Source organism: Helicoverpa zea, chromosome 2 (assembly GCF_022581195.2).
Source record: "Helicoverpa zea isolate HzStark_Cry1AcR chromosome 2, ilHelZeax1.1, whole genome shotgun sequence".
NCBI lineage: Eukaryota > Metazoa > Arthropoda > Insecta > Lepidoptera > Noctuidae > Helicoverpa > Helicoverpa zea.
Genome location: NC_061453.1, coordinates 4,031,403 through 4,153,298, shown reverse-complemented (window position 1 = coordinate 4,153,298; position 121,896 = coordinate 4,031,403). Strand labels below are relative to the sequence as shown.

General features: G+C 36.7%; 3 protein-coding genes across 10 annotated transcripts; 1 reads left to right on the top strand and 2 right to left on the bottom strand.

The window, feature by feature from the left end:
- Positions 1-236: 236 nt before the first annotated feature.
- On the bottom strand, positions 237-36,981 carry LOC124642276 (PDZ domain-containing protein 8). 8 transcript variants are annotated; one of them, XR_006985748.1, is made up of 16 exons: positions 36,517-36,725; positions 28,462-28,636; positions 20,460-20,642; positions 16,366-16,558; positions 15,811-16,021; positions 15,246-15,411; positions 13,749-13,949; positions 13,230-13,433; positions 12,320-12,951; positions 11,024-11,246; positions 10,580-10,688; positions 5,578-5,700; positions 3,070-3,193; positions 2,732-2,773; positions 1,387-1,592; positions 237-419 (listed from the first exon to the last, which is right to left on the bottom strand). XR_006985748.1 is itself a non-coding variant. In XM_047180650.1 (15 exons), the coding sequence occupies exons 2-15, from the start codon at positions 28,612-28,614 to the stop codon at positions 264-266; spliced, it is 2,868 nt and encodes a 955-aa protein (XP_047036606.1). In that variant the 5' UTR covers positions 28,615-28,633; positions 36,733-36,981; the 3' UTR covers positions 237-263. The 8 variants fall into 8 exon arrangements, 6 of the variants coding, with proteins under 6 accessions (XP_047036606.1, XP_047036613.1, XP_047036598.1 ...); XR_006985749.1 differs by having other exon boundaries at positions 1,387-1,576; XM_047180650.1 differs by lacking the exons at positions 2,732-2,773; positions 36,517-36,725 and adding an exon at positions 36,733-36,981 and having other exon boundaries at positions 1,387-1,576; positions 28,462-28,633.
- A 6,272-nt stretch (positions 36,982-43,253) lies between these two features.
- On the bottom strand, positions 43,254-48,730 carry LOC124638037 (phosphoglycerate kinase). Its single transcript, XM_047174831.1, has 10 exons — positions 48,570-48,730; positions 48,276-48,479; positions 47,257-47,483; positions 46,876-46,993; positions 46,405-46,543; positions 45,754-45,888; positions 45,318-45,439; positions 45,138-45,238; positions 44,719-44,817; positions 43,254-43,561 (listed from the first exon to the last, which is right to left on the bottom strand). The coding sequence occupies exons 1-10, from the start codon at positions 48,629-48,631 to the stop codon at positions 43,521-43,523; spliced, it is 1,248 nt and encodes a 415-aa protein (XP_047030787.1). The 5' UTR covers positions 48,632-48,730; the 3' UTR covers positions 43,254-43,520.
- Positions 48,731-48,968: 238 nt separating this feature from the next.
- Positions 48,969-55,915, top strand: LOC124638045 (WD repeat-containing protein 5). The gene is made up of 8 exons (XM_047174843.1): positions 48,969-49,315; positions 49,440-49,536; positions 50,707-50,852; positions 52,380-52,524; positions 53,447-53,549; positions 53,716-53,947; positions 54,681-54,880; positions 55,464-55,915. The coding sequence occupies exons 1-7, from the start codon at positions 49,187-49,189 to the stop codon at positions 54,867-54,869; spliced, it is 1,041 nt and encodes a 346-aa protein (XP_047030799.1). The 5' UTR covers positions 48,969-49,186; the 3' UTR covers positions 54,870-54,880; positions 55,464-55,915.
- Positions 55,916-121,896: the final 65,981 nt, after the last annotated feature.

Here is a 121,896-nt window from a genome sequence, read left to right as displayed (position 1 = left end):
TTGATGGAATGTTGGAAAAAGAAAACTTAAAAGTACACTTAGGAAATCTCTTTGAACGCCAGCTTGTCTTTGAGAAACCAAAGTACTTGAAGTCTGCCTGCAAATTTCACCTGCCAATGGAACTATGCTTTTCGGGGTGTTTCATGTACAAATAGAAGTCCTGTAGGCACTACCAAAGTTTATAGGAGGGCTCACTTATATTGAGCAAAGGTCTATTTCGAAATAAAACGCCAAACTTCACAATGAACAATAATGTAATATCATCAAGTAGGCGCGTCGGTCAGCTGCTGCGCGAGTTGCGCTGCTGCACAGCAGTGCAGCATGAGCGCGGTCAGTGCGCATGCGCGGACCTCGCCGCCTGGGCCGTCGCCCGCGCTGCTTGCGTCCTCGGCTGATAACTCTTCTCGTACGGCTAGTAACTGGGAAGAAAGTTATGATGTTTTAGGAACATGAAGTCACGCGTAATAATATGCTAAGGTTTTCAAAAGAGTTAGCTCATTAATTTTCGTATGGAAAAGATTCAAGAGAGAATATGAGAATCTTCTTTCCACCACCACATTAGGATCCAATTTAATACATAGAAGTGTAGACAATTCTATCTGACGGTCATTGGCCTCAACCATCAGCTGAGCTAACAACTGGTTAGTTTACACTTTTCCTTCGTGCATCCACGATTTAGGTAGATATATTATCTACAAGGTTTAAATGCAAAATAAAGATTAAACATACAGCAAATTCAACTATGGTTTACTTTTGCCAAAGGAAAGCCTCCCCTCTTTTATGCTCCTGCTCCACCTGCGTCTTAACGCGTAAAATTTTGGCGTTACGCAGATGTGACCAACGTTTTAATGGCATTTTATACAAATGGCATTATTAATAGCATTAAACGTTAAGCGATAACTCGGGTGTCGGTTTTTTGGACACATCAAAGGGTTTTAGTGCGTAGCTTAGAGCGCTAAGTGATGTTGGCTACATTAATGCCATCTCATTGCACGCATGCAAGGACGAGTGTAGATACTTTGTTTAAGCGGTAACTGCATTTTACGAGCACGATAATGGAATGGTCAAATGAGAAAGCTTTAGTTTTTAGAATTATTTTGTGTGCCTAAGTTTAACCTCTTTAATGTGTGTTAACGCGTTACTTCATGAGGGATTAACTCTTGCGGCATTGTAACCTAAGTGTAGCCAACACGCATTTTTAATGCAATAAGTAACGTGTAGTTGGCCATTGACATTAACGTTAACGCTAACGCAGGTGGAGCAGGAGCATTAGAAATCCTCGGGACTTTCTTTATAAAATTCGTCATTTAACAAAACTAATCTAATCCCCAACTGAAGCTGAAAAAAGCTTATGAATGGGTGATGACAATGACAAAAGTGCCTCACCATCTCATGTATCTGTTGGGCGGTGAGCCTGCTGGCGAGCTCAGGCGCGGAGTCCCGCGCGGCCGCGAGCAGCACGTCCGGCGGCAGAGCGCTGCGCAGCGCCGGCGCCAGCATTGCGCTCACGCCGCCCTTCGCCAGCCACGTCGCGCCGCACGCGCCGAACGGGTTGCCCGACTCCAGCGACTGCTTCCTTTACGTCACACGGGCTGCTCGTCAACAAAGTCAGCTCTTTCGTTCTTTAACCACTTTGTGTCAGAAGAATCGGAAATGAGGATAGGCTGAGTGGAGTACGTTGAAGCTATCAGCGTGGATGTTACTCTAGATGACAGAGCTGATTGTAGGTTGTCAGCAGTGTAGCTTTTTGTTCTATGGCAGTGTTTGTAAGTGTTGCAGAAGAATGGGAGTTAGATGTTGTTATGAAAGATGTCGACTCATCAATTCAAATTCAAAGGTACCATCTAGAGGAAATTTTGTAGTCTGTGATGCTGCTACCTATAAATTACCAACTTACTACTAGCGATAGAGAGTTGAAAACAGAGGAATGCGACCACAAAGATGTACTTCACACGAAAACAGGAGCAAAACTACGGATGGCAAAGAGAAACAACACACAAGGAATTTGGGACTGTTTGATGAACAATGTTTTAAGAAAATGTGTATTTAATTCTAGGTATTAATATTTGTACCCGACGTAGAAGCCAAAGAAGCATTTGACGAGTGCATTGCAGTAGCAGTCTGACAGAATTTCGACGAAACCCTATAATTTGTCTGTGCCCATTTAAGCTTTAAGTAACGTATCGTATAGTGCCATTATTGTAAAACACACGGTAGATTCCCATATCGGTTCACAGGGTCGACAGCAAGGTAGCATTCTATCGACAGTGATATAGGCAATATTCTTCCTAGTTATTGTGACGTAACTTATGTCTTTAGCTACACACATAGATTTATTCGATTGAATTGCTTATTTTTTTTTATTTTGTGTGTTTTTTTGTGTATCTCGCGATTCAGCTTAGAAGACTAGTTTAGTTTGTAGTTTAGTTGACTTGACCGGTGAAAATCATGCCTAGAATTAAAGTCAGGGGCTTTTGGGTGTGAATTGTTGCTTAATGTCTGGCTGCTTATCGACACTATCGTGATTAAGAACATATTCTTGAAATGTAAACAATAAAGCAGTCTAAGGGCACTCCGTATAAGTCAATAGCGAATTAACAACGCATTATGAAGTAAGTCTTGAAGAAAATTTGTATAGGTGTAGAAACATTTAAGAAAATAGAAAGGGGAAGGGCACTGAACAACAATAACAGTAGGAGTGAAGGAGAGAAACATAGTATCAGTGAAATACCTTGTGTGTCTTCAAACGTTGAAGGACATTATGATGTGCGAACTAATAAAAACAAAGTATTGCACTTATTATTCGAGCCCGCAGAAAGACCAATAATCTTGTGTTAAGAAAATTTTGCTCAAATCTTCATAAAAGACTTTTTATTTTTCAAAATCAAAACCGGACTTCTAATTTAAAGAAAATGTACCAGATTTTAAATAAGACATTAAATAGGCCTTGGAAGTGGAAAACAGATGTAAGTGCAATAGTGTCTCTATCTTGCTGAAATGGTGCCATCATTTGCTGATGTAAACCAGCAAATATCTATAATAAACAGTATAAAGGCGATTTTGATATACCTGGGCGTGTGACTCGGTGATGGTGGTAAGGATCTAGAAGAGGCATTTGTCTTCGGCGCTGAGAGGGAATGGGCGGACCCTGCTCGTCTAAGTCCGGCCACCAGAGCGCTCATTGCACCTCCACCTAAATATTTAGCCACTATAATTCCATATTAAGAAAGATGTTTGTAGGGTGATTAATAGGTGACCTAATTTGGCACGATAGTGAGGTTAACAAAGGTTTGGGTTGAAGGGTAAGGATAGGGTTTCGTAAGTGTGGTTGATGCTTATGTAGGTGGTGAAAATGATCGCATAGCATAGGACATAGGAAGTTTGGGATTGGTATCAAAAAAGAAAATTGGTAAAAATCTGAGAATGACTATTGAAGACTTCTTGGTTAATACTTTTTGCAGTCTGTTTTGGATACGCCTAGATTTGTTACTAACGTTTCCTAAGCTTTCTAATTAGCAACATTATGGCATCGCAATAAACCCCGAATGTAGAAATTATAATAAAATTTAATGAGATATTTCGCGGTATTTTGAAAACGTTTCTGATATTGAGTACGCTAGATATAGCTAATATGCAATCCTTTCCAAACTTAAACAGAGCGTTAAAGGACAAGTGAAAAAATTACCACATTTATAAGGAAATGTGTGCTTTCATGTATTAAGTAATTAGGAAAATAACCAGTGTCAAGAGGCACAACTAGGTTAATTCTGTGCAGTTCAAAAATATTGCATCGTTGATGGATTACATTGCCCAACGCTATGTGGCTATGATCTGTTTCCTGCTTATTACGGTCATTGCAGCGAATTTTACTCACTTTCCCTTTCTAAAATGTATTTTTATTTACATCATAGTTAATGTTTTTAGTGCATTCGAAAAACCCACTATTTCTTCGAAGTTCCTACTTTAATGTCTCACTAACGACTTATTGGAAGCATTACAGCAATTCTTTTTTTTTTTCAGTTTCGATATCTTCCTTCTATAAAACAAAAGAATGTCAGTAACTCATAGAAAGAAGTACTTACTAGTACCCGACCTTTCGTCATTACAGATATACATTTCTCAAGTTAACAGACTAAGGAAGTATCATACATTCAACCTTTTTTGGGTTAACTGCCAGTACCTACGATGTATGGATAACGTTATGTACCTACTTGGTTTTATTTCTTTCTTTATTGCTGTACCTTACACTACCTTATGTAAGATCTATTAATAATAATATCTATGGTCCATTATGACATTATATTACAAAATTCGGAAGTATTCCTATGAATTAAAAGTTAAGTGGTGTTATTAAGTGGCTTATTTTAATCTTGGCGTATTTTGAATTTGTAGACGTTACAACATTAGGATTGACAAGGCGTGATGCAGTTTGAGTCACGTAAGACGCAGCAAGCTAGGTCGTTTGGAGGCTAACATATAGCTCCTGTAAATAATGAAGGTTTAATGTTATACCAAATCTGTGTCTTCTTATAGATTGTCTATTTTGGTGGTGATGCGGGTTTGTAAAGCCTTAAGGCTTCATGTACTTGCAACTCTTTGGGTTCATTAAAAGTATTTAAGCTTTCCTTAAATGTAACTTCTGTGGCTTATAGCCTTTTACACTGATTTTTTCAAAGGCTGAACCTGGTTGTATATTATGGTCTTTTCTGATAGATAATAACAAATCGAGTCTGAAAGTATTATGCGGCTGAATTGCAAGTGTAGAAAATGGAATATCCATCGACAAAGTATTTGGTACAACATGACGTAACATTAAATACAGAGGCTATATAACACGATCGGACTATTCACAGACTATACACATAATTGCATAATAAAATATAGGTACATATATATAACAAAAACCTTTGTAAGTCTGTGTACGTGACGGGTGAAGCCGGAGGTATTGTTATAGCGAAAATTTCTCCGTACGTCAGCATTCGAATATTTCGTCTGTGCAGAAACAAAAAATTAAACAACATATTTTAAATTTAAATAACTTAACTATAAGTAAGATAAATTCTGACTATTGTGAATCGGGGTTTTAATTTTGAAAATAAAATAAAATTTTAAAATATTCTTGTAATAATTACGATTTTTGTAAAGCCAATGATTGAGGACAGAACAAGCCTGTAAGAAAGCTAAGACAGTTCGCTCTAGCAATGTGAATACATATTAATGGCGATGACACTTGGTAGGTATCGAGTAGAATGATCGATGCTGCCAAACGCTCGCACAATGTTGGCAGTTGACATAAATCATCGATTAACGCAATGGGAAGTAACGATATCGAGCCAAGCGCCTCTATCGTGTCGCGGAATTCGCTGTAGAAAAGTATCGATAACTTCTTAAAGATTAGAACAATTAGCAGTTTATGCGTTAAAGCAAACATTTTTAATATTCATTTTTAATTATTTAAACTCACCGGTTTCTCGTAACTTACTTACAATTAGAAACTTTAGCCATAGAGGTGTCAACATGATATTATATTTTACTTCAAGAAAGATTCATTCGAGAACATTCGTTTTATAAACTTACCCTCCTCATGAACATCGAGGGAGTCTTTCCTCTCGGGTTCATCATCGGAATCGGGGTCAGCAATCGAGTCCGCTTCGGTCATGATCAACTCGGGTGGAGGGCAGCTTAGCGTGTTCGAAGAATCTAGAATACAAAGACACGTGTAACAGGAAAATGGTTCTTGTTGAGTCAGAAGCCATAAGGAACAGATTAAATGTGTTTTCTTTCTATGAGATTACTAACTTGGTGTGAGAAAGGTCGATGACCAGTGGAACTATAAGATACGATGTAAAAATAAAATTGATTTAGAAACTAGGAGACCCAAGAACAATTTTCGAAACAATGGAATATGTAGATAGATAATGTAGAAGGTCTAACAATACTAGTTGATAAGAAAATAGCATAAAAAATATTGCTGACTGTTATTGTTTACGGAAAAGCGAGATTGATACCTACGCATGTTTTAGTAGAATCTACTAGCTTCTGCCAGCGGTTTCACCCGCATCCCGTGGGAACTACTTCCCGTACCGGGATAAAAAGCCTATAGCCTTCCTCGATAAATGGGCTATCTAACACTGAAAGAAATTTTCAAATCGGACCAGTAGTTCCTGAGATTAGCGCGTTCAAACAAACAAACAAACTCTTCAGCTTTATAATATTATATAGTATAGATTACTGAATGGATTGATCATAATACGTTCGATTATTTCCTATTAATGAGTAGTACGTAGTAATCGGGTCAATAGTTTTGTTTGTCCTTGTATCAATCCGTAGTCCGTATAGTAATAGTTTTAGTATTTACGTGTTCTTTGCCAAATAGTATGATAGTTTAATATTAATTTCGCTTCTTATTTTCTCGTGGCATTTTTTATTACATCATAAATCTTCGTTGTTGTCATCAAAATTGATAGAAAAACCCATTTTTGCGTTGATCTGATCTTTCATGCATTTCCATTAAAATGAATTTCACTTTCCACACACCTACACTTATTTCTATCTTTACGACGATCCAAATTGTCTTATCCTTAATTATTGCATCGTAAACATACATAAAGCTATAGTTTACCAAGAATTGCACGAGGTAACTCAATAAAGAATAAAGTAATGGTAAAGTGGAGCATACCTCTCTTCCGCGTCAGACGTTCGCGGTGCACGCAACAACCTTCTAAATTTTTATAATATTACCGTGTTGGCATTCTTGTGTTCAAGTAAAGAGTAATAGGTAAGTTTGTTTCATTATTACTGCAAATAATGCGTAAGTATCTAGCGTGCACTCGTGGAATGATAGTGCAATTAATGATGTAATGTCGTATTGCAACATACGACGGTTTTCTGATATCGTGCTGAGCCGTTCACGTTTTACTTTCCGAAGGTGCTCTTTGTGAAGTAAACGAGGAACAATTTGAATGATATGCACAAAACATTTGCTTTGTGCCATATACAAATTGTGTTAAAATAACATTAATTTTATATTCAGTTCTTTGATCCAGATGGAGTATAAACATATGACTTCTTCGAAAGGAATGTCAAAAGGCAAAAAGGTAAATCGGATAGAAATGAGGAAAGGAGACACAGTTTCCTTAATCAAAACTGATATGTTGAGTCAGCATCTTTCCAGGTAGGCGTAGTTCAAAGTTGATTACAGCGAACCGGCTGAGTATTGAACCAATTTTATTGAGAACACTTAAGTACTTCTTTGTGCTCCTCAGACACAGGCAAAGACGTTGTATCCTTTGTGCCACGTTCCTGCAATATTTCACGCAGTAAAATCACGTGCTTTAACGCATCTAAATATATTCCCACGCAACAGGTGAAAATTACAAACCTTTGCCAAAATGAAGTACATTCGTGTTTCAGGGAATTATAGACCGTTGACTGTTATGGGAGCATAATTTTACGGAGTGAATTTTATTGCAGGTTTAATACCTGGTCGATATTTATTTCGAATAGATTAGGTTTGCCCTCAATTTGGCACGAGTCTGATCTAATTGGAGAATCTGTCACAACACAATATAATTATGGAGTCTGGTGTATTGATCTTGGCACAGTGACTTAATTAGAAGACCATTTACCTACTTAGTTATTTGATTGTAGTTATTGATTGAATACTACTTAATGTAGGTCCTAGCTGGTAATCGATTTGTATTCTTTTTACGCTGGATGTTATGGTGCAAAATCAACTGAAAGAAGACCGTGTGGCAAATTGACAAAAGATGAAACATGTATAGTACCTGCTAAGAGAGATATAGTTATTTGATACAAGTTATTATACTATTATTTTAACTATTTGTTATTATACTACTATTGTTTTAAAAATAGGTATTTGATAAGGGTATTTAGGGCCTTTGATTACAAAGTAAATTTCTTCGAAAACATCAGAAGATCATTGACCGTATTTGGTCTTTAATAAATTTCAGCTGTGACGAGAATATTTTGGCGGGATTTCAAGTCGAAATATTTTAGTGAATTTTGTTCCTTTTGCAGTAAATGTTTGATATAAAAACATTCCACGTTTCAAGAAGTTTCAACATGTCTAAATATAGATCTTGACCTGAACATGTTTCTGTTTGTCTTATTTTGATGTTTTCGCCAAATATTTTCATGGACGTTTCCAAATGTTTTGGTGTTATCGTTTTGTCTATGATACGACGCAATAAGTAAGTAAACATATTTTATGTTGTAGCGAAAAAGCGATTCAATTTGTTTACAAATTGTAAACAGTTACATACCTTATTATAAACTGAAGAGGAAGATTTGTTTGTCTCCACTTTCGTTTATTTCATGTGGGAATGCTGTGTTTTAGATTTATTGATTTTACGTCTATTAAAGATTTAATTTACACTGCTGGTTTAAATTAAAGGTCTTACGAAATACATACATAATATTCTAGTCAAGAATTTAAGAATTAAAACATGACACTGATCGAGAGCACCTTGGGCCTGGTGGCATCCATAATTTAGCATGGTTCTTGGGAATAAAACAAAATCCTTTTGTTATAAAATAATACATTTTCAAAAGACTCTTCCTTCAAGACAGTTTCCAAGGAAATTGCGAAATGAGCTCATAAATACCATCTTCTTCCGAGATGACAGTCATCACAGGAAGACAATTTCGCTACAAAACAATTCATTCGTCCCTTCTCATTATAGAACGTCAACGTGGGACGTCCGGCCTAGACCTCCCTCCAAGGTTACACAGTAGACACACATACTTCAGGAAATGCGTCCAGTAAGCATGACTAATACTTGGCATAGCGTGGTAAACAGTGTCGGAGTAATTGTAGAGAAAATGTAGCAAATTGTCATGGGTTAACAAGCTCGGTCACAACTTTAGTTGGTTGTGAAGAGGTTTGAATTTGTCAATATATTTTAGACACAGAACATATATACCCTAAAAAGTCTTTGAAAACCCTAAAGAGTCCCTAAAGAGAGGAAATTTTAGAGAAGAACAGATTAAAAATCCTTCTTTCAACAAAAATACCCGTATCCAAATCTGTTCATCCGTTCCAGATAAAAAGTGACTAATGGTGTCATAGACACACATAACGATTAACGATCAGACATATTATAAGACGCCTCTTTATATGTCGGTTGTTAACAACGCTACGTAGCCCCGCAGACTAAGTGTTTTGTTAAATACCAGATCTATGTACAATACTAAAACTAAAGGGGCCCCGAAGTCAGACATCAACGGGCCCCACGCTTACATACTTAATACTGTCCTGGCAAAAAGTTAGACAAGATAGACAGCAGTGGCCCCGTCTAAGGAAATAGTGCGAGAGCTATATGTCATCGGTTAGAAGCGAACGATTACCGACTTATAGTGTGATGAAATGCGTGTCTATTGCGACCGGTATAACTTGATACTTGGTGAATTATGATTTGTTTTGAGTGTATCGGATTTGATGTTTTGTGTATGTAGAAACATCGCCGCTATAGGCTTCCGAGGTATATTGGTTAACTGCGAGGTAACAGGTGCACATACGTAAGCACAAATGTGATACATGTAATTGTGAGATTTATATAATGTAACCGTTCTATGACTTTACAAATCATCGTTGCCTAGGTAAACAGTGTTGTACATTTTATTTTGAACTTGACTCTATTTTAAGTCGTTAGACAATCTGTATAGCTTTATATAAAAGTACAGCTTAGAACTAGATCCATAGGGAAGGAATCTAGTTCCGACGTAATGTCAGTACACTATGATAAGACCTATATTTCAAAAATACTGAAGTACTGATTGATACATTGAAGTATTTACGAGGCCGATGCGTCATACGCAACGCACTACTTACGCAGGGAAAATACATAGCTTCACAATGAAACGCAATTCATTCCGTCAGCGCAATTTCACTAGTTCCGTCGTCAATTAGGTCGTAAATCAACTATAGTTCGGCCATTCAGAGAATGCGTTCCTGACACGTCGCGATTGAACTGACGACGTAACTTTGCAATGGCGTTGCAGTTACGATAAAAATATTTTTGCTGGTTGTTTACCGTTTTAACAATTGAGGAGCATTAAAACAACATTATTATATCAATAATCAATGAATGTTATTACGTCGTCAGTTCAATCGCGACGTGTCAGGAACGCATTCTCTGAATGGCCGAACTATAGTATATGAACCTCGTGTAGTGAACATCCGTTTGTCTAAAACTAGCCTAATAAACTGTAAGAAACATTTCTACGACAAGGTTACTTTTGTTTGTTTGTGTCATGTGCAGTAAGGTTATAAATGCCTTGGGTTATGTCTAGGACATGTGTCAGTTAACCCGTTGTGTGCCGGTGTGCAGATATACGCGAGACACAATTGATTTTCTGTTGCTCCATAATTAGCGGCATACAAGCGGTTAATACCCTGCTTGATACGGTCCTAACTCCTGAATCGAACTAATGAAAGAAGTGTCTTCACTGTCCTTAGACACATTATGACAAAAGAGGTTTAGGTAAAAAAAGTTCTTTGTCGTATTTTTTACAACGGTAAATAAAATGTATATAAATGGCGTTAACTTATACAAACCTCTATCCTGCTTTGGAATACATGGCGAAGACTCTTGACACTTTGTGACGCATTTCTTGTGGCAAGAGAGACCACAGTTGCGGCACTGCATCGCATCTTTCAGCCATATCTGAAGCAACACACTTCAATACAGTAAAGGTTTTATTTGTACGCAGTTCGGGGTCGAAGGACCGATGCAAAAAATAACTTGATTCATGTAAATATTTTGAGGAAAGTTCGTTGAAATGGGACTGAAAATACAAGTTTATTTTTGCGTTGCATTCCGATCAAAGGGCCGGTAAAATGTTTTTCTTTATCTTTCAACGTGCATGCTTTTTTGTCCGTTATGAAAAAATGCTATAAAATCAAAATGAGTAATTTTCCTCAACTATCTTCAAAATACTTGACCTACATTCTATTTCAGAAATGACGCCTTGTTCTATTTGTATACTTCTTTGTTCTCACCTTCTTATTGCAGAAATCGCATTGAGTTGATCTATGGAAATGTGTTCGCACGAAGTCATGGCTTGCTCTAGTCGGTTTGGGGGGCCTGGGTAGCACGGGGTCCCGGCTTGTCCGGGGTGCGGTTCTGGCGGGGCCCAGACCTTCCCATTCCCACCAGACTAGTGCGTCCCCAAAACAGAGGCAGGGCTCGAAGCCAGCGTGAGATGATAACTTGTGGCTTTTGCTGTAAATATGGACAATGTTTTGGTATCAGTAGACGAGGTATACATTCCTTATTTATTAGAACAATGCGAGAAGAACTGCTAGCGTGTATTTTGTGTCGGTACATAGTCAAAGTTATGGGTGAATATGTCATAGAGGGAGACTTTATAGGGGAGCCTGAATGATCCAAAGCGAGTGTTTAATAGTAATGTGGAATTATGCATTTTAATATCCAAAACACGTCCAAACTCCGTGACCTGGGATTGCCCTGGCACAGGTCCAATCTACGTAATTGTTTCCGAGAATTTCTTGCCAGAAACAAAATTAATAATTGTATGTAAATAATTCTCACGTAAACTGGTTGCAGTCCTTAAGAGTTTCTTAGAAACTTGGTCACAGCTATAAGTAGGTAAACAGTCTTTTATGATCATTGCTGATTCGTCATGAAGGGTTATTCATCGTTTTGTCGATAATATTGCACAACAGAAAGTTTTTAAAAATACGTATTTAAATTTTAATTATTGAAATCGTAAGAAATGAGAAGGTTTCGAAAGAAAAGAACGCTTGAGTAAGTTGCGCAACAGGCTCCCGGGACATTAGGAAGACAAAGAAACAACGTCATCAGTACCTACGTATTACGGATGTTTTAAAAATAAATAATAAATAGTCCAGATTTCAGCTTCACAGAAAATCAAAACCAATACAATCATAAAATTTAGAAAAACAATGCTTACTTGTGATTTAGGTGTGAGAAGACATGCAAGAAAAGGAATTTTGTTATAATTATATATTTTGCGCAAGTTCGGCGTTTTGCGCAAATTCTGCGCTTTGCGGATCGTCTACTGTTTTTAATGGCGCGGCTTCTAAGAACATTGGGGAAAAGCAAAGATAGATAAGAGATAGGTTTGAGAATATAGCAGTAAGATATGTTTTTTAGAGCAGCGGCTTATGTGCAAATGCAGAACAGAAATAAAACAGGTGACGATCGATCCAATGGAAGTAAGGAATGAAAAAGAACAGCCAATTTGGTTTAGTTAAAAATAGTGACAACATTTATATTTTCCTCATAAAGGTCAATTTCATGTCTAGTCTTACCTGAACTTTATATCAACATCAGGCGGTAAGAACTGGTACCTCTTCATGTGATGAGGTACCGTGGAATCCTGACATTCAGCTAACAAAGCTGTGAGAGGAATATTAAGATATCCTAACAAAATCTCTTCTTTTTCACCAGCTACTGTTGCCCAGACGTTAATATTCAAATACTTATGATTCTCATTTAGTTTGAACTCCGTTTCCTCATCGAACGGTATAATAGGTTTTAAAGGTGTGTGTTTAGTCCAGAACATTTGGCAAATCTCAACATGTTCGCATTGTCTTGGACCTCCAACCTCGAACATTTGTTCTTCTTCTTCAGCCGTCTCTTTCTCTGCTACCCTACATTCTGAAGAGTCAGTTCTGATGATGGGTATGTCGGGGTGTTTGACGGTTTTATTGATAACGTTCGCTTGTCGCAGGGGTGTGCTGGCACCGGAGGCCGGCGGGGTACTGCCGGCGGAGCTATCGGAAGACTTATTTTCTACGGAGCAGCGACGCTTGCGAAGCCCGAAGTTAGCCGAAGGCTGTTCGGAAGGCTTCGGTTGGCGCGCTGCCTCTGTTTTAGATTTGGCTTGTGCATCAGTCTCGTTTTGCGGTTCTACTGTTTTCGCTGGGCTGGATTCAGGTTCCTGGTATAAAACATAAACATTTTCACGAGACCGTTATTACAGTTTATCTGAACTGATACGGTTAAAGTTTTGCGGATATTTTACCATGAAGATATTATTACAATGAGATGCATGACAAAGGATCAATATGGCGATCCAAAAGGTAATGCTGCCAGCCTCATAGGTACGCTTCCAGTCGACAGCGGTGGGGATGATTTTTTTGACGATTTTTAGTTTTTACTAGGATAGTTTTTTTTTAGTTTCAGTTTTCATTCGTCTTTATAAAAGGTTGTACAAACCTGCAAATTACTCTTCGAAGCCGCAGCCCTCATACCCTGGAGCCTCACCCCCTCCATGACCTCAGACACTCGTCGGAAGGAGAAGTTGGGCTTCATGCGCTTGGGCTCGCTGGCCTCGTCGCGTCGCGCCGCCGCGCCGCTGCCGCCGCGCTTCACGCGCACTGTGACCGCGCGGCGTTCTACTAGGCGGAGGAGTTTACCCACCTGAGGAGATAGCAATGTTAGATGGTTTTAGTTTTACATAGGCAATTTTTATATGACAGTTTGCACCTACTACTAATTAATTTTAGTAAAATGAATGTTTGAGTTGAGTCTAAGTCAAGTTCATGTTTATGAGGCCCTTATAGTGCTATTTGGTTTCTAAAGTAGTTGGACTTTCATATTTTGAGTATAGATTATGAACTGTTATATTCTGAAATATTCAAAGTCAAATGTTTTTATTCCAAATAGGCCTTGGACCAACTGTTACCTACTATAAATTTTTTTATGAACATTGTCTTTATGTAATAAAAAAATTACCTGAGCAACATTATTGACGGGTTTATTATCAATAGCCAGCACGATATCATCCCTCCTCAAATCGGCGCGGTAAGCGGGCGACATTGGCACGACTGTGTCGACCAACACCGCTCCCACACCCTGGCAACACACGAGACCCAACGGCCCCGCTACTGCTGGCAACACCACGTCTAATACCAGCACTCCGCGCCGAAGTGATACCTTGGAAAAGAGTTTAAGAATAAGTAATGAGGTTTTGAAGTAAATGAGTGTTTATTGGCACAGCGGTGTTAACACCGCGCCTATACTCTGGCAACACTCAAGACATAGTGGCCCGGCTATTACTGGCAACACCACGTCTAGCACGAGGACACCGCCCCGAAGTGATACCTTGAGAAAGAGTTTAAGCATAAGTAATGAGGTTTTGAAGTAAATGAGTGTTTATTGGCATGACGGTGTCGATTAACACCGCCCCCACACCCTGGCAACACACGAGCCCTAATGGTCCGGCTACTGCTGGCAACACCACGTCTAACACGAGGACACCGCGCCGAAGTGATACCTTGGGGAAGAAGATTTAAAAAAAAAATAAAAAAAAATATTTATTGAGCATAATGTATACTAATAACACTAAATTATTTGAAAGTAATGAGGTCTTGAAGTAAATGAGTGTTTATTGACATGACGGTGTCGATTAACACCGCCCCCACACCCTGGCAACACACGAGCCCTAATGGTCCGGCTACTGCTGGCAACACCACGTCTAACACGAGGACACCGCGCCGAAGTGATACTTTGGGGAAGAAGATTTAAAAAAAAAATAAAAAAATATATTTATTGAGCATAATGTATACTAATAACACTAAATTATTTTGAAAGTAATGAGGTCTTGAAGTAAATGAGTATTCATTTGAATATTTTTGGCGGTTTCCTGTTGTAGTTGTTCTTTGTTTGAAATAGTTCTTTGTTTTGTGTTTTGCAAAAAATGGTAGTTCCTGACAACGTGATCGGCATAGATGTATGTAAAACACTCTTCTATCTAAATATAATTATCATTCGGTAATACGTAACATACTGGTTGGTGAGTCTCTTTATGAGAAAAACCCTATACATAACGGAATGCCATTACTGGTTGGTGATTAACACTGTTAATACTGCTTTCTCTGAGTAAGCCTGTTGCTATGACAACAAAAAACCCCGATGACAAATCCCCATGGAGAACAAAATAACTAGCGGAGGTGCCATAACGGAAAATCGTCTGAGAAAGAAGCGCGCCAGAATGCGGGCAAGCGGGGGACGAGGAACATTACTGTCTCCGCCCTTATACGCCTTCTTTGGACCCGACCACTTTTTGTAACACCAAATATGGCAGATATCCCAAACGACCCCAACGCCTCGTTAGTTCACTCGTAACCGATCGTTTTGGTCATGCCCACTGTAAGAATTTGGCCTAGAAGAAGGCGCCTGACCTGTATTATGGCATCTCCGCTCACTTTCCTCCGTGCAAATCTCACTCACCCATCCATGTGAGTCAACAGCTAAGGCCGCGCGCACAGTAGCGGTTCCTCCCGACCACTGCAACCGCGTGACCTCCATTAGTCGGACAGTTAGACGCCCGTGTGGACACGGCCCTTCGTCGCCTTCCGTACTGCCGGGGTCTGACTTCGGGAAGAACGGCTTGTATCTGCAAAGGAATTTATAGCATACAGTTTGAATATAAAGGAGTGCCTTAATAAAAATATTAGTAGAATTCAAGTTTCAGTGAAGTTAAGTTTTCTAGGACATAAACTTCAGACCCCCGACTGCCGTATTCTTTGTGATATCGTGATAGTTTTAGCGTCTCCTCAAAATAAAGATTAAGGTCCTAAAGTGTTGGCTTTTTTTTCTTCGTGATTCACTCATGTATCACTACCTCAGTTCGTCTTATTAGAGAGGCAGCAGGCTCATGTACATGCCTAATATTGTTAAGTCATTCTACAGTCTACAATAATTTTATGCAGACCCCGTCAGGGAATTTATTTTTCTTCAAAAAGTTGTAACATATTGTTAGTCCACCACATTTGACCTACTACTCAAAACTTACCGTATTTTATAATTAGGCAGCGTATGCCTTTGTGCCACGGCTCGTCTAATGTGTGAGGCCACTAATGAAGCCAGTCTAGGCTTGATCTGCCTTCCCTGGAACCTGCCTCGAACTCGGAGCTCAAGTTTCGGTTGTGTCTCGAAGGCGAGGGCCCAATGTGTGTAGGGATTGCGACGAAACATCACTCTTACGTTACCGCTTATGCTCTCCACTGAAATGGATAGATAACTTTTTAATTAGTAAAAAAAAACAAAAAAAAATAGAGATACAATCCAAAATGGTTACCATAAGGATGCAGTTTTAAATTAATTAAATACAAGAACAGATCCTTTTGAAGATAAAAGTCGTATCCTTATATTCTTTCCGAATAAAATCCTTGTTCGTATCACTAGTAAAAAAATGTAAAAGCAACTAATTCTTAACACCTCGATTGAGATGGCCTAGAGAACTCTGAAAGTTCCGTACAGGGACGAATAGAACCATTTACGAAAGCAAACGTCTTAAATATTACATTAACTACAAAGATAAATAAAGCCTATATTACTTCAAACTTACCAGTAATAGATATGTTAGCGATTTTCCCCAGCAGCATGACGGCATCCACATCGATCCTGAAGTTGCCATCATACGCCAGGTCGAACTTGAGGTCGAGAGCTCGCAGGCGGGCCCCGTCCTCCTCTAGTTCACCGGAGACCAGACGTAGGTTTGTGATGCTGGGGAACTCCGTGCCCACTTCTAGAGAACGCAGCTGTGGGATAAAAGTATTGGGGTTTAAATTCACTTCTTTAAAGTTCTTTGTCGTTATCTGCCTAGTTTACCGTTCGTAAAATTATAGCTGAAAAGTGGAGCTACTATTTATCTGACCTCTACAAAGTTAACGAAGTTAATACCAGACGACTCGGTAAGACTGGCGATAAAGCTTGGTCTGGCTTATAGCTATAGCTAAGCTTTTTATTTTGATCTCGCCTAATCTACATGTAGGTCTAAACACGACAATAAAACAAGGATGGAAAGATGCATAGACCTCTTTCTTAGAACCTACAATTAATTAATGCCTTCATCTATTCGAGGAAAACATGAAGCATGAAATAAGGTACCATAACATTTTCGAATACATGTTTCAATTTCAAACATACCCTTATTAAGAGCCTTACATTGCTATCCTATTACAAATTATCTAATACATGCTACATACAACAGGTAAATGTAGCCCTCGGGCGTACAAACTCAAGTTAAAAGGCCTTACAAATAAAATAAAAAGAAAAAATAATCTTGTACGTGTTATCCCCTGAGATTACCTAAAACAAAAGTTCGGCTCTTCACGACTTTAGGGCGGAATCACTGGCGAAGATTGTAGGGGGTATAAAAGGGAAGAACTTTTTTGCCGGCGCGATATTTTGAAAGTGCTGCAGGGTACATTTGGCTCTCTGACCTTTTATGAAGCTTTGAAAGAAGTAATTAATTTACGGTTTGGACGTTTTTATTACCTTCTGTAATAGTCTACAGGGTCTTTGCATCAAGTTGAGTGCTGAACAATAGGGTTCCTTTACTACGGTACTAGGTATCTAAATAACTTCTAATATTAAATTGACAAACAATTTCGCATTTATAAATGCTAGAACGACGAATTATCCTTTGTTGTGTGACCCTTGTATCCGAAGAAAATAAGCGTGATATTTTCTTTGTTGGAACATTTCTAAGAAAACTTATTATATTTTCTAGGTTACGCCCTCTAGCAACAAGTTACAGTTTCTAAGAAAAATATCAAAGAGATTTATTTCTTCTCAAGATTCTCCTTGTGAACGAAGAAGGGAGGTCGTTGGCTATCGATAAATCCGTGTAGATTAATCTTGCGAGTTTCTGGCTTTATTTCTCAATCGACGACGGCTAAAGACGTTCCTTGATAAAGTACTGTTCGATAGCGAACCGAATCGATAATGCGTCACTTTAATAACTAATGGTTATAGTTCTAATTCCAAGACAATTTGATTAAAGACTGATGATATTGACCAACAACGTATTTATTTAAATCTATAGAAAGTTCTTGATGGTAGCACAGATTATACAATAGTTACTACGTAACAGATAAATCACTCCATACAAAAAAGTTCATACCTACTGTTATAAGCACCTACAAGTTCCCCAACTACCTACAAATTCCTAGCTGCGTTATAAAATGAACCTTAAAAGTTCGAGCGCTTGATTGTTATTCCAATGCGATAGCGCACAGTTCAGTGACCGCAACCGTGCCGTGGCCGCGCTTAGGGTTGCTTCTTACAATTTATTAATATTTAAGTAGGAAAACAAAGTTGCGCTTATTTTAAGATAGCCTTTTTTAAAACTGAGTTTTTAAATAAAAAGTAATATCAAGAATATTTTTCTTTAGTTAACTATTGTATTGCCTACTAAAATGGAGTATGGGTACATATTACTAAATATCACCTAATACGTAAGCATAGGTAAGTACTTAAGTAAAGCTTTCGTCAAAATCAAAGGCGGTTTCCAACTATTTTTCGAGCACAAGTGCCATACCCCATATGGTACAACTCCGTCGAGTGTTGATACATACTTACCTAAAATTGGTTTCTGCGTAGCGACACGCGTAATGTGCCGAGTCGTCATTAAGTTGGACCAGAACTATACCTACTTACACTTGAGATGTGTTTTGAGCTACAAAACTCACAATACAATTCATATAACTAAGTAGGTATCTAAAGTAAAATAAGTACCTAATGTTCTCTGTTGTTAAAATCATAAAGTAGATAAGTATTAATTTATTAAAAAAAAAATAGAATTACTAGATAAGTTCATAAATATAAAATGTTTCTAAATCTTACAATAGTCGCATATAAACCAACACAACTCAAAATAATCCATCAGTTTGTTAGGTAGCTTAAAAAACCTAACAAAAACCAACAGCATAACATGCCACGAAATAAAAATAATAATATTGGAGCGCGCGCGGCGCGTGTGACTGTTGAAAGCCCTGAGCCGCGTGGGGTTACCGGTAACCCAGCGAGCGGTAGGCATTTATCGCGCGCAAAGTACGTCGAGTGACAGAGGCCTGATGGTAGGTCTAATTCTTAATAAGGATTTTTATAATACCCTAGCTTCTGCCAGCGGTTTCACCCGCATCCAGTGGAAACCTCTGCACGAACCCGGATAAAAATTAGCCTATAGCTTTCCTCGGTCAATGGGCTATCTAACACTGAAAGAATTTTTCAAATCGGACCAGTAGTTCCTGAGATTAGCGCGTTCAAACAAACAAACACATCTTCAGCTTTATAATATTAGTATAGATATAGCATGAGAAAGAGCATGGCGAATATAAAAAAAATATATAAATAAAGCATCCACTAGGATCGTCACCTTTTTTGGACCTGATAGGTACCTGATACTTTCAGTCTTTTACCTGCACATGCTCGTTTAAACTGGGTAATATATCCGTATCATAAACTTCGAAAATACTTTCCACAAGAGTATAATTTATAGTTTGGAGTGGAGCGAAACGTTTTCACATCGACGGTCACGAATCGCTGGCGCCGATTGAACCGCAAATCTGCGCTCATTGGAGCGAACATTTTACTAGTGAACTATGATACCGTACACATATGAGTTTAGCTGATAAATGCTTGGTTTGCTTTAAAACTAGGATTGACTTTTTATTACTGATGCGAGGTTCAGTCAGCGGTTTCACCCGTGTCCTAAAGGAACTGGCTTGTAGCCTTCCTTGCTATATGGGTTATCTTTTGATCCAGTAATTCCTAAGATTGTGTTCAAATAAACAGACCCTTCAGCTTTGTAGGAATAAAGTTATATAGGAGATAGAGCTTAGCCTATTTAATAAACTCTCTATCAACAGCTCAGGATATCCTTCAAGATTTAGGAATGCTCTATGAAGTTACAACACGTTTATTGGGTTCCTCTTCCGTCAATATAAATGCATCGTTTTCACGCAGAAGTTATAGCAATAAAATTAAATTACTGCAATGCGCTTTTGCAGTACCGAGCTACTACTTATACCTTGGCATATTTTGTGTATCAGTATTCTTCAGTAGCCTGTTAATTTGCTATATAAAATGTATGGTTTAAATCGTACACAAATTAGTCAATCAGCCATCTCATTAATAAATCGTAGGCAGCACTCAGCGACATCAATAATTTGTACTGCGATTGCTACACCACATGCATAATACATTGACGGCCAATCACAAGGCCTATATTTACACCTTGATAAAACAGCGCAATGTAGCAAGCGCTAAATTGAAAGGAAATGGAAAATCGACAGGTAATACGAATATCCGTAGAATTGCAAATTGAAGTAGGTAGCTGTTTATTCTTGAGCTTATCTCATTTGCTGTTGTCATCTCGGTATTAAGACATAAATCAAATAAATTGGGTGTCTTCTTAAATTCAAGAGTCTATCAGTCCACCCAATCTTAAAAGTTGCATTTACACTCAATGTAGAGGACATTGAGTGTACCCTTATCCTAATTTTATTTGGGGTCGGCGAAGCTATAACATAAGAATTTTTCAACAAGCATGTTTTTCCTTTCCATACTCTTCTATCTGCCGTCATCTCACAGGTAACATTCTTTCTAAACATGTCGACCGCAATCTGAAAAATATCTCATTAACCGTTTATTTACCGTGAGTGACTCGAAGATCTTCCCCGACGATGTCTTGGCAAGCAACTCTGCAAGTTCCGAAGCCATGCGTCGGCGCAGCCACCGAGTATCAGCCGTGCTTTGTTGGAAGATGAACTGCAGCATCGTGTTCAGAGCGCCCTCTGGCGAATTGCCTAGGCCACGAGTTAGCTCGTTCAGTACCTCCTGTTGACAAAGTGGGAAGTTAGAATGAAGATTATGAAGAATGAGCGATAGTCACCATGTTGGACTGCCGAATCTGAGGTCCCGGATTCAATTCCCGGTAATATCGACATTTGTGTGATGACCATGCGTGTTCGCCGTGTATTATAACGTGTGTAAAAGTGTCGAAGAAGACTATCATTTCTATAACTAACCTACACCTAAAAGTAAAACCCTAGAAGTGAAGTGACTTTATGAAAACATGTTCAATATGAAAACAAAATGTAACAACATTAATGTTATGATTGTCTCTTGTGCTTGTGAAGAGCACTTTACATAATCAATTCGTTACGTCTTCATTCTATTTGCCGACATCGAAGGGCTTTTAACATCAAAGCTTCTATAAATATGAAGTTATATAAATAAACTTTACCGATATAAAAGCATTATACATCAAAAGCAAATTAGTTCGTATTTCACATTTGAGTAATTGTATATAGAAAAGCGTAAAAGCAATCGCACAAATATGTAGGTACAAATAGATATGCCTCCCGTGGTCCCTTCCCAATTCTCCCACATCTACATTTTAACATGACTATGACGGTACGGAGGAAACATTTCAGGAAGGCAGTTTTCATCATATGAATAAAGCCGAGTACCTACCATCCTGAATATTACCAACGCGGAAGTTTGTATGCATAATTGCTTGTTCCTCTTTCACACAAAAACTACTAGATGGACCGTGTTGCATGCACCTAGTTAATGACGTATCGTAAGCACCTGCAATATGTCTGTTATGGACCAAGTGATAAATTGAGCAGTATACATAATGCCCGGTCATTATGAAAAATGCCCAATATGAGAGCGCAATTTGATAATAATTATTCAAATAATCAAATTGACCGGGCACTATACATATTGCCCGTGACCTTTTGGGCAAAGTAATACAAGCAAAGTAATAACATATTTATATTCATTTTTTTCTTGTTATTGCCATTTAATTTAAAATAAACTAAATATTAAACCACTTAAATAATCAGCCTCATGATTTGGATTAATTATGAAAGACTTCTGCCTTAAAAATCCACTAGTTTTTGCATTTAAAAGTTAAGGAAAGTTATATTTAAAGGGTGCTTATTAAACAGGCTCCTTTTTAATATAATTATTCGCCCCGAATAATGTATGTTGCCTTCTAAATTACTATGTCAGCCACAATTAACGAGCATCTAAATAATACTATCTCAGCCACTCGTTATCTTCTAAGTAAACCGCTCTAAATACAACTCCGCATGATGGTTATTTTTTAGCATCTAAATTTGTAGCATGCGTTCTAACAGTAAACTTCTAAAATACTATTAAATGACATCATAAAATTTATTTATTTAGCTTCTAATTTTTTAACTCAGTACGTTTAAAATGTAAGCAAGCAACATGCAGCAAGCATGGCTTCTGTCACGGCTCCGGTGCTGCGGGGCTCCGGCGGTCCCATGCGAGCTTATCGTCGCAGATGGTTTTCACGCTCACCGCCGCAGCTTCGGCTTGCTGGCCGGCTCAGCCGGCCAGCCTCAGCCGCGTCGGCGAGCGTTAAAACTACCTGCGCCTCAGCTCGCAGGCCGCCTCGCCCCTCCACACTTACGCGGTTGTGAATTGCACTCTAGGGGTAGGACAGACAAGACTACGTGGAGTCGGTTTTGCAGCGATACGTTTTCGTCACATCATCCTCCGAGCCTTTTTCCCAAACTATGTTGGGGTCGGCTTCCAGTCTAACCGGATGTAACTGAGTACCAGTGCTTTACAAGGAGCGACTGCCCTATCTGACCTCCTCAACCCAGTTACCCGGGCAACCGTTACGTGGGATACGTTTTCGTCACTAACTTCAATTTTTTGCTTTATTATCAAATTGCCCAACTGTCATGTAGCAATATAATAATGCCCGTGCAATGTGATAAATAATGAAGTTAAGATAGTTATTAATCACTTGGCCCGATAAAGCTAGACATTATTCATAATGCTCGGGCATTATTAATAATGCCCGAATTAATCACATGGTCCATAACATGTCTATATGAAATACAAACTTTTGATTTCGATGAAACTTAGCAGTAATTTAACAGAAGTAGTTTTCTCGAGGCGTAACCATGGGCGGATGTTAGCATACATAGTTTTACATCCAGCGTAACGTGGTTTGATCAAGTGGTAATTAAATCGAGTACTGAGCTGTGTATTGAGCTTCTCCATTGTAAAACTTTTTACAGGCATTTCGATGCATGAATAATACGGTCATTACGACGGCTAATGGCCACTTTAAACGTACCCTATTACATGGACCTTACAACAGTGCAGACGAAATGTGGAAGGTCCTAACCTTTGGAGTAAAGAGCAATTTCCAAGATATTTAAGAGTGTTCGCCATGAAAATAATTTTGCAAATTAAAATATATCCTCAAACTACAATGGCTTGGCAAATGGCAACCTAGCCTGAAATCAACTAACGAAATCACTGAAACAAAAATCCACTCCATTCCTATGCACACAGTCCAATAAAAGCATAATTATACTACGCCATTTATGCAGTAAACCTAAATTCTAGAAGTAGATTATCAAACCGTTTCTTTCACAACGGAACATTATACGGTAGCAATCAATAGGTTCCCCGCATAGTAAATCAAGCATCGTTATTATGCAGGTGTGCCCAATATTGCTATAATCAATCAATTAGCTGGTACAATAACCAGGCGGGCTGATGACGGATAGTGTTACGTATTGTGTAAACAACGTTGTGGTTTACACCCGTTATATTAGGTGGTTTCAGGGAAATGTGTGATATTGGGTGTTTCTCGCGGTTTCACTCGTGGGGAAATTCTAAGCGGGCAAGGTGAATATATAAGCCTTTGTCATCAGAGATAGTGTATCTGTGTAGATAGTGTAGCTTTCTAACAGTGAACGATTTTTTTTAATCGGTTCAGTAGTTTCGGAGCCTAGTTTAAACAAACGAAAAAATATTTTCGCTTTATTGTATTAGGACCTATAGAAGTATAGCTTGGTTATTGAATAAATTACGCCATGAATATTTATTGAGCGGTGAGTCTAAAGTTCTCAAGAGGATACAAAGCTAATGTCCGGCGCTTCTTACAAACTCCTCTTAAAAAATCTAAAAAAAAATTCTGCTTAGAAACAAAGCTACTTCTACCCTTTTCAATCAAACCCAGAAGTAACTACTCTAAGAGGGTGGAACCTTGAAATAAATAAGCTTTTGCTATTTAAATTACGTATAAGTTGGCAACATATATTTGCGAGCAACCCTAGTAAGATTTCACGTCACAATTTCACTGACAAATGACGTCACAAGACGCCTACTAAGCTCAGCACAAAGGTAAGACAGCTGATATCTAATCTCTCATCATTAACATCTGCCATCTTCATTCTCTTTGATGAAGACAACTGAATATATAACGCTTATGAAGACCCACCCTTTGTACGAAAATGTATGGTCCTTTCATATGTAAATGTTGTCTAGCAATAGAGTATCTAACGTTATAATGCTAAGTCTAAAACTCAAAGTTATAACCGTCGCAAACATTAAGTAGAGAAGGACTGTTATAATATATACTTTATTTTCTTATATACTACCTCAAACATAATAACATATGTTATGTCTTCGGCAGATGACTAGCAAACAAAGACGTTGGTTTGCGTCAATCTTATGTTTCTACTCACTGAACCGTATCATCCTCGATTTCAATATGGAATCGAAGATAATCTAGAAGAGGCACTGAAGATTCGGTAAAGCTCGAAAGAGTATGGAATTTAGGAGTTATAACAACATTATAAGGTCTCTGTAATCTGGTTTACTTAATTGCAAACCGCGCGAATAAATCAACCTAAACGTTTATTACTATAAAATCAATTAACAGCAACCACCTAAAATACCAAACAAATATTTTCGCTATTTCAGTTTCAACAAACAAAAACATTTTTTCAATTGGACAAACAACAAATATTTTCACGCCGCAAATTCTGCAGTACAAAATAGTAAGCGTTGACGTCACATACCACATCGGCCGTCATTTATAGCGACTGGAGGTATTAATTATGCTACGTACAGTAATTGGGGGCAGCGTGCTTAATTAAAGGACCGTAACTGGGACACTGTTTTAATGACAAATACTAGTACAATATAAGGCCTAACAAAAAAACGTCGAGGACAGAATGACTAACGGAGATGTCATAATGCAAATTCTACTAAGAAAGTATCGCTCCAAAATGTTCGGGGGAAGAGGAACGTTACTAGCTCCGCCCTTAACACACAAAATCACCAATCCATCAAGAGCAATCTTTGAAAAACTTTAAGATTTGACAAGGAACTCCTCATTAGTTCTAATAATCGATCACGCCTACCGTACATTACATTGATATACAAGAAGGCGCCTGACCTACCTTCCTTATGGCTACTCCGCTATCTTTACTTTCTCCGTGCAAAAAAAGATTTTTAGAAAATAACAAAAGAATAAAGGCTTATGTTTAACTGATCACCAGATATAGTAACAAATAGCAGACAAAAATAGTAAATGATCACCAAAATGAAACTCGCATTTTAATGTAAAACTATAAAAAAAGTTTTAACACTTTTCTATCCTATTTAAGTGAAATTACTCCAAAATAAATCATGCGTAAGCCAAAAATAGTAAATGATCACCAAAATTAAACCACCATTTTAATGTAAGATTATAACCAAAGTTTTTAAATTCTGCTATCCTATTTAAGCAAAATGAGTCCAAATAAATCATTGTTATCCCAAAAGTAGTAAATGATCATCAAAATTATACTAGCGTTTTAATATAAAATGATAATCAAAGTTTTTACATCTTGCTATCCTGTTTAAGTAAACTGACTCCAAAAAAATAAGTTCGGCCTGATACAATTAATGTAATAAGATTATGGGGACCCTTTTCCTGCACTAGGGTGGAAAATTGTCTATTGCATGCCTCTAACTAAACAGTGCGATAAGAGTGTGTTTTCGAGGGAGTGTATTGAGAAACACATTCTTCTTCTTCTTTCTCCTGCCCTGATCCCAATTTTACTTGGGGTCGGTGCAATATGTCATTTTCTTCCATTTTCCCCTGTCACTCGTCATACTGACACTCACGCATGCATTGCAAGCAGGACACATAACTTAATATGGCATCATAATACTTTATTTGGTAATAAGCCTACATTTTATGGCAATCACAGTGACTTATTTAGGCAAAAATAATACATTAATTTGGTTGTCAAGAGTTGGTGATCATTTACTTTTGGTGGTCGAATACAATTTAAAGTGAAGTCGTGACTAAAATAGCTGGTACTATTACATTTTTAGACTTTATTTTTCTGGTGTTCAGTAGATATTTCTGGTTACAAAACTAAGGGTATCAAAGCATTTTATGGTGGTCATTATATTTGTTCCCAAGAATAAATAGCATTTGGAACATAAGCTAGGTAAATAGTGGGCTCGCAGCGTTTGTTTTGTAAATGGCTACAAATATTTACTGAGCAATAGATTGGCGAATGCGCATATTGTACGCGGTATGTTTACAAGTAATAACGATAAATAATTGGATTAGTCGTGCACAAATAAATCTGTCTTTACCATCGCATTTTGTTGCCATTTGGTCACTTATTAACGGAACTCATCTACAGTAGAAGAGGTAGTTCAATGATTTTGTCAACTTATTGAGAAAGGTCCAATACTATGCTTTTAAGATCTCATAATAGGACCACAATCTGCACGAGGGCTTGAAGAACATAAGTCAGATCTTCCCTATTATTGGTTCCTAAGACTTCGGTCAAAAAGTTTCCTGTTCTTCTCAACACATGAATACAAAAGCAAGTTCAGTAAGGACGTGATGGGCCGGGATGGGATTTAGGGAGCATGATTGGATTGACTGGGCACGTCCCGCTGTCGAAGGTCGGGACGGGGGATTTGAGATTTTAGAGGGCCTTATTTATTTCGCTGAAAATATTTATTTATCGATATAGATACAAAACTGCAGGGTTGAAAGCTGAGCTAGCCAAAACAAAGAAGGCTATTAGTGAATTGAAGTGAACAGAAAACTGTGAAAATACGGATATGAAACAACGGCAAGGAAAAACATTGGTTTATGTATCGAAAACATTTCTTGATCGCTCGCAAAAACAAATTTATCGTCTATGGAGGTCCCAGGTGTTACGTTCCTATAATACTTTATGGAATCTGCGAATTTGACAGCGTGTAGCTGCGTGAAACACCATACGTTACGTGAAGAAAAACCCTTTTCTTTATCTACGTTTTCACTCGTACTCTTTTACATAAACGCAGCAATTTACATTCCGCATACCACTCAAACACACATTACTATAAATTAACAGTTCTGCCGATTACATAAATTAAAATAACCAACTATTTTTTGTAATTACACTTCGTAGAATCGAGGAAGCTAATGAGCCTACTTCCGATTCTGACCTTGGCCGGCGCGATCAAGGCATGCGATAGGGGAATATTTTGTCATATTTTTTATTACTTACGTTTATTTATAAAAAACATTTTAGGTGTTGGAAAATGGAACGTTTTATGGGTCGATATAAAATTAATGGTGACATTTTTATGGAGCAAGTCCAGCGTCCGGTAATGGAAGGCAGTAGTTTTTCATAGCAATTTTTTAATTTCATTCGAGCTACAAAAGGGATCTATAGTCTATTTTTTGACTATACTGGCCTGTCATTCAATGTACCCTTTTAATAAATGTCGAATTTAATTTGACAAGTTTTTAGATTGTGACAAATTGGCCTTTTAAAATCGGGAATCTATTGGCTTGCTTAAGTGAAAACTGGTCACCGAAGAGTACTAGAGCATCATAGCCTCTAAGGTATGTTCAATGTCGTTAACAGGCCCCCTGAGACCGTTTATGACAGCGTAATGTATTAGACATTTAATATCGTAATATTTTATGCCCTATAAATGCGGTTCGGCCGTTAAGGAGACAGGAATATGCTCTATATACCTACTTAAGAATTGAATATTCTGTTAAAAGGACTTCTTAAAATAATACTTTGGTCTATAATATAACATTATACATAGATATTTTATTATGTAAAGCCAAAGAAAAACGGTATATTCCAATAGAAAAAGCGACGAAAGTATAATTTTCACGCCATCACTAACGCAGTCGGTGCCAATCATAACAATTTGTGAACGTTGCCTAACTCCGGCAGTTGTTTATTTTCACGCCCAAGTTACACTTACTTCAGCTCACTAAATTGCTGTATTCAAACCGAAATGTTTTTTTAGCTTCCAGAAATTTTTAACGAAGCTATCTTGTTACTAGAAATTGTAACAGCATTTTTTATAAAGTGAAATAATCATAATAAAGCGTGTTTTTATTTTGTCTTTTTTATTTTCAGTTTATGAAAATAGTTTGTTTTCACGCCTCGCAAGTTAAACAACGGTACAACACGAAAGATTGATGGGAAATGTAATTTTTCTAGATAGAGCTTCATGTGCGAAATAACACAAACATACTCATATTATGAGTTGTATCTTTCCACGCGAGTGCTAACCAAGATTAATTTTAGTGATACTTTATGAAGCGAGCTATGTCAAAGGACACGGAGTGTTACTGAGGAAAACTTATCTTTATCATTAATTAAAATGAGTAAGATTGCGTAATGACACTATATAAGAGTAAGTAAGTTTGCTTTTCTATGTTATACTAGCAGACGGGATGTGATTATGTTTATACTTAACGATTTTAAAACCCTTCCTGCTATTACAAGAGTTTTGTGATAAAAAATCTGAAACGCTCCACAAGTTAAAAAAGGATACTCACGGGTGGCAAAGTCACAGGCAGGCTGTAGTCTTCAGTAGTCTGTGTCTTCTTCTCGAAGGGGCGCACGAAGTAGATGAGGAGAGCCAGCGGCACAGACAGTGCCGACACGGCCCCAAACACCGCGGCAAACACCAACCACGTCCAGTCCGGCATTATGTTCTAGCGATATTTACTGCATACAAAACAAATAAAGGAATATAGTCTCAGTTTTCCACAAGGTGGATATTAGAAGAATTATTCCCGAAATGTGTTGACTACTAATAGGAGTTAAAACGCATAACAACATAAGTTTTCAGTTACATAATCAACAATAACAAATGACGAACAACCAACAATACAAAACAAACGTATTATACTGTGATACGTTCCAGAATTCTGATCTCAGATAAACTGTAGCTCACGCTTCCAGGTACAAATACATATTTATACGTATATATTTGGCGGTAATATCGCATCTAAAAGCGGTGTTTTGGCACAGATGTTTGCTCTCAGTTCCGAGGTTAAAAGCAGCAATATTGAATAATCTTTCAGCCGTAAACTTGGCCCGTAATACAAACACAATAAACGCCTAAACTTCGTCTTATTTTTCCTAAGCCGGTATACTAAACGAGATTTGAATAATATATTTGGTTATATCTCGGCAGGATTGGTCCGTAACGTTCGCGTCAAACCATATTCGCTCAGATGATTGGGTCGATAGGATTACGTTTGGATCGGAGGCTTTAACGTCGGTAGCACCTGACCTCTTTTGTGCGTTTAAAAGCTGTTCGGGACAGTTGCAGGATTGACAAAAATTCCGTATTTTCGCTACATTTACAAAACAATTTTCTCTGGAAATACTTGTAAATGTCCAAACTCCGAAACAAGGACCGGGAGTTATTTATTCAGGACCAGCAAACTTTTGTTCTAATGTGACGTGGACGTGAGCCGTAATAATTAACGAAGTGAAAATGTAAGCAGTTCTCACTTAGTAAACAAGAGGTCCTGAAGCTTCTAAAGGTTGTATTAAAATAAGGTTTCATTATACCGGTGAATGTTGTGTATGATATAAAAACAAACGCTCTATTTTATAAGGTTTGCTGCAACAATGATGACATAAATTAATTACAACAAACTACTAGTGTGTTCGGCAGAATGACTGTCGAAATTACTTATTGCATTAGCTTTATAGTAATAAAAACACCATATTTGGGGAAACAAGTACATAAAACCAAATAATATGCATTTTTAAACATGTATATTAAATGTCAAGCTAAGTTTGTCTTTTATATAAATATGCTATACATATGTACATATGCAAAATATAACTCAATTCATTTCATAAATTCATTAACATCTAAAAGGCACATAACATGGCTTTTAACAGAAAATTATGTACGCACACATCTAAGGCGCATCTTAATTTAATAAACCTCTTCCGTGCTTTTGTTCAATAAGTGACGATAAAAATGTCATGACTTAACAACATTTATAGCGTTCAAACTGAATCTTTACCGTAACGACAACCATAACAGGAATCGATGAATAAAAAATAACTCCAATGATATTAGGTCAAAGTATAACTAGTGGAACCATTAATCAAAATATTTCAGTAGTTCACTTATTGGTTTTAATATTTATTGTACTTTGAATATAGGTTATAATACAAAGTTTTGAAGTAACAACAAAATATTGAAGTCACGAATTGTGTTTGTTCGTGTAAAATATTTCATGTTCAAAAACAATCTCTTTATAATCTTATTTTAATCAGTAAGCGGCTTATGAATATTCTAGTAGGTACTCACGGTAACATTGTAATTGAATGTAAGTTACTATATTTTATGTATTACATAACTTAACTTTGTTTCGTCACAGTTAGTTTAGTATCCTTATTCATTGAAATTCAAAAAATAAATTACAAAAAAAAAAAAAAAAAACTTAAGGCTCATTCTTTGGACAAGTTTTTCTTCCCATGTTGCAATTCCCAATCAATAACAGAAAAAACAAACTTAGTGTTACTAAACCACTGTTAGGTATAAAAGTAGGTAGGTAAGCGGCATAAAGTACATCGAAGGTTTTGTTATAAAACGACGATTTAGACAACATTTATTGACGTCACAAAACGTTTACTTTCTATTAAATCGGTCAGCGTTGGAAGGACGAATAGAACATGAACAATATTATGTTCCAATGGCAGAAATCATAGATTTTTGAAAAGTTTGGTTTTCAGTCTCGTCTCTAAAGATCATAGGCCGGCTACATGCAAGACTTATTAAGATTATAAATGCAAAAAATGACTTTATTTGTATGTCTGTTTGTTTTCACGCCTGTGCGAATAGCGAGACAGGTGCGGGATGACTGTGCAGGACCAGTTCACTCAAGACACGGGCTAGTCAAAGTCGCCTGGGAAATCTATAAATCTAGTATAATATTTAATATACCTACCATTGCGATGTAAAGGAAAAACCTATTTATAATCCAGCCGTAATCAGTAAATATTCTAGAATAACTAAGGGTTTGTTCAGGCTTTTATTCAACATGATCAATCATTCTAAGCATTATTAATATGTGAATCAATCACTGTTGGTTCAGAAGGTTATATTCATTTTACGAAACTGATTTTCCGATTTTTTGTAATAGGTATTAGAACGGAACGTGCGTACCTACAATCCTTATTTTGGGTCATTTTTATTTAGAAATTATCGAACGTTCCCGAAAATAGCACGAAATATAATAGATGTTGCGTGAAACCTGTTGTATAATTTTCAGCTGAATGCCGATAAAAATAAAAATCAGCCTCTAATATTCCTCCTACAAGGAATTAGATTACATCTTTGCCTCAGGGGATTTTGCGTCATAATGTCTTCGAATTATTTGGTCCCATTTCAGGCGCGATTGCGTGATAATATCCATTACCATTTCTAGAGGCAGATAAGTAAAGCGTGAGTCTGTCTTGATACATCTACGAATTATCTAAATACTCTTTATCACTTCAACATTAACTTACTGGACGTGGACTTACTACAAAAAAGTTAAACAGACGGTTCGTCACGTGTTTAAGATTTGTATCAAGAATTTTTCTTAAGCTCGTGACTAACGCCTGTTTAACTTTTTTGTTGTAAGACCATAGATCCAAATGACATAGGCAAAATATTACTCTAACTGCTTCATCATGATCTAGCTTTAAGTTTAGAAGCGAACAATATCCTATCCGCCTACATAACACAGATGAACTTTGATCCTAAGCCTTTTCTATTAGAACATAACTCCCACGAGATACATCGAGAGTCGGAACCAAGCCATACACTCCGAACAAAATGTAGCAAGAGAAATAAAGGAAAATTTTGCAGAGAACGCCAGTAATTATTTCCAGCCAAGACTTAAGTTGTTCGAAATGAATTACAGACCTTTGTACACGAGTGTACTTATGTAGGTGGCGTGTGCAGTAGAGCTATGATTTCCTTCCCAGAAATTGCATTGTTAGCTGCATACGACTTAGGCGGTACAGTTGGCTACCGAAGTTTGGAGTAGTGTGTTTAACAGTAACATGGAAATTAAAGTAAAAGAAACACATTTTATGTGTTGAAAGAATGATTGTTTAAATTATTATCTAAGCATAATTCGGAGGAGTCTTCTGTGTTATAAATGCGATTGCTAAGCTCGAAATTGTGGATGAAATCCAAAGTGTAATTTAGACACTCCAATGGGAATTGCCGACAGCCCGAACTTTGAACTTTTGTAAGGCTAATAGAATAGGGTTCTATAAACGTGACATCAGTGCCAGTGACATAAAGACCCTAAAATCTGCCGTAACGTGGGTAAACCTTTTGTTTTTGTACACCTATTCAACAAAGAAAACAAATGGGAAATATCGTGTATTTCCCGAAGGGTAGGTGTTCTGTGTAAAGTCACAATTCAAAGGTTTTCATTTCATAAACTAAATCCTATTATATTTTCTTAAGAAACGTTAAAAGCACGGTTCCAAGGTCGATCGAGAAGAATAGGCAAGAAACTCCATAATCTTTCAAAATTGACAAGTTGACAATATCGGCTTAAATATTCAAGCCTTTTAGATATGACTCTATGATTAGTAGATATCATTTACCTATTTACTTTACCCAAAAACCCAGTTACCAACATTCACTGACTGTACCTAAATTTAAGGTGCGCTTCAGTGGTGTGAGTTATCCCAAGTTCCCATTCCATCCCGTGACCCGAGCACCGGATTCCGTCCCGCTTATTGCTTGGCACGAATGCACAATGCACTGCAACGGGATGTGCACCGAGTGGCTAATGTTTTGCTAGCACGAATTCAAGTACGTTATAAGAATAATTAGGTTTAGTATTGTTGCAAGGTTGTTGAAAAGGCACATTTGTATATTTGTAAAGATATTATTTACTTGATTAATTACAGCATAAGAAGTAACATCAGCGAACCCTTCGTATAACTATAATTATAAAATTATAAAACGTTTATGTCTTCGGAAGATACTACAATTACTTGAGACAGAAAAGGAAAAATCCAGCGAAATTGTTACAAGAGAACACGAAACATTAAGTACGAGCCTTTAATTAAGTTTCCGAGAAGTCATCATAATAATTACTTCTTTAAAAGAGTAATATAAATAATTGAAACGTTTCACCGAATGAAAAAGAATAAAACACGTTCTTTGTTTTATTTAAAGTGGTTCCATTGTTATAGAAGTTAGAGTGCCGCGTAGCCTACGGTGACGATTGTCTGTGACATAATTCCCGCGTAGCGCTACGTAGCTACGACAATGCTACTACGACAATTTTCCGCTACGATAACTTTGTACAACGGCAGCTGTCAATTTTCAACTACTGTAGCCTACATTTCAATTTCAAGGAGAACTAGACGAATTGATATGTCAATTCAATCAATGCTTTCAATATATATTTTTTTAATATCGTATTGAATCAATCATACGACATCATTGAATTAAACTTTTCAAATACTTTGAAATTAAAAAAGTTCGTAATAAAGTTCGTGTAAGCTTTCATGAATTTTCTAAGGAATTAGGCCTAAGGTAATAACATGGAAAAGTTTTCGGAAATAACAATAATTTTGTTTTTTTTTTAACCAAAAAAATATGTAGACCTTTTTTATTTTCACTTAACGGTCTTTCAAACTGTTGAATGCCTAATGAATTGAATTAAAATGGCCAAAGCAATACAAATCTATCAACTTACAATAAAATACTCTTTCTCAGGAATATAGTTCTAATTCCCACACCATAAAGACTATTTTCCCAAACTATGGCAATAGAGTTGTGACCGGGGAGCCTCTTTAATTTGATACGAACGCTTAATGACATTACTACTCATTATATTAATTAAATTCTGCTATTAAGTACATCACGTTTATGCATTGAATACAGAATTATAAATAGGTTTCAATAATACATTTATAAATTAAAGTGGATACTGCATAATATGGAATAGTAAACACTTATTTAAAATTCTGTTTGATCGAAAGCCGCAGAGTGCTCGGCGTTGGGTAAACCTGCATTTGGGGTTTTATAGTCGGACTATACCTCTATATTCATATACTGATGAGCAAAGACTTGTTATAGTGACGAAAAGCAAGAGTAGAGATCACTATAACCTTGAATTAACTAATATAAAGTCCGTAGCAACAACAAACAGGATTCAGTTTCAAATAAAAATTGAACAATCAACTTTTAGTCCTACAAAAAATGTTCCATTCTTCTTTAAGGTATCAATTATAATAAAAACAAAAAGTAATTGTTTCCAAGCCCATTATAAGTTTTTCTTTCTACGCAAAAACAATATTTTCTTACAAGAAAATTTTACGAAAATGTAGATCATAATAACTTTTAAAATAAACAAGCAATTCTGAATAATCTTGTGTTTCTGACACGACACTAATGAGCGCTTACACATAGCTATTGCGAAAGTTTAATGAGTTTCGACCTAAAATGTAAGTCAAAAGGTCGGATTTTCAGTGGTAGGTACGTTGGATGGTTTCGAACCGCAAATGGTATACAGGCGATTGTAAATGACACGTTCTAATTATGCAGGTGGTGATTGAATTCTATTATATCATGCATTTATGTTGCAGTAGTGGATTATTGTCGACATAAATATATGCTACATATTTAACTTTGTTGATCAATGAATTTAAGCTGTTGAACGTGGGATAGGATTTTATGTGGATATCTCAAGGTGATGCAATTATCATACAGAGATATAATGTGTAAGAAGAAAGCGATTGTCTTGCAATGCGTATGCTATCTTATGTGTCCTTAAGTGCAAGAGATAGAAAGAAAGAACAAAGGAGAATGCAATGAACGATAAGAAGAAAGCTTTATGATGGACGGTATTATTAAAATGTATTGCTGTTGTGTTTAAATGTGATTAGCATATGAGGTATGCCCCTTAGGCCAATGTCTATTAAAACCTGATTTTTGGGATACATTTCAAAGAAAAACTAACATGGATGAACCATTCAACAGGCGAAGAGTTCAAAATGGGCTAGATGCTGATTGGGGTCATGACACCACAATACTCATAAATAATGCTCGAAAAAATACGAAAATGGGATCTGTGGAGTCCCTGCGAGATATCAAAAATTCAGTAGCCGTGGGTTTCTTTATTTATTCAGCTATCTCAATTCTGTGATAGTCTTACAAATGCTCAGATAATATTGTACGAATATTTCTGTTAGTAATACACATTTTTACTTGATGGAAAATCATCAAATGACTCCTGCCTCTCTGGGTTTGCAACGTGAGGGAGTGTTACTGACTAAAACCCATCAAGTTCCTTAGCAGGCCTTTTATGTACCAGGGCCGCGGTAACTCTTTCGAACAATCCCGCAGCCCGAATATACCTGAGGAGAAATAGTTGCTAGGTCCTCCAATAAGTATTTTTAAGTTAATTACGTGGAGCGCGTTAAACGGAGCCTGGCAACAGCCGGGAAGGTACGCCAGGCAAAAGGAAAATAGTAATGGAAATTCGATTCTATTATATAAATGGTTAGTACCTTGCGACAAACTTCGAAACGGCTTTTTGTTATGCCCTTTCGTGATTTTATACATAAGAATATAGGTAAGTCGTAGGTCTTATGCAGTGTTTTGATTACTTTAATCGATAAGAGAAGGACTCGATGTTATCATAAAATCGATTATTCGAAATCCAGACCTCGTAATAGAAAGAAATAAATTGTTGTAAAAATGGTTGTACTTTATGTAAATATGAACATGTGAGTAATCCAAATATCGAATACTGAAGTTTTTCTACTCGAAACAATTGCCAGTGCAACTGTGCCGAAACACCGCGGCCCGATGTGTTCGCTATTGACCGAGGAATCGTGTAAGTATCCTACCCTACCCTACCCTAGTACACTTTCGCTTGCATAACGAGAGTGTGAACCTACTATTTTGTATCAAGTTGGTAAACTCAGTAACTACTTGCTTACATAAAACACTTATCTAGATGCATGCTTTTCTAAAGTTACTTCAGAATATTTCAGCATTTTTCAGTGACGCTAAGAAAATTTTGCAGAAAATTTAGGCTCAAATAAAAGGGTAGCAGAAGTGCATATAATACGCCTACTGTAAACATAAAATACCCAATAATAAACAAAATATTGTTTTAAATGAAACAGAAAAATAACGTCAAATTAAACCTAAAGGAAGTCAGGTTAGGAATAAATTAAAATAGTAGGCATAGAATAATATTTCCACGCCCAAATAAAAACACAAACGCGATTGACCTGTAGCTTCCCATACAAAATGAATTGGTTTGTTAGAAATCGTGCAAAAGAAAATAAATTATCATAATAAAAAACTAAACTCACTGTTTATAAATTAATTCAATGATTAACATGAAAATGTTTCTCAAAAATATATTCACAGAGTAAATATATTTTTTCAACAAGAAATATATAAAAAAAATACCTAACTGATTTAAAATATTAGAGAATGTACATAAGTTCACTAATTTATAGAACACAAATGATACACTAAACATGAAGGAATCAAATAAAAACGAAAATATATGAACGTAACGAAATTCAGCCACTTACCTGATAATAAATTTACCTAAAAACAACGATAATTCTACGTACAATCGATATACACTATAACAATTGACATTAAACGCTTCACTAAACTAATCGTATGTTGACTTTTTAGTAAGACTATTTTTCTACTACATTTTTCACGCCAGCCGGGTCGCCCGGCGGCGTCAGATGTCCTTTACATCACTGACACTAAGTAAAATTATTATTTTTTGATAAAAAACCACCTTAACGTCCACGGAGCATGCGCGGACCCTCGCCAATTGGACCACAGCTCACGTATTGGAAAGCGTTAGACCCAATTGGTATGCAACGCAGAAATAGCTGTATTTTCCTAATAAAGATCATTTCTAATCTCCTAACGCTGTCTTTAACGTCTTCCAAAGCATTATTAATGTATTTCCACACGTTAATGTCATTTCATCGTTAGTTTACTGCAATTTTCTGTGTCGTATCGCTTTCCATGTGTACAGACGCTTGCGCGAAGTGACGATCGATACACCCTCACATACAGTTGCCATAGGTCCCATACTGATACCGGGTGCACGTGAAAACCTACCCTACATCGTAGGAATAAGGTGTAGAATAAACTGATTGAAAATTTAAAGGGACAACGGCTCATTCATGAAAGTAAAACAAATTGTTTACACGACAGATAAATGTCAATAAAGTTCAGATTGGTTGTCCCCACCGATACAAAACCGTTGATATTTGCAATGAAAAGTGTCCTGTACCCTTTTAGTTAAGGTTACAGGTACTGTTGAAAGTGAAAACTACGACGAATTCGACCCCAGAGCGTCGTCATTGTCTTTACCTATTTACTTTTATAGGCAGGGGGAGGGCACACGAGACTTGGTACAGTAGGTCGAATCTTTATTTCTTTGCGCGATAAAAGGTAGAAAATCCTAGAGAAAGATAGATGATCCGTTCTTTATCGCAGTTAGGGGTTGATAGTAAGGTCGTCGTGTCGTAGGTTCAAATCGATAGGTTGTTGTGTCTCTATATAGTTGCAGGCATATGAAGATATCGTGACTGATTAAGTGATATTCTATGTTTGACCATTAGGGATATTGTAGCAGTGCATATCGAAAAATGGAGTTGTTACTGGTTGGTTCATGTTTACTAGAGGGTGTGCTGTAATTGGATCCCAATAACCATCTGTGAATGTTAAGTTAGGTATATTTCAGTTTACTTTTTGTATCAGATTTAAAAGCTTTCAAAATATAAGTTTCACAGTGTTATTATTTCTATAAAAGTTTCTCTGAAAATTTCATAAAAATTATTTGATTTCTATTCTGAAATTCGGAGAAAATCCCAAATAAACTAAAAAGTTTTAGTAAAGCATTTTAGTTTTAACAAAAATATATCCTTTTTGTATTTTTACTGTAAAATACTGAAGAGAGAAGCATGCGAGAAGACTCGAATCTAAGGCAGCATTAATTCAAATTAATATTTGAATAGAGAATTAATTTAGCACTAATGGTTTCGGGTAATGGTTTGGAAGGAATGACTTGCTTTTATAATAACATACAATGAAGTTCTTCATGTCTTTTCTACTTAATGAGTACGTTCTTACTTAATGGTGACAAAAAGGTAGTTATTTTTAGAGTTGGTCAGTCACTGCTGATTCTATGTTCTATCTATCTAAGGCGTGTAATATCCATATGAACCATTCTCAATGTCAAAATTCTCTATTTGACCAATGGGCGACAAGTATACGGCGTTTTGTGACCATTATCGTTAGCTAGCTAAATGGTGCAACTGGGCCAATGTTACAGTAAAAATCTTACATTTATGTAGCCACTAGCCGTTTTCCCGCGGTTTCACCCGCGTCCCGTGGTAACTACTGCCCGTACCGGGATAAAATATAGCCTATGTTACTCGTGGATAATGTAGCTTTCGAATGGTGAAAGAATTTTTAAAAACGGTCCAGTAGTTTTTGAGCCTATTCATTACAACCAAACAAACAAACAAAGTTTTCCTCTTTATAATATTAGTATAGATCAGCGGTTCCCAAATGGGGTTCCGCGGAACCCTGAGGTTCCGTGACAGGCCCTCAGGGGTTCCGTGGAAAATTCAAGATTTCCATATGGTAAATCGTTTCACTTTTGACAATATTAAATTATTATTAATTTTCAACTAAATTGTTTTAAATATTGCATTCCAAAATTCCATTTAGGCACCATGTAGGTGGGTACCACTCGGGAGTGTAAGTAGGTACGAGTTCGCGACAAGTGGCGGGGGAAGGACACGGCAGCAGATAATTTAATTCCGTTTTTTGCAAATTGTAGATTAACTTAATAACTCCAGGTCTTCGGAAATCGGCAAAAATAGGTAGCGAGTCGGCCAAAAATCACCGCATTTTTGGGCTTACTTCATCGCCAGGATTATACGTATTCATACATTTGACAGGACGTGAAATGACACGGCATACGAGTATTTCCAGTGGCTATTTTTACCATGAATAAAAAAGTGACATTATTTCCAATTTTTGCACCTCCGCGAATCCGAAAATTTCCCGACTCCAACACCGAAAAATTTTCGCGCTCTTCCGTCGAAGTTTCCTTTGATGTTTATTTTTTATTCCTCTGGTTCAGAAAAAGCAATAGCCGCTTCTTCGCTAGCTGCTTATTCATTTGCATTTGCTTTTTTGTGTGGATATTGTACTTTTTGAGACCTTATTAATTTACAGTGGTTTTGTTTATTTTGTGTAGGTAATTAAGCTAAAAAAAAATTCGCGCTCGCTTCGCTCGCGATCCCGGCTACCACTGCATGTCCTTCAATGCTAGCGGGTGCTTGGAACTTCTTCTTTTAGTAAAAAAAAACGCGCTTGCTCGCCACGCACCTGTACAAATCCAATCTATTTCTTTTTGCGTTTACTTTGTCAGTCTTCAAACTGAAAACTATTCATATAATACACAAAGTTAAGGACGGCTAAATTGTTTTCTGGCTCGTGCTGCAGAAAGCCATGCTATGCCTGAGTAAACTGAGTATGTCTCTAACCATATAACGATTTGGTGCGCTACCACACGTCACGAGCCGTACCTAAGTGTATTTATTTACGTCTTTAGTTTACTTCTTACTTAAGCTAAGGTTCCGCCAAAAAATGGTGAAACGAAAAGGGTTCCGAAGCCAAAAGAATTCGGGAACCGCTGGTATAGATTAGTTTTTTTTAACGAGTACTTTAAGAAAGTTCTATAAGTAATTATAGTTCGGAGCAATCCTGGTTGACTTGCTTAAAGAAGATTATAATGTAGTTAAGACTGGAATGAAAATACTTTTGGGGATTCAGGGGCAGTTTGCCTTAATTTGATTGAAGTTAGAAGTTACGACCTCCTTTTTTTTCCTAGAAATTGAATTTTTGAGGTCTCTTTTGTTAGCTGCGATTCTGAATCAGAATCTGTCACAAACATATTTTATTCTACGACCCGTTTTCGTTATTTGATGAGGCGTGAATGAACGCCCTTCTTTCTCAGATCCTCTTTTTTTCAGTTTTCCGTAGTACCGGACTACTTTCTGTTTATTATACATCATATTATCGTCTAAATATGATTGAACCTGTAGATATAAACACTCATTAGTAAGAGGAGTACTTAAGTCGATGTCGGAGCCTGACGCAACATATATATTTTATGCCAATTGATAATCGTATATTAGGTAAGTAATTAAAGAAAGCAATTGTCCCACATTTCCAATTACTTAAATATATTTAATTAATTACGATAACTATCCCCTGCCGGCTCCGCGATGTCCGTCACACACTGGCGGGTTTTCTTTTGATTGAATTTGCTCGGGGTTTCAATTTCAAGAGTTTCGTGTTTCGAGTGTCCTTTTGCTAATAATGTTGCTATCCACCAGTATAGTATAACTGAGCTTATACTTTTGTGGTACATAAATCTGGATAAATCATATACTTTTCAATGTGCAAATGGAAATATTTTTTTGATAAATATATCCATTTGTGCCTTTTACATCAGCTAAGATTTAAGGTGAAATAATACCAACAAAACAATGAACTAATAACACTCCTTGCTACGCCGTAGCCGGTGTACACAACTACTTACCTACTACGCTACGTAGATACTATCGCAGCATATCAGCTTTCGTAGCCCTACGCACCTCACTTTGGTGTGAATGTTTGACGCCTTACACACTTTTAGTTGTATGTGCTCAAAGCCGAACAAGTCAAACACTTTCATTGACGTTCGTGAAATGGAATCACGCTGATACAGCGCTTTGAATTCAGTCAATATTTTTAAGTGTAGCGTACAATGTTCTACAGGTGAATGGTAGTTATGGGTTTTAAACTAGAAAAATAATATATGGAATACTTGATATAATAAATATTTATATGTATAGTTAGGTTGTATTGTACTATGTAGGTAATTAATATAATAATAATAATAATCCCTGTTGCCCTCTTGTTGCTTTTAAGTGACTGATTCCCGGGGGCCCAGTAAGTGAGTTGGCGAGTCTCCACCTGCCATTTTAACATGTATTTAATACATTGTCATCGGCAGGTGCCATAGTTCCCGTAGTTTCCCCATTCCTAGTCCATTAGCATCCCATCACAATAGCCCAAGTAGTTTTCATCCATAGTTAGCAATAGTTAAGCACATGACCGGGGATTGTCCTTGGGTACATTTCTATAGTGTATACAGGGATAATCGTCGGTTTTGTGTCACCATTTCATTAAAGTTGTCTCAAAAGGGCTTCAGCGTGTTGGCTTCGGCCCCACGTTCGCCTCCCAAAAATCCGGGACTCTGTAGTCCCGAGGTCTGGAAGAGACATACATTTATATAATAATATAATAATGTCGGGACACCTTTTTCACACACGGTCGGTTAGCCCCATGGTAAGTTATTTATTAACTTGTGTTATGGGTGCTAACACAACTGATAAACTACATATAGCTACATATATACATATTTATAAATACATATGATAACACCCAGACCACGGCCAACAAGCATGCTCATCACACAAATGTCGACCGAACCGGGAATCGAACCCAGGACCTCAGGTTCCGCCCGGGTGTCACCACTGTGCGGATAGCCCCGAGGACACGGTGGACCACACAGTCCAGGAGTGCCCTGCGTGGGAAGGGCACCGCCGGGTCCTCGTCGAGGCTTTAGGCGGCGGCGACCTCTCGCGTCCGGCCCTGGTTCAAGCCATGGTCCGGGGCGAGAGGGAATGGGATGCCGTCGCCTCCTTCTGCGAAGCAGTCATGCTCGAGAAGGAGGCGGCGGAAGAGAGTTCGCACCTCTCATCCCGGCCGCCGCGCTGGAGCAGGTAGACACCACGGGCGCCGGGTGTCGCGAGACGACTCCCAGCCACCGTAGGCGTGGGTCTGTGGGCGGTGAGTTCGGGTGGCTCATCGCTCATGTCTGTTTTTAGACAACAGACCCGTGTCGGCGGCGCACGTTGTTCCACGCGCTCCTCAAAGAGATGTCAGCAACCCCAGCGGGGCCCAGCAGGGCCAAGGCATGACGGGGCTGCGGGTTGTTCGAAAGAGGTACCGCGGCCCTAGCACATAAGAAGGCCTACGACGGAACACGACGGCTCTAACCCACAGCGGGAGGGGTCATTTGATGATTTTTTACGTCGTTAAAAAAAAAAAAAAAAAGGACCTCAGGTTCGGCGGTCCGGCATGATGACCATTGCGCCATCGAGGAAAGCCTGTTTTAAAATCAGTGATAATTTTCAATAATTAAATCCAGAGATCGAAATACATACATCTAAGTTTTACCTTGATAGACAGACTGAAACACAAAATTTGTAGGTACCTAAATGGAGCACTCTGTTTATGCTCAATAAGCAATACATTATGGTCCTGTAAATCAATTACCAGATGTTTTAGCACCGACATACACATCTATACATGGTAGACGTTTCTATTTTATGCATTTACGTACATTTTATGGATTTATTGAGTTATTAAACATTAAAATTTAACATTGCCTCACGTTTTACCGTATGTGGAAGTAAATAGAAGCTCTATTTGCTTGTATCTCGTTTTTGTACCTAACATCTATATACGAACTTACCTGAGGTGAAGTAGGTACAAGTCAAATGGAGAAATTACCTTACCTAAAGCTGAGCCAGGGGACTTTTGTAGTGAGTTTTTTTTGTGCTTTATATGTATAATAGATACAGGACCTTGGATTTGCCGGTATGATCTACCTACCATAACGTAGGCTTATATACGACGATGGGTTAACTAGCAGCGAACTCGGGACTTTTTGGATAAAGGCAAGAGGATGGAGGTGATGACCTTAGGGGGATCTGTTATTATCGTTCGTTACTATGAAAGTCTTTTTTGTACAAATTGTAAAGTCGTACTAAAAACTAGCTCTAATATAAAGTGATTTTTTATTACCTTTTAATTATTTCTATACAATTTGTTTTGTCAATTCTTTTGCAATTAACCCTGGCCGTGAGCGACAATGGCAATGTTTGATTGCCATGTTTCTGACGTGGATGGAGTCACGCAAGACACTTGCATGTACGAGTATGAGCTAATTTAGATCGATATTAAGATTAGTCGATTATTTTGATTTGCTGTTTGCAATAATAATTGCATTTTGATGTTGATTTTTAAAATATTAGTTTCCAATAAATAATAATAATTTCCAACTAAATAATGAACATGTTTTCATACGCGAAGAAAAATGGCTCCGACTGTGAGACGTAGTATTATCTAATCAGTGTATGGTTATGAGTTTCAAGAGACAAAACAATAAAAAAGTTTTTATAACCAACATTTTTATTCGATTTATGATGGTAATAAATAATTTCACTATTCGATTCACATGACACATTTCTCGTTCCTAAAACTTAAAAATAATGTACTATACAGTATACAATATACATACATATCACTTAAAAAAACATAATTTCTTTCTTGATATTCTCGCTCTATCAAATAGGATAATTTCATGAACACTTCTATGAAGCAAAAAGGTTTATATTTTGGTATAAATACTCCTTGCTCTAGCTAGATAATATGTATTGTTTATGCGTCTGACAGGGCTGCAACTCCTGGCAGTACTTTACCTGAAAATTAAATAAACAATGTTAAAATTTGTAAGCATTTACTTAAAAATACTATGAACAGACAGTTGCATCAAAGGCATATTCCCTTCGGCGAGAAAACTATTAGGTTAAAAATCTTAATTATATGAATAATAACTTCCCTGTCCCATGAGTCATATGTGATACACACCGATTGTTTAACAATTGTGTCTGCATCGTGGACAGTGAAGTGGTTAAGTAAATAAATATATTATTTCTGAAACCTTAAGAATATTTTTTCAAATTCCTTGGATCTCTTGATGCAACTGCCCACTACAGTGGAAATACTTTCCTAAACTACATTTCCTAGATACACTTTATTATTAATTACTGAAAATCGAACTAGAACACCTATATACATACATATTACAATCTATATCAACGTATACATATACATAGGTGCGTAGGAAATGACGTCACGTTCCCGGACATAACCGATGCCGGGTAACGGTCGTCCGAGACCGGACGTTATATGGTTGTTCCCGAAATTGTTGGTAGAAACGCTCGCAAGTTTGCGGTCAGTTTACAACGTTCACGTGTGGATGAGGAAATAATAGTATGTACCTACGTATTACGTCTATGTAGGTATTGATAACTAAAATAGAATTGTTGTTAATTCAATCATAAAATGTAATTAGATACCTACTACTTACAATTGTTCTAACTACCTACTATAGTTCTAGATACCGACAAAAATTGTATTTGCAAATAAAATAAAAGTAAATTTAATTACGCTTGTTTGTTCTTCTTTCTTCTGTTTTTATGTTCAAGAAACAAAGAACACAGCTATGCAACAAAAAATAAATTGGTATTGGGACAACATAAGGAAAAACAGACTCATTTTTAGTGCATCTTGTGCACTACACATGAACTTCTGGTTTGAAAGCTGTTAAATAAAAAGTAATAAATTAATGATATACGGATTGAAGGATTTTATTTGCTCCATCGCCCTTCTTAAGCATGATAAATCAGATCTTATTCTGAATATGACGCCTGGCGCACAAACAGTAGTGTTTTGTTCTCAGTAGACAGTACAGAGCTGCTAATTTGACGATAGCTCGTGTTTCGTCAAAGTGTTCCCAATCTCATTTATGTCTTAACTTATTTTAAGTAAATAAAACTGTCTTTTTGTCACTTACCCTCAAGCAGCTCAAGGGAGGCGCCACCTCCAGTAGACACGTGAGATACCTTATCCTCAGTGCCCCATTTGGCACAGCAGGTAGCTGTGTCGCCTCCACCTAAAGGAAGAAAAAAATATACAAATACGTATAAATAATGTGATGCTTTACCTTAATTTTATTTTAAACTAACCCTGCAAAAAATACTGCAAAATATTAGATCTTGGATTGGATATATACGACAATATGATTAGTGTTTATTAACTACGATACCTACATGTTCCCTTGAGCCCAAAGCGTTAAACAAAACACATCTTAGGGAAAATCTAACAAGACCTTCTAATAATTCTATTTAAGTGCCACAGAGTCCATTAAAACCTTAGAATAAGCTTGAATAAAATAGTATTTACAACATTAAGAGAACTTAGAAGTTGCCTTACCAATAATAGTGATGGTGCCATTGGTAGTGGCTTTAACAACGCCATCCATCAACGCACGGGTACCACCAGCGAACTTCTCGAACTCAAACACACCAGCAGGTCTGTTGAACAACAATAAACCATAATTCCCTGCACTTAAGTCCACTTTGCAATAGACACGAATGAAGTTTGGCTACTTACCCGTTCCATACAATGACTTTAGCTCTGGCAATGGGATCAGCAAAGAGTTCCCTTGATTTAGGTCCAACATCGAGACCCATCCAGCCTTCAGGGATGCCACTCGCAACATCAGCAGCACCAACCTAAAAAAAAACATCGTGATTCAAATATAAAGCAACAGTAACTTAACTTTTTTTAAGTATTTTTTTCTGGGTCAGGATTGTGGTAGACTGGACTTAGGGCCAGGCTTCAACAAAATGGAGGGCAGCTGTGTAGTTTTTGTACTAAGGCTGGAATTAAATTCAGTTGGCTGTTTATTGTTTTTATTATTCATCTCCACGTTGATGCAGACCATCAAGAATAGTGGTATATCAAGAATGCCTATTTTTATGGTAAATGTATACAATGTGTCACAACTAACATTGATAAGTAGTAAATATTAAAGAATGAATCTTACCTGTGCATTCTCATCAAACTTGTCAGCAGTGACAAAGTCAACTGGTAGGTGTACTTTCACATTGTTCTTGGCAGCCTTTTCCAACAGCTTAGCGACAATCTTCGCGCCTTCACCATCGTACAAGGAGTTTCCGATCTAAAAAAAAAATTAAATAGCATTAGTGGCCTCGTTGGTCTAGTTGTCGCAAGTGTGGCTGCTGAGCACGAGGTCTCGGGTTCGATTCCCGAGTCGGGCCGAAATGGCTTTGTGGGTTTTAGAAGACTTTCACAAAGCAGCCCGAAGCCTGGAAGTTGGTGATTGATTCACCCGTGCATCGGAGAGCACGTCAATGTCGGTCCTGCGCCTGATCTCTTTCCGGTCGTGTCGGATTGCCGTCCCATCGAGCTATGAGAGTGAAGGAATAGTGAGTGCTCCTGTGTCTGCGCAAATGCTTGTGCACTATAATATGTCCTGTGCAGTTGGCTAATCTCCTTACATGAGAACAGCCGCCGTAGCCGATAATCGGCTAGGAGGACATCATCATCATCATCATCAGATAGTGGCCAGTTTCATGTTGTGCCATATACCAATATATTTTTTCTTTTTTTGTTGAGATAAGGGGCTGTTGTATTTTTTATGCCTTTCTCCAAGAAAGTGTTAGATCATACTTACAGCCATACCCTGTGTTTCCTTGAGGAAAGTGTAGGCCATGCCGCCTCCGATGATCATCTCATTGACCTTGTCCAGCAAGTTCTCAATAAGCTGAATTTTGTCAGCTACTTTAGCACCTCCCAAGATTGCGAGGAATGGCCTAAAATTGCATCACATGTTTATGATTTCAGTATAGCAAGTTTCTATTACTTGTCATATGTTTAGACTTCTTAACTAATATGTTATGAGGTTTGTTTTATGCTCTAAAACACTAATGAGCATTTTACACATGGCTGCATGATATCTTTGCAAAATTTTTTGTGCTACCTTTTCTACTGCATCCCACTGTACTCTAACCTGTCACTGCATGGTGTTCTGTTATGGAAGGTATTTTTTAGTTGAACCAAAGAAAGTTACTACAACTGTTCTGTTCATTAAGTTTCTAAGTACTATATTTTTGTTCAAGAAAGAACAAATAACAGACTACATTACCTTTCTGGCTCATGCAAAGCCTTGGCAAAGTACTGGAGCTCTTTCTTCAATAAGAAGCCACTGGCTCTCTGTTCAAAGCCCTCACCCATCATTGAGCTGTGGGCTCTGTGGGCTGTGCCTATAAAAAAAATATATATTTTATTTTTGAGCCAAATAGATGAGGAAAGAACTGAGATAATGTTAGTTGATATAGAACTTTGATATGTATTATTAAAATCTATTGTTGACAATTGATATTGATTGATGACCACCAATCATAGGACATAGATGTTTTTGACAGTAAAAAAAATGTTAGTGCTCTTTTGAATCCGGTGAGAATTTAAACCTAAGCATTAGGATATGAAAGTAAGCTTTAATAAGAATACATAAACCTCAACTTACCAAAAGCATCATTGATGTAAACATCGCCCAGCTTCCTCAAGCTAGCTCTGAAGGCCTTGACCTTCTCAGGGTCAGCCTTAGCCTTGGCTCCGGATGCATCAAGACCCTTGCCTTCCTCCTCAATGTGGAAACGGAGGTTCTCCAGCAAGATGATGGAGCCTGGTGCAGGGTCAGCGCAGGCGGCCTCTACTTCAGGGCCCACACAGTCGGTCAGGAATGTCACGTCTCTGTAAATCGAATTATAAACATGTATTTTTGTCAAGAATTTAAAGTTGTTTATAAATAATATAAGAAATATATTTATCAAAGATACTTGAAGAGACAAAAAAATAGGACTACAGGTACTTATTACTTTTGAATAAAGGTAAGACCGCACTAGGCGGAACTGCGCTGCAGCGGAGCGACGCGACATTTTTAAATTAAGTTCGGTATATCGCACTAGAACTGCAGCGGCGCGACAATATTCTACCCTAGTCGGTTGTCAGCCACTTACCATATAACATTCATGTAGTTTTCATTTTGTAAATCATATAGCTCTGGATAGTTACTAACTAATAAAATTAACTTTTCTTCATCCATTTTACAACACAAATTGCATGTCCGGCACGTTTCGACTTGTATGAAATAGATTTGTGATGCCTCGTGAGTCGTGATCGCGCTGCTTACTATATCGCACCTAGCGTCGGCGGAACTGCGCGTAGCGACACAGCGCGTCAATTTTGCTTAGTTGCCCAACTTTGGCGCGCGGTGTCGCGCAGCGTAGTTCCGTTGCCGCGTAGTGCGGTATCTCTAATACATTTACTTAGAAACAATATTTTGCAGCGCAGTGTCGCGTCGCTCCGCTGCAGCGCAGTTCCGCCTAGTGCGGTCTTACCTTAAATCTAGATCTGCATTGGTTGGTTCTCAGGTTAAGTCCTATGATGTTACTAAGAAACTAGGATTTTTGCATGAAATGAATCATAACAAGGAAAATGATGCAAGGTATATCCCAGTTATAATTTAGCTAATAATACACTTACTTGTTTAAAAGTTTTTTGAGCTCTTCAGCGACCGGCTTTAAGGTGTATTTGAGGTTCGCCTGCCCATCCGGCCTGCCCAGATGTGACATAAGCACCACTGACTTGGCACCCTTCTCCAAGGCATACTTGACAGAATCCAAAGCCGCAACAATGCGCTGGTTGTTAGTGATTACACCCTCCTTCAGGGGAACATTGAAGTCCACTCTGCAATCAATCAATCAATTTTAATTTAAACGATTTGTAACTGCATTGATTTTACTGACCAAAGTGTGAAGATATGTAAGTTTTACTTACCGCATGAGCACACGCTTGCCAGCCAAGTTGAGGGCATCGATACTCAGTTTATTTAAAGCCATTTTAATTAGATTTCTTTGAAACTTTTACAAAAAAATCTACCTTAATCAGCGGCTAACTTTTAAAATGTCAAATGTAACCTTGGGAATGTCAAAGAGGTCATATTTTCTTGCTAATCAAAAAATACGAATAATATTCGGCGTGGCAACATTTTACAAGTGAAAATATATTTTTAATAAATTATATTAAATAGTGTTTTTTGTATTTTTCGCATAGATTTGTGCAAAATAAAATTTATTAATAAGCTTTTAACATTTCGTAAAATAAGAAAAACAAAGACAATAGGCTGGCCAGCTAGAGTACTGCGGGAGGGAATAATTTAAAAGTATCTTCATGTTGGCACCACTGTTCGTCTTCGCGAAATATGCACGCATTGGGACGCCCGGATTTAGAATGTTCTTTGAAAATCTACGTTGAAATATATGTAAAAACTGAAGTGAGTGACAAGTTCCGTGTGTTACCTTTCCCAAAGTTTAATTTAGATTGTTTTTCATTGTTTAATAGTGACTGTGTTGGGTGACGAACAAAGTAAAGCGTAGTGCGTCGAAAGTTGAAACATGGTGCCGCTAGGTCCCGGCCCAGGCCATCCTGCTGCACACCAAACTCACGGTGGGCCTTCCGCCAATCTTTCCGGCCCAAATTCGTTATCACAATCCGCTCCACAATCGAACAAGTCTTCAGTAGCGGTAAGTAGCGTCCCTTCGTATCATTTCATTGGTTTGCGTCAGTCTGGCGGGCGGCACATGTTTATGTAACTTCAACTTGTGTGAGCACGTGCGATTTGGCGCTAATTTTGATGTCGGTTTCCAGAAGCCGAATTACACGCTCAAATTCACACTTGCGGGACACACGAAAGCTGTGTCGTCGGTTAAATTCAGTCCAAATGGAGAATGGCTGGCAAGCTCCTGTGAGTATTTCATTCGTGCATAAATTATTATTTTATCTCAACTATTTATTTACATTTGATGACCCTCTTTATTATCATTAGATTGTTCATATTTTGTTTAGACCTCAGAAGATCAAAGTGTATGCTTGATCCAAATGAATAATGATTATAGAAATATTTTAATGTCAAGTAATAAGTTTTGAACCATATGTGGTTGGCCTAGTGTCCATTTTGATAATCATGAGCCTGGGCTGTTAGGCTGTTGTCTTTGTTAATCTATTTTTAAAATCTTCCCAATATAATGTTGCAAAATATGTTCCTCTTGTTGCTTTACATTGTGCAAGTAGTTAACTACTTTTTTCTGAAAAAACATTTAATTTCAATTGATTTCAAGTTCACAAGTAACGTTTAAATAGTCTGTTATTTAACATGTTAATTTATTGCAAAATGCTTCCTATTAGAAACAAACTTCTCAATGATTTCTAAATTATTTTTTCTATAATTTAAGAGCTGGTCTTGTTACAAGAGCCCAACACTGAATATGACCTACTTACAACATTTTAAATAAAGTCCATAAACTATGAGACATGATCAGTCAGCAGTATAGAGGCAATGGTCAAGCCTCTATGAAGGTTGACCTTGAATACTGGCAGCTAATGAATGGAAGTTAACTTTAAGAATAGTTTATGTAATTGTTTTTTGTATGTAAAAATAGTGATGTAATGTTGTAGTCATAGTCAATACATAAATGTCTTGTTCAGGTTCAAGCCAAACTTGGTAGCTATGAGATGTTTTGATATTTTACAACACATTTTAAACAAGGTCACATCTATAGCTGAAGGCTTTATGTCGTGTAGAATGTCCATAAAAATACTATAAAAGAAGCCACTGTACATTGTTCTTGTAAAAAAATAATCTGTAGTAGGGTATTGATTTAATTCTTAATATACAAGTGAATTAGTTAATGATTTTAATGTATGATGCACAATACACAAAGCATGCCCACTTTGAATAACTTACTCAAGTTTGTTGACCTTCAATTTATGACAGTTGTTGCTAGGCAAGCAAGTTTACAACATCCATACAAATGATGAATTCTTAAAAACTAGTCAAATAATGATGTCATCCTAATTCTTTTTTGTTAAAATTTATCACGATGTGATAATTATCACTGCATTATATGTTTTACAGCTGCTGACAAACTTATTAAGGTGTGGGGTGCTTATGATGGCAAATTTGAGAAGACAATATCGGGACACAAAATGGGTATCAGTGATGTGGCTTGGTCCTCCGACAGCAGGTTGATAGTCAGTGCCAGTGATGACAAGACTCTAAAGGTAAACTTCTATTATATTTCATCCATATTTTTTCCTGGTTAAATGGAAGGAATGTTGCTACAATCTCAATAAACTTTTAAAACAAACTTCTTCAATAACAGATCTCTAAAATGTGACCTTAAATACTCAAGGTAACTTCCTACTTAAATACACCCAAACCATAGACCGACAAAGCGCGCGAAATTCGAACGCGGTACGTTAATGGGGGTCGCGCATGCGCGGTGAATGAACCTTGCGGGGATAAGTACGGAAAAGCGGGGAAGGGGGGATACTAAGGAATTGCGTGACGCCAGAGGCCCTTTCCACGGTACACACGCGAATTCCGTGTCGCCGTACTCACGAATACCAATTTGTACGAAAAAGGTTGCGCCATTTAGTCCCATTTTATTGACTTTGTTTACGGAAAAAGGGTCAATATAGAATAAAATACTGTTAGAATCGTACGCTACATATAGTCTAAGCAACAAGTCAAATCTGTCTTTATCTATTGAAATAGCTCACACAATTTAGCTATATTTGGCCTATTATACCCTATTTGAAAAGTTGTACCTTATCATGATTGATGCTTACTATAACAGTCACTTGCTCTAATTTTGAAATCTCAGCGACATACCTTTTGTTAGAACTTTGTGGGAAAGTAGATAAAATATTTCTTGGGTTAGTGAACTGATATCTTTTTAAGTTTTAGATAAGAATGTAGGTATGTAACGTCTCACTACATTGTAGATATTGATAAGCTCAGGGCTTTATTAATAATTTGAATATTTAAGTTTTAAAATGTTTTGAACAACTTTCTCGTAGACAGTATTTGTTTCACATGGGAAATTAGTTTGAAGACATTAAAAAAAAAAAAATTGGCATCACATTGTCTTACCTACCACCAACATTAACTGCAAATACAGTAACTACATTCAGAACCATAAATTATTATAAAGCAACTAAAAATAGGAAGAGAACCATCTTCAATTTTATTTTTTTCTATTACCTTAAAAGTGATCTATTTATAGTCCAGAAACTAGTACTCATGAGTCTTCAATTGCAAATATTAAATTGTTATGCATATTGCATAATTATCCTCTGACCTCAATATCAGGCATTGCAATAGCAATACATTATTAATGTAATTTATCAAAGCTTTATTACAATCAATGTATTTGGTGTCAAAAGTTATCTAAAACAAACCATCAAATATTTTAGGGAGTCTTCTATATCTGCTTACAAATCTAGGTAAATTCAGTTTAAAATAAATTGCAGCAAAATATCATTGTAATTAACAAATATCAATTTATTTGTTTAATTTGTATCGGTGCAGAAACTCCTATTGAGATTGTTTACCCTCAGGTAAATATCTAACCAAATGGAGTATACAATTTTTATGGTTGTTCCCCATCATGAATTATTAAAACAAGGGACTAAAATATCGAAGTTTATGCTCCTGTCTCATTAGAATAAGTATTGCCACATAAATCTTAATATAGATCGACAACGCCCATAACAAATATTTTACGAGCTGTTTTCATGTTTCAGGTATGGGAACTCAGTTCAGGAAAATGTTTGAAGACGCTCAAAGGACATAGCAACTATGTTTTCTGCTGTAATTTTAATCCACAAAGCAATCTTATTGTATCGGGCAGTTTTGATGAGAGTGTTCGGATATGGGATGTGAGAACAGGTAAGAATAATTTAACTTTTCCATTATAAACATGTACCTAGAAGTTCAAATACGTAGCTGAAAAATTGTATAGTTCAACCTCTTTGGACAGCCGTTAACGGCACAAATGGCATTTCGCGCATAGTCGTGCAAATGCTCGTAGCAGTGAAAAGGTTAATTCATACAATGTATATTTTATTATATTTTACAACTTGATATGAAAAAAAAAACTAGTAGACATTAACGCGACCGTTTACCTTTGAACTTTGTAAATAATAAATGTTTGTGGAAATAGTAAATTGTTTATTAAATAAACCGTGGGTATTGAAACTAACATGCATGCGATAATAGAGATGCTAATACAAGAAAACGCGGTCAACGATCTATTTTGTAACTTAGTTTCAAATGTATCTTTAGTGCATTTAACAATATATTAGGCGTGACAAGCCATCACGATCGTAGTGTACTTCATAAACCGAATCCGAGTACTTCGTTCAACGTTCGACAAGCCTATTAACACCGTACTACGAAAACATTTTCACCATACTCACCGCAACTTTCGAAAGATTTTCACACAAGCGATAATTACTTCTAATATTAGCCACGTGGAACACTAAACAATCGTAAATGTCACGCTTGCTACTCTTGTAGAAGTAGGTTAGTGCACTATTTATATAATTAACATCCTGGCCAAATCTGTACGTCTTATAGTATAGCATTATAATGATCAAAGAGAATGAACTGAATAACTACAACATTGTAACTGAAAATCTAAAAGAAAAACAACATTTTTGTTTTTGGCGCGAATCATCTCGGTTCTCTCCCGTTTTGTCAACCGACTACGCTATTAGGTCATCAACCTGTTTCGCCAGGAAGTATCATTACTCACATTCAGCTCATCCATTGAAAGAACTTGAATCATCTGGACTAATCTGGTTTCCAGGCAAATGTTTGAAGACTTTACCGGCGCATTCAGATCCAGTATCGGCAGTACATTTCAATAGAGACGGCAGCCTTATTGTATCATCGAGTTATGATGGATTATGGTAAATATTGCTAATATACTCTCTTATATCTACGATCTATTAAGAATTGGCTTTCTTCTGTCATAAAATGACCATGTTCTCGTGTTCAGATTTAATTGTTGCTACATAATTTTGTACCACTACCTAAACATGAATTCGCTATCAATTACTTTTCCATTATTTCCAGTCGAATCTGGGATACAGCATCAGGTCAATGTCTAAAGACTTTGATAGATGACGACAATCCGCCGGTCTCGTTCGTGAAATTCTCTCCTAACGGCAAATACATCTTGGCTGCGACACTGGACAACACCCTTAAACTATGGGACTACAGTCGGGGCAAGTGCCTCAAGACTTACACTGGACATAAGAACGAGAAATACTGCATCTTTGCCAACTTTAGTGTTACAGGTGGAAAGGTAAGACTATAAACACACTTATTAAGTTTCGCCTCCTTTCTTTGACGTTCATTGGCCATTATATGCGCTGGTCATGTGTGCTTAGGTCAGAGAGTGTGTCGACTCTATTAAAAAACTTAGTCTAAAAATTTATCTGCCCAACTGTTCTTTATATTTCTGAGAGAATTCTTAAGATTTTGCTCTTCTATATTCATTAGATTAATAAGATGTTAGACAGAATTTCTAAAGTTAGCAATCAATGTTACCCATGTTAATTGAATAGTGCGTGTGAGATTAAGGGTCAATTCCCACTGAAAGAGCAGCGGCCGGCAGCAGCCGTAAGAGCACGGACAATGTAAGAGCGCGGCCCGCCACGCTCGCGCTCAATCACTTGCATTTACGGCCGTTGCCGGCCGCTGCCGGCCGCTGCCGGCCGCTGCCGGCCGCTGCCGGCCGCTGCTCTTTCAGTGGGGATTGACCCTAACACGCATTTCGTTTTTCTCGGCATTGACTAACATCGCCTTGATGTAGTAAAATATGAATTGTTTGCATATTCTTTCTACTATTTCATTACCTGGATATAGACACGAAGAAAGCTAATATCATAGGAACTCTTAATTTAAATAATTTTATTTAATTGGTCCATTACATATATCCATACTGTTATTATAAAAATGACTTTTATCCATGTGCGTAAGTATATAAGTATAGTAATGCAATATATTCAATTCTGACCATCGCTCCATGTCCACAGTGGATAGTATCAGGCTCGGAAGACAACCTGGTGTACATCTGGAATCTGCAATCAAAAGAAATCGTGCAGCGGTTGTCAGGCCACACAGACACCGTGCTATGTACCGCTTGCCACCCCACCGAGAACATTATAGCGTCTGCGGCGCTCGAGAACGACAAGACTATCAAGCTTTGGAAGAGTGATACTTAAAAGTAGATTTTGTAAGTATCCTTTTTGGTCATATTTGAGAAAATTTGGGCGCTATAATGACTATTTAGTTGGATTTGGCAACCCATCATTATCTCCATAGCCTTTTCCCAACTATGTCGTCGTTAGCTTCAAGTCTAACCAGATGCAGCGGGTACCAGTGTTTTACAAGGAGCGACTGCCTATCTGACCTCAACCCAGTTACCAAGGCAACAAAATATTCTTTGGTAGGACTGGTTATCACACTTACTGGCTGCTGAAAACCCATCATAAGAATAGGCTTATGTTAAACTAGTAGGTACACTTTTTTTAGGTTTGGGGCACATGACTTTTAAAAGGGTTCTTGTACATTTGAACTAGGAAATTTAATTTTTAGACCATTGTTCATGCTCTATACATGGCATTATCAATTATTTCTTTGCTTATGGTCTATTAACTTCGGTAAACAGTATGAGAAGGTAGACTGGATACAATTAAATTGCAAATTAACGTCACTGGGTAATCATAGCTAATGCAGGTTTTAGTTAACTACATTTATGTCCCTTTGAGTTCAACTGTTGATTAGTAAATTTCTAATGAAGTTTTGTATTGTTGCAGATTTCTAACCAGACAGTGATCTGTACATCGTGGCTTCATATTGAAAGCCGGCGCCCCTGGCTTGTGAATACATTTTATATTAAGATACTAGTCGAGTATCCCGGACGATGGACGCTGAAATTATGAGTGCGTTGTTTTATTTCAATAAGTTTAGTGTATCACATGATATGAATGGATTTTCTGTTGATATAAGATATAAATATTTTTGTATCTCACATACAAACGAGAAAGGTTCGAGTTTTAGCGATTATGTTTTAGTTAAGATTGATTTAAAAGATTCGCTTAAGAGTACTTGTTGGATATAATTAAAGATTCAGTAGTTGGATGTGTTGTTTTTATAGAACCCTCGCATTTTGATGTATTTCGTTTGATAAATGTATAAAATAATAAGTATACTGACCTTTTTTGTTATAGTGAGATAATATAACACATTCTTCTATGATGAAATAAAATAGTGGTTTAATTTATCAGTCCTAAACGTTTACTAGGAATTTAAAAACCATCTGTACTTTCATCACATAAAGAAATCGCTAGCTTGCAGAAGTGGCCCACATTCAATTTTGAAGTTTAAATAATTGCCTAGGATGATTCGCGAGGCAATTAAAATTAAAAAGCATTAAAATTTCAATAGAGAAGATGACTGGAGCGTACCACCTGCTTGGAACCATCATATAAACGATTACATCCAAATCCAAGCCAAAAACCGCAATACCGAAGGATACAGTAAGCTGGTTTTGCGTGAATCGGATTGTCAATAATAAAAAAAATTTGGGTAGTTGTTTATAACTATAATATCAAGACGACCAACACCTTAGTCTGCCCGTGACCGTGGATGCTGTAAAGGATCCGAAACGTCGGGATTAAATAATCTATTTATATAAAAATGAAAATTAGAGGGGAGGTAACTTAGACCCGGGAGAACATTTTTGTCACCATCCGGCTACGGGACGCGGGTGAAACCGCGGGTGAAAGCTAGTATCGTCATAAAATCCGTAAAAGTAGTTTTATTTAAATGGCTATTCGCTTAAGTGTTAGAAATCAATTTTGAAGTTCCTGTAAATTCATCCATTTGTGATCTTTCGGACTGCGCCGAATTGTTCAAAAATACATCTTGAGAAGAGAGCTGAGCAGTTTGGAATTTTCACAAGTATTTAACAGTTTCTAAAAAGTATTACACTATAGGCAGATAGGTAATTAACTATTTTAAATTTCCCTCATTTTTGACCGACGAAACGAAAGCATGAAAATGAAATCGAAGGCTCGAGGAGGATCAAACATTGGCATGGTTATAAAAAGTAAGTATCACGGCTTTCTAGGTACTAGCGTGTCAGGTCATTTGTTGTGGGAGCAAAAATAATAACGCCTGAGTATTGGCGCCATTAGCGAAGGCGTAAGAATTAGGTCGACCAACCTTTTGGGACTTCGGAAGACAACCGTCGCTCGCCTTGAAACTAATAAGTCGTCGATAGTTTTTATTAGAGTAGGTTATGATGTAGTCAAGTCCGTTGGCGTATTTTACGTACGCTCCGTTTAGACTACCCGCTGTATATCTGTTTTTTTTTGCTTCAAAATACCTACATATGTAGGTATATGTCACCGTATTCGCGCTTGTTCGGGGGTGAACGTTCAAAGCGGAATGGTAAGCGAATATTTCGACTAGCATTTGTTTTAGTAACCGTGTTCGACACCTACAAACACGAGCGGATTGCTGTTGTAAAATCGTCACAAGTTTATAAGCTGCGAATTACTGGAAAATTCCTAAGGCTAGCCGCTGATTGCAACTTTTCATCACCGTGACTTTTTGTCACTGTCACCTGCTGTCACCCACGATGCGCTCACTGAATCTGTTCTTGGGTGACAAATCGTACATTTTTGTATGCCGGCTGATTGACAAAAAGGACCCAGTGAGCGGACTCCCATTGTAATGTACAGGGCGAGTGACAGTCACGTCGCTCTGGGATTGCCTGTTGGTGCAACTATTTGTCACCGTATTATCACGTCACCATAATGAGCGCACTCAGTATAGTTTTCATAGCAGTTGACTAAGTGACAATAAGTCACGGTGACAAAAAGTTGCAATCAGCGCCCAGCCTAAGATGAATATAGAACAAACTTCGAACCCGAAATCAACTCGAAGTAGCCGCTGCGCCGAGACGGTGCTATCAGAATCAAATCATCAATAATCTTCTCCATTAAACCAGATCACTTAGTTAACTCGGTAAACTCTTTATTCCAAGAAATAGCTTAGGTACCAACCTTACCCCGTGAACAAAACCCTTATGAATTCAAAAGTAATTACCGGCGCTTCTAGGATCCGTTGAGTGGCGACCGTTTACCGCGAGTGACATTCGATTAAGAATTTATGCTGCAAAGCAAAATAAACTTGAAAAAGAGTTCCTCGTCACTCCTACTCATTCTCTGGGTATATGATGTGTGAACTCACTATTTTAGACGTTTCTTTTAGCTTGGAAAGGGTAGGTAGTAATTGATGGACATGTAAGTAGTTAAGGTTAGGATCGAAGCCGCTTTTAATGCCATGTTGAGAATGACCTGTTCTGACAAATTAAATGAGAAAGTTGGGAAAGTCATGGTCACTATATAAGTTAGATGGGCACTAACGTATAATAAATTGCATGTTATGTTTTGATTGATAGCGATATGTAGGTAGCAACTTATCTGTTGAACTAATGGCTGATTTACATTGAGTCAGTAACTGACGTCAGTCCACTGACAAGTCAGTGCTGACCCGGCACTGCCATCGTGTAAATTGATTTGAAGTCAGTACAGTACTACTGACGAAACACTGACACTACACTGACTTCGTGTAAATAGCACGCGTCAGTTTTCGGCGCCTACACTGACGTCAGTTACTGACTCAATGTAAATCAGCCTTGATGAAGGAACAAAATCAATACGGAATCCAAAACTGCAATTTCAGAATTTTCGCAGAATACCCTAATTGGCGATTTGAATCAAACTTCCAGGAATAGTCAGGTTTAATTTGATATTGTTGCAGTTGATTCAATATGCGCAGTAACAAACACGAAAGTAACAAAGTAGTTATATAGATAACTATCCAGGCTAGTACTCGTTTATCTAGGCTTAAATTAAATCCGCTTCTTCATACATATATACCGATAAGTTACGTAGGTACCTTCAAAATAATAAGTTTACACCAAGAAAACTTATTAATTTAGTTGACTGGACAGACTGCATCATCTTGTGATCTCTTGTATGACGTACCTATCTCGTACCTACCTACTAGATTCTTATTTTGTTATGGGAATCTAGGTTTGTGTCACCGTTGATATCAATTAGCTCCAGGATGAGCTCTCTTCACGAAGAAGACTTAAATACTTAGTTATATCTTGATAAATGGTAAGGTAGACATTATCTACTGATATCATCAGTCGATATAGTTACGTTTATTTTCCTAATTACTTAGGTATTTACCTACCAGATAATACATATTTTCTTCCTCAAAGAATATCATGAAAATATTACGCTACAAAATAACGTAAAACGTAAGAGAGATGCCTATTCAAACTGTAACGAGCTTACATCAAATTGTGAAGTATCATATTATCCAGTTTCATAAGTTTCAATAAACAACGCTGAACTCGGCTTTAACTACGTACCTACGTTGATATACGTTTTCTTCTTTCAGTAACTAGGTAGAAACTTCTTTGTTGTCTCATAAAGTGAAGTACCCACTTGGAGGCGTAGGTAAGTGAATAGTTACGGACTATTTTTTTATTAGGATATCAGAAATTATATCTAATCGGATTATCCGTTCGGTGTTTTAAAGTAATTACTGACAAAGGAGCATTACTACCGATTCGAGTGATGACGCCCAAACACCAACGGATTTCGAGGAACCTATAGTGTGGTGAGTAGAAGATTAACAGTCGTTGGCAATTATTGCGCATCCGTGCGACACCGCCCTTAAGAACCGAGCAGTGTCCGTGTGAAAACCCGCTGTTGTGGAAACGCTGTTACATACCAAGTGATGCCCTTTATCCTTCTTATACCTATATTGAGTAGATACCTATTACAATTAAATGTAGGTACCCACTACACAGACAAAGTAAGCCCAGAAAAACCGCTTGATAAGAAAATATATAAAGGAGGTTTTCTCAGCTCCACGTGGAAGTATTAAACCTTCAAGAACGATAACATAAAGGTCACACAAAGGACCCCTTCGAAAACAAATCCTTAGCCGTTTGAACTCCTGGCAACCTTTAATACAGTTTTCTTTGCTCGTGTGGTATTTTCTGAATCCTATTTTCCTTGGAAACTGAGGATTTTGATGTAGGTTAAAGGTAGGTAAATGAATAACAGGTTAAAAATATGTGTAAGTACCTACAACTTAGAGAGAAAAGTGATGGACTTCTCTGTATGGTAGGTCCCTTTTGTTCTCCTAAAACTTTAGGGAATTGGTCAACTAATTTCTAGACATAACCAAACCATTTAGTTTAGGTAAGTTTTCATCAGATATTAGTATAAAGGATTTTATAGCTATGTAACGCAGACCTGTAATGAATTTTATGAGTTTCTATTTTATTGCAAAATTGTTACTCATACCAAAGTGATCATAAAAGGTTTAACTTCTATCGTCATCTTAACACTCACGGCGATAATAACACTGAAAGCATCATAAATTTTATTTTCAACACTTAGGCTTACCTATTGTTTTGTGTAATTTTCAGCATTTGAGATGACCTGGCTTTATTATAATGCATAAGTCGAGTCCCATTGATGTTTCTATATGTAAGATACTTATCTAAAGTTCAGTAGACTGTGTGTGATGTGCAGGTACTTACTCCAGCCAGTACTGAACTGTACGTGTTCCTATAAAATGCCAAAGGATTGTGTGTTGAACCGAGCGTTTCATAGAGACGTGTGTGAAGCAAACTGTTCGAGTTTTCTTTAATAGCTGTAGGCTGCAACGAAAAGGTTTCATTTGTTTTATTAGAACACAGGAGGTCCTCAATTCGTATACACAAAAGGCTCCAGGAGGCACAGACGTGTCACCTGATGATTACCCATCTTCAATCAAGATTCCTACCTCATGCAATTAGCAGAAGTAGAATTTGGTAATCTCATGGATTATCTCGGAACAGTGTCTTCCTCGTTATCAAAATATCCATCAGACAATGCAAATCTGGTCCAAACTTAGATTATGTTTGGGGACTGATCGTTACCTGGCTAAGAGGTGAGCTCAAATCTGTCAAGATCTATTAATCATTGAAGTTGTGCGTTGCATCGAAAGTTTGGATAGTTTCAGGAAGGAGATTCTGAAGGGTTGCGAAGTTTTAAAGATACCCAATTAGTAAAGGACAGGTTCGTTTATCTAGATGGCAGTTCTTTGAGTTTGTTGTGAACACAAAAGGAGCTTGTGGTTTAGAAACAGCTTCTTGCATCGATCGTTTGATGTTCAGTTAATTAAGTCGTGTCAGAGTAGTTCCGGGAATGGACAAGAACTATGTGATTGGTAATTTCCTCCAAATACAATAAAGTTAAGGATTTTCGTACATAGTTAGTGGATTGTAGACAAATATTTATCTCCGTGCCACATAACCAGTGGATTGTAAAAAACAACCACCATTTATCTTCGGCATAATTTGGCAATTAATATTTGCATGGCTTAATAGTAAGTGATGTAGGTATCCACAAAAATTCATTCGCTCACTAGTCTATAAAGCGAGGCAATTCGTAAAAATAGTGTTGTAGTACAATTTACGAGCATATCCGCAGTTCGCCACGGTTGTAGATAACCTTATGCTAAACTTGTATCCTTCTACTTTATATGGGGGTTAAAAACGGGTCCGTATTATCAACACGACCTCTTTCATGTGGTTTATGTGTCCACCGTACTATCGGTCTTTGTGCTTAGTATCTAGTTTTAGTACTGAAGAAAAGTTTGTGGCGTTCCTGAATTTATTTTTGTGGGCGAGTCTTTTATTCTAAAGGAATTCTGCCGCTATAAAACTTTATGCTGTTTCAGTGTGTTATTTAGTATAGTTCCCGGCACGTAACTTGGCAAGAATCGTGAGATGAAAACAAGTCCTATTTTTTTCAAGCAGACATAATCGCCACTAAAGGATGTCAATAACCATAGAATAATGCACAAGCAATAACAGGGACCAGTTTTTTGTATAATTTAGTGCACTATGTGCGAGCTCAAACTTATTAAAGGTCCCTACTATAGCAGATGTGACTTTAATTTAAAATACTTAACTCGTGAAGTTGGAATCGATTTGGAGTCGACGATTACGGTCTACTTTCTTACTAACTGCCAGTTTTAATTGAAATGTTTATAGAGGATGGTCTTTTGGCCGATTTTCAGAACCATGACAACAAGAGCAGTCCACCCTCAAAACAAAATGGAATGTCCCTTATTGGTTCGCTCGTACTAAAGTCCCTGATATGTTATAATACTTACGTAAAGTCTCAACAGTAATACGAAAAGTTTCCAATGTACCGTTGACTAAACGCTCGGACTCAATTCAGTCCGCATTGCTTCGCAGTAAAATTGTGCTTCATTTCGACGGCCATTTTGCTATGAAAGCCCAACTTTATAGGTATTAGTAAATGAGGAAAGTTAAAACCTGGGCATGTGTTGAGTGGAACTATAAATGTTGTAAAACTATTAAAGTGTGTGAACGTATGTTCCTAGATAATGGATTTAATTGTAGTTTAACTTTCTAGGGTTGGTGGTAAAGCTTTTCAGTTTCTGTGAATTTTGCTAGCTACGTATGAGTTTGTACCTTTCTGTTTCGATCATCGAGGTATTTTAAGGTAAATTTGAGGCTGCCTTGCCATTTGGCTTTTTTTACTTCTCTTAGTCTTGAAGTCTTAATGTTTAAGACTGAATAAATCTATTTACATCTGCATAAGGATCTTACAGCTATCTGGATGTTACAAAATTTTCTCAGTCACCTGAAATCCTCTTAAAGACGGACGACGGTACCCAGCAAACTTTGCACAAAGCTTGCATGAAACAAAGCCGTGAAGGCGGTACTGCCAACATTACGGGAGGGAGACGTAATGGGATTTGCTTTGAGTCTCGATAATGTCAATCTCCTGAGATTTATGGTGTGACATTCACAATTTCATTATAACTTTCTTTTGAGGGTAACTGTTTGGAGTTGTACTTGTCCCTTTTTATGGTGACGCCATGACTGTTAAAGTTTGGGCTCGATTAAAATCAATTTCTTTGGAGAAGAAAGAAGTCAAGAATTTATAGACATGAGTTAAGTCGACGTCCCTATCTATACTTTATATTATAAAGCTAAAGAGTTTGTTCTTTGAACGCGATATTCTCATCTACTGGATCGATTTAAACATTTCTAGTCCGTGGGACCATGCAACAGGACGCCTTTGAAACCACTGGCAAAATCTACTATCAATCAATATTTCTTATACTCCATAAAACAAACTAACTTTTATTTAACGATCGCCATACGAGTTTCCAGTGCAGTTCTGTGAGAGTTTACTCATAAAAGTCCAATTTGCCGTGAAAACCCGATCTTGGTTGCCATACACTTTTGTGTTCAAGAGTTAGGAAGCATTCTTTATCCATGATTTTGTTTTCAAGTTATTTGTAAGCGGTAGGTTCACAATTCACAAGTTACTTCCATATTTGTGTATGTATGTTTCTATGTACCTATGAGATGCTTTCAGCAAGATTAGAAACGCGGAAAACCCTAGACAGATTACGAATTTAGGATGGGTTTCTGGGGATCTCTTTTTAATATGCCAGTTTATTGTAGGTAATTAATAAACAATGACAAAAAAAAACATTGTAATATTACGAATGCTGTCGCCGAATACTTGCCTAAATAATCTCGCTCTAGGAAGCTTTACAAAATGCCTTGTTTTCGGCAAAAAATGACTAATGAGAGTTACTTGACCCAATTAGATTGAGCTCCTCAATTAAAAGTTTTGCTTTAAAATGCTGTAATTAATAATCTATGAAGGCATTTTTATTCATGCAAATAATTGAAAAACTTGTCAAGAGCACACTCAAAGGCCCTTTATGAAAAATAAAAAAGAAAACGGTCAAAACCTGGCTTAGCTTAGTACCAAGGTATAAGGTCTACTACTACTTACATTGAAATAATCTTTTCAATTTCTAACACAAGTTTTTATTATATAGGTATAGGCATGTACATATACTTAATTGGATTTGCTGCATATCAATAACGCAATAATTAGACATGTAGTTTAATTATGAGATCGTAATTAGAGTTTGAGCATCGACATTCGACCTATATGATGCATGCAGTACCTTTGTCATAGATAATATTAGAGTAAGTAGAATATAATATGTTGCGGGATTATTTGAAAGAGTCACCGCGGCCCTGATACATAAAGAGCTAAGAAGAAACATGCTGGGTTTTAGTCAGTACCTACGAGTTTGACACTCCCTCACAGCGCACAACAGATGGGTTTGATGAATTTCCATAAAAAAGTAGAATATAAACGTATTATATTCTTCTTTTTACTACATCATCAGTTAAAGTTACAATACATACATAACACTGTTTCGGATGACCTTTTTACGACCATTATCCGTAAACTAAGAGGTAAAAAGAATCTGTAAGCCACGAGACTCATTCCCGTCGCCGTAATAACAAAAGTTTCAAGCATTTATTTGGGTGGTTCCACCGAACTTTTTTGCCCTTTCATAACATAAATTAATTACGAGGAGCCCAAACAATGGCTATTATAATCACTTAAATAAATATGTTTGGGCACTTTTCGAGGGGAGTTGTTCATATTTTCTTTTTTCTAAGTTTTTATAGGTACCTACTCATGTACCATATGGGCATGTGTTATATAGGCACATACATTTTTAGTGGATACCTCACTACGCTACTTAATTCTAGGTACTAAGTTCGTTTTGAATATCAACGCACTTCTAAACAATTTACAATTTGTAGCAAAGATAGCTTGCGTTGTCGTATAATTTCGTTATATTATTTTTTTAATATTTAGCAGTATACATGCGCAGTAGGTACCAATACAATTTCAAAAGGAATCAGAGATACCTAATCATTTTTCGCTTGCTGTTTACTGGAAAACCGAATCTATCTACCTAGATATATTTCTAACAAACCATGGAATCAAAACTTTAAAAACCAAAGCACGTATCAATAAGTTTTTAATATCTTCTCATATGAACGTTGTCTGAGTGCAAAGAGGTGGTTATTTATTTTCCTGTACATTCCTGAAACGCATTTCATGCCTCTTCGATTTCATAGACTGTGCACGGTTGTATACCTCTCTAGTTATTTAATTGCTCAATCAATTAGAAATTTCTTATTGAACTAAGATTTTTATAGTGAACAGTTGCCGGTTGATTGAGTCTTTTGAGTGGTCGTTAATGTGACTATTGACTGATCAATTTGAGTTTAGATACTGGTTTAAGTGTGTGAAAACTTCTTATGTTCCAAGTTTACAAACAAGGCGTTTGGAGATTGTACATACTGGCCCTCGTCAAATAAGTTTTGTGTGGGGTAAACTGTGGCTTATGTATCTTTAGTGAAATAGACGTTTTTTTCACATGTCCTTACCTACATTTGAAAAGGACATATCGAACTATAAGCAATTGTAGCCAAACTGCAATTGGTTACATCTATCCAAAATGGCTAAAAGTACTAAGATCATGACTACTTAAAGTTAATAATGCCCAACAAAAAACTAGGCGTGTCCTAGACAAGCCTAAACTGCTTTGTCTGCAATATTAATCACTAGAGACATTATAAAGAGCGGGGAAGATAATCCGTTTTCACTTCATTTTAGTGAAGCAAAATACATAAATTAATAACATTTGCAGCCAAGCTTGCATTTACTTGATAAGTGAAGCTCTAAGCCCTTGTATTTAAAAGGCGTATTCATTTTGTATTAGTAATAAAAATGTATTTTCTATTGTGTTGTAAGCCTCTTAATAATATTAAATGCCGCGGTGAAACGGTAAGCCGGTCTGTAGTTTTGTATCAGAGGTAGTTGAATAGTTGGGTTATCATTTATGAATAGTGTTTTTTTAGTTTTTAGTAGTAATTGACTGCTTTTGAATGTTGTTATTTGAGAATTTCCCAGTTACATCTGAAACAGTAAAATTTAGACTAGTTGTAGTTTATGGTCTTCATTTTGTGAATACCATTTGCTCTCCGAATTAAACTCTGAGAAAACATCTTCAGAAAAATATCACCATTTACCAGAATTAATTTAATTTCCCTAACAAAACGCTTGCAAATGAAGTGCATAACACAGTAACAGAGGTAGGCGTGCACTTAATTAGCATGGTCCACGGACTATGTAATCTAAGACCACGCTAATTAAGAGTTCGATCGATACGAAGCAGCTTCGCAACGTAACTACGCTAGGTCTCCCACTACTTCAGCCCACCGCGATAGACGTGGGCGGATACCAAGATTTATTCTACGAAAGAAAAATAAAATTAAACAAGATCATCAAATGGCAATAAAAAGCGGATATTGCTGTTTTAGGGGCCCGTCGTTCATGGGTCGAATGACTTTTGAATATTAATTGACGTTGGAATTAATTGACAGTAATGATTTTATTGTGTCATTATTAAGTGTATCGAATTTTAGCCTAGAGAAATCTTTCACGCATCGCATCAAAAGTCGCCTTCTCTAGAAATACTTTATCATCATCATCATCAGCCTATCGCAGTCCACTGCTGGACATAGGCCTCTCCAAGTGCACGCCACTGAGATCGATTTTCGGCTTCTCGCATCCAGCTCCTGCCAGCTGTCTTGCGCAAGTCATCACTCCACCGTGCCTGAGAAATACTTTATATCACACTTCATATATACACTACAGATTTCCTATACATGTATAATTTTGGAGATGACACGTTATGAATCTAAATGTCCTTTCCTTCCTTTCAATCTTTTCTCCCATTATTTTCATCTGTTTCCCTAAAAAAACTCCTTGTATTGTGGATGGAAAAACCTATAAACAGACAACGCATCACGTTGTCACGTAGAGTGGGAATTTCCAGGGCGAACTTTTTCGAATAAAAACTTTGTTATTGGGACTCCATACAAAAAAAAAAAAAAAACTGAAATTCTCTACGTCGCGTCGTTCCGCGTTTACAAACGAATTTGTAAAAATACTTTGTACGATTTTCCGTGGGATACCAACCTTTTTTGACGAAAGTTGGCATCTTCAACTGTTTATTTTAAAAGGGTTCACGTTTTTATTAATCAATTTATATGTTTTTATATAAAAAATATATGAAAGAACTTTGAAAAAATGTAAGGAACCTGCATTATACCGTGACATTTCTGAACGAAATTTTAATTCAAATCGCGATCGTGCCGTCCGCCGTGGTGGAGACAAAAATAAAAACAAGTTCTAGAATATTATAAAAAGAAAGTAAGGGGTGAACGTCGCAAAGTTGCACAGGTAGGGTTGTCTATTAAACTTGATAGAACTTAGAAAATGCAATATACTGTAACGCTAGGAACCCTGCCAAGTTTAAAAGGGTTAGCATGAAATATTACTTGAATAAATGAATCCCCAGACTTGTCGTATTTAATTAATAAATCAAAATTTTATGAAAACGATCTACAGTACACAAAGAACACTGCCAAAGAATCCAAAAAACTTACTACATTTGGTAAAGGTAAAACAAAGTATTTATCATGCAAACTTTTGTCACAAAAATCATTAATCGAATCGATAGACTTTCCTTCAAATCCTTTGAATCGGAAAAACAAATGGAACGGCTATATTTATAACAACTTCCAAAGGGCAAATGAATGACGTCACGAATTCAACTTTTGATTAATTCCCGAATTCAAGGTAAATCGTGGGTTGTTATCACTTAGGATCAGATTGCTACGGTCTGAAGCAGTGTGATCTGGTTCAAACATTTCGATGGAGCATTCCGTCGTTTCGGCGACTAGAATGTTCCATTTAACTTAATTGGTTCTTAGAATTTGTGCGAGAAGCTCTTAGATTAAAATAACACTGAAGGGAATGGATCTAGGAAATAATTGATTAGTTGATTACTGATATTAATAGCTGTCAGGTAATCTCCAATTTGTAATTTGATAGAATTTATAATCTGCCTATACTTTTACAAAAATCTCTGTTTTAGCCCTTCATTAATAAAGTTCTAAAATACTTTTGATCTTTAGGCGTTAAGAGGGAAAATGAAAATATTATCTTGCTCCAAAGAATACTTATGGCATCACAACATCACAGTTCATGTCTTTGTAGACGAGCATTACTTGGGGTACCTGAGAAATTCCATCTTCTACCCAATGAAATATTATATCTCTACCATATACGCGTATGTACTTAAGAAATAAACTGCATGAAGTTAAAATACATACATACTATAGTGTCATTTACTCTCTAGATTAGCAATAATTTCATACCGAAACATGTTGAACACAAAATAAAATGACCTGTTGACAGCGGGATTGTTTTGTCACAGAACACATGAGTGCTTGTGTGACGAATGACGGCCTAACAAAAGCCGACATGATGGTTTTTCGCGGTAAAATATTGCTGTATTTTGATTGGTCCACGTGTACGAAGAATAATAGAGTACAGTAACAAGGTGGAAAGTAGTGCTATTTTAATTTTATTTATGGTGGATAGGTCCAAAACATAATTTCGTAAAAACAAAAACTTTCACAACAAGCCTTGAGCAACTTTAATTAGTTCACGCGTATGTTTCCTATGGAAGGAAGCAACAGTAACATTATAAGTTCAATCTATTTATTGACCGCGAAAATGCTGCATGCCGAGCTTATATTGATCTTTGTATTATTAAAGTACATTATTTACGAAAAATGCCTATGTACTTTTCACAAAATAATATATAAAGCTAATTTTAGTCCATACATAGATATTCTTACATACATACTTCCGAAATCAATATTCTATGATAACAAATTCCTGCCGACAGCGTTCCGACAAATACTTTGACGTGAAAATGAAATTATTGGAATACGTATTATCAACGCGGAGCATCCACAAACTGGAGACTAAACAGTCGGCCGACAGTTGGCCTGATGATAGGACCTTTTTTTTGAAAATCGTGAATTTAATCTAAGTCGGTCCATGGGGTGAGGGAAATTGAGCAGAGATGCCATAATGCCGGAAGGTCAGGTGTCTTCTTCTAGGTCAAATTCGTACGGTGGACATGAACAAAACAATGAGTTACGAGTGAATTAACGATGCCTTCGGGTTCTTTGAGCCATCTGTCATCGATTTTTTGGTATTACAAAAAGTGGTGGTATTCCAAAGAAAGTGTATTAGAGCGAAGACAGTACCTCGTCCCCCGCACACTCACATTTTGGTGCGTCACATGCTAAGGAGATTTTCCATTATGGCACCTTTGCTAGTCAGTTTGTTCTCTATGGCCCCAAAAAACTGTCGACCGACTAAAAGTTTGCAGTGTATGTACTCTGAAGGTGAGTAAAACTCGTTTCGATATGATGACACTTTTCCAACAATGTTGATAGCGTTGAATTGTCGAAAGCTTTCTTCAGTAGATATTTACTTTTACTTTCCAGATTTAGTCGCGTTGTTTGTCTACTGAACGAAGGTGCTTAAATAAAAGTCCAGATTTTTTTTTTAACTGGTTGTTTAGTTGTAAAAACTTGAAATAAAAACCCGCCAATCGGAATTTCAATAGAGTTGCTCATTTACTGTTAACTGATAGACTCGTACCTACGGTGCTTACACAGCACACAAGAATTTATAGCAAATGGTTCCAATTTATTGAATCGTATAATTTCCAAATATTCGAATTATTTCAATTGATGAATAGACTCATTGCTCGACATTATTAAAATGTTGCACACAGGTGGCATATTTTATGTAGGTAAGACCAAACCACGCAGTACTCTTAACATATAGCAATTTGAATATACCACAAAGTTCCAATCACTTCAGAACATAAAACTAGATCTACCAACTTCATATTTGGAACTCAAAGATTGCACCGTATTCTACATAATCTTAGATTGTCGGTCCATTTCTTGCCAGTACTTCAGTGACCCATTTCTTTAGTTTACTCTTACAAGTTGCGCGGGAAATAACCAGCTGAAATCATGAAACACTTTCTTGGATCAACAGCGAGATCTTTTTATCTCTACGATGTATTTATAGGTAGTAGTTAGTTGTTGAATCTTACTAATATATTAAGGTAAAACACATTTTTTGTTTGCTTTTATGTTTTTTTGTTTGTACCTTTCGAGCTCCGAAGCCACGGAACCGAATTGAAAATTATTGAACAGTTGGAAAGCTACATTCTTCCCGAGTAACATAGGCTATATTTTAGTATAGGCAGTAGTTCTTACGGGATGCGGGTGAATCCGCGGGAAAGCGGTTAGTCTGATATAAAAGAAACACGTGAAGTCAATCAAGTTCTGGTTTCGTTTGTTTAAAACAATACGTTTTGTTTATTTTGTGTCTAGTTGGTATTTTTTTCTCGCCTACATAGATTCTTGGTGGGCAGTAAAAACGAGATTAAATTGTCCAGTCAGGTTTATGTTTCTCGATTTTATTGTAGTTTAATGTGTTATAATTAACCTACAATTCAAGATAGCTATCGAAATAATGATTAGCTTGAAAGATTGATATGATTTATTCGATTAATGACACACACGATTATTGGCAACACTTTCAAAAAAATTACCCATAGGCATACTTAAATATTTTGCGAGATAGTAAAAGAGTATAAACATAATGTCCGTTGGCAACAGTTCCCACGTGATTAATATCCTGACAAACTCATAAACCAAAAGGTGCGTTGATAACGTGTTTATTTTTATCTTTTATTTCGATCGCCGCAGAAACAAGGCGTTATTATGTAAAACATGCCGGCCATGATTCATAAACTGGCCAGTAATTCTTTTTGGCGGGAAAGCATCAATCACTGCTAGCAGTGTTGCCGTAGTGAAAATAATGTTTTGAACGGAGGAATCGAAGATAAGGAAAGTAGTGTTTTGGAAGTCTTCTATTATGGGTAAAGGAAACTTAAGTGCTTGTCTATGGTAATTTTTGACGTTCAGTTTATTTTTTAATTTATCAAGCCTTTAAGTTGCTTCTTTAGAGAAAACATTATTGAATGTCTTTCAATTCGTAATTTGATTGTACATAAATAACTAAATCTAAAAAAGTAAATCTAAAGTTTAAAATTTTACATTATGCACACGAAAACAGAGGACAATATTTCGTTTTCTCTGGCAATACTAATCTATGAAACGCACTCGACACGGCACACCTGGGTTGCGTCGCTAATTTACGTGTTGTAACGCGGAAAATTGGGTTACACAGATTATTATAAGATCTATGTTCGAAAGGGGCCGAAGCATGAGTTTTACACGCACTTTGTTTACTCTGTTACGGTTTGATAAAAATAAACTAGAAGTTTCACGCAAAGTATAAATAATATTGGTGATGCATATATTTTAGAAAGATGAGAAGGAACTTTTGCATTATTTATGTAGTTCCCCACTTATTGGTTTTACCTAATCTGATGTTTTTGATACGATTTATCGTTAAAAGATACCGAAAGCTTATCTCTTTTATCGAACCCCACATGAACACAACATACAACACTGTAATGAAATTAAAACTCCTAACTTACGTTATCTCATACAATTTCGAGGCTTTGTGTACGTGAAGCAAAAGCAACAGTTGTGCTATGCATATAGTGTGCACGAGCTATGCACCGGCCACCTGAAAGCGCGTATTGTGTGGAAGCGGCGCGGGCTCTGCGCGAGAAGCAGTGAGCGACGCGAGTTAACAACGTTAGGACGCCTTGCCACGCTGGCTGTACGGCATCAACGCCTTTGCTTTCCCGCGATAATTTAAAAATAAAATAAAAAAATATATCAATCTGTTCCTTTTTCGAAGTGTGTGTATTTTTATATTAGCAGTGTAACGTTGTATTCGTGTTTTGAAAGTGTTGTGTTTTTTTTCTGTGGAGTTTTTACTCGATTTTCTGGATTTTCCTTTGTGCGGGTATGTATGAGAAAAGAAATAAAAACTATGCGCTATTTTAGTGTACATTTTTTATTCATAATATTTCATCTGAAAAAGAGTTATTCTATTTTCAATTTGCAAATTGAATCTACGAATCTAAATCGTAAAGCCTGTCGAGTAATGACGAAGACGAAATTTAAAACGAAGTTGCCGCTAATGTCGGCCCTAAATATTTAAATGTCTCTCTGTTTATCTCTTACTTTATTCCTTTTTCTTTAAAGCAAATTGATTATGTCATTAAATTCTAGAAAGTGCTTGCCATCATGTCTTTTGAGTTAATTTGTCTGGATTTGAAACTTGCCGACGGGTTTGCTCTAACAAGTTGAGCAGGTACACCATAGTTTCTAGAGTTTTCATTTTGAATTTCAGTGGGTGAAAAACGTTTTGACGTCTTAAATCAGAAAAGATGGTCTCTCTTTTGTGAATTATTACGCCATACGTTGCTTTTCTAGAAAACTCTGGATCAAAATTATGAACTAGGTACGCAACCGCGATAAAACTATTAAGTACTTAGTTTTTAGATAAAAGCTATTTGACAGGTAAAGGGTAGGTACTTTCCCTTCATAATTTGAACAGAAAACACTTAAAATAGATAAAGTTATCCAGGTGCGAAATGGCCTGAGGCGTTCGCGAGTGATTTGCCGAAACCGCGAACTTTTAAAACGTTTTTTTCCCTTAAGAATTAGAATTCTAGAGGCTAAACCAGTAAATTGATGTTGCCAACTTTGTTTCGGCTTTCTTTCAACGTCTTTTGTTTGTCGTACATTACACAGACAATAAAACCTGTGATAAAACTGGGTTTTTCGATTTCGAACAAATGTCTAGCAATGAGCAATTTATTTATAACTTATCCTTCGCGGATTCACTTGTTTCGAATCTGCCTGGCTGAACACGATTACACTTATTCATTTAATTTTCGAGCAGTTGAATTTCGAATTTATGGAACAATTAATTAAAAAGTGAATAGGTTTTAAACCTTTTTAGTAGTAAAAAGGTTTTATTCTGTAGAAGTTAATAGCTGTAATGATGTATATTGTGTTTAGAATTAGTAGGAAATTGGAACATCCAATTGAGAAATGTCGGAACAAAGTGCTCTACTATCGGAATGGATGCGAAAGTAAATTAAGATTCTAATCGTTTCTTGTACTTACTCATGTTCCTGAAGTACTGAAATTAGAAAGAAACGTTTATTTTTATTCTTTCCACTTTATATGAAAATGTTTACTCTATCGAATCAATGTAGGAATAGCTACTGAATTTGGTTAATATTTATTAATTTTCAGAAATAATTGCAGTAGGTATTATGTTCATCATATTACATTGAAAATCATATTTGTGATATGAGATACGGGTCCCGTGGTCCCTTTATTATTCTGTTTTCTAAAACAGGCAAATATTTTAGTTCCAAAGACGACATTCCATTGAAACCACACCCTTGCAGATGTGTGTTGTCACCTAATCAATACCTATTATAGGTTAATAAGGTATTATCTTAACTCGACACGTGCTATAGGTTCTATAAAAAAATCTATTGACTATACCTACTTGCTAATTGACTCGCAAAAATAGACTCCAAAATAACTACATATTTGGGCTTTTTCTGTATCACTTAAAATCTGTACCTAATAAAAACACAGATTTTCCAGCTTATGTGTATGTTAATTTTACATTCCACGTGAAACATATTGCAGCCACACCGTTAACGCGGTAAATTTTTATCAGTGACGGGATCCCAATATTAAAAAAATCCTTTTACCCAAATAGAGTAAAATCAATAATTCACAAAGTTTTGCACCTTCCATCTGGAGTGAAACCTGTATTTATGTACTTGTAAGGGCTCTCTCGTAATGTATGTAACGACCAGATTTGGACGGCCAATAGTTTGGAGTTCATACCCCCACTTGTTGAGTTATGTTTTATCTAGTTTGCCGAAGACTTATGTCACACTAGCTGGTGCCCGCGACTTCGTCTGCGCAGGTTTAGTATTTCGAACAATATGTTTACAAATTGTAGCCTATGTGTTATTCTGATGTATAAGCTATATTATTGTAAAGTTTCATTAAAATCCATTCAGTAGTTTTTGCGTGAAAGAGTAACAAACAACCATACATCCATACATACAAACTTTCGCGTTTATAATATTAGTAGGATATACATACGTAAAAAATATGTTTTAGAAGTGTCCAGACACGTGCCTTAAGTCGGTTCTTATAATTATTATGTCATAGGTAGATTTAAGCTGTACGTCATTTTTCTGGGTAAGCTAATTAGTTCTATATAATCTGGAATCCGAGGTTGCCTTTCTAGAATATTTTTTTGTAGTGATCAATATGATTTAAACACTGACGACGGGTATTCAGGCGTGGCAACTAGTGGGACGGCGTTAATAATAAAATATTTTGTCTATTTGTAGCTTCACTTACATAGCGGCCGTGTCAGTTGGTGCATTCTATTATGCAGAACGTGGATATATGAATCAGACACTGAAATTATAGGGTATTAGTTGGCTAGAGAAAAGTCAATCCAAGCATGACACTTCAATAGATTCATATTTGTTTCAAACAAATTGCAAATTGCCACAACTGATTCAATTTTTTTTTAAGTGTCCTAAAACTGTCCTTAAAATGATGACCTCCACAAATTACAGAAAAACGCCCATTCCCAGGACAATTTAACTAGATAACTCAATTACTGAAATAAGATTTCGTTGGGAGTACTTTATTTTAAAGTAATAGCTTTTGTTAATCGTCTTCGTTCGTCCCTGGTCCTGTAAGTGAAACTTGTAATTTGTCTCTTTAGAGCTCTTAGTGAGGGGTTCCGAGCCTGGCTCGGTGCTCAGTCAACAGGTCGCTTCCGATCCTTCGTTTTTTCCAAAGATGTAATTTATTAAGGTATCCCAAAGCTTTTGAATAAGGAATGAAGAGATCAGACTTTAAATCGTTTTTGGGTTTGAGATACTTGTTTTTGGTTTTCTTAAATGTTTTAATGACGAATGTTTTTCAGTGATATTTGGGTTACACTGTAGTAACTGACTAAATATTTTGTTACATTTCTTAATCTGCTCCTGTTTTGAATTTAGAAGCGTGTCAAAAGATCAACTTGACACAATTAGTTGTATCCCAAATTAAATCTTAGAAAAATGCCAAAACAGTCAAAGTAATCATTGAAAATGAACGAACCATCTAAGCCTCGTTTCTCAGTAAACCCGTGGGCTTACCATCTCTCAATTTCGACGTGAAGAATAGAATAGTGTTTTTCATTTCGGAGGAAATTGAAACATTTCACGCAAACGGAGCCACATTCATTGCTGGTGAAAATATAAGCCTGTATTTTTAGCTCTTGGGGATCAAGAGCTTTGCCTGCACTTCAAGTAAAAGTAACAAGTAAAAATAACAAGAAAGTCCTATCGCGTCGGTCGTTGAACTTTATCTCTTGGAACTCACTAATTAGATACTTGCAGGTCAAAATGTACCTGAGTTAATTTTAGGAGCCATGATCGAAATTGTGTTTTCCAAGTTTGATTAATAATACTTTATTTTTCGTCGTTCATTTTTCCTTTTCTGACATGCTCGATCCTGCTTATGTAAAATTGTACCATTACAAATTAAGCAATTAGTATCTAAATATGCCCATCAGAGCCGGACAAGAATCTTCTAATGCACGATAAGTACTGAATATCCATTTCCTAGTACACTTTTCCATAAGATCCTGAAAAGATACAAACACCATTTATCCCTGCTTCTAGGAAACCAAATCCCGTAAGCACCAACTCACGTCTACGTATCTGTAAAACTTAAAAGTCTTGATCCCACATAGGTAAAAGTACTTAAGTTTAAGAGCACTCTAAGCAGTTCTAAGTAAAAGTAAGCTATTGCGGTGTAGGTGACTTGTCGTACTGTTGTATACTGCTCGACGTTAATACTAGCCGTCCAGAGACTACTCCCGAGTGTTTTATTGTAAAATACTTTTAAAAGTTTAAATATACTAGGAAGTATTATTGCTTACTTACTTTTAGAGGTAATTGAGATCTTGGCCACTATTATAAAACTAAGAGCAGAGCAATCATAAACATCAGAAACTAACCTGCAGTTTTTATCACTTTAGGAAGAATAATTACTTACCGGCTTTTAATCGCGGTTTTAGCATAAAATGGACAAGATCTTAGGAAAATATACATAAGAAAACTTTCCAGCCAGTATGTTCTCGTGAAACAATAAATTATTCTTAGAAACTAACAAATGAGGTTGCAACCACGAACGGTTTTCTTTTTTAAATTAACAGAATTCAGCACTATTCTTTGTTCGAAAATCAAATTCGAATTTTGTCTTAGGGCCATTTCAATTGAGAGACTTTACCAAAGCAATTATGGTAATGCATTCTTCATGACCGATATTAATGTTTATGATGGAGCCTTTTATTGAAAATTGTTTATGTAGCCATACCACTTAGCGTTAAAACAATATGACAGTTTATGATTATTGATTTCTTGATTAATGAAGTGGCATTAGCTCGATTAAATGTTTGGGATTGATGTTCTGGATAAAGGATGGTCTATTTTAGGTTTTTGAGTTCTGTATCGGGATAGATTTTAAGTAATCATTTTTGTCAGTCGCAAGTTAACATATTGTAACTCTACTGGATTTATTTTTTATTTAATTCCCATATGTATTTTCAGAAGAAATTAAGTTTGTGTGTTCGTCTATATCTAAGCGTCGTTGTCAGCAAAATAGCTGATGACTGATAGTCATAATGGCTCCCATCATACAATGCGGTCATTAGTAGTAGACATATCATCATAATTACCTATCTGACCAAAAAGATTTTAATCTGAATTTCCAGATTGAAAGTCAAGTAATAAAAGAGTCAAATTAGAACCAAATTCTACGATCTTCTTTTGTTTTTCGCTGACTTTAAAAAAAGTTAGAGATGTCGCCCTAATTTTAGTCTGGCAACCTTAAAGGAGGTCTGGGCCAATCTGCGTATTCTTTTCTTGTACGTGTATAATCATTAATTTCATCAAATGGTACACTGAAGGCTTTCATTTACAATGAAATTGGGAATGAAAATTTATATTAGGTACCATAGTTCGAAGGCATATTTTGAATGGCACTTTTTTCAGAGATAGGTTATGAGTTCTTGTCTATGTTTTAGGTTTACAAATATCTCAAGTTTAATTCTGAATATTTCAGCACATTATGATGTAATCAAGTTGTAGAGTGACTTACAATACTTTTCGCAGAAAACGTTAAAATCGTACCTTCAATCCCCGCTTCTAACCACATATTTTTACCAACAAAAAATAAAATCCATTTTTCTTATTTCTCTATATGTATATTGTACGGTAGCATATGGCACTTGAAATGGGAATATTGTGCTCCAATTGACTATCAATCAAATTGTATCGGGAATCCGAAACAATACGCTTCGATTGATAAAAGAATTTCTGTAAACAAATAATGTTACATGTGTGGTTTCATTCACTTTTCATTTCCATAGTAGGAACGGGTTGAAGTTGCGAATGGTATACGAAATCTTTATGAGAAGGTACAGTAGACTGCACATCAGTGGTAACTGTCATGCACCTTAACTCAATAGTAATAAGTACGATTTTCTTATAAAACTGTTACCACTGACCATTTTTTTTTCCGACGTCAAAAATCATCGAATGACCCCTCCCGCTGTGGGTTAGCAGCGGTGAGGGAGTGTCAGACTTTTACTGACTAAAAACCGTCGTGTTCCGTCATAGGCCTTTTAGGTACCAGGGCCGCGGTATCTCTTTCGAACAACCCGCAGCCCCGGCAGGCCTTAGCCCTGCTGGGCCCCGCTGGGGTTGCTAACATCTCTTTGAGGAGCGCGTGGAACAACGCGCGCCGTCGACACGGGTCTGTCGTCTAAGCAGACAGAGGGACGATGAGCCACCCGAACTCACTGCCTACAGACCCACGCCTACGGTGGCCGGGAGACATCTCGCGACACCCGGCGCCCATGGTGTCTACCTGGTCCAGAGCGGCGGCCGGGATGAGAGGTGCGAACTCTCTGGCGTTCCGCCTCCTCCTTCTCGAGCATGACCGCTTCGCAGAAGGAGGCGACGGCATCCCATTCCCTCTCGCCCCGGACTATGGCCTGAACCAGGGCCGGACGCGAGAGGTCACCGCTGCCTAAAGCCTCGACGAGGACCCGGCGGTGCCCTTCCCACGCAGGGCACTCCTGGACTGTGTGGTCCATCGTGTCCTCGGGGCTGTCCGCACAGTGGTGACACCCGGGCGCCTCCTCACGACCGATTCGATGCAGGTACCTCCCGAAACAACCGTGTCCGGTGAGGACTTGCGTCATGCGCTACGTAAGGGCGCCGTGACTCCTCCCGAGCCACTCCTCAAAGAGGGGACTTACCGCCACTATGGTGGCGTGCCCTGTTACCATTGACCTGAAGTTGACTGTACAAGGAGAACAAAATGTTCTAGGGTATTTTTTTCTTAGGACCATCATTTCCTCAGAGAATCAAGACCTTATACTATGCCTGTCATTTGTAGTTATAAACATTTTCAAAACATTTCATTTGAGATGCAACTTTATTACCTAAGCGAAAATAACTATTTCTCAATTTAATTTGCTTCACACTCCATATTGATTGACCTGATTGTAAAACAATATCCCAAAAGCGCTTTTCATAATCGGTTAGTAACAGTAAAATGACGTTACCATATTCATTCCATTCAATCCAATTAAAGTATCGATAATTTCGCTAACATAATTACAATGCAGAACTACCACCGCAAAACGCTGAATTTGATACTATTCAAAACATTTCAAGTATATTTTAATGATACTCAAACAGTTTCATTAAAATTGCTTAATATTATATTATTTATTAGTTATACATTGCAAGTGATCTATTCTGAATGTGTGGGTTCGATACCAGGTCTCAACTTTTTCAAGTTCTCAGCCTTAACTTGTACTGTAGGTAAGAAAATGCTGTGAACACATGTTTTTTTTTATTGTATATGGAATTTCTTGCCGGTTCTCCTCCATGAGACTCACTCTTTGGAACCGTGCAACTAGCTTGAGGTTTCGAAAGATCCTTTATAGGCCTATTTGAAATAAAAAATAATGAGTTTGATAAATACAGACGTGGTTGCAAATAGTGGTCAGATTTTAATCATATTTCACAGAGTAATATTCCGTCATAAACAAAATAATAATTCCAGCAGTACTAATAAAGTTTCAGCTACATATAACAACACTGCAGTGGATGGATTTCATTTATGTAATGTCAAAAACTTTGCCGAAATAAAGGGGAAACGACAGGCAATTAGGGGCATCTTACTGAGGTCTCAGCCGATGTGGAAGGTTGACACACGCTGCTTCCGGCGTCGCTACTGCCATCGTTCATTGAAACAGTAAAAATGGAAAAGCTTTAATCAAAATAATACACTGTAGTCTTCACAAATGTCTTCAAAAAATAACACACTGTAGTCTTCACAGATTTTCAATATGATCGGCCAGGGGGCTGCCGACCCCCGGCGTCTACACGGTCCAATGTTGCCTGATGCTTCTGGAAGCTGGGGCGATTGGAGGTTGTGTTTCTGTCGTTCTTCTTGGATTTGTATTCTGGTTGAATGATGGTTATTGACATATGGTTGCGTTAAACTGTATTGATATAGATAACTTTTGGAATAATTTCAAAATACACCGTTACAGCCCAACAAGTAGCTGGAGCCATAGCTTCTTTCAGGACCGGCTCTGCCGGCGGCCTCGACGGCCTGAGCCCTCAACATCTGGAGGATCTTGTAGGCTCGGGCGCTGGGGAAGCTGGTGAGTCGCTTCTGAGGGAACTTACGGCTCTAGTTAATCTTATGCTCTCCGGCGGTGTGAACAATGCCGTCGTGGACGTGCTTTACGGAGCGAACTTATGTGCGCTCCGTAAAAAGGACGGTGGCATTCGTCCCATTGCCGTAGGGTGTACATACAGGCGTATGGCAGCCAAAATTTGTTGCAAGCACTATCATGACGTGCTTGCTAACAAATTTCAGCCCCTGCAACTCGGATTTGGTTCGAAAGGGGGCTGTGAGGCTGCTATACATGCTTTCTCCACATTTTTAGACTCAAAAAAAGGTGAGGTCATCCTTAAGGTTGACATAAAGAACGCTTTTAATTCTGTTAACAGGGACACCTTGTTGGCCGAGGCTAAAAAAGAATTACCCGAAATTTATAGTTACCTTTGGCAATGTTACAGGCACCCTTCTAAATTACTATACAAGGACCATGTTTTGGAATCTGCAGTTGGATGCCAACAGGGTGACCCCCTTGGGCCGGTCATTTTCAGCATGGCTATTCACCCCATAATAGAGAAACTAAATTCAAAATTTAACGCTTGGTATTTGGATGACGGGACCCTAGGAGGAGATAGAGAAACTGTTTACCAAGACTTCATATTCCTAAAAGAAAAATTTCATTCGATTGGACTGGATCTAAATTTATCAAAATGTGAAATTTTTGTTCCTGACATCCCGGACAGACAGACAGTCATATCAAAATTTAATGTCATAGCACCTCAAATTAAAATTCTGGACGAAACATCATTGCACCTCCTAGGTTCACCTATTTTGGAAGAAAGTTTCACAACATTCATAGATAACAAAATTTCAAATTTTAATGACATTTCGGATAGCCTTTTTAAAATTAATCTGCATTCGGCTTTTACCTTAGTAAAATACTGTTGTTTTGGCCCAAAATTTATATACAACCTTCGCTCCTCTCCCTTATGGAAGTAGCCACATCTTTTAGTCAGAATTGACCAAATTATCCGTTCTACTTTTACATCTGTTTTTAATTTGGCCTTGGACGACCGAGCGTGGCTTCAAGCCACCCTTCCGATCAGATTCGGTGGCCTCGGTGTCCGCAAAATTTCCAGTTTAAGTCTACCGGCGTTCCTATCCTCGGTCTGCGGCACTAAGGAGTTGACCAGAAAAATTTTAGCCCCTTCACTGGTCGATTCTGAGGTGCCGTGTCTGACTGATGGCATGAACGCCTGGAAAGTGGCTTGCCCAAACACAGCCTTCCCTGACAACCCGGCTTCCCAGAGACAATGGGACGAGCCGCTCTGCAGATTGACGAGAAATAAACTAATTGAAACATCTGTCAATACTGCTGAGTGTGCCCGCCTACTGGCTGTGGGAGAGTGGGAGTCAGGGTTATGGCTTCACGCATTGCCGTCACCCAGCGTTGGGACCATGCTGGGTGACACTACATTCCGGCTCGCTACATGCCTACGCCTCGGCGCTCCCACTGCGGCTCCGCATCGCTGCCAGTGCGGTGAATCTGTGGACCGCCTTGGGCACCATGGTCTTTCCTGTAGCAAAAGTGCTGGTCGCATGCACGCCAGAATAAATGACATTATCCGTCGTGCTCTTGTCACCGCCGGAGTGCCAGCCATTTTAGAACCCAGAGGCTTGGCACGCGACGATGGCAGGAGACCAGACGGGATGTCTATAATGCCTTGGAAGATGGGAAGGTCTTTGGTGTGGGACGCAACCTGCGTCGACACCCTTGCACCTTCCCACCTTCCCAGTACGGCGAGCTGTGTCGGTGCAGCTGCTGCAGCCGCGGAAAACCTCAAGCGGCACAAATATGTAAACCCCACCGGCAATTGCATTTTTGAGCCGTTTGGGGTTGAAACCCTGGGACCATGGGGCCCAAGTGCCCACAGACTCTTTCGAGAAATTAGTAAGCGATTAGTGGAGTCCACTCGTGACCAAAGGGCTGGCCTATACTTCGGTCAAAGGATATGCATTGCCATCCAGCGTGGCAATGCAGCCAGCCTTTTGGGCACGATCCCAGCTGACAGCGATGCGGATGAATATTTTGATACTTAGTTTTAATATTTCCCTATAATAAGATCATTTTGTAAAACTATTGAATAAACGATTATATAAAAACATGACATCCTTTGTACAGGAATAAACCTACTTAGTTTGAAATAAAGGTAGGTATAAAAGTTGTTCATTTCATTTCACTGCTCATTTTATTAATGAGAGAAATTGGATCACAATCAAATTAAAACAGTTTCAAACTTATTTTAATATTAACATTGCAAAAGAGTAGGTACTTATTTTTAAGTTTTTTTTTTTATACCTTCGAGTATTATTGACTGTAACGGGATTGAACTGAACCAATTATGAAATACTACCTTCCGCCAGCGGTTTCACCCGCTTTCTTAGGAAACTACTTCCGGCACCTTCCGGTCCAACCTGTATGTTGGTACCGATGTATCTATAAACTACGTTTTGCAAGTTTCATCAATTTCCATTCGGTATTAAGAGGTGACAATCAAACTCAAAAACTTTCGCCTTAATATTATTTTATCATTAAGATTAGTCAGAAATACATCACTTTTTAAACCTTAAAACTACAAGATAGGACTTGCCACTTAACTTAGCGTTAAAAATACTGTGAAATCGATTCTTGTTTCCTAGTTTTATTTTTGCGCAGGGAACACAAAAATATAGCAACAAAATTAGCATTATGTTAAGATACTGCCTCGTTGGTCTAGTGGTCGCAAGCGCGGCTGCTGTGCTCGGGGTCTCGGGTTCGATTCCCGGGTCGGGCCGAAATCGCTTTGTGGGTTTTCTTGAACTTTCACAAAGCAGCCCGTAGTCTGGAAGCTGGTGATTGATTCACCCGTGCATCGGAGAGCACGTAAATGTCGGTCCTGCGCCTGATCTCTTTCCGGTCGTGTCGGATTGCCGTCCCATCGGGTTATGAGAGTGAAGGAATAGGGAGTGCACCTGTGTCTGCGCAAATGCTTGTGCACTATAATATGTCCTGCGCAGTTGGCTTATCTCCTTAAGTGAGAACAGCCGCCGTGGCCGAAATCGGCCGTGGTGAAATTATGTTAAGATTCATATACTGTATCTTCCAAAGTTCAAAGGAAACTGTCTATTAAAGTCCTGAACTCCAAATTTTCTATTGATCTTAAAGCGAGTGGGAGTTTATGAAAATCTTTTGTGACATTCTCAATTGTTATGTGAGCATTACTCTTGGAAACAACAATTTACGAGCTCTCGGTTATCAGGTCAGTAAAAATATTTTCAACAGTTAAAAACAATATTTAATAAAAATACAGATAACATGTTGATAGTCTTCACCCATGATACAGGCATTAGTCTAGTTCGGGGACCGCTGAAATACTTATGTGACAACCCTTCATAGTTACAATGGTTTACTTTAACATAAGTTATTTTAAGGCATATACTATCAATTTTGTCATAGGTGGCCTAAATAAATAAAATTACTATTTTTGAAAATAAGTTAATCCGTTAATTCCCTTAAGGATGAACTCATACAATTTTATCAAGGAGTATCATGTTATCCAAGGTGTTGAAAAGGTAAGTCCGTAAAACCGGTGTTGTGGTAAATGTAAAACACTGGTTACACTGAAGAAAATGTAACCCTCTTAGCAGTTGAGTAAACAACAAAAAAAAAATAGAGTTAGTTTCACTTTTTTAATACAAACATTTTTTATATTTAACAAAATAAGACCTAAAATACAATATTAATAAATTGAAATGGAATATCCACAATGTTAAAATTCGTCATACCTATTCATTTTATAAAGTTATTTTCAAACTTAGTCGTGTAATTTGAAAGTTCTTAACTTATTCGAAATGACAGATCACACGAGCAAAATGAATAGCACTCTTGGGCAAAGAGTATGAAACTTTCTATCATTTGGCGAATTTATAAAAAAAAAACTGTTTTAGAATTTATAGTATAATTTTATGGTATACAAATTCTTAATGAATTAGGTTAGCACATCATATCATTGTAAGTTAGTACTTATGTCCGCCATTTTGGATTTAGAATTTAAATCCAAGATGGCGTAGCTTGAGGTACTAATTTCCTCAGTAAGTAAGATTTGTCGAGACATTTTCTTGTTGTACTTGTCTCCTAAGTAAGTTTCATCAAAGCATTTGTCCCTAGTCCATTCCAGTTACTATACTGTATACAAGTTTGGACGTTGTGTGTTCACATTCGGGGCGACCGCAACACGACTCAATCGGGATGTCATCAGGCGTAGATTGATAGAACAGTGCTGTGATTGAGTAACAAATGACAATCTATGACTTCAGAATCTAACTTTACTTCGTAGGTATTTTGATGTACAAGTAGGTTTAGTGATTGTGCTCGCAAGACGGAACAAAAAACTGACATTACGAGCGAGGAAAACATTACGCTCCCCAAGGACTTACCACATTCAAGCAAACTCGACGCGATCCAAAAAGAAAAATGTTGCGTACACCTGACGTAATGTTTAGAAGAAAATAAATCATAACAACTTTAATGCGGAAGATGTCACTTGTGCCAGTGGCACTCAACATTTTTTACAAGGATCATTAATTACATACCTTTGTTGTAATTATTAAAATCTTTAAAAACAAAAAAAAATCTGCATATCGATACTTCCTAACTATGATTAAATATCTCATTAAGTAGTTGATATCTCAGTATTTTTCTAGAATCCCGATTTTTGACGATTTTGTCAATTCAAATTCCATTATAAACATAATTTAAGACTTTTACGTTTCCTTTCAATAACAAAAATATCGTTCATGGAAAACACACTTTAGCGGTTTAGAACCACAGCTCCGAACAAACAAAACGTTAAATTGTATACGGATGAAAATATAAAGTTATACAATTTTGAGTTAGGAAAACATAGCTATGTATTTGAGTTGAGCTGTGAAAAGCAATTATAATGTGACTGCCAGAGCGGAGGTGATGTGTGCTGAAAAGATTTTGTTTTAAGGTTCCGCACATTTATAACAATATTTATATATGAAGCATGTGATTGAAGAGAGTTTTGTATTAAACAGAATTACGAAAACGGTTTTCTTTCATATATTTTCAAGTTTTAGGCATTAATAAAATGTACGTACTTGCCTATTTTTTTCATTTTCACATGTAGCGATCTTTTTTTGTTTTTTAAAACGACGTCAAAAAACATCAAATGACCCCTTCCGCTGTGGGTTAGCAGCGGTGAGGGAGTGTCAGACTCTTACTGACTAAAAACCGTCGTGTTCCGTCGTAGGCTTTTTATGTACCAGGGCCGCGGTAACTCTTTCGAAAGACCTTGGACATGTAGGGATCTTCATTCAGAGTATACAAAATAATATCAGTTATATTTTGTACAGAGACCGTCTTTTGTTTTTCCTATCGAACGTTGATACAACCGTGCTGTATTGCACTTTGCCCAGCTTAGCCTCTAATACCTTGAGGTCAAATCTAGTAGGAACGTGCTCGAAACGTCTGAAAACCACAGACAATGTGTGTCTGCAATTGCATCGGCACCTTTACCCATTAAACTGGATTAGAGTCGTGATTGCGTGTATCTGCACCTTTAGTACAATGTCGCTTTTTATGTTCAATGCTATTTTAGATGGGACGAGAGTACATCTACATTTTTTTGAAACTAAACAATTTTTGAATTTGGTAGTAGGTAGGTACAATCTTGCTCTGCTAATACTTAATAATTAATCATTATGAGAATTTAATTGCAAGTAGGTATATTGTATACGTGTAATAATTTCAACTACCTGTAGGTACTTATTCATAGTTGAGTTGTAATTATTCAGTAAATATACCTACCTAAAAATATTCGGAATAATCTTTCATCAGCTTCAGAGTATTTCTGATGAAATTCTCTGCAAAGGTATTACAGCACATTTACCAAGAAATATTTATGACATAATTTTATTTATCATTTATAATGCGGATGGTCGGGTTTTATTTTACATTTCAGGAATAAATGTTTATTACCATAATTTGTAATTAAAACCGTTGGCTATGAAGGTAAAATATTTCTAGGTATAAAAATGACGACTTTAAATAAAAAAGTTTTACTGTTATTCGCTGTGAACAGTTGTAAACAAATAAAATACACTTTGTTGCTTGGTGTACCAATCGAGTATGTGAGTATGTAAGTAAAAATAAACGATTTAAGAAAGTACTGTAGGTACGATAGTATTCAAGTTTGTTCCCTCAAGAGACGGTACCCTACACTTGGTATTGTTATCTTTATATCTACGGAATCCAAAAAATATGTAGAAGATCATCTACAGGTTTTTCCTCAAAGGATATAAGATGCGTGACATTTTTGTCGTTCATTCTTATGATAACTCAATTGCTTGAAAACATCGTATGTTTTTTCTGTTGTTAGCGCTTTTTTTGTGTGAAATAATGGGGTATATATGCTATGATATGGGAACGTACTTTATCTTTGTAGACATCAAGAAAAAGTACGATTACTTATGACCATTTTTATCAGAACATAAACATTTGTATGACTATGTACTTATGGAGTTAATAACTCATTTGTAGAATATCTCAAAGTTTATTTTTATATAGTCAGACGTGCTGAAAGTTAGTGGTAACTTGGGTACCTGCATTTCTTTTATTCCTAGCCTACCTCTACCTCTACATTGAAGTTTTGAATAATTCACGTATTCGAAATTTAGTTTGTCTTATTCCAACTTTTTTCTGTGAAGTCTACTTGAGAAGTTTTGTCACTATTTCTAGGAGTTGGTCTTATATTTTCATCGTCTTAGTAACAGTTTTTTGTCTAGAGCGACATATATAGACTTACCTTTTAGTAATAACAAAGATTGTTATTGAGGTACCAAATAGTAAGGAGTTACCGATTTTATTTCAAATATTTAACCGACTGCGCTAGAGGGAGGGTTATCTCCACTGACAGCTGTACCGTCTTTGACTGCCATGGTGTTTATTTTATATCAAGACATCGTAGGAGGTGTTTCCAACAGTTGGTAATGTTATCAAAAGACATATTTGTCGCAGTCAAGCAATAAAAATGATACATGTACTAGTTCTCGGATTCTTAGCCGCGGGCAGGACCTACGTGATACGCAGTTTTATCATTTTATGGCCCGCATAAGTTAGATAGAATCAGAAAGCAATTCTAAAAAAAACTTTAATATTGCCGTGATCGCCTTTTAAGGTTATTTATTAAGTTTCTGTAAGATGCTGTAATTTAAATGATAGAAGATACATAAAAATGTTGTATTGAAAACGCTCAAGTTGCACTATTTTGTTGTAAAACTTTAGGCTACAGTTTCATAAGTACTAGACCGAGCTTATGATAAGTGTGTTATTTTTAGTTAAGACTGAATAGATTTAGATATTTATATGATAGATGGGACGTATTGAGTAACTCCCTAAATATACAGCAAGCCACGGCCTCCGAAGTTGTAAATGAAGAAAAATACTGAATGCAACAAGTTGCAGATCTTAAAGGTTTCACAAAGGCTCACAATCTTAACTATATCCATGAATATCTATCGAACAATGAAGCTCGAATATTTTGTCGTTACACATTCAATAAAAATCGATGGGCCCATTAATAATGTACGCGAATCCGTGTCGCAAGTTGTCACGCCCGTTTTTACTTATCAATGTTCGCGAGATAAACTGATAAATTAAGCAGGCTCACCTGTTGCTGTGATTATTTTTGTATGTTATATATCAATATTACGCCTGTTACGAAGCTCTGATAAATGTCAAGCTTTTGTACGCACTTGAAAAAATGGTGTTACATGAATTGGTGATAGAATTTTTGTACGTCTTCAATGTTTTATATTTTGTTCATTTATAAAACTTTTTGACGCTAAAAATAAAATGAATCTAAAGTTAAGCACGTTATACCTACGTATGGTTATCGGCACGAATCTTGAGCTCTGACCTACATCTGCGTAGAAGTGATTTAATAGCAAAGAACCAATCCTGAGTGACGGCTATGACGCGATGCACTGCGGGCTAATCACCGCTTTAGCCCGCCCCCGCGCCTCACTTCATACCACAAAAGGGACCCAATAAATTACTTCTGCGCAGGTGAAGGTCAGAGCTCACGATTCGTGCCGATAACTATATACAGCTAATATAAAATGCATGGAGAGACTCCCATTTTTGCTAAAAATTATTGAAACAGTTCAACTTTAATTTTCATCTTTATTATTATAATTTAAATACTGCATTCCAATTTCTTAGATATTTCACCCTACAAAAATTGTATGACAAAAACCCTAAACTGAAAAAGACGTCATATAGCACTTACCCGTTGTGCAGATTTCAAGCCCTTTATGTGCTCTTAAAGTTCGGCCCAATATTGCAGACGCGTTTCGTCTTACCACAAAAACTTTTAAACGTCAGTTTATGCCTTGTCTAAAAAAATGTCAAATTATGACGTTGACATACGGTTCATTTTGCAGCCAAAATTTTATTAGACAAGTGTAAAACAGGGGTTAAAGTTTTTGTAGTAAGGCCATATATGTTTATATTCGCACGCAATCTCAATGGCGTTTCGTACCCCTGTCAGGGGAAAGTTGGAGTAATCGTTAACGCAAAGACAGAAGAGGTATTGAGAGTAATTTCCGGATTTTAGGGCTGGTACTTATTAATTACTGTATTAATTTGTTTTTTTTTTTGACGAAAGTTTTTGACGTTCAAAATCGGTGGTGTATGTATGTTTCTCTATGACATTGAGAATGGATCAGTCGTAAGTGGAGACCGAGAGCTCTAAGAATCTTAGATTTTATATAGAGTACCTAGTTGTTAAGGCAAGGTCTATATATTTGACTGGTAATAACTTTTAGGCTTGATGTCTATCCATCTTTATCTTTATTATCTACCTTTATCTCCTTTCATTGTTAACACGCTTATATATGTCGTAGCCATATCGTAGAATTGACCACTTCATGAAAAGCTTGAGCATTTCATGAAATGGTTGCGTTTCATGAAATGTTCATGTTAATTTGACCAGATCGTTAAATCGTCAACATTTCTCGATTTTGTCATCCACGTCTGGCCGTATGGTATAATAGGGTATCCATAAAATATTTAATATAAATCCACAATATTTTGGGTTAAGGGGGAAACTCGCGTAGCATAGGTAATTCGACCCATTGGAGTTTAATTTCATAAAATCTGGTAGTTGTGAAATTTTTCACAGCTCAAAATTGTCAGGAGGCAAAAACACTTAGGTTTTTTTCATAACTTCGATTGCAAATATAAAGAGTAAGAACTTGTTCCTGTCCTTTAAGTCCAACATACATAATAATTTAAATAAAATAGGAACTTTAGTAACATTTTAGGAATCTTAAAATAGAACACACTTAATCTTAAATGACGTAACCTGTAGGTTCACTGCCTCGTTGGTCTAGCTGTCGCAAGTGCAGCTGTCGAGCACGAGGTCTTGATTCCCGGGTCGAGCCGAAATCGCTTTGTGGGTTTTAGAGACTTTCACGAAACAGCCCGCAGCTTGGAAGTTGGTATTTGTGCATCGGAGAGCACGTAAATGTCGGTCCTGCGCCTGATCTCTCTCCGATCGTGTTGGATTGCCGTCCCATCGGGCTATGGAAGTGAAGGAATAGTGAGTGCAGCTGTGTCTGTGTGTCACCTCGCAAATTCTTGTGCACTATAATATGTCTCGCGCAGTTGGCTAATCTCCTTACATGAGAACAGCCGCCGTAGCCGATAATTGGCTAAGAGGACATTATTGTTGCATACTATGTTGCAGACTATAGGGGTAGACGAGTTTCCCCACCTTACCTAGGTCTGCGCTCAGCTGGCTCGTTTGGGATGCGTTCTGAGAGCGGTGGGTTCTTGTATCTGGTGGATGTTACACTCGCTACTACTCGCAAGAAGTTATAAGGGTTACATCGCTGGTAAATAATTCCATGGGGTTTGGAGTAAGCAAATTAAACAGAAAAGTATGTTCCTGTCATATATATTATTATTAATAACACAATAATAGTCAATAAATAGCTCAATGGGTTTCTTTGGGATATAAACCTATTTTTAATGTATTGAATCATTTTTAGTCGTCCACCTTATCCAACAGTTTTATGAACTTCCTTTAATATTTCAAAATACTTCTCCATCGGAATTATACGCATAGTAGGATCGTCGACGCATTTTTTATTAAATATAAGATATTCCTCATCTGCAGTTTCCATAACGTCATATTTTGACAGCCAGTAATAGTCCATGGACGTCTTTGGCGTGGTCACCCTACTGTTCTTGATTTGTTTTATAACCTTATAATTAAAAACGTTGTTATAATTCACCAACGTAGAATTATTTAATATTATTATTATTTTCGTCGTACACTCTTTTGTCACTTTCTTCCTCAAACGAATTATTCAATTTTTCGCTGCGAGAATTTTCAATGCAGTCAACGGCCGCCATCTTCAAACGTAAATAAAGCGCTGGCAGCACCCCTAGGGGCAATTTACATAACTATTTTACGATGTGATCAATTAATTTTGATAATTTCATGAAGAAGCCGAGCTTTTAGTTGCACATATCGAGAAACGATTTCTCATCATTGATTTGCCCAAGTCACATCATGATGTGGCCAATAAACAGTGAAACATTTCATGAAACGGGACCATTTCATGAAATGGTCGAGTCATTTCATGAAGTGTTCAAGTCTACGATAAGGCCACCACATATATATTAGCTTCACTTGTAACTGTTCTATGTATGTAAGAAAAACTTTCAATCTAAAGGACATTGTTCCGGCTCCATACATGTTCTGCCTAAGAACCGTTCGAATGGAAAGTGACTTCTATAAACTCTTAAAATTATATGGAATCCTAGGAAATAAGTTTTCACGAACGGACACTTCAGGAAACTAAAATAATTACGAAAAAAGTTAATATTTTGAGGTTATAAATAAAAAATAACCAAGCTTGCGTGAAATATCAGAGTAGTATTATCAAACTACACTATACAAAAAATCAACAATACTATGTACAGCTCTATATGTTCTCTTCTAGATCTAGGAAAAGACTACTCTACTAGATACTAGGAAAAGAGATAGTAAATAGTCAAGTTTAAGATAATTCTTTGACAATGATCATTTTATAAAGTTGCATTTTCTGTCTGTCCCTTTGAATGCTTTAGATCTTTAAAACTACGCAATGGATTTGGGTGCGATTTTTTTTTAATAGATAGAGTAGGTCAAGAGGAAGGTTTACACCAAGGTTTTACATTGCCACCGTGCGAAGACGGGGCGTGTGACTAGTTTTCATAAATGCTTAGAATTTTTATGAAAAACAACTACCTAAACGCTTTTGCTTTCAACGTTACGTTTCTTAATATATAGTGAATCCACTTTGGATTTGTGATAAAACGCATAAGTTTCCAAAATGGAAGAGTTCCATTCACCACAATTCATAAAATATCGATATTATTACGATGGAGAATTATTTATTTAAATGATTGTTACTACTTTTATACAAGCTGTTGATTTGCATCCGTGCCATAGTTAAGGACGTAATTATGCTAATGATTCTCGACCCAAATCAACAAAAAAATTGGTACGTAATTTTTTTTTTTTTTTTTTTTTTCGGAATTCCTTCAATGTCATCTAGCCGTATTTGAACTTGGCGCGTGTGTTACTGGCCTTGAAACCATGCTGCGCCTTCACACAAACGCAAACACAAAGCATATGCAACGATCATTCATAATTTTCATTCATAAAATTGGATTACTTCTGAAATACTACGACATTACAATGACAAAAAAAGCAGTGCATATTAGCTATTTCCCGTCCACTGTAATTCCAATCGATTATTTACGTATTTTATAACCTCCTTCTGAAGTATGGCACAAATGCAAATCAACACCTTGTATTAGACAGTTACCTAGCTATCTACATGCCATAAGGCGGGAATCGAACCCGCGGTCTATTACCAAGAAGGCACAGACCATACTAAAAATGTCATTACCACACAAAATAATTTAACAGTTAAAGTAAGGTTTACCAATAACAATGAAAGAGGTTTTCGAGGATGTGCAATAAAAACAATATTTATATTCAATTAAAGGTTTTTAATCATCAATATTTCTCAATAATATATCTAAGAACTGAGCTTTGGTATCTCGCCCAGCTTAAATACCAGATAATAGTCATTATGTGGGCACAACAGCCCACTGTTCTACGCCCAACGATACAATTGCAACAGTATGCCTGATGGTAGGAGCTTCTTACAAAGTACACAATTGCGTCCAACAGTGCATTGCATCTTATTATGCTCGACTGCTTCAGACCAACACGTCGTACATATAAGGTCATGAGCTTCAACCTGTAATAATAAATACAAAAAATCATTAGTAAATATCAAGTAACTTGCAATTGTGGCAATTGATTTGAAAACCGAGAAATTGTGTGCTTATGAAAACATAAGTAGGTAGTAACATTCTTATCAAAATTAGAAAAACACTTTCGTAGACCACTTACCATACGGGGAACAGTCCATTGTTGTATGCAACGAAGTATATCTTCGTTTTCTAATACCAAAGAACCTCCAGCAGATCCACAATTTATACAATATACTATATTCTGCATCCATTGTTGTAATTATAATATAACTAAATTCGATCACAGACACAGCAATATCCGAAAATGCTAGTAAAATCCAGTTCTTTACACAAAGCCGAGTCTACCAAGTACGCAATCTAATCGGAGTCCGTAATCAAGCCAAAGTTGTTAGAATAAAACCATGAAACGCATAGAAAATCACAAAAGAAACGATAGTCGCAAAGCAATCAAACCAATCAAACTGACTTCTAGCAAACTGACTGAAGTACACCAGTGTTGCCAATTACGAAAACTATAATCCTACTCGAATGCCAAGCTAGAAATTCGCGATTCGCTCAAAACCATCTTAAAACATTATACAGAATACTAGCTTTTTTCTAGCTAGTCAGTTTAGGTATTTAAATGAATAAAGTGTTACCAACTAATTTTAATAACCGACTTCGGAAAGTAGGTTCTCAATTCGATCCGTATTTACCGAAATCCCGAAAACTTCCGAAACTGGCAGCACTGGCTGACGGAAACATTTTATAAGGCATCAATAATTGTGACCCTACTTTTTATTTGGAATTTATTTATTTGAAGTGTCCGTGGAATACTAAAATATGTTTCAAACAATATAAAAATAAATAAAAATTATAGTATAATTTATATTCACATCGGTTCTTAGGCCAAAATTGAACAATGTCCTTTGAGACTCCGGTCTTTTTTTTTTGCACACGCTCAGAGTTCTGATACATGACTCATTACAATTTATGACAAACGTGTCTTTTAGTTTTTTAAACGATGAATTTTTTTTAAGCTTCATTTGTTCGCTATCTTGACTAGACTATTGCAATTAGTTCTACAAACTATGCAATCCAGCTCATTGTTCCTGACTCTTTAAACAATAAAATCTAACTCCAGTTGTGAAGGTGTTATTAGAAAAGATATGAACAAATATACTTGTTCTAATTGATACATCAGACAAATGTTTATAAACTAAAATACAAACTAATATAAACATGATGACGTGTATTTTTAAGGAAACACATTAGTTTCTGAGACCGGTTGCCGGCATTATCGACTAATGTCCGAATGTGTGATTATCTATTATAAAAATTTGCTAGAGATATAACGACCTAAATGAGGTTCTTTTTTATTTAATTAACTTAATTACATAAAACTATTATCTTAAAAATAACGAATATAGCAAAAGAAGTGATAACATACAGGTATTTAATTTAACACCAGTAAAAAATAAACTCATATACTTAATTACTCTTACCTAACATAGCAGAATTCCAGTTATGAAGGTGCTGTGAAGGAACATGATCATTACATACATCAATATGTACATTTTCAAAAGCATACACCATTTCTTTTGATTCTGGTCGATTAAAAGGGAAACAAAAGGCATTCTGAACCGACGGAGTCGTCAATTTTACAAACAATAAAAAGCACGACTTATATGACAAATGTTAAAACGGTTCAGACATTATGTTTGTAGTCAATATTTAGTTGGGGATCATGTATTTATTAAAAGGCTTTCATTTAAATTCTAACTCAGTACGTTTTGATCTCTTACCTAAATACTCTCCCCATACCAACCGATTACTCTTCATTACAATTATGTATAGATCTATAGCTATGACGTTCAAGTACTCCAGAATTTCAATACACACATCAATGATCAAGTTGTCAAGGTTTACCACTTGTAGTACTGCTGCCAATAGCGACACATTACTTAGTACAAATATCAATGTTGAAATATAGAATCGACTCCATTTGTCAGTCAAGGTACTCTTCGAAAGTTTACTACAAAATAAAGAGTACAAAACAAACAGGTAAATAATGAAATTTATCGCAATAGGTGCCAATAACAATACGACAGTGACAATGAAATATACTCTGACTGTCCATTCCGAATTGTCACTATGAAGAAGATAGCTAATTAGAAAGAATAACGACATAACTATAAAAGGCATACCCCAAGACAACAGGCTAGATTTTAAGTACCTCCTATGAATATCAAGGCGAAACACTTTTACGAAATCCACATAGAATATATAGCACAACACCAATAACCATAGATAGTAACACAATAAGAAGTAAAAGACCATAACTAGATAGACAGTGTTTGCTACTGCATTTTGTGACAGATCTTTTTTGATGAGCCCGTGCCACAAAGAATAATATAACACGTTCGCCGCGATAGCACTAAGAAGCACGTAGTTTCTAAAATGTCGGAACTTCTTGATGAGACACCACGATACAACACCGTATATGAACGCAATGAGGCTTAAGGTACACAAAATCCCGGTTATGATGTACAGAGCAGTATCGCTGAATAAGTTCGTGAGAGCTGTTATTGTTGGGTAGTCACTGTCTTCATATTCACTTGTGTTGTTGCCGGTCATAGTGATAGAATTATGGATCTTCAGTCGATGAGTCGGTGGCCTGTAGTTAGACTAGGAAGCGCGGCTATGTCTTGCAGGAGCTGAATATCGAGCTCAGAAGTGGAGCGTGAGAGACGCCGCCATCACACGGGATGATGACGACTGCACAAAAATGGATGGCACGCGACCATACCAAGAGGCGCCAATAACGATATGAACTTAATCTGATATATGATTATGTTATATCCTGTTTTTTTATTAAGCTATAAATATACGTGTTATCAAACTTCACATGTTAAACTGGTTATTTTTTTTATCATATACCTACAGTGAAACGGAATTTTACAAGTTTTTTGTTTCGGACTTCTGTATTAAAAAAAAAACATGTTCAAGAACAATCAATACAAACAACTTTAGAGCCATCGTAGAATCGAGATATACAATAAGGTGCTCATATGAAAACAAAACCAATTACTGTAAAGCAGCGGTCAGCAACCTTTTGTCAGGCAAGGGCCACAAGGAGGTAAAATAAACTGAAGGCGGGCCGCACTTGTTAATTCTAGATTCAAACTGATTTTAGGTTTGGGTTTGGTTTATGGAACTACTGCTAGATACTGCTAGAAATATAGCAGTGGACGTCTATCGATTACTACGATGATGTTAAAACAACCGGATTAAGAAAGACCGGGGTTTGTCGCATATTTGACCAAGGGGTCCCTGGCTTTGGTAAGAAAAAAATAGAAAAAAAATTGAATCAACTTCTTACAGATGTACGATTTTTTAGGGTGCCATACCCAAGCGGTAAAACAGGACCGTTAATCACTTCGTTGTTGTTTTTTTTTTTGTAAATATGGAAGTCCGAAACAAAAAACTTATAAAATTCCGTTTAACTCATAAAAAAAAAACAGTTTAACATGCGAAGTTTGATAACGCGTATATTTATAGCTTAAAACAGGATATAACATTATGATATGTCAGATTAAGTTCATATCGTTATTGGCGCCTCTTGGTATGGTCGCGTGCCATCCATTATTTGTGCAGTCGTCATCATCCCGTGTGATGGCGGCTTCTCTCACGCTCCACTTCTGAACTCGATATTCAGCTCCTGTACGACATTGCCGCGCATCCTAGTCTAAGTACAGGCCACCGACTCATCAACTGACGATCCATAATTCTATCACTATGGCCGGCAACAACGCAAGTGAATATGAAAACAGTGACTTCCTAGCAGTAACAGATCTCGGCGACTTAGCCAGCAATACTGCTCTGTACGCTATAACCGGGATTTTGGGTACCTTAGCCTTCATTGTGTTCATATACGGTGTGATATCGTGGTGTCTCATCAAGAAGTTCCGACATTTTAGAAACTACGTGCTTCTTAGTGCTATCGCGGCGAACGGGTTATATTATTCCTTGTGGCATGGTCTTATTCTTATCGAAAAAGATATTCTGTCACAAAATGCAGTAGTAAACACTGTCTATCTAGTTATGGTCTTTTACTTCTTATTGTGTTACCATCTATGGTTATTGGTGTTGTGCTATATATTCTATGTGGATTTCGTAAAAGTGTTTCGTCTTGATATTCATAGGAGGTACTTAAAATCTAGCCTGTTGTCTTGGGGTATGCCTTTTACAGTTATGTCGTTATTCTTTCTAATTAGCTATCTTCTTCATAGTGACAATTCGGAATGGACAGTCAGAGTATATTTCATTGTCACTGTCGTATTGTTATTGGCACCTATTGCGATGAATTTCATTATTTACCTGTTTGTTTTGTACTCTTTATTTTGTAGTAAACTTTCGAAGAGTACCTTGACAGACAAATGGAGTCGATTCTATATTTCAACATTGATATTTGTACTAAGTAATGTGTCAATATTTGCATCAGTACTACTAGTGATAAACATTGACAACTTGATCATTGGTGTGTGTTTAGAAATTCTGGAGTACTTGAACGTCATAGCTATAGATCTATACATAATTGTAATGAAGAGTAATCGGTTGGTATGGGGAGAGTATTTAGGTAAGAGATCAAAACGTACTGAGTTAGAACTTAAATGAAAGCCTACTAATAATAATCCCCAACTAAATACTGACTACGTTTTAACATTTGTCACATCGAGCTCTCGTGCTTTTCATTGTTTGTAAAATTGACGACTAGGTCGATTCAGAATGTCTTACTCGACCAGAACCAGAAGAAATAGTGTAGGCTTTTGGAAGTCTACATATCGATGTACGTAAGGATCATTTTCCTTCATAGCACCTTCACAACTGGAATAATTAGATATTAAAAACGTGCTGCTTAGGTAAGAGTTGTAAATAGTAATTAACTATATGTGTCTATTTTATATTGGTGTTAAATTAAATATGTGTTTTCACTTCTGTTGCTGTATTCGTAATTGTTAAGAGAATATTTTTATGTAATGAAGTTAATTCAATAAATAGATAAGAACCTAAATGTGTTACATCTCTACCAGTTTTTTTATAATAGATAATCACACATTCGGACATTAGTCGATAATGCATCAAACAGGTCTCAGAAATTAGTGGTTTTTCTAAAAATACACACCATCATGTTTTTTATTAGAGTTTGTATTTTAGACAATATCGTTTGTCTCAATTACAACCAGTATATTTCATCAAATCTTTTCTAATAACACCTTTACAACTGGAGTTAGATTTTATTGTTTAAAGAGTTATAAGTCAGGAACAATTCACTGGGTCAGGAAGAATTCGCTGGGTCAGGAAGAATTCGTTGGATTGCATAGTTTGTAGAACTAATTGCAAAAGTCTAGTTAAGATGACGAACAAATAAAGCTAAAAAATTAAAGGAGATAAAGGATAGGTAATAAAGATAAAGATGGGTAGACCTTTAGCCCCACAGGTTATTCTTATTACTATCAGTCCATCAATCAGTATTAAAAAATCAGTATTATTACCAGTCAAAATCTGTCGTAACAACTATTTACTTCAAATAAAATCTACTACGATTCTTAGTGCTCTCGGTCTCGACTTATGACCGGCTCATTTTTTTATATAAGAGCCTACATGAACCAGCATTGATCTATAAGCCGAAAATATCCTACTTTTGGGGCAGCCCTACCCAAAATCCTTTATTGCCACACCTAATAATATCTAATGGTGATTGACGGAGCAAAAACCCGATGTCAACCGAAGTTTTCCGATTAAGTGCCGATGACAATCAATGGTGAATTGAGACACGCCTTTTGGTTCGGACACATGATCGGGTTTTCTAAGAAATGGGAGAACGATAGGGGAAACATTTCTAGTCTGTTCATATCAATTAATTGAATTGAAACCAATTAAAAACTTTGTTTTTAAAAACAGCAGTTGTGTTTTACATTTAAACCAAACACATGATAAAGCTTTGTAAATGGAAACATTCAAGTTTAATTAATAGCATAGAAATAGAAGACTTTTAATTTCACTTGACAGGTTTATTTATTTATTTATTTATTCGACTTACACGGCTTTAACAGCCAATTACATAAATCGTAAACTTAAAATTCTTTTCCAATCTTAAAAGGACTATATCCCTTTTGTCCTGAAGTAAGAACTTCGATTTAAATTCTATAAAGGTAATTTAACTATTATAGACATGAATCATGTAAGACTTAAATATAAATAAAATCTTATGTTAGGAAAATAGCCATTTGCTTCGATCATGTATCTGATATTGTATCCCAATGTGATTTAGTGAAGGAAACCTTCATGTGGAGGATGATGGGTCCTTCCTCTAAGCAGGTCTTCGTATTTCATGTTGCGTTTCGGTATTCAGTTTATAACTGTAAAGAAGAAGAAAATATGACATTGATTCGGTTTAAATAAATCATTATAGAGAAGTTAGTTTCATAAGTCTGAAAGATGTGCTGAAGATGCTTTCAGTCATAATCCACGGGCGATTTCTAAGCGGATTCTAGACCCTTTGTTATTGGCTACCTAAGCCATTAGTACCAGTAGTTTTCGGTGTTAACATTCGCATGAAAGGTTCCGTAGCCGCAAAAGCACAATTTTATTAGTAAAAAACTTTCGTGTTTACTGATTTTCTTTTTATAAAGTTTACGATATATGTATAACGATAATTTTAAATTACTCCGAAGAGAACGTAGCAATCAATCTTCAATACTGCATTACCCTATCGTAAACAAACCGTGATGACGCACCAAATCCATTTCTACCATTTGATATCGAATAAAAAATTGTAAAAAAGCGTTATTTCCAAATGGAACGCTTTCCTGTTATCTACTGTGAAAGCTGATGTTTTTACTGGAATATTTCAACTGCAAATAGACTGTAAACTCAATTTTGTATTACCAAGAATGAATGACCGTCATCAGATGCAATAGTGGCTCTCTAAAAGGTTATTGATGTTTCCCTGTATTGAAATGTGTGAGCATTTTATTGTCCTGGGTTTGATAAAAAGGAAGATTTATGTGCTTTTGTTTTTTTTTGTGTCGGCTCGCCACTATTTTCGTTTTGTGTAGGCATGGCTGTCGAGAAAGGAGCATGATATTTTTGAGAGAACCATCTTTGCTCACATCCACAGTAAAGTTTAATCTAGGAATTGTAGTATGATCTAAAATAAAGCAGGTCCTTTGTCTAACTATGAGATTTTTAAAATAATGATTTGATTTTCGTTATTTTATGTCCTGCTAATTAACTTCTTAATTTGAATTGATTCGTTTTATGGAATGAACAGTCCTTTAAAATTAAAATTGAAATCAATAGTCCCCTTAGTCCGATAATTATGTGCATAATTAGCTAAGGTTCTGTTCACACGAGATATGCGAACCCTGCTTTCGGTGGAACGAATGATTGATTGGACCTGAACTGAATTCCTATATATAATCAATCTTTGTTTTTATCGTTGCTGGATTCGGAACGAAAAGGGACCCTTTATAAAGTAGGTACGTTTTAATATCACGGTATTCTGATTCCGTTTTCGTTAAAGGCAATTTGTACAAATTATTTATAGCTCTCACAAATTGAAATTGGGCAGTTGACAACGTCAATCGATGTGCTTATTATGAGCTGTCAAACGCGTTTTTGTCATAGACTTTGCTCTATTCTATTCTATTCTATTCTATTTTTGCTTCTGGCAAACGATGCCGTCGATGTCGACGTCGACGATTCTGCCACTGACAAGTGATATGAGAAGCAAGTAGGTATATTAAAAAATAATAATAATAATTAAAAAAAAAAAAATTATAGTGAACTTTAAGAAAAATGCGTTCTTTCACTGATTGTGGAACTTGTCGAGTTAGTAAGACGGCACTGAAACAAACACATAAATAAAAATTGATAAATTGTTAGTACACAAAAAAAACATATATATACATTAAAATATTGCCACAACCACATAGACAGTGACCAAAATTGGTCAAAGTCTACACTTTAATATTATTTTGGAGGATGTAAATTAATAGGGTATGGAACAGTTCTGGAGAGGAATGTGTTAAAAGGGAAGGGAAGTTAATTGGTACAGGAATCTTTAATTCAATGAGGCGGTTGTATAGGTCGAAGGATGGGGTGTTTATGCTTTTGTAGACAGTTACAAATTGACATTTGTATTCAACTACATATTTGGTAGGTACTATTAGAAATCAATTTATTTGAACTGTGAATGGTAGGTATCAATCAAAAGTGATGAAAAATGTACTCTTAGTTTACACGGACATCGATTAGCGTCTCTGATTAAGTTACTCCAGTAGGTAGGTTGCAAATTGACTCATCCATAAGATTTGATGGTCTCTCCTGGTGCTAGATACAGGTTACGGCTCGGTTTCCTCGTAATAACATAGGCACAATATTTAAGAATTTTAAACAGTTTTATTTTTCGCAAATAAAAAAAGCCTGTCAAACGATTGGTATATCCAAAAAACTCGATTGTTTTATCGAAGTATTTCACAAATTCATGTAACCATTTCAGATTATTGACGATATTTCAATGCCTTTAGGGACGAGTAATTCTCATTGCTTTACATACGTTTATCGAACAATATTATATTCAACAAAACGATACATTAAATATCATTTGTTACGCGAACAAAACAAAAGTTCTTTAGTGAAATAAATCGCTGGGAGGCAGGTTTCCGCGTCAGAGAGTATATTTGTCGCACGTGCGATTTTGTGGTGACGGCAACTGTACCACTGAACTATATGAACGAGTGTTGGAATGAATGAATGAAATGAGTTATTGTTGCTATTGTTTTATTATTTGTTAGGATTTTAGAGATTTTATGTGTCGAGATGTTGGTGGATGGTCCAAAGGAATATGAGATATACCGGATATTTTTTATACTATTTTGAGATCCACATTGGCTTTCAGTACCTTGAATAACAAAAAAATATTTGGCAATTAAAATGCTGATCCTCAACCGTTAGACGCTGGTTTTTGTCATCATATCTTTAGTAAAAACTACCAAAATATTTTTGAAGAAAATTATATTCACCATTAGCATTTAGTGGTTCATATTTTTCTTTTAGAGCTCTAAAAATACTTGTGTCTGGAGAACGTGCTGAAGAATTTTGATTCAGTATAAAAATTCAAAATGTTAATAAATTCCATTCAATTTGCTCAGAATCTTGGAAATTTTCTGAGAGAAAAAAAATGGATTTAAAATGTGTTTTTGTACTTAAGACATTTTTTTACTCCGACGTATAAAAGCACTCATACTTGCGTTTTATATGACAAAGAAGTAAAATAAAAACGCTCTTGAAATTATATAAATTATTGAAATAAATAAGGTTTCATATGTTCTCGAAAATAATTTTGTAACGCCATTTCTTCATTACGTAATTTACCAAAGTCTGGTAAAACTTGTTATTTATGCTTTTACGGCTACTAGTTTCTGCGGAAAATGTAAGAATACTTTGGAAAAGTTTGTAACTCATTTCCTTTTGTGTGTTCGTTCGAGTGTTAGACCGCGTGGGGTTAATTGAGCACGCGATCGCATTTGGGGGTTGAAAAATATATTAATATTTGGTTTCAATCAATTTTCTTTCATTTTCACGCCATATCATAATAATTTTACTTATTCGTTTATTGCTTTTGTTATTACGCCTTAATAATAAAAACAATTGCTTCGTTAGATTTTACGATGACAGTTATAGCGTGTAAAAATTATGACCAGCAAGGTAAATCTAATCAAGATTTAGTGGATAAGGGTAATTTGAATTTACAGGTGCATCGGTTATGTAAAGGTAATTAAGCATTGCTACGTATTCTATGAATCTTTGTTCATATTCCCCGTGTTAATAGGTAACTTTAATTACCCTTTTAGGAATGACAGTAAAAAACGTAAGTAATTACAAGAATGCATATCATGTCTGAATATTGTAATGTTTTATGACTTTGTTACCTAATTTGATGTGAAAATACTATTTACAAACTCCAGACAGACTAATGCAAGTAAATAAAAGAACTCATTTCTTATGAAACTACCTCTCTATTCGAATAAAGACAAGACTCATATATTCAGTCGCAAAAGCTACTTTATTTTTATTTATCTTACTAAGCTCGTATGTAAAAATTATCTTTGCCTTTCACATGTTTTACAGTGTGCCAACATTAGTGAATGGAACAGCTTTGAAACATAATACCAACATAACGAGTGGGATGTTCGTTCTTCGAATTATATCTTTTTTTTTACTTTTTTTACGTATATGGTACATCAAAGGTTGCTATTAACTTAATGCTTTGTTAATCTACTTCCTTGTGACGCTTTGGTCTGTGTAACGTGTTTTTTGTTACATAAAAATATTCTGTTTTGTTTGTTATATTTTTAGGAACACAGGCACCTTGATTTGGTGTTTCAAAAGTTATTCCGGGAACTAAAGCACTGTTATATTTTTAAAACTAGATAAGAGAAAGGGAATCTATTGTTTTTGTAAGACGGAATCTAAATGTTGATGATAGTATGATCGATATATAGAGTAGATGTAATGCATTTTTTGATCATACATAATGTGATGCTATAGAGAAGTCAGGACAAAGCTCGCTAAGCTAAATACAGATAGATTTAAAAGGATTCATCATTACCAAAACAAAAACATATAATAAGGAGATGTGTATATTATTATGTATTGATACGTTAAATCGCTTAGATTCTTCATAGATTCGCGTTGAACATCGCCCACTGCTTATTATTTACCTACTGCTTATTATTTTTCTACAATGAAAATATACGCCTACAGAAAAAATAAGCTTTTCTGCCCACAGAGTTCTTATTTCGCGCCACCTTATAACTAGTTTACAAAAGTATTCTTGTATAATGTGTTCAAACGAGCAGATTTGAGGCAATTTATCAAAAGTGAAAAAGTTTTTACTATACTTCGAGAGCGATATAATAATGTTAGCTGTAGAAGTTGCGTGGGTATGGCTAAGCTGGTCTTCAAAAGTTTTAAGTATATCAAAATAGAGTAGGCATATTTTAGATAGGACAGGCGACACGGTGATGTAATATTTGTTTGGTACTTAAGTTAAATAATGCGATTTCAATATGTTTTTAAACACATTGGGAATTTTCTTAGGTCACGTTAATCCCAGCAGTCTCTTTGTAATAAAACACTGGTATTTAGCTGTATCCCGGTAAGACTTTAGGACTGGATGCCGCTTCCAACATAGTTTGGAAATAGGCTAGACAGATGACATATGAATTTCTAAAACATTCTATCGATTAATTAGTTAATAAGACACGCTAATTAATAAAGGTCAATATATACATTATGAATATCGATGTCGTTACATTAATATCAAAGGTACGGCTAATTGACGGCTGACCACATCAGCATCATGTTGAAAGCACTCATGCGGCTTTGGTTGTTGCTATTTTACAAACGCTTCAGTTACAGTTAGTTATAAACGGAATTTCATTGATTTTCAGTATGGTTGTCAAAGGGTTTGATAGGGAAATTGATTGGATATTTGTGTTTGTTATTATCATTTTCATCGTTCAAATAGTTCACAATGTGAACTTAGTCTAGCTCTGTTGTGTCTAACAGTAGGCATTTTTTTGTAGTATGATGCACACAGGAACTCCCAATTAATATATTCAAATAGTTTACAATGCGTATTTTTGGTATGTTGTGAGTTCCACTGGGTATTTTTAAACTTGACAAAAATTAGTCATATTATGATTACGCCTCACTTTGATCGAGTATTATTTCAGGAAGCTGGTTGTACCGAGCAAACCGTTGACCACAATCATCGGTAATATGTGGTTAGCATATCTACTTATTCATGAACACATTCATTACCAAGTACCACTAGCTCTGTCGTTTGCCATTTATACATCATTTTAAATTAGCCATTATCTACATCACGCAAATTTTTTCGACATATATTTTTTACTATTGCGAAGTAAATTGAAAGTGAAGAATTGAATTTAAAAGATTGCTTATCCACACTTAGATTTTACGATTGATTATTATATCAACACTTAGATTTTAATTGTGTATGTATTCGTTTATAATTATTGTAATGTTAATTGTTATATATGTATTGTAATTTCTATGGCCCCTGAATTAAATGAATAAAAAAATAAAATAAAAAAATATCCAAAGTAGCCAACTTCGAACAAGGAAACCTTCTCTACAATATCGTTACGAATGAATGCGTAAGGAGTCAAATAGAGAGCTTTAGAAGTTCAAAGCGACAAAGTACATGAAAACAACAGTTTCAGGACCCTCTTTTTAAGGGAAAAATATACGCTTGATGCAATCGATTCCCCCTAAAGCAGATGTTATCGCCTATCTAAACGAGGGCAGCCTTAAATGCAGGTCACTGACAGTGTGACAAGTGACCAAATGTTTAGATAGAGCTTAGAACGTAAATGTAGTGCTGGTATCATAAACCTTTTGGCTTTTTATTTATAGCGTTATTTATACGTGTGTAAGAGAAAATGTATGTTTGACATGTTCGTTTGATCCTAAAAAGTCTGCTGATTTCTGCCATTGCCTGCCTAGTTGTAAACCATATTTTTTTGATACGTGGTAAGCAAAGAACTCTCGACATATTATTATTTTGCCTTTAAACACACATACTAGCAAAGGAGGTTACATTGAGAAATATATATTTTCCACTTATTTTTATACCTACGCAAAACCTCACGTCTTACACACACGGGCCGTCACGCGTGCCACCGGTTCACGAGCCCTGAAAGCAAAGGTACGAACTATCAGTGGATAGTGCTAATGATCAGCGCCGTACACGCAACTATCAGATTAGATCGACCCTTGGCTTGGGGGCGCAATTTCCGTTAGATACTGCCGATAGCTGCCTTTCACCTTTGTGGCCTATTCTGAAATGTGAAGAAGGAACGTCGTGGTTCAATTGTTTTGGCCTTAGAACGTTCAACCTCAGAATTCGAATGGATTCTATTTTCGAAATGGTTCCAAATAGTTTGTTTAATTATTATTGTTTTGATGTATGATTACCTATTTTATGTCAGAATTAGGTTACTTACCTTTTTTATGTACTATGTCACATATTGTTTTAATGATTTTGTAGCTTAGGTAATGTACAGCCATTTAGGGCTGAGTGAGGTAAGGTGAGTGTTTTTGACGTGATAACGTCTTTAAAATCGTTTTAGTCGGGTGACATGTTCAGAAACTTGTGTCACACCAAAACCTCACGAGCGCGATCGCAGGTATAACGAGAGGGAGACGGACCGATCTCCCGTCTCATCTCGAGCGCTGCCAGCCATTCCGTGAAACTTGTCACGCGGAATCCTCACGAGCGGAGGCTGGCATAGCGTTCGAGTGAGTGGACCGATCTTCCGTCTCTCTCACTCTAGCGGCATACAAACGAATGGAGATTTTTACACCCGAAATTTATCATCAAAAGTGTGAATAGATGTAATTTAAAATTTGAAAAAATTGTTATCTTCATTAATTCCTTACTTCCCAAAAACTTATATCACCAATAAGACGTTATCACGTAAACATCTCGATCGTAAACCTACTTTACAAACAACCAATTTTTTTTAATTAAAAAAAAAATTGTTCCTCTAACAACTATGTTGTAAGCACTACAATAGTTGTGTAATAATAATTATTCTGCAATAAAACGGATAAGAACATTTTATTCAAATATTTACATAATATTTACATTAATTTTAAAAATTAAAAATAAACTTATATATACAACTTAAAACTAATACATAGCATCAAAAAATTGCTCCTCATCGCTGTCACCGGGTAATGTACCCAGAAGGCTGGCAGCATTGCCACGTTGGATGGCAATGCTCAACCTCTGTGCGAAATAAAAGCCAATAAATGAAATAATGAATAAATGATTTAATGATAATAATTTACGGAGAAAGGCAGCGGAGGTCTTTGTTTTACGAATTTTGGTATTGAATGTTTTTTTGTAACATTCGTTTATAAACTCCTGAAAGTTGGCAAGATAAAACTACCTGTCAAGTAGAAAACTCAATATAGGGAGCGGCAGAGATCCATTAGTCACTGGCGCCCGAGCGAAGCTACGTAATGCACCTAGTATTTGTTTAAATTACTCGCGTTTGTTCGTTAAAACGTTAGTACCAGTACCTAGATACTTAGTTGTTTTGAAATGAGTAGCTGATGTTAGAAGCATAGATGTATTCACGACTGAAATATTACTGTGACAAAATGTGACGTGCTCTAGATAGTCGAAATCAAGAGGAATATTTTCTGAATAAAATTAGGAACTAGGGTTTTGTATTTTTGTTGCTAAATGGGTTAAGACCTATCGTCAATGGTTGAATTAATATTTTTGTCAACACTTTACATCATAAATTCGTAACAATGTGTACGAAATGATCCAGTTCCAACATTATTTTTACTGAAACTCTTCCGTAGATGCGACCACTTTCTTGACAAAATTTTGCTTCGCTCAATCGTTGAGATCCCAAAAGCACAACCCCAATCAAGACGAAACTCTTTACACTTGCTAGCAACTAAAAAGGCACACCGTAATCTTTTAATTCAGTCTCGTAGGTCTATTAATAAAAGCGATGGCGTTCCGATAAGCGTGAACTTTAACATTATCAGCCTAGCATGAAGGGGCGACGGATAGAAGCAATTTTGCATAGGTAACGTTTTTAGAACACTCTTTGAAGGTATTAAAATGAAGCTACAAAAGACGTGATTTAAGTCAATCCTTCTTTTAATACGATTTTATTTTTCTGGCAGTTTAATTTTAAAATATATATTTTTTTAATTTTAATCCATTATCTATTAAATCTTTGATGAAATATATTTCAGAATTTCTTTCATTTTATAGGTATTTTTTTCTGATTGCTAGTCAACAAAATGATTTTATTTGTGGCAGTGCGTAGATTCCTTTGGCCCTTTTCAACAAATTCTGTCCGCGGAGGTGTTATGCGTGGGTTACAAATCCGAGTGGGCTTCTAGCAATGACGTCATCACATTCCAGTAATAAACACAGCCTTTCAGTCATCATCCACTTATTTTAGCTAATTGCTTAAATTGAGATTGTTTTTGTAAACCAAGGGTTTTTATAAGAATTGCTAATGATTTCGACAAGAACACGATAGTGGCAAGATATTATTGGTTGTGTGAATTTGCGTTTGTTTGGATTTAGCTTTTGTATGTTATATTAAGATTTTCTTATGACGTCAATATATATTAGGTACAGCAATTTACCTACAGGGGGATGCTTTGCAATCTTCATCTATCTGGTTTTGCTAATTTCTCATAAAGAATTATTTCAATAAACATATTTCATTTAAATTGTTCCTCTTTACATACGAATATCCTTTATTGACCTAAAATACCGTCGATAGCAACAAACTTTATCATAAGCTAAAACATAGCCAATAAATTACATCCTTACGCATAATGGGCATAACATTTGCTACTCATAAATATTAAGCTGAAGTTAATGTATGGGTGACCCTAATCGATCTTAGTGTTTCTTGAATACCTAAATATTATAAGTTATGGCAAGCGCTTGAACCTGGCCAGGTATTTTGATGCTACAGAGTTAGACATTTTAGAGATCTAGACACACGGCAGTGTGTCCGCCAAGTTCGAGCAAAAAAAGCGACACACCGGCCGTGGGTTATATTACACGAACCATTTCGGGCCAAATTCGACCCCCCTGTAACTCAAAATCTATTTTATTTACGCATATCAAATTTCTTGTATCTATTGAGACCCCCTCACTTATCTAAAATACAAAATTTCATTAATATACCTATTGTAGGTCTTGAGATATTGACGTCAGAAAATCGCTATTTTTACTATACACTCACTGACTGACTGATTCACTGACTCACTCATCAAAAACCTAGACCACTTCCAATGGTCGTATTGACTTGAAATTTGGCATGGAGGTAGGTCTTTATGTCAAGGTAAAGGGAAAAATCTGAAAATGGCCAAGTGTGAGTCGGTTTCAAAATAATGAAGGTGTTTTACACCCGGTGTAAATTTATACTCCTAAGGAACTAAAACGAACTAAATTTATCTATATTTATATAATATATCTTCGAATGGTTTGTATTTAGTTTAGTTAGAAGTAAAATAAAAATCTGAAAACGGCCAAGTGTGAATCACTTTCGAAAATAACGAATGTGTAACTTTGATCCACGAACATAATATATGATAACATGTCATGTCAGTCAGTTGGTAAATCTAGTCCATTTAGTTAATCTAGTTCATTTCTTTGTAAGAAACATAGTGCATATTAAAAAATCTAAAAGATAGTATAAATGAGACATTCCTTTAACTAACTTCATCATAAGAAAAAAATAAAATAAACAACCTTACAAAAATAAATGAAATCCCACCCAAAACAAAAATGTGAAAGACTGCCAAGTTCGATAACATGGGAATGCTTCGCCTATAAAAGAAGTGAGATCTGAATAAGTACCAAGTTCCATACACATACCTCAGTTAAAAATAGTTACTTTTTAATGATGTTACTTGGCAAGTTTTAATAGAAAATTAAATACTTGATTCATTGCGTTTAGTAGGTTTATAACAAGGTGTATGAAAACTTTCCAAGTAACATCATTAAAAAGTAACTATTTTTAACTGAGGTATGTGTATGGAACTTGGTACTTATTCAGATCTCACTTCTTTTATAGGCGAAGCATTCCCATATTATCGAACTTGGCAGTCTTTCACATTTTTGTTTTGGGTGGGTAGATGTAGCAAAACTGAGCTCAATTTAAATTACCTGTCTCGTATTAAGCCAACTTTTCACTATGGGATATAATATAATGTATATTATTGTATCGCTCGTCATACATTTTATCCTGTGCTATAATAGACTTTATTATATCTTAGTATGTAATATATATTATATTATATCCCATAGTGAAAACCTGGCTCTATTGTTTTATTTATTAAATTTTACAGAAAGATTACAGATGAATAACACAATTAAATAATATAATGTAAGTAGAGCAAGCAATGTCTATGAATTAAAACCTTATGCAGTTTATTTTGCATAAACTTTTCAAATTGCATTGAAAATGTTGAGACTTTTTATCTATGTTTGACAAAAATAGCACCCACCTTTGGACTTATACCTAAGTATTTCTACAGAATAGAAAAATAGCATCAGAGCCGAATCCACCCAATAAAAACCTTTGTACCAACTTGGTACATTTTTTTCTTCATAAAATATACCAAGTGCGTACACACTCAACGTTAACGCGAGTGTCGAAGGTCGACAAATTGGCTTTTTTTTCATATATATAGAACCTCACTGAATATGAGAAGCCCTCATTTATTATTCTTTGGAGGCATTTTTAAATCTTTCTGAGTGAATTCTCGAATAACGCGTCACTTCGCCATCAATCGCTTGGTCTTTTATTGAAGAAGTGATTGGTTGTTTTATTTTAGGTAAATCCAGACGTTGGTATGTCAAGGTTTTCTTTTAGGTTATGTGATTAAAGGTGCTTGTGCTTGGGTTCAAATATCGAAGTCGGACATGAGTTTTTGTGTCATGTAATGCGAATTTACGCGACACAACATTCGCGTTGATTGTTTCAGGAATTGTGATCTTCTGAGAATCGGTACAACAGCTTAAACGATAAGTAAAGTATTGTGTTTTTTGTATAATTACGTACGATAATTATATTAATATAGACATGTAAGGATATATCCCAAACAAATTACAAATATCGTAGTCAAAAAAGTAGAAAAACCTCTCAACAAAGTTGCCGTATTTTTTCTCATCGCAAGCAATAGCATTTCCCAAATAGGTTCAAAAGGTTGAAATTACTTCGAACTTCATGCAGGAATACGGCACGAGGTTATTAAAACTTTTTAATAGACTGCAAGCCGTATTACGGCCCGTAGATGATTGTAAATAAATCTTTTTCAAAGTTTCGCAGAAAGATGAGCAACGACACACGTGCTTCGTAAATAAATTCAAGGAAATTATACATGTCTTCGTCTCTTTTTTTCTGAGAAAGTTTTTTTCCTGTTATTGTTGACTAATAAAAATTTCAACTAAGGGAAAGTTGGATTTGCAAATAATTATTGATTGTGTGAATTTGTATTTGTTCGGAGTTAATACATTACTGCACATTACGCTCTCTGATAGGCACTAGCACGAGTAGCAACAATCTACGCAAAATTGTATTCATAAAATAAACCTGTACAATGTATCTTCCAAACCAAAATAAAACCCACGGTTTTAGGTATCAATGGCAATGATTTATCAAGCTTCGTAATTCCTGCCAATACTCTTCGACACTCTTTCTTGCACAGCTTTCCATATTAGGGTGGAAATAGATGACATACATCCATTTACGCTGAACTGAAATGATTGCGGTTGCGTTACCCTTACGGTTTAAGGGGTAAATCTCGCAATCATCTTATACGTGTGTGGGTTCTCTGTAAGGGGAGCAAAACGGTACTATCAGCGGAATTTAAATTGCTGCAAAGATTTGTAGCATTGCTGTTTTTAGTCTGTATTTATTAAATAATTACGCATAGGATATCATGTACCTCTATAATTATTGTTATCAGCATTTGAAATTCTCAGATCATAACAGTATTAAAGTCTCGAGGACTGAATTGATGATCCTATGTTCTGTATTCACATGCAGTACAATATTTAAATATGAGTTATATCAGGTATTTAACCTTTATGCATCTTTTATTAAACGACTTCCAAAAAAAAGTAGGTTCTCTAATCGACTTATATTTTTTTTATTGCACCTGAGTTTTAACACCATAATGCCCAGGATGCAAGTTAGCTTGATGTACATAATATGAAGGGCATTCATACGTATGCACCATTCTTAAGAAAAATAAGAATAAAAATAATCTAAATGTCTTAAAAATTCTCACTTTTGCAAAATTTCATATATTTCAAAGGATGAGATAAAGTTAGACAATGTAGACTCGTGAGTGTTGAAGTTAAGTGTGAGAACACTTGTTGAACACAAAGGATCTTAACATGTGTCGACTAGGTGTTTACAGACACTCAGTGAATCTGCGCACTTCACTCTGTATGTATAGCACATGTTGGAATTAAATTAAGTAAGTAACATCAGAATTTTTTGATGGAAACTAATTATATATGCAATTATTATTTATCTAAGTATTTGTTAATTTAACCTGATTAACTTATATCTTTTAAAAATGGATGGCACGTTAAACTGTAGGTCCTGGCTGTCATTGAACATCCTTGGCAGTCGTTACGGGTAGTCAGAAGCCAGTAAGTCTGACACGAGTCTAACCAAGGGGTATTGGGTTGCCCGGGTAACTGGGTTGAGGGGGTCAGATAGGGCAGTCGCTCCTTGTAAAGCACTGGTACTCAGCTACATCCGGTTGGACTGGCAGCCGACCCCAACATGGTTGGGAAAAAGGCTCGGAGGATGATGAATTATATCTTTTAAAAAAGGGGGTCACCGATATGGCGAACAGTATATATTTTATCCCCAAGCTACTGGTAGGTACTTACTTCCTAAGAGACAGAAACCCTATGCAACGGGAGCCACATTACAATACATAGATGGATTCATATAAGGACAAAGCTTGCGTGCGTTAATTGGCAGACATTGATTGATCAATGCAGTATCGATTTATCTGATACGCATGTACGAATTTCACGTAGGTATTGATAATAATCATGGACAGCTTGGACGGATCCATACACTCATTTGAATAGCATTGGTGTATAAAATCATTTGTAACGTCTAACTAAATTGGTAAAATCCAAAGGTATTCTTCTTTCCTTTTTCACATTATAGTATAACTTGATTTTGACCAGATTTTATTACGTACGGTCGATAAGAATAGTTTTTTTTTGAAATATCATTCCAAGTTTCCTAACAATGTTTTTCTTCACCGTAAGTTTGTGGCTCTCATGGTCTTACTACAAAAACTCAAACACAGGTCTAAGACTTATCTAAAAAAAATGTGGCTGCAAAATAGACCTTATTTCAACGTCATAATTTGACATTTTTTTAGACAGGTCTTAAACTGACGTTTAAAAGTTTTTGTGGTAAGACGGTCAGTGTTTTCATAACCTCTAGTTACCTCTATTTGGCAGTCGATCGTTAAGGCTGAGCTGAGCTTGTTTTGATCGGTCCTTGGATAACGTATTGTTAAAGCGAAATACAAGTGTTTCTCAGATTTTTTAGATCTTTGAAAATCGCCATTAACGCCTGTTCCCAATATTTTATCTATCTGTTGTTTTGCTTAAGTACTAGAGATTGGAATTTGACATTATTCAAACGGAAATAAATGCTTTGACTTTGACTGACTTAAACTTTGTCGTTAATGCACAAACAAAAGAATATATTATGCAGGTTGCATAAATAAATACGTAACTAAACTAATTTTAATTAGTATCGTTTCTAAAACTACTCTGGTACCTAGATGTGTGTATACTTGAAAACAGAAGTTAACAAAGTTGTAATTATTTGAGTCTCTCGCAAAGGACACCTGTACCTTTGTAGCTTAACGAGTACAAGCCAGTAATTAGCTGTCAGATGGAAACCAGACTAACATTGTGCGGCAATGATAGCGTTTTTTTGTGTACACAACAAGGTATTATTATTTATGACTCGGGTTAAGCGTAATGTTCTTACATTTGTTTCGATTGAGCCAATTTGTTGTTTGTTGTAGTTTGATGAGATGAAAACATAAGTGTGGTGAAGTAAGGCTCGTGTATTATTTTGACCTGTTTCAGTAATGCTTTTGTTATGTCTGGTACAACTATTTTGATTGACGTTAGTTAGCTTTTTATCGTAGGCAACACCCACAGGATGATTTTGGTCTGCCCCAGGCACTGCGTAAACCGAACTACTTACAAATTGGTTTCTATTTTTTTATTTACAGGCTCTTAACTAAAATGAGATAGGAATAATTTTATTTATAGGTAGTGTAAGACTTTTTGCTAGATATGGTACATGATTTCTTTGCGTTTATTTGTTTATTTGAATAACCTATTCTGCCATATTCGTTTCAAAAATATCGCACAAAATTGTTTTGTTGGAAACGCACGCGGTGTGGCAACACGAACCGGACTTCGAGAACGGCTACAGCTGAGCGAGGGAGTAGCCAATAGCCAATAAATGAATAAAAATGGCCGCCCATGATGCATATATAAAGGACTCTATGATGGATTTTATACGGAAATGGAGCTCTGCGCAGGAAATTGAATGAATGGTTAGATTTTTTTGTTTAGCTCGTAAATAATGACGTCATTATAGGCCTAGCCTTTTATTATTTAGGTCATGCAGTTCCAATTTTCTAGAAACGGGTGCAGCTACTAATAAAGCGCAGCTAAATACATTGCGAAAAAAATCTAATAATATAAAGTAAACCACAAAACCCTTTTTCATATTTCACGTATGAAAATTGAAATTGTATTGAAAGTTGTGCAATGTACTTAATGTATCTACTTATTTAAATTAAATTTTCAAATAAGCCTTTTCATGTTCACATTTTCAAAGTTATAAGAATTTTATGTTAACTTTTCTCTAGTCGAAAAGTTCGAAACGGTGGCCATTATTTACAGAGTGACTTTCAAGTGACCGTAAGTATCAAGTAAGTATTTTATTAATCGATATAGGTATTCGCGTTGTATTTGCATACATTTAAAGTTTCTGAGACTATTCTGTATATTATATTATCATCCTTGGTATCTATAGGGCAGAAACTTGTTAAAAAAGGTTTGTTTAAGACTTTGATTTCTATAGGCCTGTTTTACACTATTACGAATATTGATTGATGCCAACGCAAGGAAGGTACGCAACAGCCTTAAATGGTGACATAGATGACAGATTAGTCCCGTGCACATCATTTTGTGGCCCCATAAAATCCATCTTTGGAATCTGATAAATAACAGGCTTCTCAATTTATAATTCAAATCATCTCTAAAGGTAGCACCTATCTCAGGTACTTGATTAATTTTGAACACCAGTGATATTTAGTATATTATGTCCATAAACGCGTGTGAGTGAGTCTTATTTGTAAAGTACAGACAGATGTTATCACATTTCATAACCTCGTAAAGCTTCAATTAAGTCGTAAACCTTTCACAGACTGTAATAATATTGTCCAAGAAATCCTATAACAGTCCCCCAAGACAATTAAGTTGTTACCACAACTTGGAACTTAAAGCCGATTGTGGTTTGCTAATAATGTTCTTAGTTATCAAGTCTGGAGTAGCTCTAAACATATGAAGTACGTGTGATATCTTTGTTATGTTCTGTCGTATTTGAATTTGGAATTACGTGAACAATGTTCCTGGCCATTAGATATTCTTTCTATGAAGTGTAAAAGTTCTTTTCTAAAACAAAATTGTGTAAGTGCCGTTTAAACGTTGTGAATAAATAAGCTGCACAAGATAAATTGCTTTTATGAGAAACAAGTTTTACTTGGGAGGCGAATTATCAAGAATTATTTTGACAGAAGTTTTGCATTCATTTTTTCCGAACAGCATATGTACAAGAAAAAAGAAACAAATGAAAGTGAAATTCGATTTTTAAACCACATTCTTTCAAACTGATTTCCGAAAGCCGTGAACCTCTTCGTCAATGTAATTGAACGTTGATATTTCAGCACACTAGGGTGGTCCGTATAACGGAACGCCGTTGGGCTGCCTTAATGCTAGACCATTAATAATGTCAGCCAAAGCCCTGTAGTTATAGTTTTAGATAACATCTTTGAGATTGTGAGGTTTAATACAATTTTGCGGTTCTGTCGATGAATGAGGTGAAATGCTCGATTTTGTTGTGAAGATATAATGTCGCTAAGTTGTTATCTTGTTGTAGGAACTGTGATTAGTAGGTAGGTAGATACAGTTTTAATATTTACAATGATCAATTTAATGGGACTTTCTACACGCGGTACCTATCTTTTATTTAAAAATATAAAGCCCATCCAGGACTTTTGTTCTATGTGCGGGCGTCATAGACAAGGCACAGAACAAGTTATCAGTTAGATACACTTACTTTCTCAAAATTAACTGCCAGCTCTCCAACTAAGAATAAATCGCTTTTCGGATGTAGTCAAGCTCTTTTCTGCTAAAAAGTACATAGTAAATCAGTAGGTAGATTTTTGGTTTTTAAACATGCAAACTGCTTCCGAATTTGATTGGCAGACTTCCTCATCTATACCGTGGATGTAGAGGATACATTAATGCCAATTTCACAACCCTATCTAAACTTAAAATGCCAATAAAAAGCACATTCATCAATTACTGAACTAAGCCTTTTTTCGTTCACACCATTGGAAGGGAGTGACAGCAATAAGGTCGAAAGTCCAACCACTTCGAGTGTGATTCCCGCCTTGATTGATTACCTCGCCACACGTTACCGTCACAATGGGTCACTGACATGGAGTAGGGATGAGCGGAGATGCCATGATACAGGTAGGTCTGCGCCTTCTTCTAGGTCAAATACGTACGCTGGGTATGACCAAAACGATCAGTTGCAAATGACGTAATGAAGTATTCGGGTTCTTCGACATCTGTTTTTTCATTTAATTTGCAATTGCAAAAAATGGTCGGGTCCTAGGAAGATGTATAAAGGCGAATACAGTAACGTTCCTCGTCCCCCGCATTTCGGCGCGCTGCTTTCTAAGGCGATTTTCCGTTATGGCACCTCTGTGCTTTTAATTTTGTTCTCCATGGTCACTGTGAAATGGGCTCTATAACATTAGCGTCAATGTTCCTGCAGGTTAGGTCGGAATTTGGTAAAATTGCTAGTGAAATCTCGGTCGCTTGTTAGGTTTGAAAGCCTAATGCACTTCGTATAAGCTTCGCTTTTCGGCTAATAATGCCGACTGTTCGCTGGTATGTTAGAACAATGGTGAGGTTAAATTTTGTGCCGTCTCTAAATAGCCTTAATTTTGTTATAATTAATAAGTATAACTACGGCTTATTTAGTCTCCTCTGCAGATTTTTTGAATCTTAATAATAGATCTATAATCAAGTATGAGAAAACCCCCATAAAGCGATGCGATCTTGACACGGGAATTGAATTCAAAACATCATTCGTAGCAGCCGCGTTTAAGATCAGTATAACAAGTTACTTGTAAAATATCGCTTACTAATCACATCCATTTATCCGTTTTGCCGAAAGTATTTAATTAACAAGATGCAATGTTTTACGTAGATTAATTGTTATTCATTGGTCGCTCACGAAACGGCGCCAAGTTACGCCGATCTTATTGTAAATGTTTAGAATTAAATTTAATTGAAGACACCTCGCTTTCTTCTATGAATTTGTTACATAAAAGTTTATTAGTAGACATGAAATATATCCTCTCACTTTCGAGTAGGTCCCGGATGTCATTGAACATCTTTGGTCTTTGAAGTCGCTACGGGTAGTCAGAAGCCAGTAACCTGACAACCAGTCTTACCAAGGAGTATTGGGTGGCTGGTAACTGGGTTGAGAAGGTCAGATAGCAGTCGTCATTGTAAAACACTTGCACTCAGCTGCATCTGGTTAGACTGGTAGCTGACCCCAACATAGTTGGGAAAAGGCACGCAAGATTATAATTTTCGAGTAGATAAAACTTGCAAGAAAACAATATCAGGGTCTAACAAAATATCAAAAAAAAAGAAAAAAAGTCGTGGTGGCCTAGTGGGTAAAGAACCATCCTCTCGAGTAAGAGGGCGCGGGTTCGATTCCAGGTCAGGCAAGTACCAATGCAACTTTTCTAAGTTTGTATGTACTTTCTAAGTATATCTTGGACACCAATGGCTGATAAAAAGGTGAAGGAAAACATCTTGAGGAAACCTGGACTGTAAAGTCTGAAATCACCAACCCGCATTGAGCAAGCGTGGTGATTAATGCTCAATCCTTCTCCGTGTGAGAGGAGGCCTGTGCCCAGCAGTGGGACGATTAAAAAAAAAAAGGCTGTAACATAACATAACATAACAACAAAATATAAAAAATTATAACCACTAAATAAAAACCTTGAGTTTTTATACTATTATCTGTTTTCCGATAAGAATCTCTTAGCTGAACTAAAGCGGCTCTCGAGAGCACTTCAGACATGTGTTGGTCCGAGATTACAGTTCACAAAGTGTATACATATTGCCGCGGAAAACTGTTACTAACTTAGTTGTGCTTAGTAACTTAGGTGCGGGAATCTATACTGGATCAAAGTGAGCTTAGTACTATAAAGTAAATTTTAGCTAGTGTTAGACTTTTGAGTTTGAGTTGGCTATGTATTGTTCACCTTCGCATTATGGCGATTTCATCACGCCTCGGTTAGATCATTACATAATATTTGCTCAAGAAAGAATAGCGCTACATACAATATCTTAATATAATAATATAAGCTTTCGGGTTTATTTTAAGTATAATGAAATTTGGAATCGCATATAATACACGAAGAAACTTTTGGCTCGGCAAATTATGTTTTCTATGCAAGAATCGAACCCGCAACTACAACCCGCTATTTGCATTATCACGTTTGTCTAAATAAGCAATATGTCTCGTAACTCACAATGCATCTGCTTATAAACTTAACCGCCAGAATAATTCACTTGGAACATGTAATAACATGTAATTCAATTTACCTAATTCTCTAATTCCTCTGAGAGTAATGTCGGCAGGGCCTTAAGGGTTCGTCTCGATCCGATGATCTAACGATCTCTAACCTTTAGAACAAAATAAATAAGTTTTTAATCATGGACAGAGTTTTGGTGAAACCCAGTTGTTTTTGGCGCTACATGACAGTATAAAAAGTCAACCTATATAAATAGGTCCATTTAATTTTTATTAATTACAAATACTCCAGTAATAAACAACTTATAAAATCCAAGCTACTTATCCAACCAAACTTCATATCATTTTCCTTTCGATATGAAAATAAGTTCAGTAATGACTTTATTTCGTTATTAAGATTGCAAATATCTTGTGTTTTGTGGGAGTAGGCACGTAACAAACTTTGTGATAAGCTGTGTAACATAACCCGATAACGCTAATTCATTCATCGACCACCCCTCAGTGAAGGGTTAAGCATTTTATAGTCTATACCTTCGTGCATAGACTTTCGGTCGTGGTTCAAAAGAGCTGATTCAATTTTGATCCCTGACTCTAAGAGACTGTTGTAAACTACAACTCAAGACTCTAAGAGACTGTTAAAAGATTACTTTGAAATAAAATATTGATTGACACAAAGGCATTATGAGTCAAATAGTTCTTGATTCAAAGAGCTTTGTACATTCTTCTACATTTAAAAAACAAGAGCATCCAACCAGCATTATCATCTATCGAGAGAAAAAAGCGAGTTGTGTGGAAGAATCGATTAGCATAACGACTCCAGCTGCATCACAAAGCAGCAGTTTATTTATTACAGTGCATTATGCTATGCAAGTCAGTAACCTATGGAAAGCAGTTTATAATATTACTGAACCATGTATTCTCTGGTACATAATTTCCTCGCTTGATAAGCCTTGCGCAGGGTATGCCAGTTCGTGTAGCACTTTTTATTGAATGAAGACTCTTTGTCAACAATTTGCAGTTATTATTTTAAGTGTTCGTTTCTTCTTATCGTACACTAGTTTTCCACCAGCAACTCGAGTCAAGCGTGACGTAAATAGGTTCGGCTTTTTAATAGTAGTAGGAACCTGAAGTTAAAGAAAACTTTAAGGAGGTTTCAGAAAACAAATGGACATCGTACGAGTATAAGTAAATCTTTAAGAAACCGTGGTAACAAACGTTTGACAGGTGTTCCTATCTAAACATTCTAGACTAGCCCAAGTTACTAATCAGAAAACGGACACTAGATACATAAACCACGAAGCAGCTGCACTCTCTCACGCCGAAGTGGGTCATAGTGCCATAGTACCAAGCGTTAACGGATAGACTTGCCAGTTAATGTCAGCTGTCAAAACGCCAGCTGTCAAAATGACAGTCGTGATTTATAGTGCCTTGTGTCATGGCCACCGTGTCGCCATGATAAGTGCTGACTGGGTTGTGGGTTTTTGTGAAGTCGGTTATGGTTGGTGATTAGTGAGTTGGCGAACGGGGAATGTTACCTTTGTTTGTTTTAGTGGCGTTTATACATATATGTTTCTATCTTTTATACGAGTAGGAATGTAAATATAGATTTTCTTGATTGAGATCTCTTTGACGAAATTCCCAAAAAGAAGGATTCCTAATTAGAGCGGATATACTTCTTGGTGTGTATATATTTTTTGTGCATTTAATTGTTAAATTTTAAACTGAATTTTTGACTTCAAATTAAAAATATGCACACTCTATGAATTCTGAATTTTGTCTTGCTTCTAACAAAACCTTTACCTTACTACTTTTCATAATAACTACCTAACTATACCTTCCCCTTTTTTACAAGAACTAGTACTACATAACAACCCCTTACAACTCGAACCGAGGTTAAAGTCCTGTACGGACTTATTACGGCTTCGAATATACATTTTGCATTGCAATCACGACTTGTATTGGTCAGTCCTTGCAGGTCCATTTCCATACTCTCTTGTAGAGGAAACGTGTTGATAACACATAAGTATAGGTTCACACAATTCGGCTTTAAATCGTACGGAGAGATTTGTACCTTATATTTTGGTTTTGAATCTGGTTGTTTTGATCTTTTTCAAAAAGCAGCCCCAAAGGAAGTGGACGTGGCAAAGCCCCGACACTATGACTAAAAATGAGATTGACTTCATCATGACGAACAAGAAGCACATATTCAGAGACGTCTCCGTGATCAATAGGTTTAATACCGGGAGCGATCACCGACTTGTCCGAGGCTCTCTGAATATCAACTTCAAGGCCGAACGTTTCCGTCTGATGAAGGCCAGGCTCCGACCAACACTGCTCCAAACCATGACAGGATCTGAAACGTTCCAGTCAAATCTGGAGAACCGATTTGCCGCCGTGGAAACCACAACAGACGTTAACCAGAACCATGAATATGTGGTTCGGATCCTCAGGGAGGAAGGTTCGCGATTCTGTAACATGCAGCGTAAGGGCAAGAAATCAAAGCTTTCGGAAGAGACATTAGGGCTTATGAAGAAACGACGTGAAAACCCGCCTGTCACTTCGTCAGCTAAGCGGGCTCTAAACCAAGAGATCAACAAGCACGTACGACGCGACCTCCGGTGCTCCAATACTCTTGCCATTGAAAGAGCAATTGAGCTGAATCGGGGGTCAAAGGTGTTCGTACAATCTCTTGGAAGAAGCCACTTGACGAAGCTGACCACAACAAGTGGAGAAGTCGTTTCTTCGGTGCCGGCAGTCCTTTCGGAAGTGGAAAATTTCTATGGCCGGTTATACGCATCGCATGCATCTCGACCTGATCCCGGAAATGAGGATTCTAGAGCCACATTAACACGCCATTTCACCGAAGACCTGCCAGAAGTCAGCAGTGGCGAAATCGAGATCGCTCTGAGACAGCTCAAAAATGGAAAAGCCCCTGGCGAGGATGGCATTACAACAGAGCTTTTAAAAGCAGGAGGTAAGCCCGTACTGGGGGAGCTCCAGAAGCTTTTTAATGCCGTCCTGTTTGAAGGGAGAACTCCAGAGGCGTGGAGTAGGAGTGTTGTCGTCCTGTTCTTCAAAAAGGGAGACAAAACCCAGTTGAAGAACTATCGACCCATTTCCCTCCTAAGCCACGTATATAAGCTGTTCTCAAGAGTGATCACGAACCGACTTGCGCGAAGACTCGACGAATTCCAACCACCGGAGCAGGCTGGGTTTCGGAGCGGATACGGCACCATAGACCACATCCACACAGTGCGGCAGATTATACAGAAGACCGAAGAGTATAATCAGCCCCTGTGTCTAGCATTTGTGGACTATGAGAAGGCCTTTGACTCGGTTGAAATCTGGTCTGTTCTGGAGTCCCTGCAGCGTTGTCAAGTAGATTGGCGATACATCCAAGTGATGAGATGTCTTTACGAAGCCGCTACAATGTCCGTCCAAGTACAGAATCAGCAAACAAGGCCCATACCGTTGCATCGAGGAGTGAGACAAGGGGATGTTATTTCCCCGAAACTGTTCACTAATGCAATGGAGGATATGTTCAAGACGCTGAACTGGAAAGGACGCGGCATCAACATCAATGGCGAACACATCTCTCACTTGAGATTTGCTGACGATATCGTCATCATGGCGGAAACGCTGCAGGACCTACAACAGATGCTGAACGACCTGGCTGAATCTTCTCTACGCATCGGCCTACGGATGAACTTGGACAAAACCAAGGTCATGTTCAATGAACATGTTCTACCGGAACCGATTGCAATACACGGCGCCGTTCTCGAAGTTGTTCGGAAATATGTATACCTCGGGCAGACATTGCAGTTAGGTAGAAACAACTTTGAGGACGAGGTGAATAGGAGAATTCAGTTGGGTTGGGCTGCATTTGGGAAGCTACGTCGAGTCCTAACATCGTCGATCCCACAGTGCCTAAAGACAAAAGTCTTCAATCAGTGCGTCCTACCTGTCATGACTTACGGAGCCGAAACGTGGACACTGACGGTACGGCTGGTCCACAAGTTCAAAGTCGCTCAGCGGGCTATGGAAAGAGCTATGCTCGGCGTTTCTCTGAGGGATCGCATCAGAAATGAGGTAATCCGTCAGAGAACCAAGGTCGTCGACATAGCCTACCGAATCAGCAAGCTGAAGTGGCAGTGGGCTGGCCATATTAGCCGAAGAACCGATAACCGTTGGGGTAAACGAGTTCTAGAGTGGAGACCACGCCTCGGCAAACGTAGTGTGGGACGTCCTCAGGCACGGTGGAGTGATGACTTGCGCAAGACGGCTGGCAGGAGCTGGATGCGAGAAGCTGAAAATCGATCTCAGTGGCGTGCACTTGGAGAGGCCTATGTCCAGCAGTGGACTGCGATAGGCTGATGATGATGATGATATTTTGGTTTTGATACACTACGTTTTTTAGATTTTGATCATCAAATGAACAAAGTACAAGAGCAATCTTCTGCAGAATTGGATCAGTCTTTTCCAATTCCATTATTTTTAAAACACTAGCTTTTCCTTTCTAAGTTTGTATGTACTTTCTAAGTATATCTTAGACACCACTGACTGTGTTTCGGATGGCACGTTAAACTGTAGGTCCCGGCTGTCATTGAACATCCTTGGCAGTCGTTACGGGTAGTCAGAAGCCAGTAGGTCTG

Bases quoted from the DNA above. Each gene is read 5' to 3' on its own strand.
- LOC124638045 (XM_047174843.1), top strand. From the start codon at position 49,187: ATGGTGCCGCTAGGTCCCGGCCCAGGCCATCCTGCTGCACACCAAACT. The intron at 49,537-50,706 runs GTGAGTATTTCA...TATGTTTTACAG, and splicing joins AGAATGGCTGGCAAGCTCCT to CTGCTGACAAACTTATTAAG. The intron at 50,853-52,379 runs GTAAACTTCTAT...TTCATGTTTCAG, and splicing joins GTGATGACAAGACTCTAAAG to GTATGGGAACTCAGTTCAGG.
- LOC124642276 (XM_047180650.1), bottom strand. From the start codon at position 28,614: ATGCCGGACTGGACGTGGTTGGTGTTTGCCGCGGTGTTTGGGGCCGTG. The intron at 11,247-12,319 runs GTAAGACTAGAC...CCATATTTACAG, and splicing joins GATGTTGATATAAAGTTCAG to CAAAAGCCACAAGTTATCAT. The intron at 10,689-11,023 runs GTGAGAACAAAG...GTGTTGCTTCAG, and splicing joins GCGATTTCTGCAATAAGAAG to ATATGGCTGAAAGATGCGAT.
- LOC124638037 (XM_047174831.1), bottom strand. From the start codon at position 48,631: ATGGCTTTAAATAAACTGAGTATCGATGCCCTCAACTTGGCTGGCAAG. The intron at 46,994-47,256 runs GTAAGTTGAGGT...TTTTTTTTATAG, and splicing joins TTACATCAATGATGCTTTTG to GCACAGCCCACAGAGCCCAC. The intron at 45,440-45,753 runs GTAAGATTCATT...GTTTTTTTTTAG, and splicing joins AGTTTGATGAGAATGCACAG to GTTGGTGCTGCTGATGTTGC.